Source organism: Phodopus roborovskii, unplaced genomic scaffold (assembly GCF_943737965.1).
Source record: "Phodopus roborovskii unplaced genomic scaffold, PHOROB, whole genome shotgun sequence".
Classification (NCBI taxonomy): Eukaryota; Metazoa; Chordata; class Mammalia; order Rodentia; family Cricetidae; genus Phodopus; species Phodopus roborovskii.
The window spans coordinates 13,278,187-13,421,282 of NW_026125059.1; the positions used below are offsets into that span (position 1 = coordinate 13,278,187).

The 143,096-nt window shown below is 52.1% G+C and overlaps 1 protein-coding gene across 2 annotated transcripts; it reads left to right on the top strand.

Moving 5' to 3' along the window:
- Positions 1 to 47,422: 47,422 nt before the first annotated feature.
- Positions 47,423 to 111,616, top strand: Cdh22 (cadherin 22). Of its 2 annotated transcripts, XM_051186310.1 has the most exons (11): positions 47,423 to 47,862; positions 56,792 to 57,086; positions 69,553 to 69,672; positions 79,241 to 79,408; positions 82,280 to 82,473; positions 84,205 to 84,458; positions 89,623 to 89,759; positions 100,229 to 100,350; positions 100,442 to 100,559; positions 107,223 to 107,474; positions 110,453 to 111,616. In XM_051186310.1, exons 1-11 carry the CDS (start codon positions 47,623 to 47,625, stop codon positions 110,986 to 110,988), a joined length of 2,436 nt encoding a protein of 811 aa, XP_051042267.1. In that variant the 5' UTR covers positions 47,423 to 47,622; the 3' UTR covers positions 110,989 to 111,616. The 2 variants fall into 2 exon arrangements, with proteins under 2 accessions (XP_051042267.1, XP_051042275.1); XM_051186318.1 differs by lacking the exon at positions 69,553 to 69,672.
- The last annotated feature ends 31,480 nt before the right edge of the window (positions 111,617 to 143,096 follow it).

Below are 143,096 nucleotides of genomic sequence, written 5' to 3' on the forward strand. Positions count from 1 at the left end.
AGGTTCACTCCATGTCTAGTCTAAAGCTTGAAGAGATCTTTTGGGGCTCTTAACTCTCAGTACCAGGTGCTGCCTGGGGAGCCCCATGGGATCACCCAGTGATCATCCCCCTGCCTCAAACCCTAGAAGCAGAGCTTAGGTTTCCCCACGGGCTGCCTCATTCTCAGCATGGCGGATCAATGTTTCTCAGCCAGGGCCACTTTTGGTCCCCAAAGGACATTGGGTAATGTCTAGAAATGGCTGTGGGTCAAAGGCCATTATTGGCATCCAGTGAATGAAGGCCGACACTGATGGTACCACCAGACCACCCACCATCCACAGGATGTCCCCACCCGTGGCCACTCCATGGCCTAGAACTCTGTGGTACAAAGAGCAGTGCAGAGGCTAAGGGCCCAGCCCTGGGGGAGACTCCCCTGAGGCCAGTGTGGACATTTCCTTCGGTCTCCTGGGTATGGAGCTTGGCATGCAGCTTGGCATGCGGCATACGGCCAGCACTGCCTCTGCTGCATCAAGTGTGGGCTTGGGGAGGGGCTTAGAGTCACACAGTGTAGGAACCAGCCTACCTATGGCTCCTGCACAGGGAGACAGCCACAGCTCTGAGGCCAAGGGCTGTTGCCCAGAGTGTAGTTCACCAGCCCCCTCTCCTGGTCTTGCTCGTTCCTATAATTTGTTTTTCGTTGGGATGTGTGGATTTTGTTGTTCTTTTAAATTTCATTGTTATTATTAGTGTGTGTGTGTGTGATGATGTAGGTGTGGGCATATGTGTCACAGCATGCTTATGGAGGGCAAAGGACAGCCTTGTGGAGTTAGTTCTTTCCCTCCGTCTTCATGCAGGTTCTGGGGATTGAACTGGGTCAGCAGGCTTGAGAGACAAGTGCCTTTATTTGCTGAGCCATCTTTCTGGCCTTGCCTCATTTGGTTGGTGCTGTCTGTTCTGAGACAGGGTCTCCAGTGCCTCTGATCTCAAATTCACTTTGTAGTTGAGGGTGACCTTGAACTTCTGGCCCTTCTGCCTCTGCCTCCTGAGTGCTGGTATTACGAGTATGAGTTACCATGCCTGGAGTGCCGGTGTTGTAACTGTGAGCCACCATGGCTGCCTTATGCAGTACTGGGGATCGAACTTGGGGTTTGCCTAGCATGTATGCCAGGCAAGCACTCTACCATCTGAGCTACTCAGGCCAGTGTTTCTCAACCAGGGCCAACTTTGGCCCCCAAAGGACATTGGGTAGTGTCTAGAAGTGTCTCTGGGTCAAAGGCCATTCATTCTTAGATGTTATTTTTTTCCCCAAATAGTTGAGTTGCAGATAAACAAAATGAGAAACACAATAACTTGCTGACCAAGAACATTGACTCTGGACGCCAAGGAAGCTGAACCCACAGCTAAGGTCAACTACTGCTCAGCTGTAGGGACCTGTTTCCCCACCCGGGAAGTCTTCAGTTAATTTGCCTCTTGTGAGGATGAGAGGAGATACTGACACAGGGCAGAGCGTGTGGCTTAGGTCCTAGGAAGAGTATACCCGTGTGAGTGTAAGTGTACACGCATGCATCTGCATGTCTTTTTTATCCATGAAAGCGTTTTTTAATCAGCCATGATCCCACTACCCCTTAGCCACCATTTCAATAGGTGCTCTTGTTGACATAGATTGAAAATAAAAATAAGAATGGCTTCATGCTTTGCACATGTCCCTTGGTAGCCTGCCTCATTGATGGGTAGTGTATTTGTATTGTAAGCGGTTTGCGTCTTGCCATCTCAATGAATAGACGTCCACATCACCATTTTTTAATAGCTGCCCAGCCTGCCATTGTGTGGCTGTCCATAATTCACTCGGCCAGCCCCTGCGGTTGGACACTTGGGTTGCTCCCAACCCTTCGAGATTACAAACAATTCTGCTGTGAGAATCCTTGTACACACATCTTCACGCTCCTGTCCAGTGATTTCCTTGGGGACTGCTTGGACATTTTTTGGCAGGAGGTACATGGCACTGGCCTGATTCCTTAAGTAGAAGCCTTTAGACCCAACAAGGCTGGGGCCTCTGGGGAACGGGGAGGAGGCTGTGTGCCGGGGGGACACTGGGCTCTGGAAAGGCAGGTTGTGATGTTAAGATGTGGCCAGCTCAGTGAGTGGTGACCGCAGAGTCCACCCTCCTTCTTTGTTGTCATTGGAGAATGGGGCACCAGGGTTGGGAGGTAGACTGGGTTTGATGGGCAGAGTGGCAGACACCAGGCAGACAGGGATGGGAGGTGGACAGTCTGAAGCAGGCTGATGGATGGGTAGCAGAGGCAGGTGGATCCAGGTCAGCAGGCAGACAAGATGACGGACAGGTGACAAGCTGGGCAGATTCAAATGTCCAGAGAGAGGACTGTGGCCTGCAGAGACAATGAGCTGACGTGCTTTAGGGACTAAAGAAGCTGACGGGGAGACAGTAGCCTGGGCTCAGGGGCTCAGGGTGTGTGTCTTCAGCCACACAAGCAGCTCTGTGTGGGTTTAAGCACTTGGAGTTGAAAGACTTTAGGGACCAATCAGCAACTCACTGTGTGAACAGGGATTCGCCCCAGAAAAGGGGGCCTGCAGTGCCTTCTTTGGTCCAGTTTCAAGTCTGTTTATTCACAGGCTCCTCTTCTGAATGAGCTTGAAGGGGCACAGGGTGGGACTAGGGATGTGGCTCAGTTGGTAGAGTGCCCAGATTTGTGAAGTCCTAGATTTGACCCCCAGCTCCAGGTAAAACTAGAGGTGGTGGTGCAAACCTGTGATCCCAGCACTCAGAGGGAGGGGCATGAGGATCAGAGGTTCAAGGTCATCCTTGGCTACAGTGAGTTCAAAACCAGCCTGTTTGGTGGGAGAAAGAGCCCGGCCCACTTCCAGGACACTGTAACCAATCACAGGGCTCTGCTGAGGGCACAGGAGCCAGACTGTCTTTTACCAGCAGAGGGACCTGAGATGTGTCACCAGCCTTTGGGCTTCTGTCCTGACCTCTGAGGTCTATGGGGAGAATCAGAGCACTCACCCATGGGGAAGACTTGAGAAGCCTTGAACACTAACATTGCACTACTTATAACACACACACACACACACACACACACACACACACACACACGGCAGGTGTGTCATAAGCACATCTCAGCAAAGTGGCTCACTGGACACAGACCATAGGGGACAGACAGCTCTGGAGCTCTGTATTGAGCCATGGTACTGCTGTGGTTGGGGACTTTCAGGAGAGAGGGCAAAGTGAATTGACGGTGGCTTGGTGATTCTGGTTGAGACCTAGTGGCCAAGCTGGCCAGAGCATGGAGGACACAAGGGGAGGAGAGGATGGCAATTAAAGGGAAGGTCCCTCAGTGATGAGATGCTCCAGGCTGAGGATGTGGGTGATGGAGAGGTACTGCAGGGGGCTGGCCGGATGTTTAGGAAGAACTTAAAGAAGAGAGGGTGAAGGGATCTGGGCACCAGAATCACCCAGAAGACAGTGAGGGAGGATTGGATGAGGTTGTGGGGGACAAGGGACGGAGGGAAAATCTCCAGGCAGTCCCCTGGCTGCAGGAGATACTGTGGAGAAAGGAGAGAAACGGGTATCGTGTGTGTGTGTGTGTGTGTGTGTGTGTGTGTGTGTGTAAGAGAACTGGGGCTCATTAATCAAATCAGGGGAGTCTATGCTTGAGAGACTTCCAGAAAAGCTGAGATTCTGCTGACATTTTTCAGCCACCCAGCACCCCACCTAATGCTATCCATCCTTTGGTCATTTTCCAACCCATCACCCACCTACCTCCATCCAAACGCTGAGTTGTCCGTTGCCCACCGGTTGCCTCTGCCTACCTAGCCACCCACTGCTGTCCAACCATTCACTTGCTGTGCACCCACCCACTGCTGTCCACCCACACTCGCCATCCACCCACCCACACCCCACTGCCTCTCTTTGTATCTTCTCACTGCCCACCTATCTGCTGTCTCCCATCAGTGAATACACCAGCTTACCCATCCATTCACAATGCATTTCTTACAAGTCTACTATGTGCCCAGCTCCGGTGAGATCTTGCCACAAATCCTTGGAGATACCTGTTGATGAAGACAGATTAGGAAAGACAATGAAAGACATGTGCTGTGGCCTGGAGATGAACTACGTTCCCAAAGTGTTTGGTGCTAATACTACACAAATTTGCTGTTTGTTTTCCTTGGATTCTGAGAGAGAGAGAGAGAGAGAGAGAGAGAGAGAGAGAGAGAGAGAGAGAGAGAGAGAGAGAGAGAGAGAAAGAGAGTGAGTATGTGTAGACGCAGGCACACTTTTACATACACATCTGCCTAAGCTGGCAATGACTCCTCAAAGCCATAGCTGGTGTCTATCATCTCATAGCTCCTCCCACCGAGGGCTCTGTTAGCCCCCAATTATAGGCACACAGTAGGTGCTATAAAAGCATCTGGATGAAGTAGCTCAGTGGACTCAGTTGGCTGAGAAATGAGGAATGCTTCCTAGGATAGGGTAGAGGAAGCTGCTTGCATTTGAAGCTGGAGGGATCAAGGCTAGCTAGATGGAGGGCTGCTGTATAGACCATCACACTATCTGCCTGTGTCTGGTTGTAGGGGGCGGTCCTGAGTGGTTGAGCAAAGGGGAGAGCAGACTGGGTGGGTAGTGGAGGACTCTGGATGTGACCTTGGAGAATGGTGTGTGTGTGTGTGTGTGTGTGTGTGTGTGTGTGTGTGGGCGGGGGGGGGGGTGATCGAGTTGCAGGAGGGAGGTGCCTGTGTCCAAGTGGAGGTGGGTTAAAGCAGGGTACCTAGTATCAGGGCAGGAGCACCAGTGTGCATTCATTTTCAGAAGAGTCCCAGAACCAGGGTTTCTCCCTCAGCCCCTCACCTCCACAGCCAATGTTTATCCCCAAGGCCTCCCTCATTTGTGAGCTTCCTCAGCCCTTTCCTGTGGAGCCTATGTCCTTTCCTGTCCCCACATAAGCCTCACTCAGCCGGCAGCTGAGTCTCTGACAGAGCTCCCACTGACTCCTGGAGAACGCTGTCTTTTGGCACAGGCCTCACTCTCCAGAACAGAACCTAGGCTATACTTCTCAAGAGTGCCAGCCTCTACCTAGCCCCAGGTCCTGTCATAGAGCCCCTGTGACCATGGGCCCTGGATCATGGAACTGAAACGCTTGCCTTAATAAGTATCTGACCACTTTGCTTAGTTGCTTCCGATGTTCCCTTCCTGCTGTGAGCCCAAGTTCCCAAAAGGGAATTTCTACACACACACACACACACACACACACACACACGCACGCACGCACGCACGCACGCACGCACACACGCACACGCACACAAATTCTCACAGTCCATAGACTCTTATCCCCAGCTCAGGCTCTTCTGGAGCCTGGTGGCAACCTCCCTCTATAAACTGATGCCCTCTACGTGTGTGGCAGCCAGCCTGTGGAGGTACAGCTCCCTCACCACCCCAGGGTCTCCGCATCCACTCTGCAGGCTTGGGGAAAGCCCTGGATCTGGGCCTGGGAGTCCCTCCCACCACCTGCCCACCATCTCATGGCTCTGGGAATGGGAGAATTTGCAGGTTAGCAAGCAGGCTGTGTTGAGGGTGGGTACCAGGCAAGCTGGCAGCTCCACTGGGCTTGGCTCACAGGCCAGAGAATCCGGACTTGCTGTTTCTGGGTTAGGAAAACAATCACAAATTAGAGAAAATGTTTTGGGAAATTGCTCTACTACATGGGAGGGAGGCCACTGAGGGGGAGAACATGGGAGGAAGGGAGCACAGGGAGTGGAGAGGGAGGGGGCATGGGTAGGAGGGGGGAGGGAGAGCGGGAGCACAGGAGAGAGCAGGAGGAAGGGAGGAAAGACGGAAGCAATGACTATCTGTCAGCTCTAGGCCTTTGCTTGACACTCAAGGCCCCATTTTGTCTCCTGCTGAGCCAGACACACCTGCCCCAGCTAGCATTGCACCAAGGTTGCTTTCCATCTACCAACTTTGCTGAACCCCTTCAGCTACTCCGAGTGTCCTTTCTGCCCTTTGTGTCCTGTGGGTACCCGGATCATCTCCGTTGACAGGCTGCATATTCACCGGCTCAGTTTCCTCATCTTTAAAATGGGGTTGCTGGTGTTACCCCAGGTGAATGAGGTGATGCATACATGGTGTCCATCTCCCACACAGGCACTGGGTACCACTTTAATGAGGATGCCACTGCCAGGCTTCTTGCCTTCCAGAAGAGCAGAGCTCCCAGCAGCATTTATCTCTGAAACATCACAGCTCCCCTGCTGAGGCCTGCTGTGTTCAAGTCTGTCCAGGTCTCCCCTGCTGAGTAACAGTAGAGAGGTGTACAAGTTTCAAGGCAAGAGCTAGCCGGAGATGTCCTGAGAGAGGAAGGTGAAGTCGGTAAGGTTCTGTCTTAGAAGTCATCCCTGTTTTCTGTCTGGAGGAATCAGGAGAACAGTGGAGAGCAGGAGTCCTGGAGCAGCCTGGTCCTCCTGACTGTCGGGATCTGCACAAATGGCTGCCTCGATTTCCCCATCTGTAAGAAGACTTGATAATCAGTCTCTGCTTACCAGGTGGGGGTGGGGTGGGGAGGGTGATATTTGTCCAGTGCTTAGCATGGTACCCGGTGCCTCTCTACAGGTTTGCTGATGATAAAATGGCAAGGGGTGGAGCCACTGAGCAGAGAGCTCCTGTGAGGCTCTGCAGAGTAGGCATCACGTGGGTACTTTCTGACGGGGAAGCAAGGGTGGTCTCCAAGCCAAGGGCTCTTTTTTGGATCCTACAGGCAACCATCTGGGAAAGGCTGGCAGGGGAAGGTGTCCACACAGGTGGCTCTGACAGAAAAGCACACAGGAGCTCCAGGGCGCTCAGAGGCCCCAGGAAGCTCGCAGACTTCACCTGCCCTTCCTCTTGTCCAGTGGAGGCTCTGGCAGTGAGAGGTGAGGTGGCCTGTGTGTCCTGACAGAAAGGGACCTCAGGGAAGTCACCCAGCAGTGAGAGGGGTAGGAGGAGGTGTCCTGGGAGCCCCCTTGTCAGGGGGTGCTGAGAGCCCTGTTCTCACCGGTGTCCCGTGAGTCAATGTCCTTACCCAGGGGGGCGTTAGTATGCCAGTGTGTGTGTGTGTGTGTTTTGCAAGCATGTGAGTGTGCAGGTGTGTGCACCCTTTGTATATGTGGAGGTGTGTTCTATTGGTCTCCACTTTTCTTCCAGAAACAGGGTCTGTCATTGAACCAGAAACTTTGCCTGGACTGGCTGTCTGGCTATTAGAGCCTTTGGGAGCCACTGTCTCTGCCCTTCCTCCCCCAGTGCTGGGTCACGGGACCTCTTAGCCATGCCTGGCTTTTTACACAGGAGCTGCAGATTCAAACTCAGGTCTTTGCGCTCTTACCCAGTGAGCATCTCCCAAATCTCCCCAGAGGTGATCTTATGCTCTCTTCTCACATCCTCAGTTTCCCCTTCTGCAGAGTCCTACCACTTGCCTTTTTTTTTTTTTTTTTTTTTTTTTTTTTGCTTCCTTTTCCCAGTAGAGGATGGGAGGGGCCACAGAGGAGAGTTTGAACAAACTGGGACTGCAGACAAAACTTTGGATTGGTTGGCCAGCACCATTCTTTTTCCCGGTTGCCATAGCAGCCATTTCCCGGGGTTGTCAGTGATGAAACTCATAACATTGTTTTCAAATAATCCGTGTAATTGAAATAACAATTGAGCTGTTAACTCGTCTCTCACACTCAGGCTAGGACAGCTCCTCCCTCCACACCCTCCTCCCCACCCGGAAGTCCCGTCCCTTCCAAGCTCCTCCGTGAGGCTCCAGTCTTGGGCTTGGTGTGGAATTGTCAGAGCTTAGAATAGGGTGTGCATCCTTTTCTTGCAACTCAAGGTCCAAAGGAGGAAAGGGACATGGCCAGGGCCACGCAGGAGATGGGCGCATGGAGGAGCAGCCCTGAGTTTGTGTGCATCTTCCATCTTTCTCCCCACTTTGCAGGTAAATAGACTGAGGCCTGAAAAGCTGTTCATACAAGTGTCTTTCTAACTTCAGAAAATAATGGATAGATCTGAAAGAATGTATCCTCAAAGCAGGAGCTGAAACCTGGGTCCTTAGTCAGGACTTGGAGGAAGAGGCGTGGCTCGGAGTGGAAGGCAGGGGCTGGAGGGGAAGGAAATGGCTGGACATTCAAAATGCACATGTGGTGAGCACAGGTGCCCAGAAGGTTGTAGGGTGGATTGAAGAATGGCAAGTGTCTGGGATCGTGCAGGAAGGCAGGGCCGGCATCCCTGTGGATGCTTCATAGAGGATAAAAAGCATAAAGGGAAAAAAAAAAAAAAAAAAAAAGTCTGGTCTCTAATCCAAGGTGCTCTCTGTGTCCGCAGACTGTGTGGGTGGCTGGGGTGGCAGGCACTGGCTATCATTGGGGGTGGGGTAGTCCTCAGAATGCAAAATGAGGGGACAGCAAGAAGCTGGCTTCCCTCCCTGGAGTCTTGAGGGTGGCACTGCCAGCCAAAGGCCTTGTTACTCTTCTATCCCCAATCATTCATTCTTACTCAGTAGTTGCTGACTACCTACCTCTCTGAGCCAGGCACCAGGGTATATGGATCAGGTAGACTTACAGACTTACACCCTCAAGGACTCTTTCAGTCTAACAGGACACATTCGTCCTACACCCTCACATGAACACACACACACACACACACACACACACACACACACACACACACTGGAGCAAATGGCTTGGGCTCAGGCTTGAAGGTTGAAGAGGAGTTCTCTCATAAGAACTTTCCACTGGAAGATCTGTAAACAGAGGCAGGGAAGCATTCACAGTTTAGGGGACACCTGGAGGCTTGTGTGCCCGGAGAGTTGGCCAACTGACAACAAATGGCAAATTGAAGGGACTGAGCCGGTAGGGACAGGAATGTCATTTGGAATTGGGGCAGCAGCCAGGATTGACTGCTGAAAGCTTGACCTATGAGAAAACAGGTGAGAGGCACTGGGTTCAAAGTGCCTGTTTCCTGGGTGATTTTCTATTTATTTGTTTGTTCAATTGTTTTCATGTGCATTGGTGTTTTGCCTGTGTGTGTGTCCATGTGAGGGTGTAGGATCCTCAGGAACTGGAGTTACAGACTGTGGTGAGCTGTCATGTGGGTGCTGGGAATTGAACCCAGGTCCTTTGGAGGAACAACCAGTGAGTGCTCTTAACTGCTGAGCCTCTTGGGCTATTTTCACACTGCCCTAGCTGGGCAAAGGACAGGTCCACCTCAGCTCAGCCAGGAAGCCAGGGCTACAGCCCTTCCTGGAGAGGGAAACCTGTTTGGGTTCTGGACAGGCAGCCAGGGCTGGCTCCTGTCAGCATTGCTGTGGGACACTTCCCTGGAGGACCATAGTTCCAGCAGAAGGCTGGACTGAGCACTTCACTGACCCCAAGTGACCTTGAGGAAGATGCCTTCTCTCTGGCCTGTGGTTCCCATGCTCATCTGTTGCAGGATTCTCCTCCAGGCCTAGCCTTGGGACCAATACTCCCATTACAGCAGGGAGCAGTTTGTTCCACCCCTTGGCAATGTCTGGATACAGCTGGGATCGTCATATCTAGTGGACACAGTAGAGGCTGGACAGCTGCTAAGCATTATTCTGGGACTAGGATTATCCCACAGTAAAGAATGATCCCTTGGTCTAGCAGGTTCCTTAGGCGCCTGCACCTAAACCTGGTGACTGAGTTGGATCCCAAGGACCTACATATTGGAAGGAAAGATCTGAATCTCCAGGATGTCTTCTAACTCTACATATGTGCCATGACATACACAAATCCAGCACACACACACACACACACACACACACACACACACACACACACACACACGCAATTAAAAAGAAATGACCCAGCCCAACCAGCCCTGGGGCTGAGGTGGAGAAACAGAAATCTTTGCCTGTTTGTGACAATCAGATGCAGCTGTGAGAATGGGCACGGTTGGCTGTGCAGACGAACTCCCCAGCTGTCATGCAGAGAAGCACAAGTGGCCTTGATGTTGGGCAGACTTAGAGGTGTGGAGAGACACTTGACCCCTCTGGGATATGGCTGCTTCATCAAGGATGGTAATCATCGCACCTAACCAGCACACGTTGAGAGGTTGGCCAAGATCACGCATGCACATGGAGGAGAAGGTGGGGAAGGCGGACTGCAGCATAGGAAGTCAGGGGACCCTGACTGTGAGCACCTGACCTGAAACCCTGCCCAGCTCAGAGCTAGCCTGCCACTCAGACTTGGGGGATCGCTGGTGAGTTTCCAAGGCTCTCTGAAACTCCGTGGCTTCTCAGTGAGACGAGGATGATAATAGTGTCCACCTTGTGGGCCTGATGACAGGCATGTGATCTCAACATTTAGGAGAGAGAGTCAGGAGGATGAGAAGTTCAAGGTCATCCTCCAAGTCATAGTGAGTTCATGGCCAGCCCAGGCTTCATGAGACCCTGTCTAAACACAAAGGAAGGAAGACACAATGGGTTGTGAGGCAGGACTGGACTGGAGCTGTGCAGATGTAGATGGCTGTGGTCATGAGAATATGAGCCTCTTGAACTACACTAGACAGGGGCACAGGCTACCTTGGACATCTCCCTGCCACCCTGCAGGTCCTTATGGTTGCCCTGCCCAGACTACAGGTTCCTTTCTTTCACTCAGCATCCTTCTCCTGCTTGACACCAGCCTCAGCTCCTGGGACTGGCTCTTTTCCTCCCCTCTGTCCTCTCTACCCTCAGAGCCCCTTGTTCAGCCCTGGCCAGGGATAATGGAGGGAAGATGAATCCATGGGGATCCAGGGACATGGCCTTCAAGACTCTCACACCATAGCCCTGGCCCAGTTAGATGAGCCCTTGACTACCCTTCAGAGAACGCAGGGATTCTGGGCTTTTTCTTGACACTGGAGTAGGCCACTGTGGGTTGGTTAGGGCCACCCAGCCTCTGAGCATACCGACAGTAGTATCCTCCCTATCTACAACCAAGAAGTGTCCAGACAAGTGTCATCTAAGTGACAAACTCACCACTATCACCTAAGTGGCCATCTCACCCTGGCAGACATCTACTGACTGTGCTAGAGTGTGGCTGTAAAATATGAGCCCTGTCCCAGTGTCCTAGAGAGAGGCTTTGTAACCCCAACCAGTGTCCCGCCAGTTGAGTCCTTTGTCCCCTCTCCCACTGGAGTTCCTGTCCCTACAAAGCTTCCCAATCAGCTTATGATCATGACTCTGCTGTCCCAAACACTCAGCCCAGCAAGAAACCGAACTCTGCCCTCAAATCCCAGCAGCTGGCTCCCCATTCTGAGTTCAACTCAGACCCCAGGCCTCAGCTTCCTCCCTGTCTTGACTTTTCTAAAACTTAACTTTTCTTTTTCAGGAATTTAAACAGAAACCCCAATCCAGAGGTGTAGCAAAGGCAGAGGGCTTCCCTAATGCAAATGCACAAAAAAAAAAAAAAAACCTGGGTTCAATCAATAGAGAGAGAAAGAGAGAGAGAGAGAGAGAGAGAGAGAGAGAGAGAGAGAAGGAAACACACACAACTAAATCGCAAAACCAAAAACCTGACCAACAAACCAATAAACAAAAAAACCAAAACAACAACACAAAAACCACCTCCCAATCCAAACTTTAACTCTAAAACAAACTCCTGAATCTTCCAGCTCTGCTCCCTGCTCCCTGACCCCATCCCTGACCCTCTGGTATTGGTGGACTCGGGGACTCTGAAGAGGCAGAACAGGCCTTGAGAGATGGGTCTGAACTCACTGTCCTTCATCCAAACACTTGACACACTCTGTGTTCCACTCTGGAACAATGGAGGAGCGTGGCCCCACTGTCTTCTGGGGAGACAGACAAGCAGTCAGGCTGTGACAACCAAAGACTCCCTTGTCACTTAATAGCTGAACACAGCAGTGTTAGGGGTCAGTGCTCAGTGAGGAAAGCAGGGCTTTTCTGAGTCTGGCTCGCTGTTCTCCTGGGTGGGGAGAAGAGGGAATACATCGGTAAGGGGACAGCTTGTGGGGAGGGGACTGTGTTACTGCAGGGATCTGGGGTCAGCCATTTAAGCAGACTCCTAAAGGCTAGGAGACCAGGAGCCAGGAGGACATAAGGGAGCCTGGAATTCCAGGCCAGGAAATCAGTAAGTGCAAAGGCCCTGAGGCAGAATCATAGCTGTAGGTTTGAGAGCAGCCAGAGCCTGCTATAACAGGAGTAGAGGAGAAGGATGTAGGAAGAGATTGCTGGCTCTCAGGAGCCATTTCACTCTGAGTAGGACAAGAAGCCAAAGGACTTTCTGGGGAAGGAATATTGTGTTTTAACACCTCAGCTGAGAGCGCGGCACAGGGGCAAGCGCCAAAGCAGGGCGGCCAGCCGGAAAGCTGTCGCACTAACCCAGGTGAGAGATGACAATCCTCATGGCCCAGTTGCTAACAACCACAGTGGTGAGATTGGTCAGATTCTGGCTCTATTTTAAGACTGGCAGGATCCACTGATAGCTAGGATGCTGGCGTGAGATGGAGCAAAGTCAAGAATGACTCTCAGGGCTTTGGCAGATGCGGCTGGAATAAGAGAGTCACTAGTTAGCCAAGAGAGGACAGCGGAAGAGGGGCAGCGTTGACCTTTGAGTCATTTCATTGTCCTTTGTGTGTTGGGCATGGTGTCAACGGTGGTTTCGAGCATGGATAGACAGGTGGCTCTACTGTTTGGGGCTTTGGGGAGAGATAGGATGTAGATGCATGCATGTGCCCACATGGGGAACCTCTGGAGTTGCATGTGAGGAGAGCATTGTGCCAGGGGCCCCAGGGGTTAGGAGGCATGTGAGTAGACATCAGAGGAAGCAGGGCATGGGGTGGGGCGGGGGCCAAAATGTTCACAAGCTACAGGCACAGCAAGGTATGGGCACAGGGAAGGTGAGGCCGCTCGGTAGCCAGCTGGGTTTCATGTACTGGAGGGGACTGTAGGGCCCAGAGTAAGAAATAAAATTCATCATCAAGCCAGATCCGGGTGGGTATTCTAGAGAGGGTAAACGGCAATTGTAAAGGCTCAGACAGAGGCTTATAGCCATCACAGTGGCTAACCGAGGGGATGGTCCCTGGTCCTTCAGACTATAGCTTTCCTTCTTTCTCCCACATCAATGAAGAGGTCATCTTGGAGATCTTCATGAGTGGTCCCTCTGCCTACTCTCTGCCTAGAACCTTCTGATCATGTCTTGAGAATTCTGCCTCCTATGTATCCCCAGACTCAGCACGGACACTCACTGCCCCCAGGCCACCTTGGGTACCCACCTAGACAGTAGCCTCAATTCTTCACTGTTTCTTTCTAAGCCACACCGGGACTCTCGGTTGGGTGGGGGAAGGGTAGCCTCAATGGTGGCCCATATTGTCCTTAGGATGAAATTTAAAGTTTAACAAGACTCGTGGGATCCTGTGAGCTGTCCTGCTGTCTTCCTGGTTCCTTCCTCTCCCACCTCAGCTTGGCCTTCCTGCCTGTCACTCAGCTTGCCTGCCGGCTCCTCTTAGCCTGGTGCAATCCCCTGCCCTGGCTTTTAACTGCCGCTGTTTTCTTTACTTGGTGCCCTCGCCCTCCCCAAACATCCTACCCCTAGTTTGAGAAAATGCCACCTCCTTGGGGAGCCCTTCACTGGACCCCAGACTGGCCCTCTGTTTGACAACCCTTCCTGCTCATTTCTGTGCTAGTCATCACTGTGTACATGAGCCCCAAGTTAATGCCGGCAAGAGTTGACAGTTTCTAAATGCTCCTCGGTGATCCAGAGCCTGCTAAGTGTTTTACATACTCTGTCTGCTCCATTATTCCTCCGAGGGCTTCCCTCCCGCAGCTGAGAACACTTAGATCCAGAAGGGCTACTGGTGCTAGGTCGCGAAGATAGTAAAGAGCTAGCCTGGGCTATGACTCCAGAGGCTCACCGACACTTGTGTTTTTCCTCCTTGATCTTAGACACAAGGGCTTGTCTTGCTTACTTCCAGGTCCCTCAGAGGACTCAATGGATATTCGTTGAATAAAAGCCTCGACCGAGTGAATGAGTGTCTAAATGGAGGTTTAAACAACGCTGGGCTCCTGGTGTAGGAATGCCAGCAAGAGGCCTGAGCCACAGACAGGACGAGAGCCAATGGCTTTCAGAGCAGAGGGATGAGTGGAGACTTGGCTCCAGGCCTTGGGAGCCACGGGGCTTTCTTGAGCAAAGGAGGGTAGAGCTTATTTGAGTATTTGAGTAAGAGCCCGCCGCTGGCTGTGGAGGAGGGGCCAGAGGTGGGGTCCTTCCCAGCCAGGCAGCCAGGCAGGCCTAGCGCCCGCCCCCTCCCACTTGGCCCCATTAGCATTCTGCTTGCGGCTGGGCTCCACAATTAACACAAAGGTACAGTCATTCATTCTGACTGGCGGACTCGGGGGATCAGCCGATGGGGGCTGGCTGCGCGGGGCTTCTGCTGGGAAGGCATGTCACAGCACAGCGGCCACCGAAATGAAAAGCTATTAATAACGATCCCGGAACTTCACTCCCATCAGCTGTTTGTTTAAAGGTGTTCGGTACTCGGGAGCCGCCTGATTTATGTGGGCAATAACGCGCCCCGGTCGGCCCCGCGCTTTTTAAAGCAGGGCTAATGGGGTGCGACGGGGATCCCCGAGGGACGCTGGGGAATAAGGCCAGAGGGCCAGGCCCAGTTCGTCTCTGACCTCAACTCCTGGCTGAACCATCTTAGAAAGGTCTGGAGGTGAAAAAAAGAGGAGAGCCGAGTCCAACTTAGCTCGAGCATGGCTCTTTACTTTCTGCCTCAGTTTCCCCATTTTTACTTCGGACGAGAAAATGCTTGCGTTGCAGTTAGTGGGGGGAGCCCGTGAGAGGCACAGAGCCAACACTTGATAAAGTCTTAGCTTGTCTCTCTGCTAGTGTGTATGTGCACACATATGTGAGGGTGTGCACACATGTGTATAGATCTGTAAAGGCCACGGGTCTGCCTTGTGGGATGCTGTCCCTCGGGGATGTTCAGGTTGCTTCTTTGAGTCGTGGTCTCACTGAACTGAAGCTGACTGAGTAGGCTAGGCTAGCCAGTGAGCCCAAGGGATCCCCCAACTCTACCTCCCCAGTACTAGCATGTGTAGCCCATGCTACCGTGCCTGACTTTTATCTGGGCTTCTGGGTTTTGAACTCAGGTCCTCAAGTTTATGTGGCAAACACTTTACCTACTGGGTCATCTCCCCACCCCCAGCCTCTCTTCTCTTCTCTATGCATAAAGGGGGAAAAGAACTGTCCCCACCACCTGCCCAGCCCTCTCCTAGAAGGAGAGTCATTCAGACTACACTCTGGTTTACCAAGCAGAGACATTGTATCTGGTTTCTTAAATGACCCAAGGCCTGGCAGCAGTGCTGGGTAAGAGATGGTGTTGTGCCCATTTAATAGTTATGGAGACTGAGGCTAGAAAGGAAGGGAGGTGTCACGCCACCCAGCCTGAAGCCTGCTGTACTGTGAGGATGGAGAATGTGCTGTCCGGCCAATGATGCTTCAGGCACTTAGCAGGAACCACAACCACATTTGCTGATTGAAAAGGAAGAAGGCATCAGACCTGGAATCTTTGTCTTGGAGGCCCATGCCCCGCCCCCTGCCCACCTGTACGTTAATCCCAGGAGTTCCAGATGCTAAAGGGAGTTCTGAGTACTGAAGGGGACACGGATCAGACTACTCTAGGGCGGGCCTTCTCAGCCTTGGTCCTACTGATGGTTAGATTGGACAGTTTTGTGTTGGGGCTTTTCTGTGTGCTTTGGGGTGTTTGGCAGCGTCTCTGGCCTCTTTCCACTAGCTACCAGCCTCAGATTCCCAGGTGTCACCAGAGGAACTGTCTCTATATGCAGCAGATGTTCTGTGGATGGAAAAATTCCTCCACCATTAAGGACCACTGAGATCTGAACAACGTCCGCCCAGGAGAGGTTTGCATTGCGGTTGGAGTTATGGCCAGTGACTTGCATGTGTTACCTGGTCAGTGACCAGAGAAGTAATGTCACGTCTCACCTTCAGCCTCTCTCTGTAGAACTTCCTCTTTGTTGGAACCAAACACCAGGTGTCTCTGTAAATGTCACTGACCTTATCTACAGACAAGGTAGTCAGAGGGCACACAAAGATGAGCTTCCCAGAATGCACTGTGGCCACACGTGAAGACCAAGGGTCCCACCGAGGTTCTGAGGTAAAGAAGAAATCTGAAGACTGTGTATGATCAGGGCTGGCAGGGTGTTCAGGTGGAGGAATGCGCCATCCAGGCAGAATCAGGATAGAAACGGGACAGTGTAAGGAGAGGGGGAAATGGCCTGTGCGGTCCTGAGGCGGATGCCCGCACAGTGGGCCCTCCTTCCCATCTGAAATGCTGTTTCTGCAGAGGACACACAGTGCCATCTGGTGCCTGTTTATCCCCAGTCAGCCTCCTCTCAAAGGACTAACTACACAGAGATAGCAGAGACATAAAAGCCACAGCTCCCAGTTTCAGATTTCAGCTTACAGTCCCATGGCCTTGGCAAGTCATACAACTAAGTGCAGCATCCAAGGTACTTACCAGCCACGGCAGCAGAGGCATCTACCAGGGGGAACAGGTGACACGTGGACTAGCCAACGGGGCTGGCTGGAGGCTGGCTTTGGGTCTGCACTTGCATTTTCACGGAGACCATGTAGCTACACACACATCCACCAGAGGAGCCAGTGGGTCTAATTGATAGAGAGCCCCAGTACAGCAATGTGTATACAGTAGGTATTCAATAAAGCTTCCCAGAGGACTCACTAGGTGCCAAACTGAATTCTCTACATTAGGCTCCCAGGCTGTGGAGATGGTGAGGGCTCACCTTCCTGCAGAACTCAGGCACAGGAAGCTGCGAAGTGGCCTGGGTGTGAATCACGTCACCCACAACCAGAGTGCATGGACCACCCACTCCACAGAGGCCCCAGCTGAGGCTCAGAGCCCTGTACCCCCATCCTCAGGATTTTTCACCCTCCCCTGAGATCCTGAAACGCAGACTGTCACACACCAAGGAGGACCCGGATCCATCACTTCATCCGGGCCCAGCTAGTCCCCTCTCAGCATGTTTAGGCAGCTTGTCATTACAAAATCCATTTTCTTATCTCTCCTCCTGTATCTATTTTTTCTAATTCTTACTTAACGAGCTCCCCTGAAAATAAGAAAATCATTGGAACAATTTTCTTAAGTGTGAAAGATTAGTCTGAAATCGGCATTAAGGGGACTAATTGCCTTCATCCTCCCACCTTTCCGACAGCCGTTTGTGAGCCGCAAGCTCATTCTCTGCTGCTCCTGGGAGTCCATCAACACGGAAGGACGTGCCTGGCTTTGCTTGGGGAGGTGCTTGTGTGCGCTTGTGACCGAGAGAGGCAGGACACAGGGCAGACCATCCACAGCCCTGACTCTGTGTCAGAATCAGGTATGGGTGGGTGCCTGGGCAGGGCAGGCTCTAGCCAGTCCAACCAGTCTGTCATGCTCCTAGAGGTCTGAGTTCCCAGTTCCTCAAACTCTGAGTTACTGTAAGCAGCTCCTTCCACCTCTCCAGGCCCCGGTCTCTTCATCTGTCAAATGGGCAGAATATCTTGTAGCCATGATATTAACTGCAGTGTGTAGTTGCTGAAGAAGGTAGGCTCTGTCCACCCAATGACTCCAACCCCTTAATCCTCACGAAGAGGTCCTAAGGCATTATAGCCATTAGCCCAGTGTATAGATGATGAAGCGGAGGATCAGAGAGGCCAGGTGAAGGAGACCACACAAGACCTCCAAGAACACCTGGAGAGACACCTGGCCGGCTTCCCTCTGAGCCTCACTTTATCCGTGCTTCTTACGGTGGCCTGGTGTGATGGGAGCTACATGCTGTATTGCACTCTAAACAGAACGTGACCCAGAGAAGTAAAGGAGAGCGATGGGTAAACTTGTTTGAAGGCTGAGGGCCCAGAAAAGGACAAAGTTAGGCAGGAGCACATGGCCAAGTCTGGACAACCCTCACAATCAGACCCCACATCTCTGCACCCCAGTTCTCTTACACCTGGCTAGGTGCCCCCCACTCCTGTGGGCAACACAGAAGGACCTCCCTCCTGATTGAGACTCTGAGCTGTGGGGCTTGTGACAGGGGATTGGGTAGACAAATGGTGATGTCCAGCAGTGGGCAGGGGTTCCAGGCTCAGCCCCACACCTGGGCTCCCCGGCTCCTACCCATTCCTGACTCCCCTCCCCTGGGTGGGGGAAACTCACTGGGGAGGTGGATAAGCTCTGAGAAGACCACAGGAACATCTTCCATTTTCCATTTAACCACCCGATATTGAATTATAAATAATTCATACACCTGCCAAACATTTGATTAAAAGAACCCAATTCGCACTGCATTTGTCAAGGGGTAAGAATTGCATGTGGTGTTTTTATTTTAATCTGTCCTTTAACTCTTTTACGAATATTTATTTATACTTGGCTGTCAGGTTTTATTCTATTTGCCCTGATTTTATTCGGGCTGTAGCTGGCATTTTTTCCTTTCCCTTTTTATTTTGTCACCTGTGCTTGGTAGTCATGCATTTGAGAGCCCAGAGGTAATAAATAAGAAAGCGAGGCTCCTTCCCTGCTCTGGTACACTCCGGCCTCACCCCCATCCCTCCCAGACCCCCTGTCCCTGCGCCACTCCCCACCCAGCAGGCTAATCTGATCCCGGGCAAAGCCTAGGTTTTTGGTAGCACCCATTTCTGTGCCCTGCCCTCCCTTCCCCATGGCCTTCTCCTTCCTCCCTTGCCGATTGCGGAGTAGGCATTCAATAATGTAATTTTGCATGAATAAATGAAGTAGCATCATTAAATCATCAGGGTATAGTATATATATATATATATATATGGGGATAAAAGGAATATGTTGGTATTCGTGGTGCTGGAGAAAGTCTAAAGCCCAGCAGTGTGGGCTTCAGCATCTCGCAAAAGGTGCCTCTGTTCCTTGGTCCACTCTTCTCATCTGCAGCGCGGCACCCACGTCAGAGATGGGCAGAGGAGTTAACACCTGTGCCCAGCACACAGGCAGCATTGAGAAAATGGTAGCTGCTATTTGATCATGAGTGGTCACCTCCCCTCTCATCTTGACAATGGTCTACCCGCCCTTCCTGCTTCTCCCTGAGAGGGAAGTTTCGGGCATGCGTGATCTTATCCTGAATGCCAAGTGTATGTCGGCAGATGTGTCTGTAACAAACAAGAGAAAGGGATGCTGACCGCCTCCCTTGTTGGCTACCTGCCTTTGCAATAACACGCACTGTTTGTCGGAGGGCTTACATGGGTCGGTTTGTGAGTTGACATAAAGACTTGTTTCTGCCAAGTGACTCAGGTGAGCTGGGAATTTGCCGGAGACCTGTGTCAACGCCGTCTGAATACAAAGGTACAAGATGTTGCAACCCGAGAAAGGCTGTCACAGTGACAGCAGCCAACCGGGCAAAGGGAATCTTTATTTTCCTTACAAAACGTATCCTTTTTAAATTTTTTATTACTGTATTTTATTTATTATTTATTTTTTTGAGACAGATTCTCTCTATTATGTAGCCAAGGCTACATAATATGTAGATCCACCTGTCTGTGCCTCCGAAGTCCTGGGATTAAAGGCACGCTCCACCACACTTGGTTACAAAACATATTCTTATGTTTTTGGTTTTTCAAGACAGGGTTTCTCTATATAACGGCCTGGCTCTCCTAGAACAAGATTTGCAGGCCAGGCTGGCTTCAAACTCACAGAGATCTGCCTGCTTCTACCTCCCGAGGGCTGGGATTAAAGGTGTGTGCCACTACCACCTGGCTGCAAAAAAACATATTCCTGTGCACATGGTTTCTTCTTAATGCCTAGAAATCCTAGTGACACATCAGCTATGGTGTCACACACCTGTAGTACCAGCACCAAGGAGCCTCCCTGAGGACTGCCCAAGGTCTAAGGTCAGCCTGTACTACACAGTATCTCCACTTAAATTTAAAGGGGACTTCTGTCCAGCCACCCTGCTGTCCCCTGACCTCCTCCAGCTTCCCAGATGGCACTAGAGTGAGCTCAGAATACCACCTGTCACCCAAACTGGGGCCCATGTTTCTACACACAATCGCCTAGCTTTAGGGCTGTCTCAAAGCCAAGCTCCTCCCAGTGTGCTAAAAAACATTTTAAAACACGTATTTGTTTGATTATGCACACTTGCGTCCAGAGGTCAGAGGACAACCTGAGGGATTGCATTATCTCCTTCTAGCATGGGGATTCCAGGGATCGAACTTTAGTTGTTGACCATGGTAATGTGGGGGTCACTTCCTTTATGCGATCTTCAATGGTTGCCTATTGTCTTCAAGGGAGAGCTGAAGATGGCCTCAGGAGCCTGGCAAGGTGGTGCAGGTCTATAACCCCAGACCTCGGGAAGCCTCTTAAGTGGTGGTGGTTGGTGGGGCTTTCTGTAAACGACAGGGCCGAGACCCTACTTTCCATCTCTCAAAAGCAGCCCTACAAAGTCAGTACTACACTACACTCCAGGAGGAGAGAGAGAGAGAGACAGACAGACAGAGAGAGAGAGAGAGAGAGAGAGAGAGAGAGAGAGAGAGAGAGAGAGAGAGAGAAGCCCTAAACCATGCAGCAGAGAAGCTTGGGGCCAGATGAAGAGGACCATGGGACTTCTGCTTAAGGACTGAAGATCTTCCATGAAGCAGCTGGGAGAATAGCACTCTGGCCACCATTATCCTAAAGTCGGACCTTAGAAGGCCTCTTCCCTCCAAACTTGGGCAATAGAGTTGCCCACATAAGGATAAGGGCAAGGACAGCCCCAGGTTTGAGTCTCAGCTTGTCTCCAGGACTTTAGTGTTGCCTGGATAATTCAGTTTGCATCCCTCTGTCCCAGATTCCTCCTCAATCAGAAATTACACTCTGTCACTGAAAATTGAGGGGAATGGGGCCAGCAAGATGGCTCAGTGGGTAAAGGTACATGCCGCAAAGCCTGAGGACCTACCTCCAGTTGGAAGTTATCCTCTGACTTCCTCATGCATGCACCTGTATGCATACATACATGTGCACACTAAAACAAATGGCTGTATCTTTTAAACACTGTATAAGAAATGCATAACTCCAACCAGGTGTGGTGGCATACAGCTATAATTGCAGCACTGGAAACATTGAGACAAGGGTCATTGTGAGCTCCAGGCTGCCAGCTAGACCCTGCCTCAAACATAATAGAAGAGAAGGGAGGAAGAGAGGGAGGGGGAAGGGAGGAAGGGAGGAAGGGAGGGAGGGAGGGAGGGAGGGAGGGAGAGGACTCATGAACTCTGAGGAGTTGGAGACTAGAAGCAACGTGGCCCCTCCCTTATCACCTCCCAGCCTTGCCTTGTCCCCGCTTCCCCAGGAGCTGGGGCTGTGACAAGCTTGTGTGTCATCCTGTACCATTTTTAGACTTCAGCATGCGTTCCGTGCACCCACAGCATATAAGTAGCATTGTTTTACGTTTCTTAATGTAAATGCATTCACCCTGGGTATAGCACCGTGCAATTTGCTCTTTCTTTTCCAATGATGTTTTGAAAGCTATCTGTGTTGACGTGTTTAACTCTTCCATATCAGTGGCGATACTGTCCTGGTGGAGACTAAGCTCCACCCTCTGTCCACCCACCACCCCACCTACGAGGGGTATGCTTTCCTTTCCCTTTCTTATCCACAGTACTCTGGGGACTGTTGTTTGTGGCTGTCATCTGTGTTCAGATTGCCAACACGTGTCATTTTCTCCAGGCTCAGGGACATGGCTTTGTGTTTGCTCCTGTGTATATGTGCATGCGCCTGTGCTTGTGCATGTGAGCGTGCATGTAGGGATAGGGGTAGCACAGACGCCAAGGCATTGGTGTGGAAGTCAGAGGATTACTTACTGAAGTTGGTTCTCTGCTTCTACCATAGGCATCCTAGACATTGAACTCAGATTCCCAGGCTTGGTAGCAAGCACCTTTACCCACTGAGCCATCTGATTAGCCTGACCGACTGATGGACTGATGGACAAATGGACTGATTTTGAGACTGGGTCTTGTAGCCCACGCTAACCTTGAACTTACTATATACGTAACTGGGGTGGCCCTGAACCCGATTTTCCTGCTGCCATCCCTATAGTACTGATTGCAGGTATGAGCCACCGTGCTGGGTTTATTCAGTGCTGGGGACCAAACCCAGGGCTTTGTATACTCAGTAACTCTACCAGCTGAGCTGCACGCCCAGTCCATTTCTGCAGGTCTCAGAGGAGAATGGATGTCAAGGCCCAGCAAAGCTGCAGGGTCTACTTCTTGCCCAAAGGCATAGGGGACAGGAAATATCCTGGCCCAGCCCTTGGCTACCCTCATCCAGCACAGCCCCTTCCCTAGCAGCCACCTCTCCTTCCACTCCAGACAGTTTAAGACAAGAGCCTGTAGGAGAACAAGCTGGGTAGGGCATGTGGAGGACACTGAAGGTCACAATCTGTGAATGGATCTGCAGCACCAGGCAGCCACCTGGTACCCATCTATGGCCCAAGGAATTGAAAGAGGGAGCTAGATCATGGGTCGCGGTCAGAGGTCACCCAAAGAAGCAAAACTACTAGTCACTGTCCCCCAAGAGCCACTCCTAAGAGGGAAGATCCCCAGAGAACCCCAGGAGCCCTGTTCCCAGCATCCTCGTTGCCAGCATCCTGAATCCCCTCCAGTTCTCCCTCTGCTCCTGCGTGCCACCTCCGCCCTTGGCCAGTGCCTCCCACCCCAGTCTCCTGCACATCAAGCACACCTCTCCCCCCTCCCTCTGGGCCCCAAAGTCCTCTGCAGCTACATCCCCTCTCTCCCTCCTTCCCACAAAGCTTGGATTACCAAGTTGTCTTGTTTCTCTCTCCCACTCACTGCTCAGTCAGCCCACCACCATCTGCTGTCCCCACCCCCACCCCCATCACAACCCTCCCAAGGTCAGCGGCCTCCTTCCTGCTCTCCAGAAGACTCTGTCCTCACCTCAGCTCTTTTCTCCCCTCACCTGGACCCTCCCTCTGCTCTGCACGCCCCCTCCCCCTCCCACCGGCTCCCTCCTCTTCTTCATCCACTCCTCTGCCATCTTCGCCATCTATCTCATCCTCCACCAGCCCTTAATCTGTTTAACATTTATTACTTTAAAAAAATACACAAATAAATATAGAGGAAAACAAATAAAAATGACTTGAAGTTCCGCCAACTTGTGATTGTCTCCCTAATGTGTTTCAGAGCGCGCAGACGTGGCCTGCGTGCCACACATGGGAGCTCTCTCTACAAAGAGAAAGGATGAGAGAATGGCCCTCGCCGACCTGGCTGCAGGTGACCCCTGTTAACAGCCCTGTGTTCACTCACCAGCATCCCTGACTGGCCCTTCTGTGTCCTCTGCAGCAGTGGCTCTCAGTGTCCACCCGTGGGTCGCATACCAGATATTTACATTGTGATTCACAACAGTGGCACAATTACAGTTATGACGTAGCAACAGAGATAATGTCATGATAGGAGGGGGTCACCACAACATGAGGGACTGTGTTAAAGAGTCGAAGCATTAGGAAGGTTGAGAACCATTGCTCTACAGGGATCTTTCTAACAGCCTGTTTGGGGGATTGACCACCCTCTCTATCTTGGGCTGGAGATTATAGTCTCCCCCTTATTCTGGCCTCGATCCATCTTGGCTGCTGTTGGCCAGGCCCCAAATCCCTTCCCACTGGCCATGATTCCCTGGCCACCTGACCTCTATCTGATCCTCTGTGGAGGTTCCTTCACCTCTCCACCTGAATGTGTGCTCCCCAGCCCAGTGTAGGCCCCTGAGAGGGCCCTTTGTGTCTCCCCTGATGGTCAGATTGAGTCCTGTGCCCATCTCTCAAGCCTGAGGCTCCAGGGACAGGGGCTGGGAGATGGCTCAGAAGTGAAGAGCATGTATGTATTGTTCTTGCAAAGGGGTGGAGTTTGGGTCCCAACTCACAACCTCTGTAACCCAGCTCCAGGACATCTAATGCCTCTGACCTCTTCGAGCTCCTGCACACATGTTCACATACATACACAGACACTCATACTCAAAATAAAATCAAGCTTAAAAAAATAAAATTGCCAGGCATTGGTGGCGCATGCCTTTAATCCCAGCACTCAGGAGGCAGAGGCAGGCAGACCTCTGTGAGTTCGAGGCCAGCCTGATCTACAGAGCTAGTCCCAGGACAGGCTCCTAAACAATATAGAGAAACCCTGTCTCAAAAAAAAAAAATTAAATTAAAGTAGAGGAGAGGATGGCCCTTCCTCCCAGTGTGTTCTAGGTGGGTGGCTTGAAGGACACAACCCTGCCCAGTCCGGTAGCAGCCCTTCTGAGCATCTGGGCCCTGATCACCGCCCTAGCAGTGGTTGTGCTGTGCTGTTTCCCAGAATCCCTCTTACTCCAGCCTCCCACATCAGACCCATCACAGCCCCTGTCAGTTCTCCCACCCAGCCCCCCTGGACCAACTCCGGCCCCTTCTAACCTTCTGAGGGCTCTTCTTTGACAGCTGGAGTGGTCCTTTAAAGGTAAATCTAATCACTGTCACTCCCCTGTTGAGGCTTTCCAAAACATTCTTGCTCGGGGCCCCGCGATGGCAGCCACCCATCTGCACGCAGCCAGCACCTCTCCGCGGGCGACTTGCTGAGCTGATATGACTCCGTGCAACATCCTGAGATCCCCTGTAGACCGGATCAGTGACATCTCTGTCCTGTACCCCATTTGCTTCAACTAGAACAGACATTTTCCATCTCCCTTGAACTAGAAGATACATTCTCTCTTGCCTCCCTCTGGTCTTTGCACATGCTGTTCCCTCAGCCTGACCCCCCTTCCTCCCTCCCTCCCTCCCTTCCTTCCTTCCTTCCTTCCTTCCTTCCTTCCTTCCTCCTTCCCCCACCCCGGGTTTCTCAAGACAGAGCTTCTCTGTGTAGCTCTGGCTGTCCTAAAATTTGCTCTGTAGACCAGGTTGGTCTTGAACTCACAGAGACCTGCTTTCCTTCCTCTCTCAGTTCAGTCCACACATCCCACAGACGTCACTTTCCAAGATGGTTTCCTACCCCCTGCTCTGAGCAGCCCTGATAACATTTATCTCACCCTGATTTCTAAGTGATGGGATCTGGCAGTCCCCTCCAGCCCTGGTTTGGTTTTTTTCTTGCCACAGTCCCTTTCATAACAGGCACTCATCTTCCCAGTACCATGTGTTCGGCCTCTGGCACAGAGACTCAGATGTTGTAGAATCCCTCATGAATTCAGATGCTCAACAAATATTTGTTGGTCACCTTCCTGTGGTACAGAGTCTTCTATGTCCTAAGAGCATGTGAGTGAAAAAAAAAAAAATCAAGCAAACAAGGATTTCTATCCCAGTGATACAATGTGCCCTGGAGGAACAAGGCAGACACAGCACAGAAAAGGAGCTGCAGGGTTGACTCCACAGTCAAGAGCGCTTGCAGCTCTTCCAGAGGACCAGGGTTCAGTTCCCAGCACCCCATCAGGTGGCTCACAACTGCCTGCAACTCCAGGTCTAAAGGATCTGAGGTCTTCTGGCTTCCTTGGACACTGGCTTGCATACACATGGCAGGCACACACACAAACACTTAAAAGTACAATAAATAGGGGACTATAGGACAGGCCAGAAGGTGATCAGGGTTGTATAAAATACGGAAAAGAGCAAGAGTTATTGATGGAGGCTTGGCGAGAGGGAGGCTGCTCTTTTCAGAGTGTCTGGGTCCCATCTCTAAAAGGTGATATTTGGACAAGGGTGTTGAAGGCCAGGTGCACTGGCATACTGCAGATATTAGGGGAAGAGCATTGAGCCAGAGGGATGGACAGTGCCCTCAGGTCCTCAGGTGAGAACAAGGTCAGCAAAGCTTGACAAAGGAGGGAGGAGGTGGGGCAGTAGTCACAAAGGTCAAAGGGCAGATCGTGTAAGGCCTTGTAGACATCCTGTCTTTGATTCTGAAAGGAGCAGGGCCATTTTCCCCTGACAGCTTTACTGGGTATAATTTACATACTATAAAATTCACCCATTGTAAGTGCACACGTAATGATGTCCAGTAAATTACTCTCGGGCACCTGCCACTGCCATCCATCAGGCTGTCTCTTTACCACTTCCTGCCCATCTCATCAGCCCCACCTCCATTGCCAGTCCCAAGCAACACGAATCTGCTTTCTGCCTCTGCCAAGTTGCCTTTCTGGACATTTCTAGAAAGGAAGGTTTTCGATTGACATGGCTTTGTTCTGTCTTTTGGCTTTTCTTCCTTCATGGAGCCGAGTGTGTTAGAGATGTCGTCATGTTGGCTCTCAGAAGGCCCCTTCCCACATTTGCCACACCCACCCACCATCATTTCAGAGACATGGTGTGCTTCCATTCTCTTTGGCTGAACTGGACTGCTGTGTCTTTGTGTGGACTAACGTTCCCTTGTCTCTGCTGTAGATACTTTGGAGTGGAATGCCTGAATGCTATGCAAACATTCCTGTTGAACTTTTTAAGTGCTATCAAATGGGCCACCATGTGGAGCTTGCTCTAAAATGAGTGGATGGAGGCCACCTTTCCTAGGCTTGATGAAACAAACCTGCCAAGCGGAGGGCAAAGTGGGCCTGGCACAGGTACTCTGGGCTCATGCTTAGGCTGGCACTAAAGGCTTCATGGAGGACCTGGTCCAGGCCACCCCAGGCTGTGAACCCAGTTTGCCCAGCCCTGGAAAGAAGCAGGGATGCCTGCCTCGCCCTCTCCTTCCACGGGGACCAATCACCAGATAGCTTCCACGTAGCCAAAGCGTGAAAACCTCCAGTTTCGAGAAGCCGCCGCATCAGGCACGGACTGTTCGAAGCTGTGGAGCCCTCTCCCCCCAGGGAGATGACAAAATTTTCTTTGCAATTAAAATTCCTTTGAAACTGGGACCAAAGAAAACGCAGAGCAGAAAGCTTTTTAAAACGGAAGGGAATGCTTCTCTGTAGCAATTACCATGCGCGCATTCCAACAGGCTGCTTCCTCCTCCCTCCTGCCAGCGGCAGCAGGGAGCTACCCTGCCTGGGCTCTGCTTCTGTGTTCACCGAGGCCCCCAGGCCCCTTTTCCTGGATGATCCCAGCTTTTCTGCTCAGCCTTAGCCTCTGCATCCCTCCCACACAACTAGCCTCAGTGCAGGCTTTGGCTTACGCGGTCCCCCTTCCCGTGAGATGCCCTCCCAGCCCAGTCTGCCAACACCGAGCTCCATCTGTGTGTTGCCCTAGTCCTTCCTGCCAGCGCCCCTCCCCTCATCCGCCCACTGTCCTGCCTCTCTCCACCCACCAGCTCTGTTGGGATCTTTGCCTGAGCGTGATGAGACACGCCCTTAAGGAGTCAGGATGTCCAGGGACATGGTGACACACACCTTTAATCCCAGCATTCTGGAGGCAGAGACAGGAGAATCTCAGTGAGTTGGAGGCCGGCCTGGTCTACAGAGCGAGTTCCAGGACATCCAGGACTGTTACACAGAGGAAACCTTGTCTTGAAAAACAAAAACAAACAAACAAACAAAAAAGAGCCAGGATGCTGCCATTCTACCTTCATGTCCTTCGTTCAATCAACACATAGGTATTTTATTTATTGTATGAGACAGGGTTTCATTTAGTCCAGGATGAACTACAAGGTCTGGCCCCACCCCTGGACCTATTTTCTCCAGCTCATGTCTCCTTTAAAGGTCACAGGGCTTTTCTAAAGTTCTACCAGCTGGGGACCAAGTATTGAAACCTATAAAGGACTTTCAAGTTTGCTTTTTTTTTTTTTTTTTTTTTTTTTTTTTCATTGAGATCTCATGTACCCCAGGCTGGCCATGAACTCAGTATGTGGCTGAGGATGACCTTGATCTCCTGCTCCTCCAGCTTCCAACTCCAGAGTGCTGCAGGGGTCACAGCCATGTATACCATCCCCATGTCTCATGTACACAGTGCTAAGGATCAATCCCAGGATTTCTAGCATGCTAGGCAAGCACTCTCCCGACTGAACTCCATTTCTAGCCCAACACATATTTATGAAGCCATTAAAATATGCCACATATTGGGTCCAAGCCTTAGAGATTAGCCATCTCGGTGTTTAGAAACAGAGCACCAAGGTTTGGGGACAAACCCTTCAGCCAAAAAAGAGCTAAGGATGTTGGATAAAATACAAAAAGCGTCTTATTAAAGCATCAAAGAGCTGACAAGCCAGCCCTTTGTAAGGAATTACCAGGAATTATTAGGTCAAAACTGAAGGGAAAACAGAAAGCCGGGGCACTAGAGAGCAGAGAAGCAGTGTTTGCCCTCAGGACATTGACCGATCCCAGGAAATGTGAATTCTGCTTTTAATGATCTTGTAGAGAAGGGGAAGGGAAGTCCGAGTCCATGGTCCGAATGAGGAGGCACTCAGGCTGGAGACATTCCTGAAGCCACTGGGATCTCAAGGGCTTTGCCCTTGGGGTACAGAGGAAGCAGAAAGTAGCAGCTAAGGCTCACCTGAGCCACTCAGCCATTCAGAAAACCCAGGGCTTTAGTTTAAAGTTGAACCCCGAGTCAAATGCTAGTGCTTGAAAGAAAGAAAGAAATTGCACTGTGGCGGGCTTCAAGTTCTCTCTTAAGATAAAAATTAAAATACAATGGTCAACAGGAAGTCAAAGATAAGCAAACATCAGAGAACAATGTGGAATGAACTGAGCAGAGGGCACAACAAACCGAACATGACCCCCTCGCGTCTCCTGATACACAGATAGATGACACTCTTCTCCAGGACATTCACAGCACTGCTGTGCCTCAGTTTCCCCTGCCTCCAGCAGCTTTGCTGTGTGCTCTATGGTCAACTCCATGATGCAGTGTTTGGGTGACCCTCAGCCCCCTGCTTCCTCCCCTGCTTGTCTCCTGTCTTATATGGCTGTGCCCGGAGCCTGCTCTGTCTCTCCTTCACAACCTCAGCATCCTTTCAGCATTAAATGTCACCTGCAAGCTGAGGATGTCTTGATTTATGTTCCCAGCCTGGGCTCGTCCTTGGAGTTCTTTCCAGACCGTCCCTTGCACCTGCCTGCTATGCGTCTCTGTAGGGATGTCTCAGGAACGTGTCAGGCATAGCCCACCCACACGCTTGCTCCCACCACAGCCTGTGTTTCTCTTGCTAAATGCTGCCAGGGTCCACTGCGAAGCCATAACCCTGGATCCCTGATTGCGATAGAAGTGGGAGGCAGCGATGGGCCAGGTGGTCAGGTGGGATACTGTTCAGGAGGGCAAGTAAGGTTGGCTCTCAATGGAGCTCCCAGCCTTCTGGCTCAGACCACTGGACACATATCGGGGTCATTCACTGAGGTGACTTTGGGCTTGCTGGTGTTGAGGCTTAGTAGATGCTTCTAAGTGAGATGGCCTTGGATCTCACACTTCATCTTTAGAGTAGAGACCAAGAACATTAAGGTTGGCAGCGATCGCGGTGTTGAGGGTAGCTGAGGCCATCTGCCTGGATAGGCTTGTCCAGGAATGAGTGAAGTGTTTCATTGGGTTCTGGAGAGGCTATGGCTTTGAAGGAGAGCGAGGGGCATCATGGGAGAGGCAGAGGGTGCCGGCTGTTCAGTAAGGTTTCAAATACCATTGAGGATGAGCTACATGAAGACTGGGGACAGCCGTTGGACTGGGTGGTATGGCAGTCATCGATGACCTCAACATGTTGAGAGTGAGCATCTGGTGGCAACAGGTTGACAGGAGTGTGGTATATGAGGCAAGGAGATCTTGCCAACCTACCGAGTTCTCTAGCCTAGGGAAGAGACTGGCACAGGAAGATGTGTGCTTACTTAGTGTCAACTAGAAGTTTCTGGCGTGCTTTTGATGCTATGTCCAGCAGAGGGCTTGCTGGGAGATAGAAGGGAAAGATATTTCTTTCATTTCTGGTCTGGTCCAAGGTAAAGGGGCCACGTCTAGTAATGATGGCCTTCTTGCTGCCAGAACCCAGAATAGCTCAGGACACTGTGGTAGGAGATGTGAGACCTAGCCAAAGTGACCCTGAGGCAGGCAGGTTTCAGAAAGCGCAGGGGTCAACTATATCCATTACTTTTCTCATAACTGTGGCCAAATACCTGACCTGAAGCAACTTCTGGAAGGTCTATTTTGGCTCCTACTCTGAGGAGACATAGTTCATTGTGGTGGCTAGAGCTGCAGGGTGGTGGCTTTGTGGGGTCAGGCACATGAGGCAGTGGCTTGGTCACTTCTTTGAGAACTGGGAAGGAGAGACTAATGAATGCCTGTGCTCATCTGCTTTCCTTTTCCCCTTTTAAATTCAGTCTGGGATCCCAGAACACCAGAAGCAGTGTCACCCATATTGAGAGTGTGTTCCTTCCTCAATGAATCATCTCCAGAACCTCCTTCATACCTGTGTCTCCCACGTGATTCTAAAGTCTAGTCAAGTTGACGGTGAAGATGGCCATCACATCTGTTAAGATCTATCAGTCTGATCATGAGGCCAGACAGAACACCTCTTACAGGTTCCATATGGTCCCATCTCCTCAGATCTCATAGTAGAGGACCAGCAAGTTGGCTCAGTGGGTGGAGGTGCACACAGCCAAGCCTGAAAACCTGGGTTTGATCCCTGGAATCCATACAGTGGGAGGAGAGAACCAATTCCCTCAAGCTGTCCTCAGACCACAGATGATAGATGGATAGATAGATAGATAGATAGATAGATAGATAGATAGATAGATAGATAGATAGACAAAATGTAAAGAAATCTAGAGAGCCTTGTACTGGGAGCAGGGTCAGTGTTTCATTATGTGTTCCAGAAGTGACCCGTTATCTTCACAGGTAACCACAGGGAAAAGAAGATCCTAGAATGTCAGGTGGGCTTCTTGGAAGCCTCAGTTCAGGAAGGGGGGGGCTTTGCTACAAAACCAGGAGCAGGTGTCTGTCCGTAGACAAGACAGCAGACGGGCCAGAGCAAGCCCACAGGTGGGTAGGTGCTACCTGTAAGGTGTGGGCGGTCATGTGGCCAGGTTGTAACTGGGGGCTCCTGAGTGAGGACTCATAGGGAGCCCCTCCAGGGGCTTGGACTGGAGGTGAACCCCTGCAGCAGCCCCCATGCTCCTCTTTCACTCTCAGACTCTGATCCTCTCTCGCCTGCGGAAAATAATAATCATGGCTCACCTGGTTCCGGCACTTGACTTTCCAGAGAATTACTTTTGTATTTGCTATCTGCTCAAGCTTTAAAAAAAAAAAATCTTGGAGGATTTATTTTCCTCATTTTACATAGAAGAACACTGAAGCTCAGAGAGGGGAAGTGACTTTCCTTAAGTCACACAGTTGGCAGAAGCAAAGTTAGGAACCCAGTGTAGCCCGGGTGTGACTCCCACATGGATCCCACCGGCCCTGCTCCTGCCTTCTCTATAGCAATGAGCAGACTTGGGGGCTCCCCAAGCATCTCATATGGTCCTTATAACAGAGACCCATGTGTGGTTAGTTGGCTTGCGATCAACAGCATCCTCCAGAGATGGCTACCAAAACCCGTGACTGCTTTAAACGCAGGAAGGAGAGGATTAAGCCTTGAACGGGAGTGCCAGGCTCAGCTTGCTTTCCGGTTCCAGCCTGAGCAGGGAGATTAGGGAGAAGAATCCTTATCTGCCATTTCCATCGCTTGTCAGGAGAGGAAATGGAGGAAAACCCCTCAGACCTGGCACTGGCATTGCCTATCTGTCACCCCAGATGGAACCTGGCTCACAGTCTGGAGGGCCACTGGGCCAAACTGGATTGCAACCTGCAGTCCCTAGTATCCAACCTGCAACCATGAGACCTGGTAGCAGCACTCCCCTAACCCCACCCCCAATGCCCTTTGCCTGTCTGTTTGGGACACATGCAGGTCAGTGAGATGGTTCCTAGTTCTGTGGTGAAACCAAGGTACTCAGTCTAGCCCCATCTCTCCCTCTCAGCCTTCCCTGGGCTGATACACCCTCCCCAAGACTGCACAAGCTATTTTCTCTGCCCATGATTCTCTTCCCATGGCTGTCTATGCTGAGCTCCTACATAACCTTGCGAGACCATTCAAATGTCACCTCATTCAGAAGCCCACAGGAACTTGTACCTAAGCAGGCTGGATTGAGCTGATGCCTGGGTTAACCTTCATTTGAGAAATGGGCTGGATCTTGGCCCCCAGACGTCCAGGGCTACAGTAGACTAGGAATTTATAAGCCTGGAAGTCCCCAATGGTGTGGACAGGAGGGGACAGTCCCTGGTGGCACAGTCTGGGTGAGAAAGCATTTAACTCAGACCAGGCCCCAGGGGAAAACTGGTAGTATGTTCCCTGGATTGGCATCCATTCTTGAGTCTCCCTGATAGGCGAAGCAGAGAGGCATGGACCATGGAGCCCCACATAGAAGTGTGGCTCAAACATCAGACTGTGTGATCTTGGCTAAGTCATTTGACCTCTCTATGCTTCATATCCATGGCAATAGGGGCAGGAGCTGCCTCCGGGTGCTGTGTGAGAATTCAGCGGCTTTTCATGTGGGATGCTCAGAGCAAGGGCATCACGCCAATGGATGGCAGGCTTGCCGAGGCTCCTCATCGGCAGATCCGAGCCCACTGTCACCTCACCCCAAGCCTCTCTATCAGGAAAGTAAGAGCAGTGATAGGTTTCTAATTCTGATGTTCTGTAATGCAGTGAAAGGGAGGGGGTGACGGTAGGGGGTAGGGAAGCGTAAGGCAAGGAGGAAGAAACCCTCAGAACCAAGTGGAGAAGTCCCGGATTGGACAAGGCTGTGTTTAGCTAGAAGGCAGAGGGCCTTGAATGATAAAATAGTGTCAGCAAGGGGCAGCTGAGCCTGGCCATCATTAGGTAGCTATGCTAATCATTAGAGAAAATGCTGCTGCCGCCAAGGGAGTGCTCTGGTCGCTGGAGGAACGGGGACAGCGGCTGTCCTGGCCCAAGACTGCCATAACTGGTTCTGGAGCCCTGGGCAGCAACTGCAGCTGTCCATCCTTACAGCCCAACCCCCAGGTGTTCGTAAATGTACTGGGGACAAGGGTGGCACCTGTGCCAGTAGTGAACAGAAAGATAGGACGGTGGCTGGTGCAGCGGGTCAGCGGCGGTGTCTGTGCCGTAGTGACTGGGAAGATGGGGTAAGTGGACACAAGTACTCACTATGGCTAGTGTTTGTGTTATCCCAACCCTAAGTTTCTAGAAGCCACACTCCTGGCCTTTCCTCTTCCTGCTGAGGAGGCGGGTGGCCGAGCTGAAGCCTGGGGCTGTAGAGGCTCCAGCCTGCAGCCTCCCCAAGGAGCCTGCCATGGTTACCAGCTGCCTGCAAGGAAAGGCTATAAATCCTGAGCAGGCGGGGATGGGGGGGGGGAGCCACGTGGGGGGGCGGAAAGGGGGGGCATCTAAGTGGAATTGAATCTTGTTTAAGGAGGAGACCCACGCCTCCCCGGGCCTGTAATTTACTGCGAGGTTGACAAGATGAAAGCGGAATGTTCAGTGGCATAATCGCTGGGACCTCAGGGAGCTGCGGGAGATGAGCCGCGAGGCCAGTGGTGGCGGCCTGGCTTTGAGAGAGATCTGGGGCGCTGATCCTGCTGTGAGCTCAGCAGGCAGCAGGCCTGGGGCTCCCTCTTTTACGAATGGCAGGGCCTGGCTGGCTAAGCCCAGGCTCAGGCTGCATTCTGCCTGCTCTCATCTCTAGAGCTGAGGTCAGGTCCTGGGTTTGTGGTAGATTTGATTCAGTGGAATGCACCACCCGGCATGCCTGTGACTCACAGCTGCAGACGGTAGGTACTGAGGCCTTGATAAGGAAATGGCCACTACAATGAGCTCCTGACCCCAGGCCGTTCGTTCATAGGGTGGGCAATCCAGCGCCTGGCAGATTCAGAAACCAGGCCTGGCCTGACATCAGACCCCAAGAGGCCTCCATGGGGCCTGCTGTTATCAATTGGCACACTGAGCTCAACTTCAGGACCCTTTTCCAGGCAGCTGACCCCCACCTTCTGTCACGTGTGTGCGCGCGCGCGTGCGTGTGTGCTTGCGTGTCTGTGTGTGTGTGTGTGTGTGTGTGTGTGTGTAGGAGTAGGACTGTGGAAACATCTTTTACAGATGGGAACACTGTGCCCTAGGAAAGAGAGAGAGCGGTAGCCACAGAAGCCGGGTCTGTGACTGGCTGCTCTCTCATCCAGCTACACCACTTTACAGGAGGGAAGAATGAGACTCTTGAGAGTTAGGGGTACAGTCCAGGCTGGGACAGAGTGAAGGTGTCTCGGGAGCTGGACCCACACTAGAGGAGTGGGCACAGCCCTCTGTCCCATGCCTTAGTAACTAGAGGCGAATGCCTGTCAAATTGTGTGCTGGTTCCCAAAACAATGACAGAAAATTAGGCATGGTGACTCCATGATGATTCCAGTGTTCTGGAGGCAGAGGCAGGAGGATCAGAAATTGAAGGTCATTTTTTTTTTTCTATATTGTGGTTTGAGGCCTCTATGGAGATACCATCACAAGATGGCTTAGCAGCATTTACCACACAGCTATGAGGACCCGTCTTTGTATCCCCAGAACTCACAGGAAAGGCCAGGGCCAGTGTGTGTGTCTGTGATCCCAGCACTGGGAAAGTAGAGACGGGGGGGTCTCTGGGGCTGAATGACCAAGTAGTCTAGCCAAGCCACAATCTCCAGTTTTACTGAGAGACCGTGTCTCGAAAGCATTAAGTAAAAAGGCTGGAGCAATGTCTCAGCAGTTAAGAGCACTGGCTACTCTTGCTGAGGACCCAGATTGAGTCCCCGGCACCAAGAGGACAGCTTACAACCATCTGTAACTCAGTTCTAAGAGATCAGTGTTCTCCACTGGTGTGTGGTACACAGACATGTGTTCGAGCAAAACAGCCATACATGTAAAAGGAAAGATAAAAGAATAAAGTAGAAAGGGCAGTTGAGATGATACTAGACATCAACCTCTGTCCTCTATGTGCACACTAGAGTGCATGTGCACACGCATGCACACACACACACACATACATATGCACCTCCATTTGTATATCCATACATGTATACACATAAACATGCAAACATAACAATAAATAAGTTAATAAGCAGTAAGCACTTGCCCTGGTTATAGGAGTAAGCTGCAGCATGTACCCTTAGTTCAGAGTCACACATACAGTGGGTACTTGACACCAATTCCCAGCCCAGGGCTGGCAGCTCTGTGTCAAAAGCTGCTACAGAACCTTCCCAGAACAGCCAGGCTGTGTGACCAGACTTCATCCTCCAGGTCCTGGCTTCCCTGATTTCTGGCTAGCTGTTACCCTAGTCCAGTGACTCTCTGTGCCCCAGTTTCTAGAGGTGACCATCAGCTCTTGGTGGCTTGGATAGCACTGGAAGCCCTGCGGAGGGCACAGCCTAGTAGGCAGAAAGTACAGGCTTTGACTTTCAACTCCTCCAACATTCATATCCCTGGCCTGTGGAAAGTTCTAGAAGCACTACATGCCCTTTTATATTGTGATCGTCATGGTCACCATATCAGATGCTCCTGGGCTGGATGGAAAGCTGAATTCTGAAAAAGCTCCCAATATGTGGCCACAGTGGTTCTGAAATGAACCCTGGGAACCAATTATGACCTTCTATTGCAAAGAAATCCAGATATGGCAGAGACTGGCCCAAGGTCACCCATCTTGGTGGTATCAGAGCCAGGCTCTGGTCCCATCTACCCCACCTTCCTGCCCAGGGAGCTTTCTCCTCTACCGCAAAGGCACAGATGCCTTAATGTCATCTGCTTGGGTGGCAGTAAAAATTAACTACCCTGAATACGAGCCTCATCATGCAGCCTCTGAGCCCAGGGAGGCTGACAGGAATGTGTCGCATGAGTCCCTGGGGTGTCCAGGTGCTCCCTCTGTGACTCCTAGGTCCCCTCCACCTACAGCTCTCCCTTGCCTTGGCTTGGTGAGACCCTACTTAAGGACACAGAAGGCAATGGTCGAGACCTGGAGTGGCAGAGTTAGGTGGGGGCTAGACTCCTGTCCCCACACCCAGCCCTTTTGAATTTGACTGCAGGGTCCCTCAGGTCCCCCAAGTTGTCTTCCAGTCTGGGAGGAATGTTTGTTTTGGAATGAAGCTTCTTGGATAGGGGACTACTCTGTGCCCCAGAGGACCTGCTCTGGTTGTAGCTACCTACTCCAGCGGCTATGGAAAGACGAGAGCACCCAAGAGGAGGTATCAGAGCTCCAGTAGCATGGAGGAGATGGGACCACGGGTATGCTCAGTAGGAGTGTGCTGCCCTTGGAGGTAGCAGACAGAACACCGGGCCACAGACAGCCAAGGAGGTAAGACAGGAAGAAAAAGGGGGAAGGAATAGGCAACCCGGAAGGCAAAGCAGGAAGGAAATGAGGAGGAAGAAGAGGAAGACAGCAAAGGATGGAGCAGGTAGAGGAACCATGGCAGTTACGTAATGGGGTACTATACAACAATGAAAAAGATCCATATCAGAGCAAAGAGGAATCCGGTAGCTACAATATAGAAAAAAAGACCCTAAAGAGTGTATACAGTAGGAGCTCAAAAGAAAGCAAAACAACAAAAGAGCCAGCTGTGCAGGAATGTTCAGTGATGTGATGTAATCCCAGACAAACCAGGGTCTATTTCCAAAGGCAGGGCAGGGGGACCTGTTGCTGGGTCTCAGAGGACAGAGGGCAGGGCTTCTGGGGAGGGTGTGACTCTCAGAGTTTTGATCGAAGGGTGGATCCATTTTTCCATTTTGTAATTATTAGTTACAGCATGTGTTAATGATTTGTACCATTTTCAGCATCGAGACTGAAATTCAATTTTAACCGATTATGGAAAGTCCAGAAGGAGGGGAGGAAGGAGGGAGGAAGGGAAGAGAGATGGTGATCTACTGAGAGGGGGGGACAGCCTCCTGGGGCTTTGCTCGGCTGGCACCTCAGCGGGTCCCTGCCCCCCATCCAGCCACGTTTGTAAAATGGAATAAATATTGACACGGCCAGGATGGTATTCAATTTGTCCTGATCACTGGGCCGCGGTGAGTTCTGACGGGGTGCGGTGTAAAACAGCAGCTGGGATGTAATTTCTACTGTCAACATGATGTACAGCGAGGCTGTGCCTGCGGCACTGCACGTGGGCAGGGCGGGAGTGGGGCATGAGGCAGGTATAACCCTAACACCTGGGACAGAGGGTGAACACTCTGGCCCTGGCAGGTGAGCAGCAGTCAGCCCCAGGAAGTGCTTTTATGTGCAAGCCTGCGTAGAGTTATACACCCACAGAGCTCCTAGCTGACTTTGGAAGTCAGGTCTTGAGTATGGACACGAGCTAGGGTAAGTCACTGTCAGAGAAGCATATGGTCCCAACTCCTGTGACGTCCCAGCAGCCACTACAGCCCCCTCTGCCCATCTTCATTCTTCTTCCCATCCACAGCCTATGGGAATTCCGGATATACCACTAACTAGCTGTGTGACCTTGGGAAAGTCCTCAGCCTCTCTGAGCCACTGGCTCTTTTTTCTGTAATAGAAATTTGAGAGACGGCTATTTGGAGACTGCAGTATGAGGGTGAATGTGGAATGTCCTGCGTTTAGCTGTCACCCCTTATTATTAGCTAATTGGATGACTGTGCCTGGCACAGAGGAGAGGCTCCATGAGTGTGGCCCAGCATAATCTGCACTGACTCATGCAGCCTGCCTGCTTGTCTTCCTTTTCTGTAACCATGACCTGCGTAGGTTGTTTCCCCCAGAGGACCCAGGTCCTGGTTCCCACATCCTCCCTCCCAGGGAGGAGACCGTGAGGAGGAGGAGGACTGAGTTTATGAGGTTACATGAGAAACAGAGAAGGTGGTGCTCATGAAGTGCGGGATGTGCCTGGCTCTTAGTAGGTGATCAATAAATGTCAGCGAAAACAGAAAAATAAAACCGGGAAGCCATCCTCTAGCTGCCTCCTCCCACCTCCCCTCAGGTCAATCCATCATGGAGTCTGCTCTGTTCTGCTTCCTAAATATTTCAGAGCTGTCACTTTCTCTCACCCCACAGCGGCCTCCCAGGTCTGAACCACCACCGCTGTCTTCCCCAGACATCACCTCTGCCTTCTGACATTGTTCCCCGAACCACAGGCGCAACCACACCTCTTTAAACACAAGCTCACTCCTGTCCCTCTACTCAGGACCCTTTCCCACCTCTGGCTGTCCAGATATCAAGCCCTGTATCCCCTCTCCACCATGGCTAATTAACTTTTTTTTTTTTTTTAAAGACAAGGTCTCCTTTAGCCCAGGTTAGCCCCAGTCTCACTAAGTAATTGAGGATGGCCTTGAACTCCCGATCCTCCTGCCTCCACCTCCCACACACTAGGATTATTCGTGTGGGTCACATCATCAAACTAGGGTAGTTCGTTTTTACTGCAACCTGGCCATGACCTTTTAGCTCACCACCTCGGCCTGGAATGTTCTTTAGATTGTCCCTGAGTGTATCTCATGGGCCATGGAGAGTTTTGCCTCCTCCAAGTCCTTTCTAGGGAAATATCTTCTAGCTATTTCTCCCACCCACGGTGAGGATGTGTCTCTTGTATGTATGTGGAAGTGCCTGTGTTTATCTTTAAGGTTAACCCAACTGGGAATTGTGCATACACATCTGTCTGTAGAATCAGTGCACGAGTGAGTGCACCCATGGACATACAGGGTGGGAGGCAGTCGTGGGGCACGGACTGAGCTCAGCGGGTTCCTCCGCCTCCAGCAGGGGTCTGGCGTGTAGTAGCCACTCAGTTAATATTTCACGAGTCCAAAAATGGAAGAGGCAGAGGGAAAGGAAACTGCAGCCCTGCAGTCTGGGGAAAGAGGTTGAGCAGCAGCAACCCCGCCCTTCCTGTCCTTCTTACCCTGGACCATGCAGCCAAGCAGCCACCTTTCCCTCATGTCCAGAGCCCTGGAATAAAGTGGGAATGGGTGGTAGAGGGCAGCTCGTGATGACCCCACAGCCAGCAAGCTAGCACTGAAACCCAGACAAAGCCAGTTCCTGAGCCCTGGGCTCAGGAGACAATGAATTCCCTAGGCTAGGGGGAGACAGAGGGATTGAGTGGGGGAGCGTCTCACTGGGCAAGGCAGAAGGGCATGCCCAGCCCTAAGGACAGGAACAAAGGCCCCTGAGGCGTGAGCATCCTAAAGGGGCGTCTGCTTCTCTGCTTCGTTGCCATTGGTCAGTGCTTCTTGCTGCTGTGACAGAACACTTTGGCAAAGGTTGATTTGGACTCAGGGTCTCAGAGGCTTTGGCCATGGTAGGTTGGTTCAGAGTGTCATGGCAGGGATTGGATATGAACCAAAGCTGTTCACTATGTAGCGAGCAGGAAGCAGAGTGAGGGGCACAGGAGGAAAACATGTCCTTCAGGGAGCTATCTCAAATGTAGTAGGACTTTCCTTTGTGGGACCACCAGCTCCCCAGTAATGGCATGGAGGCTTCCTATTAATTATGAAAGCTTGGTCTTAGCTTAGGCTTTTTCCCAACTAGCTCTTACAACTTAATTAAACTGTTTTTTATTAATCTATGTTTTACCTCGTGGCTCGGTTATCTCTCCTCTGTACTGTATATCCAATTTGTTCTGCATCTCCTGGCATCTCCACGTGCCTAGATTCCTTCTGCTCTTCCTCTCTCTTCCCTGGAAATTCCGTCTATCCTCTCCTGGCCTAGCTATTGGCCGTACAGTACAGCTCTTTATTAAACCAATCATGAGGTCCTTAGGCAGAGACACATCTTCACAGTGCACACAAATATTCTGCACCAATGTCCTTCAGAGACATGCCCCGGTGACCTGTCTTCTCCCCACAGCCCACTGAGTTAGTCTAGAAAGGGTGGTGACTAAGGAGATCAGAACAGTCATAATCTGGTTACCCACTAAGGCCTCAGCTCTGGCCACCTCCTCACTGGGGTTGGGGCCTTCCACACGTGAGCACCCAGCAGGAATTTCAGATCCAGAGCATAGCCAGGGTATCTGCACCTGCAAAGGGGCGCCGGACAGTGTTATCGCATAGAGAATGTAGGTTTGAGTCCTGAGTGGGTGTCCACAATCTGAGCTTTAGAGCCAGCAGATCAGAGTTCAAATCTGAGCAAGTCACACGACCGCTCTGTGCCTCAGTTTCCTTGCCTGAAAAATCAGTGGCCACCTCCAGAGGCTGGGGATGAGCAGACAAAGCCTGTGACCTACATGGGGACCAATGACCCAGCTTGACTCCACAGAAGGAGGCCAAGGAGGTTTTCAATGCATTGATGGTGCCCCAGTGCATGCTCAGTTTAGATGAGGCACCTGAGACCCTGGGCAGCCTTTGCATGTGTGAGGCCTGTTGTGTGGGAGGGTGGAGGCTCCCAGCTCTGGTACCCCCTCCCTGTCTCCCATCTTTCCTCACTGAGTACTTCCAAGCTGGGAAGTCCTGGAAGACCCTGATCTCATGCCAGCACACGCCATTCTTCCTGGGATCCTGAGAGGGGAGCAGGCGCAGGGTGGCTGGCCCAGCCCCCTCCATGCCTCACTGCTCCTGCCTCAGGCACTGGGGTCCATTCTCTCCAAGGGCAAGAACTAAGCTGGTGGAAACCACGTCCCCCAGGGAGCAGGCTGCAACTGGACACAATGGGCTCCAGGTCCAGGATCCAGCAGGCATTGTGCCCTAGAACTTGGATAGGGCAGACAGGTGCCAGCCTGCCAGGCAAAGTGCCCACTGGCAGCCCTGGGAGCCCGGAGGGCATGGAGAAAGGACATGCCAGGTGGAAGAAGCAAGGGAATGAATGAATGACCATCCCTACCCTGCATCTCCCTGCCCCAACACCAGCCCCTCCCTAGGGCTCAGGCAGCTGTCTTCCACCGTGTCAATCAAATCTCATCTCAACTTTCCTTGGCACAAGACCCAACAGCAGTCACTTGTGGGCCTGGCTAGTAATTGTTCACAAAATGTGTGAGCGAATTAATGAGTAAGTGTATGGATATTTTCTCTGAGACCCCTTTCTAGCCAGGATGCTTGGTGTGTAACAGGAGTCCAGGGGAACCCCTCAAGTGACCAGAAACAGACATTGCTGGCCCTCCAACGTTATTGCTCAGCACCAGCCCTCTCTCCAGCAACTACCTCAGCATCCAACCTTGTCTTCCTAAGGCTAGCACAGCCACTCCCAGTTCCCGATAAGAACAATGAGGCTCAAAGACACAGTGGGGTACTCAGGCCCCTCGCAGTCCGGTAACAGCCAGATGTCAGCCCCAGCGTGGCCTCGTGGCCTCGTGGGTGCCAAGGGTGTGACTCTACCCCTCCAGCCAGGGCTGGGAGATGACCTGGAGTGTGGAGGAGCAGGCTGGTGTGACAAGCCCCAGGCTGCACCATGAAGTCTCTTCCACTTTGTCCTGCCTGGAAGTCACTGTGCCCAGCCCTCTCCTGGCTCCTGGCACAATGACCGACTGGGTGACAAACGTCAAACAGGCAGGAAAAGCCCTTGCCTGTCCCCAGGGAGACAGCCAGATGACAAAGGAGAGCTGGCACTCTCACCTTGGCAGTAGCAGTGCCAGGGCACTGAGAAATCTAGACAGGATGTGCCGGCCACTGCTGCAGAGTGCAGAAGGACGGAAATAGCATGGCAGCCGTAGAGCTGAGGACAGCCGAGTCAGGGCTCCTTCGAGATGCGGAAGGTCACCTTCTCCCCAGACAGCAGCTGAACTCCGGAACAAGCCTCTCCTGAGACCCACCCAGGCGCCTGTATGTGCTTTACTCTGGAGATGAGCGTGGTCCTCATTGCTTAGAGGCTTGTCCTCACAGCGATAGCAAGCCTAAGATGTTGACTTGGCTAGACAGGTCTAAGGGTGTTTTGGGGAAGGGAGAGTGAGAATCTAAAGGAAGCAGGCACTAGACCGGGGTCCAAAACCAGGGCAGGTTAATGTGGTGGTTCCACAACGTCATTAGAAACACATTTCTCCATCTTTTCTTAGTAGAACTTTGCAGCCTGGAATAGGTCTCTTTATCATTCCAAAATGGCTGCTGTTGCTCCAAACTTTCTCCTTAAGGCATCCCCTTTTAAACTAGGAGTACAAATAATTTCCAAGAAGCTTCCCAGAAGATAGCCCTTTATGTTTTATTGACCAGAATTGTGTTATAGGACACTCTGTAAACCAATTACTGGCAGGGAGGGGGAAAGGGGCTGTCGCTGGTATAACAGTCACTGCTTAGAGGGGAGAAGCCGAGCACTCATGGCCCCAGGAAGAAATGATGCTGAAATGAAAGAGAAACCAGGAAGGGCGAGGCCAGGCCAGCACTCCCATCCAGCTGTGCCTTTTCACTCCTCCTCGTCCTTTTCAGCCACCACAAAACCCAGCCAGGCTGCCATGGCCCCTGCCCCTGCCCCTGTCCTCAGGCTCTTCTGCCCAGCCTCTCTCTCTGTGGCTTCCTGCCTCCCTTCCCACCCAGGCCTAAATACTCGGGTGGCTCCCTCGCTCATGTGGCTGATCGATGCTTTGTTTCTTTTAAATGCTCTCTGCTACTCATCCCAGGGCATGAGCTTCTAGTCCACAGGGCTTGGCTCGCAGTCAACAGTCAGCACAAGCTGCTACAGAGATAAATGGGAAGTGGTACGTTTCCCTGGTGCAAGGAAAATGCTGGGAGAGGACTCTAGTGCCCACATGGGGACTTCTTAAGGGAAGGAGTGTGTCTTATGTCACCATCATTCCAGGAATCTGGAGCTCCCTATCTGGCTTTTGGAGGGGGGGTGTTCAGAGGGTTTGGGGAATGCTGGATAGATGGATGATTAGTGGATGGATGGATGGATGGGTGGGTGGGTGGGTGGGTGGATGGATGGGTGGGTGGGTGGGTGGGTGGGTGGATGGATGGATGGATGGGTGGGTGGATGGATGGATGGATGGATAGACGGGCAGATGGATGGATGAATGGGTAACTGGATAGCCAGATTGGATGGATGAGTGGATAGATGGATAACTAGATGGATTAAATGGAATGGATGGATGAGTGAATGATTGGATGGGTGAATAGTTAAACGAATGGATGGATGAATGGATGGATGGATGAATGAATGAATGAATGAATGGCTAACTGAGTGGATGAAAGGTTGGATGGATAGATGGACAACTCTCCCCTTTGGACAGTTATTTCCCTATGGCATTCCAGAGGTAGACTCTGGCCCCTTCCAGTGCCCTCTGGTCGTCCCTTCTCTCTATCTATACTGCCTACTCCTTGGCAAATTCACCTGAATTCCTTGTCGGACTCTCAAGCTCACCCTGAGCACGTGACCCTGGTGCAGCACAGCGCTGCTTTCCATAGGCTGCCAGCTGTCCAACCAACAGGCTGACACCCCACATCAAATGGTGTGGTAAGGCGGAAGCCCGAGCCTCCAGGCGTCCTCCCTCCCTCCGTACCCACGGCGTCTTCAGCTCCACCAGAGGAAACCACATGTGCCACATGCGCCCCCTTTCAGACCTGTCCATGCCTCCCACAGTCAAGCCACACTTCTCAGCCCCTGCTCCACGCTCCTTTCCCCTTCTTGCTGTCCATGTCACCACACCAGGCTCCCTCTCCCGATGGTCTCGTTTCCAACACGCTTGGTCTCCAGGGCCTTGGCCCTTGCCTCTCTCCCTCAGGCCAGAATGTTCATTCTAGTTTTATGGCATCTCCTCTCTGCCTGAACAGATCTCTTTTCAAATAGCATCTCAATGGCAAGGCCTTCCCTAGACACTCTGTACAAATCACCATTTAAAATGTTTGATAAGTTGAGAGATGACAGATGGGTAGATGACAGAGAGCACTTAAATACTCCCCTAACCCTGCTCCTCTGCTTTGTTTTCTCCACGACACTTGACCATCATCTGATACAATTTTCTGTTACTGTAACAGAATACTAGAGACTGAATAAGCTATAAATAAAAGAGGTAGCCAGGCATGGTGGTGCACACCTTTGATCCTAGCACTGAAGAGGCAGAGACAGGCAGCCTGATCTACGTAGTGAGTTCCTGGCTAGCCAGAGCTACATAGTGAGATCACATCTCAAAACAAACACACAAAAAAACTCACAGCAGTTTGTTTCCATCCATGGTCCTAGAGGTTGAACAGTTCAGGGACATGGTGAAGGTGTTGTGATGGCCCACGTTGGAAGAGCAAGCACGAACAGGGCTCTTGGGATCGCTTCATTTATGCTGTCTCCTAAGGAACTGACCACAGTCTCCAGAGATCCGCATGAATTCACAATGACCCAAGCCCTCCTTTAAGGTCCCACATCCCAACACCACCCCAGTGGTTTTCAAACCCAAAGCCAAACTGTGTCAGACATGTCCACTGCTCATGTCCATGTCTCCTCTTCACAAAGCAAGGTGTCTGCTTCTTTCTGCTGAGCTTAGGTCAGTGACTATCAGAGCCTCCTGTCCTGCCAAGTGTGAAACGGTGTATTTGCACCTGCACTGAGTGGACAGGTGCACTGTGGCAGGCCAGGTTGAAGAGCAGGTAAGGCAAGGCCAGCATTAACTGAGCTTGGCCAGGAGTCAGTTTCTTAATCCCATTTGGGATTAAATAGCTCCATGCAGGAAGTTGAGCCCCATGGCCAGGGGAAGGCCACTAACATGCCCGAGGCTCACACAGTCAAAGGAGAGTTGGATGGAGCCTCAGGGTTCCACTGCTGTCCTCCTGGTCAGACAGAACCCCAGGGCAGGGTGTTGGCCATGGGTGCCCTCAGGCAAAGCTGAAACAGGAGAGGGTAGAGGAGATCTGGCTGCTGCCGCACTGGCAGGCTGTGCTGAGTGCAAGCAAGTAGCTGGCAGGCAGCCAGGGAGGCTGGCCAGTGACTGGAGGGAGGGCCTGGAGGCTGAGGTACCATGGCCCAGGTCAGAGGAGGGGAAGATGGAAGCAGGCAAAGGGCCTGCCCCATGCACCCAGTGGGGGCTTCATCCCCCGAGAGGGGTACCTTTCCCCTTGTACCAAGGAGAGCCCAAGTCCTGGGTTCAAGGAGTGCTCTGGCCTGGGTAGCCTGTGCAACTTTCAGGTAGTGCTACAGAACTTGCCTTCTCTCTCAAGGGGGAGTTTGAGTGCAGGCTTCAGCAGTCTTCTGCCAAGTGCACACCCCCACCTTGTCCCCAGTTCCCACACACAAAGCCACCTAGTGATGAATGAGCCTTTGCTCACTCCAGCCTCTGGACCTTTGCATGTCCCGCTGCTCTGCATCTGGGTTCCCCTCATCCTTCTAGATTCAGCCGTTGCCACTCCTCTGAGAGACCCCCACCCACCCATAATTCTCCACTCCCTGCAGACTTCCTGCCATGTTTTTGCCTTTTTTCCACCCCTACTCTTAATACTGGAGTGATGCTGTGGACCCAGGCCCTTCGTGACCCTGCTCCTCTCCCCACATACCTGAAGGTCAAGTCCCCGAAGGCCTGGACTCTGTTTATTGCTGTGTCCCCAGTGCCCCACTCGGGAGCTGGCATCAGGGAAGTGCTGGTAAATATTTATGGAGAGAGTAAAGGAACAGCCAGAAACTGTGTCTCTCTCCTAGTAACTGGTTCCATCCAGCTGCCTCACGCAGATGTTAAGTGTACTGAATGAGTGAGGGAAGGAATGAATGAGATTCTTTTCCGTCTCCTAGATGCATTAGACAGTGCTGTTTGACAAATGAATGAGTGACTCTCAGGGTGCTGCCCCCCCCCCTTATAAGAGATGTTATAAACAAAGTAATGTAAGGAGACAGAGCCATCGGCCGCCCAGTGCCTGCAAACACTGGCCCGCACCCACCAAAGACCCCAGGCTCCCTGGAATCTCTGGCCCCCAGTCTTCAGCACCACACACCCCTGCCCTCACACTCATTGCTGCAGCTCTGTGCAGCCCTGCAACTGCCAGGCAACAGTTCCCTGAGGCAGGCGAGGCACATGCAGGGAACTCATAAGCTCCAGGAAATGAAGGCTTCGGAGGGCGTCCCCTCCTCACCCATAACTCCAGCCTCATTACGACCAGCCGGGCCATTGTGTGAGGAGGAATCAGAGCCAGGTTCCCAAGGCAATAGCATAGCCGAGCAGCAGGGATACCTGGGTGGTAGAAGTCAGACACAGCGCACAGAATGGGTGGGCGGGGACTATGGAGAGAGTCGCTCACATAGGGGCCAGAGGGGGCAGTATGTCACAGCCTGTCCCCTGTGTTCCTGTGCACTGTGGCTGTTCACCTCTGGCCATTGTATCGGACCCTTCAGCTCACTCTGGAGACCCCAGCACTCAGAACCTAGGGAGTCACATGTCACCCCACCCAGACAGAGTCCCAACTCCCAGGGTTGCAGTTCATGTCACATGATATCATGAGAGACCCCACTGTAGTTCTAAAGGAGGCAGCCCACGTTTCCCATCCCAACCATTGGAGAACACCCGCCCCTACCCTCTGCCCAGCCAAGCCCTCCACACTGTTTCTGTAACCTTCCTAAGCTAGCCTGCACTCAGCACAACACCCCTTCCTTCCCAGGTGCCTCTTCCTCCAGGAAGTTGCCCTGATTGCCGCCCACCAAACATCCGCACCCGTCAATCTTCAGTCTGCCTTCTCATACCACTGGCCACACGGCCCTCATGTCGTGGATGGCCTTATCCTCCTTGGTTCCCGGCACCTAAGCTGAGCCTGGTTGGGTGCTGAGATCAGTGCAAGAAGGTTCTTGAATGGAGCTGGACTGCACCTGAAATTCTTCTCTGTACCTGAAATTCCTGGCGGAAGCATGGCTGCCCCACAAACACACACATTAGGCCATTATTCCTCATTATGGGTCTAGTAGGTATGAGTGTCTCAGATCCTTCCTTGCTGAGAGCAGAATCTGAGGGAAGGCGAGATGGATGGATCCACAGCCAGCGTGTGTTGGTGGGGAGTGGAGGGGGGAGGGGGAGGCTGAGTGGAGGAGGGGAGACACTAGCTCAGGGGATGTGTCTACCCAGAGTCACTTGGGGTGCTGCAAGCGATGCCCTCTAGGACTCTAGGGATCCCTTCCCACAAGGAGTGTTGGGGTGGCACCTGCCAGTAGGATTCTTCTGGGGTTTTTTTGGGGGGGCTGTTAGGGAGAACTAAGGAACAGCCCCAAGCTGTACTCTGGAGGCCTGGATCTTCCAGCTCTAAGAGCCCTTCTAGAAGCTGCCTCTGTGGGGACTCCAGAGGATCCCACTGTGCCAGAGAACTCAGCAGCCAGGAATGAGGCAGGCAGCCACTGAGTCTGCTTTGGGGGCCTGAGGGCTAGAGCAGCAGCTGGAGGAGTTGGGGGATGGGGAGAGGAAGGAAAGGACTAGGGGCAGGCTGGCCTACTACCTGGTGAGCCATCAACTTCCCTATCGTGTCTGTTCTTGCAGTGCTAGACACCCAGAAGATGTTTAGTTTGTTACAGCAAAACCAGTGACAGTTGCAGCCTATCTCCAAACAGAACCCCATCCCAAGTTTTCTCTTTTGTCCCACAGGTTCCTGATGGATCTGGATGACCCCTAGTCCCAGAAGGACTTCAGAAAGACCTCTTTGCCCGCACTGACCACATCGTCTGGGCACAGGAACTATGGCGCAAGCCCTACTCAGGAGCAGCCGTGCCTGTTGACAGGGCCAGGGACCTCAGCCAGGGGGCGCGGGCCAGGACTAGGTGTCCATGCCCGGGTGCGGCCGCGCCCCCTCCCAGCCCAGCCCAGCATCCCAGCGGCTGAGGCCACCATGTGACGAAGCAACGCTGCGGTGCCTCCCGTCCATGCTCCGGGGCCTGGCCCGCGCTGCCAAGAATGAGGCCACGGCCCGACGGGGCGCTCCGGGCAGGGGCTGCGCTATCGCCTGTGCTGCTGCTGCTGCTGCTGCTACTACCGCTGCTGTGGGCCGCGAGCACCCCTGGCCCATCCTCCTCATCGCCTGGGACCCAGCAAGACAACCAGCTGGGTGCAGGCCGAGTGAAGCGTGGCTGGGTGTGGAACCAGTTCTTCGTGGTGGAGGAGTACACAGGGACAGAACCCCTGTACGTGGGCAAGGTAAAGTGGGGCTCCTTCTCCAACCCCAGCTCTGGGGATATCCGCTGGTAGCCCCTGTCCCCGCGAGCTATCCTGTCGCCCACCCCATGTTCTCTCCACAGAGCCCTACTTTCTGCTTTAGATGCAGGGAGGAGGGGCAGCTCATGTGCGGGTACTGTGGGGCATCCAGCATGTTCACAGATCTGATCATGTCCCATGTGTTCTTGACTGCTTTCCAGGACCTCAATAACTTACCTGGGGGTCACTCACACCTGAATTTGGTCCTGCTCTCTGCAGAGCTGGGGTCTTGTGCGGCTGTACCTCTGCTACATTGCCACTCTCTCTTCTGGTGTCTCATCTTCTGTTGCCCCCTCTCTCCAAGCTGTCCCCTCACCTTCCTGCTCCTTCCTCCTCCTACCAGGTTCATGGAACTCACTAACACATCTCAATTCAAATGCCGCTTTCTCAGAGAAGCCTTCTCTGAGCACACCAGGCTAGGACACACACACACACACACACCTGTGCACTCACTCCTGAGGTCCCCCGTATCCATCCTTCAGATGTGCATCAATTACACATGTGTTTGTTTGATTATGCAATTGACACATGCCTCTTACATGAAAGCATGTTTGCTCACCATTAAATCCCCAGTGTCTGGTGCCCATGATGGTCACACACTGTTCTGTGAATAAGTGAGTCAATGAATGAATGAATGAATGAATGAAAGCTGCTTTCTCAAACTCTGAGCAAATGCTGGTTAACCTGGCTGAAGACAGGCTCTGGAACTGTAAGGAAGTGAGGGTGGTCATCCTTTCAACCCTTGCTCATCATGAAGCCTGGGTGTGCTGCTGGGGACATAGCAGTATGATCCAGCTCCTGCTATCTGCAGCTTTCAAGACTTTACACATCACAGACACCCTGGTGTGTAAAAAAAAAAAAAAAAAAAAAAAAAAAAAAAAACTCACAAACCAGCCCTGGAAGCCAGTAGGCACCGCTTAAATGGCTAGCTTTGTGGTGGAGAGAAAACCCTTGAGCTGGGTTTTAGCGCGGGAGTAGGAGCTTACCAAGCTGATGGAAGGAAGCTGCATCCTATGCAAAGACTCAGAAGTCTGGAGAGCACAACTTACTTAGAGATTTGCCAGCAGTGGAGATGGTGACGCAGAGGTGGCTATAGGATGAAGGTGGTACCCGGGCAGATTCTCTGGGTGTTGTTAGGCTGGCAGCTTGCCAGCACACTTTGGTTGGCAGTGGAGACTCCCAAGAGCGAATGTGTGCAACCTGAGGCTGACAACTGGCCAGTGCAGATCTGAACCTCAGAGACTAGCCCTGACAGTGACAGGAAAAATGCCATGTAAACCCGAGGATTTGCGGGTAGGAAACACTGCTCTCCTGACACTGGAGTCCCTGCTGCTCAACCACCATCCTCCACGCGTGGGCTGAAGAAGGTTCCCATGGCTGAGCAAAGCTGGGATCTGACAGATGGGACTGGGTCAGGCACACGCCTTGCTTACGATGGCCATGGCCCTGCAGCCCGGTGCCAGAGGAGGGCCATCAACTCCCAGTCAGGGCAACAGAGGAGTGTAGGCGTTGGAGGGGCAGGCACTTGTTTGGAGCTAAGCATGCAGGCTCTGGAAGCCTATTCTGGCTAGGTGGCTCCTCACATAGCCTTGAACCCCAATCTTAACACACACCCAGACCTCTCTCTTCATCTATAAACAAGGATGTCTGAGAGCCCCTGTGCCCAGATTCTCAATTAAGAAAGGAAACGGAGCCCACCAAACACTCAGCCCAGGGTTTGTGTTACTCTTTATCATTCCCATATAAAGTATTTAATGTCAAGGTAAAAGCATTTCTTTTTTGTAGGTAGAAAAACCAAAGGCAGAGAGGGCAAGAGACGTGGAGTGGCCAGGGGCATCTGCTAGGGCTTGCTCCACAGCTTCTTGAGTATTTGAAGGTCACAAGACAACCTCGCTGCCATACTTTTAAACTGCATCCTTTGTTACAGAGTCTCTCACTGGTCTGGAACTCTTGAAGGAGCCTGGGCTGGCTGACTGGTGAGCCCCAAGAGTCCACCTGTCTCTGCCTCCCTGGGCAGGGTTGGCAAGAGCATGGTACCATGCCTGACTTTTTATCCAGATTCTGGGGTTCATGCTCAGAACCTCTTATGTTGGGCAAGCACTTCACCAAGCTGTTTCACACCTTGTAGTTTCTGATGCCCGGGAGAAGAGGCTAGTCTGAGGCTGCAGGCCCAGAACTAGAAGACTTAAACAAAAACCTGGACCTGCCTGAGGTCCTCAAAGAGACCCCAGAGGACTCAAATGTCTGTTTAAAGCCATATGGGGTAACTGGCCCAGGTTACTCAATGGCCCAACAGCTTAATTCTCTGCAAGGAGCACCCAGCCAACCACTCAGGCTCTAAAACCAGAAAGTGGAAGCTGCTAAACAGGGAATAGAGCTGGCTGCTTGCACTTTTGCCTGGCCAGCCTTTTGGGTCTCAACAGCATGAGTAAACCCCATGCCATCACCCTGAACCTAATTTGTTGTCAGTAGGGCTCCTAATAAATCTTGTCACTGTAAAGAGGGGGAAACCGAGGCCACGGGGATGGAGAAGCTTGTGCCAAGGCCAATTGGCAACACAGACACAGGATCAGGCAAGCTACCCGGTATCCGAACACCGCTTCAAGTCTAGAGTTCATGTTAAGCATCCGCTGTGAATCCGCAATGTGCTGGCTGGACAGGACTTTACCACTGTTGTGGATTGCCAGCCTCCTCCATTCCCTTTGCATAGAGCTTAATCCCCCTGCTGCTAAAGCCACCTCCCAAAGGTACTATGCAGGAAGCAAGAAGATGGTTCCATAGCTTTGAAACACTTGCCTGAACCGTCTCACAGAGGGAGACCTGTGTGTGACCAGTGAGCTGACCGGAACCAGATTTAGATACCTATGTTGAAGTAGCCCTCTTCCCCCTACACACATACACACTCGGTCCCAAACACATTTGAGCTTGCAATCACTCATTGGAGGGAGGCTGTCATTCTTAAGAGTATGACCTTGAGGTTTGCTTTGTTTTGTTTTGTTTTAAGACAAATCCACACATACAGTGCTTTCATGTACACACGTGCATGTGAGTGTGTTCCTGTCATGCCACACCCCTTGATCTGCCAAGAGAAAGGGCTTCTCCGTGGTTCCAGTGAAATCACTGCTTCCTGGTCCCCCACCCCAGGGAATCACACTGAGCATCAGTCCTTGTCAAATTCTAAAGGTAGCTTAGCAACAGAACCAAGCAGTGAACCCTGTGTGCCCAACAGTAGCCGATTTCACAACCGCCTTCTCCATCACTCACCGCCAGGCTCCTGTCAGCACCCACGGGAACCTCCAGGCCCAGCAGTTGTTAGGTTGTCGCCAGGTCCCAGCAACAGCTCCCTGCATAGCCCTGCCCAGTCACCTCCTCAAACACATACCCCCAAAGCAACCTCCTAGCATTTCCATAAAATCTGGGGACTTTCACTAATCCCCTTTCTGAACTGTAATTTCCCCCGAGGCTCCTGTCAGTCGAATGTGGATTTTGTAGGATTTTACTTTTTTTTTTTTTAAAGATAGAATTATGGGGTCAGCACTTATGACCAACTCCTGTGGGCGGTAAGATCTATTTTAGATATACGGCAGGATTAGAGTGGGGAGGAGAGTGGATTTAATTAAGTTGCTAATATTTAAAGAAAATTGATGAACTCTTGGCTTACGAGTTGTGTCTGCGTGCACAGACCCCTTGCATTGGGGGGGAGGCTCTTTATTTGATTTGCTTTCTGTTTAAATCCTGGACTTGTTTTATTTGCGTAGCCTCGCTGTCCGTTTAATTGTCTTTAATAAGGAAACCCTACCTCTGCTCGCATTTAATTTTGATTTAATTAGGAGGAAGTAATTAATGGCCCCGTAAATCCCATTTGCAGCCCCCTGGGATGAGGCACCATAGTGCTCACGTTTTTTTGTGTTTATGATAGAGGGCTAGGGGTGGAGATGAGGTGGGGTGGGGGTCCCTCCTCAGAAATACGCCACCCTGGGTGTGGCAGTAAGAACAGGGACATGGTGTCACACTGGCTTTGGAACTTCCTGCTGTGAGCTGTGTGGCTTCAGGTAGGATGTGTACCTTCTCTGGGCCTCAGTTCGCCTATCCTGCATAATAAGAAAGAGTTCATGGGAAGAGACTGTAGCAGGCAGAGGTCATGCTGAAGTCTCTAGCATTGTGTGGAGTACTGTGAGAGCCCTGTGACTGTCCTCCATTGCCTAGCTCGTGTCCACCTGAGACTGAGAGGTGAGAAAACTCTCTTCTTCCCCTGGGAAGTAGGTGACTCTCGAACTTCAGGCTCATATGGAGAATATGTAAGAGGAGGCAAAAGGGTCCAGAAATCCCAGGCAGGTAGGAAACGCTAGCAACAGTATATGTCCTTAGTCACATGTTCGATGTGTTTACTGTCAGGCCCTGTGTTGGGCTCCCTTGCGGAGCTGAGAATGAACTCTCTGCCGTGCCCTCAAGGAGATTTTGATCTCACACTTTGTGTGCATGCCTGGGATACCCAAGCACAACACTGAGGAGCTACGAGGGGAATGTGGCACAGAGAGGCCTGTGCGTGGAGGAGACACTGGGCTCTTCCACCACAAAGGCCACATCTGAGGCACTTTGAACCAAGAAGGCACTGGAGATGTCCTCCAGGCCTCCAAAGAATACAGGTATCCGTGGGTCATCCTTGTGAAGGGAGTGGGGAGGGTGAATTAGATGACATTCCCCATGCCAATCCTTCCTGAGCCCAGAGACAGGGAAGGGGCGCTGAGCCTCAGTAAGAACCTGTTGGGTGCTGTGAGCTTGCCTAAAATACCTTATGAATCTTCAGAACCTGATAGTAGCAATGGCAGTCCAGTCTATAGATGAGAAAGCCGGGGCTCTGAGAACGTCTGCCACTCACCAGGCCAGTCAGCAGCAGGCTTGGGGCAAAGCTGGGGCTGGTGTGCACGGCTACTGTCCTCACGCCCATCATCCTTCCTGAGGCTTGGTTTTGGGTCTTTTTCCAAATGGTAGAACTGAGACTCAGGGAGAACTGCAGAGCAAGGACTGGTTCTGAGACCCAGCCAGTGGCCCCTCCCCGTGTGCTCCCCATCCTCTACGGGGGGGGGGTTATTGTGAGCTGACTGATGCACCTCCCTGAGGCTGCAGGAGGACAGATCAGCACTCATGAGTCCAGTGGGGCCAGGCCCACCTTGGTGTCTTCACTTGGAGCATGCAAAGACATCTGCACACAGTGTGCTGAAAGCAAGAGTAACACAGTAGGTGCTCAGTAGCTGAGAGCACCGTGCCACACACACACACACACACACACACACACACACACACACACACACACACCATGCACAGCTGGAGTTCTCAAACTGTCTTCTAGCGTTGGGCTAGGAGGTAGCCCAGCCTAGCCCCCATAGCTCTGAGCTCTTAGCTCCTCCCTTTCTGAGCTGATTGGCCATCTGACCCAGTAGCCCCTGGAGAGCAGCTACTGTGCCCCAGTGTGAGCACCATGTCACGTCACACTTTGTAGAACATTGAGGACATCTGTGCTCAGTCCCACTCCCTCCTTTCCATCCCTCATTGAGAGCAGGAAGGAGATCTAGATGGAAATATCAGGGTGCTGGGCTGTAACACTAACACTGGGTTGGGGAAGTCGGAGAAGCAGGAAGATCTTGAGTTCAAGGTCATCCTCAGAGTTTGGGCTACCTGAGACCATGTCTCAAATTAAAAAAATTAAAAAAAGGAAAGAAAGAAGAAAAGCAAAATGTCAAGAGATGTAAGAACTTGTACATCATGGAACTCCAGGATACGAAGGGGGAAGGAGGCCATTATAGCTAGGGGCTTGGTTCATTGTCAACATGTGTTCACTTAATCATTGCGTGTTGGTATTTGGTACAAATGTGTGCTGTGTGAGGGAGTTGGATCCATTGGAACTAGAGTTAGACAGTTGTGAGCTGCCCTGTGGGTGCTGGGAATTGAACCTGGGTCCTTTAGAAGAGCGGCAGTTCTCCTAACCACTGAGCCATCTCTCCAGCCCTGAGTGTCTATTTAATCTTTACTATACCAGGTAGAGAGGCTAGAATGCCTCAGCCAGGGAAACAGGACTCAGAAAGTCAAAATGAACCCACCATGGCTACAACACCCCCAAGCTTAGCTTCCACACTGGGGCATGTGACTGAGATCACATCTATCTCTGTGCTCTAGTCTCCTCATCCGAGACATGTGATAGCCATTTTTCAGGGCTGTGACGGACACCATTGAAGATGATTCTCTAAGTCCCAGCTCTTGCACCCAAGTGTTTGCTGATCAAATAAACAGATGCCAGGTCAAATCAGGAAGTCGGGAGAGGCACCCTAAGAAAGGCTCTATCCCCTCTTTCCCACTGTATCTCCCCAAGGAAAGGTGATAGAGGAGTACAAACAAACAGAGACATGTCCCCTTATCCTAGGCACTGCCAATGATTCAGGGCCGACATCTGAGATAATTTTATTGGGGGCATTAAACTGAGTTATGAGGTTTTTACAGTCCAGCCACTTATGAGAAATCTATTAACAGTAACTGGACAGGAAGAAGGAGCCCAGGACGGGCATTAATTGGGGCAATCTATAACAGGACGGGGACCCGGAAAGGTTCCACCAGACGCCTCCATTTACTCCCGGCAATTTCTGCTGAGAATCAGCAGAGTCGCCAAAAAGAGAGAGATGCCCATTAATCGGCTAATGAAATATGAAAATGTTTATGGGCCATTCAATCTTCCAAATGGCACTTCTACGATCTACCTTTCAGACACGAAGTTCTACCACAGAATTTACACCCAGCTCCTCCTGCGTGGCTGGGTGGACCCTCCTCCTGATGAGTTTTCTGGCACCTGTTCTGAGGATGAGGGGGCCAGCGTCTGCCACAGCCAGGCTGTAGGGACTGTCTCCTTCATGCCCCATCTCCACGGAGGCTTAGAGACAAGCAGCGGCTAAAATCCAGATGGGTTTTCTTCTGTTCGGGGCTGCTTGGAGATTTGTGCATTGGAGGGTGAAGTCTTCGGTGTTTCTGTTTGCAAGAGAACAGGTTCTTGCTGGTTCCTACCCCAAGAGATGCCAGTGCAGTGGAAACAGCCCAGGGTCTGGCGCCTAGCTGTACTGGGAGAAAAATCCCAGTTATAAATAGTGAATGCTTAGTACAATATAATCATGGTTTCTGTGTATCAGATACTTATGTGTCTCAGGCAGGGCTAAATTTTAGCTAGTGCCAACAGGTATATTTAATGCTAAAAAAAAAAAAAAAGTGAAAAGCCTCCTTACCTTCCCTAAGTAGTCCCTCTCTGCTCCCATCTCACAGACTTTTGAATCTCTTGGTGAACCAGTAGCCAGAGGGGTCATGCATGACTCAGTGGAACCTGGTTCCAGTCCCAGTCCGTGGGCAGCATCCTGCCTCCTGTGCTACTGGTGCTGGGCAGCTGGCAAGGGCCTTAGGAGACTGTCAACCCAGCTCCTCTGGGAGGACATGCCATGTTACAGATGCAGTGGCATGCTCGGGGAGCCACAGTGATTTATGTAAGACACAAGGGAGATAATGCTGGAATCAAGGCCGGCCTGTGCCTTCCTCTGGAGCCCTCTGCAGAAGCTTTAGAATGGAGTAGGGGAGCACAGGGGGAGCGCGGGGAGGAGCACAAGGCAGGAAGCCAGGCTGCTCCTCAGTGGTCTGGCCTCCCTAGGAAAATGAAGAAGAAGAAAAAGAAGAGGAGGAGGAGGAGCAAAACTTGCTTGAATGGGGTTTATTTTAATCTTTTTGGTTCTTATCTAGAGTCCTAATCTAGATAAATGTGTTCCTTGCTCTGCGAAATGCCTGATGGGTGCAGGTGTCTCTGCAATCACATCCCTCTTCCCACTCCTGGTCCCCACAAAATGGCAAGGCATGGGCCCACCTTCCATTTACAGAGATTTGTAATAAAGCCAGGGAGAGACTAAAGCACAAAGTGGGTCACTGAACAGCTCAGGGCTTGTGACCTAGGAAGCCCCAGCCCAGAACGGGTGAGCCAGGGTCACCTTTTAAAAGCTGCCTGTGTCATTTACGTGCACACGGAGGTCTGAGACGTGCAGGAATGGTGATTCTGCCAGGTGGAACATGATGATGATGGCTTGATGTACTCAGAGATCCTGGAGGGGGGTCCGGCAAAGCGTTCCAGGCAAGGTGGCAAATGAACAGAGCTTTGAGCAGTGGATGGATTTTCAGAAGGCAGAGAAACAGGGATAAGTGTTCAAAATAGGGGCTCCAGGACTAGAGCAATAGCTCAGGGGGTAAAGGGCTTGCCTTGCAAGCAAGCATGAAGATGTGAGTTTGAGTCCTCAGAACCCGCATTTGACAAGAGCCGATGATGGTGACATGTACTTGTAACCCTAGAGCTGGGGGCTGAAACAAAGAGATCCCTGGGGCTTGCTGGTCAGCCATTGTCTCAAAAATGAAATAAAATAAAACCATAAAGAATGACACCTAAGGATGTCTTCTGATACCCTCTCCCACAACCCCCAACGTATGCACACATGCACAGGTGCACACACAGGAACACACAGTAGGAGCTGCAGGGCTATGCAAGCTGCTGTCCCAGACTCCGTTTTAAAGGCAGCAGGAACCATGGGAGTTTTTTGAGCAGGGGTAGGGTGGGGTAGTGGTTACCATCTAAAGCCGATGGTTTTGGGGACCTAGGGAAGGTGGATTGTGGAGTGCAATCAAGTAGGGTGAATCCCAGGTGAAGGAGTCATGGAGTGTGTAAGGCTCAGATTGGCACAGGCATAGCTTCTGGGCCTCTCTATGCTCAGCTGAAGGAGCTATGTGCTTAGGAACAGGCCTCCATGGAGGAGGTATCTTCACCTTCCCCAGTGCCCACCCTGCCTTCCTCCTACCTTCACAGATCCACTCTGATTCCGATGAAGGTGACGGAACCATCAAGTATACCATCTCTGGCGAGGGTGCGGGGACCATCTTCCTGATTGATGAGCTGACAGGTGACATCCATGCCACCGAGCGCCTGGACCGGGAGCAGAAAACCTTCTACACACTCCGGGCCCAAGCCAGGGATCGTGCCACCAACCGCCTGCTGGAGCCAGAGTCAGAGTTCATCATCAAAGTGCAGGACATCAACGACAGTGAGCCCCGCTTCCTACATGGCCCCTACATTGGCAGTGTGGCCGAGCTGTCACCTACAGGTGGGCTGGGGGGGATGGGTGAGGCCTGGGGTGGGGATGCTTTAAGCTTGAGCTGATTGAGTCCTGCTGGGAGGAGCAGGAGAGGCAGAGTGACTGTACTTAGGGCACGGAAGGCACACAAGAGCAGGGCACTCTCCCAGCTACATAGCTGACAAAGCCCACACTTGACCTCAGCTGCATGGATACACCCAGACCCCGTGTGGACGTGGCCTGTCTGTGGACTCAGTGACAGCTGAATGCTCAGACACAGCTGCACCCCAAACCCATTTGTGCATGCAAGCTCAGCTAGGCATGTGCGCACTGTGTACTCAGGGACACAGACAGCCTCACGCGTTAGCCGTGTTTGACATGGTTGCACATAGACCCCCCCCTGCCCCTGCACAACTGCTGACTTTTCTCCAGGCCAAAATGGTAACACCCAGGCCAGCACGGTTCCTGACACGGCCTCACACCTGCACGGAGCCACCCACCACAGGCACAGGAAATGGCCCTCAAACAAAGCAAGCTCAGCCACCACCATGAGCATACCTCAGCAGGCGTCATCTTGCTGGGGGTTCTCTTCTATCTGGGTGCAGCTAGGGGCAGCTTCATTCACTTGACTGGGAAGCCCCAGCTTAGAGGCCCCTGCTGCCTGGGGACTCCAGCCCACATGAGACACTGAGAGAATCAATTACTCTTCGCTGGGTGTGGCTGCAAGCACCCAGGGCCACTGCACACATGGATATGTTTGTGTTTTGTTACCTGTGTAGCAAAAGAAAACACACAGCTGCCTGTAGATATGAGACAGCCCTGTTCAGAGCACATCTGAATAGAACAGTGTGCCCAGACTGAACACAGCATGCCTCTGCCCCACCCACCCATGGTGACATCAGATAGCCCTCTGAACACCAAGGCTCCACCTAGCCCAGGCTCCTAAGACTCTAGTGGACACTGACTGAGACATGGGTTGTGTGTGGGCCTCAAGCTGCCACCTCTTCCTCACCATGTTAGCCAAAGAGGTCTATAAGCCAGGCAGGCAGAGAACAGCATCCTGGGTCCTAGACTATCCTCTCCTGAAGACAAAAGCTGGCTTGGCCTGTCTGTGGCTGTTATATCCTTTGCCTGCACATCGGAAGCTGAATCACTTAGGTATTTGGAGGAGAGCATAGTCAGCCCTGGTGTATCCAGGTTGGATCAAATAAGCAGATCGCTGGTATTCAAAGGGGAATTTGGACCAGAGAAAATGGTGGGCACCAAGGAATAGTGTAAAAATAGAGGAACAGAGTGAGCCCTGAGTGTACACAGGTACACGTGTGTGTTTGATATGTACGTGCTTGCTACCTGAGTAATGTATCAAAACCTGTGCATTCCTATAACTGACCATGTATTTGTTATTTAAAAGAAATTTGTTGAGTATCTACTATGTGCTAGCCATGGCGTGTGAGGTGTAGCTATGTATAGACAGACAAGGGCCCATACGTTCACAAATAGCATGTTCTGGAAGTGATGTTGAAGCTGTGAAGGGAGAAGATGGGCATTGTGGAGGAAGAATGTGGAGAACAGAATGTGCAAAGGCCCTGGGTTAAGTTCCCCGAGCATCATGCAACTATCTAGATAATAGTTAGGGCTTGATCCTTTATTCTGCACAGTTAGGCAGGCCATGGTAGGTCCCCTTCAGAAGAATGACAGGGTCTGGCTTATTTTTAACATGATCTCATGACTGTTCCATGAAGAAGTGACAGGTATGGGGAAGGCAATGCCAGGAGCTGGCTGCTCTAAAAGGGGATGCTGCCGTTATCAAGGTGAGAAATGGTGGCTCCACTCAAGGTGGCACTAGGAGGAATGCAGAAATGAGGTCCATGGTGTATGCATTTTAAAAGCTAGGCTGAAGGCTTTTGTTAATGGATTGGATGTAGGATGTAAGAGGCAGAACTCATGGCTTACATTTGGGATTTTGACCTGAGTGGTGAACTTGATGGAATTTCCATTTCCTAAACTGGAAGAACAGCTTTAGGAGATGAACAGTTTAGGAAAGTGGGAGCTTGATTTCTGAGGTGCTAAGATGGAAGGGCTCATTCGAAAACACAGCAAAGATCCTTAAACCATCAGTCGAATAAACTGATTCACAGGGGAGTTCTGGCTGGGAAAATACCCAGGAGGTTGTGGGTGGCAAAGACCCAGGAAGTTCCAGAGTTGCCAAGCAATTAGCAGGAACTGTATAAATGGAAAAACTGGGGTCCAGGGAGCGGTGTGTGTCCAAGGTCACAAGCAAGTCAGAGGCAGCTCAGTTCCCTGACTCCCCAGGACCACCAGCCCTCCCCCTTTAATCTCTGACCCAAAAATACATGGTCTTTTCTACATTTCCCCAAAACTGATGTGTGGGGCTTTTTAAATTAAAAACTTACACATATAATATTTACATATATAAATGTTCTCAGGGGCGTGAGAGCCATGGGTATATGTGGAGGTCATCGGGCATCTTTGGGGAGTTGCTTCTTTCCTTCCACTTGGTTCTATGGGTTGAGCTCAGGTGGGCAGACCCACATGGCAAGCATCTATCTACTGCATCAGCTCATCCTTCCACCTTGCTTTGAGGCAGGGTCTCTCGTGTTTCTCCTGCTGTGCTATGTGCAAGCTAGTTGGCCTTGGGATTCCAGCGGATTCCCCATCTTTGCCTCCCATCTTGTCATACAAGTGCTCAGATCATAGCTGTGTGCTACCACACCCTGCTTTTATGTTGTCCGAGGCTCCAGTTCAGGTCACCAGGCTTGCCTGTGCAGTGCGCTCACCTACTCAGCCATCTCTCTGATGTGCACTCTCATGCACAGAAAAGACCAGAAAGCTGGAGAGAGCTGATGCTATACAGCTAAGTGACTTCCCAGGGAGCCTTAGGAAAGTCCTGTCTACCATACTGCAGAGAAAGGCTTGGGCTAGGGCAGACAGAAGCAGCAGACCACATTCGCCAGGCCACACTGGCTCTGCCGCACCCACCTCACTCTCACCTGACTAATTGACAAGCCAGGTCTGTTGCCAGCACCCCACTGAACAGAGGGGAGCACCAGGGCCCAGAGGGAAGAGAAGGTACGCTGGGTCCTGCAGCCAGTGAGTGCTGCAATAGACCCCTGCCTTCAGCTTCCAGGCTGTCAGAGAGGCGAGGGTCTTGCTTCACAGATGGGGAAACTGAACTCAGGGAAAGGACAAGAGTGTATCTCAGGTCCCAGAGTGTAGGAGGCATTGGCCGGAGTCCCAGCCTGAACTTACATAGCACTCAGAAGAAAGGAAAGCAGGGTGACTCACTTTGGACAAGCTGGGGAACCAAGGAGGGGGCGGGAAAAGGCAGAAATTAAATTAGTTGATTTATTTGAGTAACTTTTTGAAGAAGCTGATCCGGCCCTGGATGCTCACGGAGACTCCAGGCAGCTTTGAAAATCAGTCACAATTAACTGAGCCTCCTGATCCGGGCTGAGCAGGGCGGGGCCGACAAGCAGCGGTGGATCGGGCAGCTTCGGAGATCAGAGGGAGCAGGGACGTAGCTTGCGACATGAAAGGCAGCTGTGCTCGCAAATTAAACCACTCAGAGCTTAAAAGAGAAGGAAGTGCGCCGGGGGCCAATGAACCGTGCTTCTGAGAGGGGGCATGCCAGCCCACGCTGGGGCCGGCCGGTGCAGCAAAGCAAGTCCTCAGCAGACAGTTGGCAGGCCTGACACCCCATGACCTTGAGCAAGCCCCTGTCCTCCTCCAGGAGTCAGAGTAACTTGCTGAGCACTGGGGACAGGAGTCCTTCATACCACAGGCACCTGCCCGGCATTCTGCATTGCAGATGGCCAGAAGGGCACACAGTAGGATAAGGGAACAGGAACAGGACTGGCTACAGTTTGATAGAAATTCTTCCCCCTTTTAGATGTGTACTGGGGTGTCTGTGTATGTGTGTTCATGTTCGAGTGTGTGGGTGTGTGTGCTTGACACAGAGCATGGGTGCAGGTCAGAGGGCATCCTCCAGAGTTGGTTTTTGGCCATCTACCTTGCCTTTTGTTTGCCACTGTATGGCCAGGCTGGCTGGTTTGTGGGCTTCTAATGATACTCCTGTCTCCATCCCCCATCCCACCATAGGAGCACTATCTCATCCACCTTTATGTGGGCCTGGGGATTAGAACTCAGGTCCTCACATTTGCACAGCAAGCGCCTCATCCACAGAGCCAGCCCCACAGCCCCAGAAATGCTCACTTTATGAGTGCTGAGGCACACACTAAAGGAAGGGAACTGAATGAACAAAGCAGAGTTTCCCAACTCTGGTTTGTACCCAAATTACCTAGAGAGCTAGTTAACACAGGCTGCCACATCGATCCCCCCAGGGCTTTTTTTCTTCCTTCTTTCTTTGCAGTGCTGGAGATCAAACTCAGCTCTTGCTCCCTAGGTAAGCACTCCACCTTGGAGCTCTACCCCAGCCACACCCCCAGGGTTTCCAATCCAGCAAGCCTGATTGTTAGGAAGGAAAACAAATTTCCAGGAGGCACTGCTGGGTAGGGTACCACACTGGGACTGCCACCACATTCAAAGGGCATTGTAGGCGCAGGGAATGACAGGTGCAAAGACCCTGGGACGCACTGTGCCAGCAGTGATTAAGGATTGCTGTAAGAAGAGGGTGGCCACGGACAGTGCTTGGGTGCTGCAGAAAAGGGGACGTAAGATGAAGTATATAGGACTTTGTGGCTGCTGGGAGTGAGATGGGGACAGATGTGACATGATCCAGTGTATATTTTAAAAGAATGACCTGGCTACTTGTTGATAATAGACCACTGAGGCAAGCATGGAAAGAGGGGTTGAGGGAGGGCTCTAGCTGGACAGGTGAGAGGCACTGGCAAGGACCATGGGAAAGAAGAACATCGGTGTGTTTCAGAGGCGGGGCCCTGGGGGCGGGGCCCTGGGGAGGCGGGGCCCTGGGGGCGGGGCAAGAGCACGACTGGATGTGGGAAAGAGAGGCCAGAGCTCTGAGCAGTTCAGTGTCGGCTGCTGAGGAAGGAGGAACAAGTCTGGAACAGACTTCATCCTCTGACAGGTTAGAAATGGGGTGTCCACCATAAACCCAGGCAGAGACGCTTGAGGGACACCGGCTAGAGACACCTCAGCAGGGGAAGGGATGACAGCTTGGGACTTCAGGAAGTCAACAAGCAGGGAAGTGCTTACCTCTGTGGTCTCTGTGGTCTCTTAATTCAGGAGCCCAGGCCCTCCCTCAGTGCGTCACAACCTGGCTCAGATACACTGAGCGGATTTGTGTATCCTCCTCTTCCTGGGCTTCCAGGCCCAGCTCTTCTTCAGTCATAGGTGACAACTGTATGCAAAATTCTGTACTTGGCAGCACTGAAAACATGGAGCCCCAGATGGGCAGTGGTGGCGCACATCTTTAGTCCTAGCGGTCAGGAGGCAGAGGCAGGCAGATCTGAGTTCAAGGCCAGCCTGATCTACAGCCAAGGATACACAGAGAAACCCGGCCTAGAAAATAAGAAATAAACAGAGACAGAGAGAGAGAAACACACACACACACACACACACACACAGAGAGAGAGAGAGAGAGAGAGAGAGAGAGAGAGAGAGAGAGAGAGAGAGAGAGCATAAAGCAAAGATTCACTCCGTGTTTATTAGCCACTACTTTATCCTGAGCACTGCAGGAAATGCAAAGAACAATGAAATCCCCCAATGTTTATTAGCACCCACTGTATGCATGGTGTCCAGTGTACTTGACTCTGAGAGCCTGTAATGAGTCATCTGAGGACAAGGACACAGATAATGTTTGCAGGAATTTACTTCCTATTGAGACCAATAGATAGAAAACAAGCAGACACTTTGGATTCCCGGCATCCACTTCACACACTGCACTGAGTGTGCAGGGTGCACGGGTAAATGACACCATCCCAACCTCAGAATATCGATGGGTCAGTTCCATCTCCTTCATCTACCTCGGCGAGAGTCTGAAGGTTTCATTTGGGCTCGGCAGAAGGGATTGCCTCAATAGATTAGTGATGTCTGCTGTGAGAGTAGGGTGGGGGATATGGTGTACATCACAGTAGGACTGGTGTGGCTGGACCATGGGATTGGGGTTCAGCCTAGTGTGGATGTTGCAGGCCTCTGCCACAGTCCCATTCCCTGGGCTCCAGCTCCCACTGTGAGCTGCATCTCTAATGGGCAGAAGGAATCTGCTTTGCAGTACAAACAGCACTTCTTGGGATATTCAGTAAATAATAGCTATCGGCTAACACTGCTTTCACAGAGCCATTCGCCTTTATCCTCCAATCCCGGGAGTAAGCAGGGCAGGTGTTACTGTCTTCTTTCTGCTGACAAGGAAGTAAATGCAATGAGAGATAAAGTGACTTGTCTGAGGCCACACAGAACTGAGACAGAACTTGGAACCAGAACTACTACCTCCTGGACTCAGCATCCATGGCTTCCTTCGGGAGAGCAGGCACGACCCTTCTGTGCGCAGTGCTTTACAGCCTGAGAAAGCTCTCACACCCCCAATCTCTCTTCATCCTCCACAGGCTCTCTCCTAAGTGCTGACACCCCCATTTTGCAGCTAAGAGCAGAGTGGAAATAAAAGTGTAAGGGTATGCGGTCTGTCTCCCAAATCTGGGGCTTGAGGGGGCGGTAACAGAGAGGGAAAGAGGAAGGCAAGAGACTGGGTGGTTCCCAAGAGTATCATTTGCAGGAGACAACAAGCAGTAAGCAGGGAGTTTCCGATTGTCCCGTCTGCAGCCAGAGTGTGGCTCAGCAGCCCTCAGGCCCAAGCCAGGAATCAATCGCTGGCCTCGGCAGAGATGACGTCTAAAGATGTTTTTAATTAAAGTCCAGGAAGATCTATATGTGCCACATCTTCTTGCCTAGCAACAGCACTAGCTCTTACTCCCCCGCTGGAGGGGCAATGGAGCAGGAAGTTTCCGGTGGGGACAGGTGGCAAAGAGGAGGCACTGGCCCTTCGGAGTCTACCCCTAGGGACCAGAGGCAACCTGGACAGAAAGGAGCATGCTAGTGCATACCTTGTCTCTCTCATCACCAAGCTATTCAAAGGTTGACAAGATGGCCCAGCAGGTGAGGTGATAGCTATGGAGGCCTGATGACCCAAGCTCTAGCTCTGGGGAGCCATGTAAAGACAGAAAGAGAAAACCAACTCCACAAAGTTGTCCTTTGGCCTCCACAGGCATGCATGTCATGGCTCACATGCATCCCCCAATACACACCACACATATAAAAATGAATAAAATTTAAAACTAAAACTAACTGAATAAAACATAAACAATCTGTTCAAGCATGAACGTCTCTGTGACAGGCCCTGGGCCAACATGGCTCCCAGTGCAAAGCTGATTAAGCCACCATCCTTCCCTCTGGGGTCTAAAACACTGGGGCCTTATAGGCATTGAGTGAATGAACACAGGGGAATTACAGGAGGAGCTGGCTCAGTGGGGAAAGTGCTCACAATGCAAGCATGGGGCCCTGAGTTTGAATCCCCACCACTCATAGGAAACCCATAAGCAGTGTTGTACCTCCCAAGTTCTGGTGACTGCAGAGGCCGGAGTGTCCCCATGGCTCACTAGTCAGCTAAGCTAGCTGAATTGTTGAGCTTCAGGTTCCATGAGAACTTTTATGTTTTGTCTCAAAACATAAAGTGGATAGAGTTAAAAAAAAGAAGACACTCTATGTCAACCCTTTTCCATTTACCACATTTGCCTACTGCCACTGGCCAGATGGTTGTTGCAGGTATTGACATTATCAGTATCCCAAACAAACAAGGTCACCTGAATCCATGATGATGGCCTCCCTGGGTTCTGAGAGGGCCGATAATCTTGTGGGCTTTGCTGTGGGGTACCAAGAAAGCCCTTTTGGGGGAACATACTAGATACATACACAGGGTTTGCCTGAATGGACAGGACTGTAACTGGGACCTATAAGGAAAGACAGAGTGAGGGGAGCGTTCAAAATCTCTGTAAATGAGTCTTTCATCTCTTAAGGCTAGACCTCACCCTGCTGCCCCATCTGCCAACTCTACTCCATGTCCTCTCTTTCTGTGACTCTAGCTTTCTGCTTCTTATTTCTACCTCTTTCCGCTATAGTAGCTGTTCCACTTTCTGCCCCTAAGTATCCGTCCCTCATCTCGCCACTCTGACCCACTTTGCTGTCCCTCCTCTTCTGTGTCACCTCCCCTGTTGCTAGTCTCTGAACTGGCCTCCTCCTCTGTCCTGCAACCTCCCCTTCCCTTGCCTTGCAGCCAAACCTCCGCATCCCCTGTGGATCATTCATCTACATTAGGGCGCCCCAGCTGGGCAGCTAGAAGCAAGGTCAAGACCAGCCCAGCCAGCCCACATTATAAGTGATGATCCGAGAGGGAGCGGAGAGAGGCAGGAGGGCGGGGTTGGAGAAGGGGTTTGTTTCCAATGTAATCTGAGTGTTCCCAGGGACTCGACAAGTGGTTTTTAAATTTTAATAGAAAGCATTCCACATGGTGCTGGCGGCAGCAGGGGGTGGGATTCTGTTTTTATAAATGTTGGAGAAGCTAAATGTGAGCCCAGGGTATCCCCAGGCCCAGCAGGGTAGCAGAGGAGGTAAGAAGAAGCTTCAAGACAATTAGAAACATCTTCATAATAATGACACTTGGTTGCCTCAGCCAGGGGAGGGCTCCGGAGCTTTGCCAAAGCACTTAATCTCTTTAATCTCATTAAGGGGTCTCCACATCCTGAATGCATGAGGGATAAGATATTATGAACTCTTTACAGATGGGGAAACTCTGGGGTGGGGTTGGGGGGGGGGGTCCTGCAGCCACATGTGGTGCCCAGAGAGGGGCTGGATTGAGAGCTTGTCTCTGCTGCTTCCCAGCTCCACCCCACACAGCATCACCTTCTCCTAAACTCCATAGATAGCCTGTGTTAAAAGACTAACTGGGATGAATGACATCAGAGCCATCAGAGTAAATCAGAGATGAATTGCAGGCAAGTCCACTCTCTCTGGTGTTGGTGTCCAGCGGTCTCCTACTCAGGGCCAAGAACATAGCCCTAAGTGCCTCCTGGCTATCCAGCGAGCAGAAAATGAACTCCAGTGAAGCACACATTACACATTTGGCCCACTGGCCTCTTAAATCCATCACCTGTAAATCCCAGATCCTCAGATTACACAGAGGGAAGACTTGCTTTGTATGTAAGGGTGAGGACATACTGGGAAGTGACTCAGGACTCTGATGCCAGAGCCTACTCACACTCCCTGGAAGTGTGAGGGACATGGTCCAACTTCTCTCATTGTCCTCAGCTGGGAGGAGCTTTAAGGTCTTAGGGGCACAAGGCAGGCTTGCTGTTCTTTCTGGTGTCAACTTCAGTGCAGACCCAGTGTGTCTGGAGGGTGGCATCCTGGCCAGGAAGGTCCAGGATGGAATTGTTCCCTACTGCGTACTGGAGAAATGACCTTGGGCTGTCACTGAGCCCTTCTGTTACTCGGTTTCCTTACTGGTTCAGTTAGGGGTCAGGTCCACAGTGCATCCATTCTGAGTCCTCCTGGGAGCTTATTTTTAAAAATGCCCTTGCCTGGGCTCCACCTGCAGAGTCCTCTTTAATTGGTCAGGGAGGAGGCTCGGCGTCAGTTTTATTTTAAAGCTCCCAGGGGATTCTAATGTTCGGCCAGGCTGAGCACAATCGGAATCTGTGCTCTCTAAGGGCCAGGATTCCCATATTTAACATTCTGCATGGATACCTGAGCCCCGAGGTCCCATTTATCCAAGAATCAGGCAGGTGGCCCTTCCCAGTCCAGTCTTAACTTAGGCTTTTTAGCAGTTCTCAAGCAGGAGGATCGAGGCAGAACCTTGGACAGCGACTCCCTCGCCTGGCCCATCTGAGACAGATTAACTTGGAAAACCTGAATCCCAGCCCCGTCTCCCTCTCCTCTCCCCTCTCTTCCACTTCCTCAGAGTCTTCCTTTTTTATTTACCTGTTTATCTCAACTTCTGTCAATTCCCTCCTACCTGGATGGCGGAATGACATCAGATCCACCCTGCCTTTAAGTCCCGCCTTACCAACGTGCAGGCCAGTTGAGCTTGGATTGCGCTGTCCTTGGTGCTGAACACCGGAACCTGAGTTTTTGACAGGATCCCAATGGGCAGAAAGTGCTCTTAATTTCTGCTTCTCAAGTGAGGCAACAGTGGTACTAACAGGTAAAGAGGTTTATCACCCAACATCCTCAGTTTCCTCATATGGAACTGTCTGCCAGTTCTGGGGAGCTTCTGACTGGTGGGGAGGGGGTGTGGCCTAGGAAAGCCATTTCTTCAGGGCCTAGGGGAGCTGTAGTTAATCACTGACCCTTCACCATCCTCATGTGATGGCATTAACTGTAATGGCTGCCATAAAGAATCCCGGATTGGGGAAATGATTCCAGCATCCCCGAGGGAGTCCCTGGGATGCAGTCAGGGAGAGAGAGAGTGAGCTCAACCATGTCCCCAGGGAGTCACTCAGCCCAGCATTGTGACTTGCCTGTGGGATGGAAGGAACCGGCAGGGAAGAGACAGGGAGACTCTGCCTCGTAACAGTTACAACAGCCCTATTTATCGCGCACCCGTCTAGAGCCTGACACTCAGTGTATCCTCTCCCACTCCAGTGCCTCTGCGAGGGAGGCCTGGTTGCATATAGCCGTAGGGAGCCTCCTGAGACAGCCGCCTGCAGTCGTTTGGTTCTTACATCTGCTGGGTGCTGTTCTTGGTTCTGAAACAAAATGATTTGTATTCTTAACATGATCTCAGGAGCTTGGGAGGGTGTGGAGGTACAAAGGAGTTCATGGCTCTCATGGCATGTCAATGGTGATGCCACAGCACAATGGACCGCTCTCCCTAAAGTCACTATGCCTGTGCTGACAGAAGGGCTTTGGCAGTGTAGTCCTGTGTTCAAATCTCACCATGTCATGCATCTCTGAGAGGCTGTATGGACTTAGATAGGACAAGAAGCTTGTGACTTAACAAGTCACAACATTCTTCCTCTGCAACCGAGCCTGTGCCCTTGGCCCTGAGTTGGCAACCCATGGTCATCAGCATCATAGGAAAGGACTTGCCCTCTCTGTTCATCTTCTTGGGACAACTTGGATGTGGTTGGCATCAAGCTGTATGACAAAGAGAGGCGCATTGCAGGGCCCACTCAAGAGGCTTCAGCTGGGAGGGGAACACAGGGAGGAAAATGAAAAATGCAAAGGAGTGAAAAATAAATACATGTGTCTGTCTGGAATGATGGAGGGCCCTGGGCTGGAGGCGGGAGAGGCGGGCATCGGGTTGGGCTCAGCAGAATTGCTGTACTAGCACTTCCAGACTCCCTCATTAGCCAAGCAGTGAACTGGCCTCACCTCCCAGCAGGCTGTCTGCTGGCCCAGGGAGCCCAGCTCAGCCTCAGGAGGGTCTCACCCAGACCCCCAGCAAGGAGTCCAGCTGAGGACATCACCCAGATGTAGGGTCTGAGTCCCTGCCCCTTTGGGTCACATCCTGAGCCCCCAAAACTCTTTCTAGATCTTCCACCTCCCCCAACCCCCCTTTTTTTTTCTAGAAAGGTTCCCATGGTCTTCCCGTCTTCCCCTCCCCCACTGGTCTAGCCTCACATCCCAAGCCCTGCTTTCGTCAAATTGAACATGATGTCAAATTAGAGCCATCTCTGGGACAGGCCGGGAGAAGCTCCCAGTTTAATGAGGCAGCGTCGAAAATCAATAACTTAATTGCCGCTGTTTGATGGACTTTTATCCAATTTATGCTCTCCCCAGCAGCCTACGTGCAGAGCATGAGGAAAAGTGTGTGTGGCTTGAGGGGGGGCAGCGCTGTCTGGGCACCAGGGGGAGGGGCAAGAGGGCATTGTGACCTACGGCTAACCACTTTCAAAGGGAAGCTGGCCAATGCCATCCTCCTGCCTGGGGGCCAGGAAAGAGATGCCAGCCTCTGAGGCCCAGTGAGCTGGGTTGAGTTTCTTCTCTCTCTGCTGCTGCAGAGAGAGAAGACAGGTGGCAGAGTCCAAAATGAATGCAGAGGGGCTGGAGTGACTAACCCCCCCACCCCCGGCCTGCTTTCCAGCCCCAGCTCTGACTGTGTCTCTTCGCCGAGTAGATAATGACTGTCCCCGTTTCTGCCTGTGAGGGTCTGCCCTTAGCTGCACAGTATGGAAATATCAGATCCGCCCTCCCACTTGTCCTGCAAGTCAAGGTCTGGCATTCTGCCCATTTTTGGAGGAGAAACCAAGATTCCCTTGCTAGTCCTACCTCTGGGAACCAAGGGTACTTAAGTCCAGATATGACTCCATGATCACTGGTGTCCCTAGGAAGTCCATGGGTCAGGAAGCAGGTTGGGCCTCCGTGTGAGGACAGGGTTGTGAGGTGGCTGGCCGATGATCTCCAGTAGATTCCTCTCATGGCTTCCCTAGAGCGGGGAGAGGACAGGGCCACAAAGTTCCAGGTGACTGCTGTATGACCATTGTCTTGCTTGGTCCCCTGGGTCCAGGCACGTCTGTGATGCAGGTGATGGCCTCTGATGCAGATGACCCCACCTATGGCAGCAGCGCCCGGCTGGTGTACAGCGTGCTAGATGGCGAGCACCACTTCACAGTGGACCCCAAGACAGGTGAGGGGTGGGGCTGGGCCAGGGGGTGGGGCCAGAGCGATAGAGCCCATGGCCGATGGCCAAGCCTGCTGACCCAGCAACACTGAGGAAGCACAGAGCTCCTGTAGGCATGCCTCTTGGGTTCCAGGAGACTCTGGGGATGTGGGAGTGTGGGCAGCCATGCAAGAAGAGGAGAGAGTGTGGGAAAGTGGGTGGCATGTCACGTAAATAGAGGAGGAAAAGGGAAAGGCAGGAGGCACAGCTATCTGTACCTGTAAGGATCTCATGTGTCTGAACTTGGCCCCCTTGTCCCTGGGACTAAAGCGATCCGGGTGTGTTACTGGGTCACCGGTGAGTTCTTGGAGGTTATCCTTTTAGGTGTGTATTAAGCACTGCTCCCACAGCAGCTGCTGATCTGATGGGAAGATGAAGTGACACTTCCTTATTTACCCCTCACGCATGCATGCGCCACAGAACAACAGCACCCACCATCTCCCTCTTTACTCTGGGCTTAGAAGATGATGCACCTCTGAGATCTCTGGGAGAGTGCCAATGAAGACAGGCTCAGAGAGGCAGATGACTAAGCTTGAGTCACACAGCTGAGGAGAGCTACTGACAATGACAGGACATTTTACTGTCCCAGGATAGGAAGAAGATGTGATAGCAACTTCAAGGCAGCTATCAGATGCCATGTGTGGCCCATGGGACTGTAGGGGTGGGATAGGCATTCACTGGAATAATCAGTTGAAGTGCCCAGCAGTAAAGCATAGATGGAGAGGTGAGGGAAGGCGCCCAGGGAGAGGGCATGGTGCAGTGAAAGCTAGGGGTGGGGATGTGGGCAGGCAATGTGTCCAGGCTGGCAGAGCTCGGGAGCTCAAGTCGATTCTAAGGGCAGTGTGTGTGGGTGTGTGTGATGGATCTGGCTTTGGTTTTTGTTCGTGTGTTTGTTTTGTTTGGTTTGGGGAGGAGAGGGAGGAATCCAGTCTATGAGCTCAGTTTAATTGTGTTCTCTTATACATAATATCTTCATTATTCTTACCTCCTTGCAAAGGCAGTACATTTGAGGAAAACATTCAAACATTAAGGAAATGCTAAGGAGGAAGTGCCCCACTCCCTGCCCCCAGCCGCCACAGCCCCACAAGTAGCAAGCGGCTGGTGTGTGCAGCCTGGACAATCTCAGACTCGTTCACTTGAAAAACATTAAGTCGTTTTGAAAATAGATAGAACATCTCATCTTAGGGTTCAAAATTCAAAAAGTTCAAATGAGTATTTAGCAGCAATCCTTCACCTCGTCTGGTCCCCAAGCCACCTCGCCTATGTCCCCAAGGCAACCAATGTAATTTTCTTGTGGATATTTGCAGAGCTGTGCTATGCATGTACAAGGAAATAGGGCATGTGTGTTTATCTTCTTTGCTTTACATGGACGGTAGTTATAAACACGCCATACATATAGCTTGCTGCTTTTGCTTAACAATACATCTTGAAGATGGTTCCATATCAGTCCACAAAGAGCGCCCTCATTCTTTTATTTAATGCCTGTTATGGATATACTGAAATTTATTTCACCTGTCCCCTCCTGATGGACACGTACCCTGCTTCCAATCATTTGCTACAACGAACAGTGCTTCCACGAATAACCTTGTACATACATCATTTTCTGCCCGTGGGAGTGTGTCTGCAGGGTAATTTTCAGGAAGTAGAAATGCTGGGTCACAGGACACATGCATTTGGAATCTCAACAGATAGTACCTAGAGGTACCAGATTATACTCCCCACCCTCAGATTGCCATGCCCAAGTCCCCTCCTCCTCACCAATGCTGTGGGTTCATTGATGATGTCTGAGCGGGGAAGTGACATGTTCAGGTTTTCATTTTAACAAGATCCCTTGGGTGGCAGCAAGTGAGCTTGGCCCTGAGACAGGAATTGGAGGCAGAGAGGTGCCAGAGCCCAGGCGTCCAGCACAGAACCCTAAAGACAAAAGTCAAAAGTACTTGCCCAACACCTACCTGGATTCCTTAACACCTGGCTGGTTGAGAGGCTGGAGTTGATGCAGGGTTGGAAGTGAGTGTGTGCTGAGATGCTAAAGAAAATGATAGGGCGCAGGAAAATCCTGCAAGGGGCAGACACTAGGCAGGCTAGAACCTCTGATTCTCCCCTTGTTCCATTCTCTCATAGTCATGTAGGGCAGAGCTGCCTCCCATGGAAAGAGGAGGAAGTGAATTAAGAGACATCAACAGGAGAGGGACTGACCAGTGTGTCCCAGGGTCTGGGGTACAGCAAAAAACAAGCAAACAAAAAACCCCAACCTTAGGGACTGGAGAGATGGTGCAGCAATTAAGAGCGCTGGCTGATCTTCCAGAGGACCCAAGTTCAGTTTCCAGCACCACGGTGGCTGCTTATATCTGTCTATAACTCCAGCTCCAGGGGAATCCAACACCATCTTCCAGCCTCTGCAGGGACTGCATACACATGGCACACATATATACTTACAGGCAAGCATTCATACATATAGAAATAAACAAGTATTTTAAGATAATAATTCAGCATTAATTGTGTCAGAGTTATAAGGGAAGAGAAGAAAGGAAACTTATAGAAGTTTCAGGCCTTTGTCTAAACCATGGACATGGAGCTCTGAGGATGGCTGAAGCTTTTGAAGTCTCCCATGACTATAGGAGAGTAGAGTAAGGGAGGCATCAGGGGCTCCAGCCTGCCCAGTGTCTGCCCTTTGTAGGAGCTCACTGTCCCCCCTTTCTCTCTCTTAAGCACCTTCTGCTTTAGTACACACCCCTCACCCTGTGCTCTTGAGCTTGTGGGAATGCAGAGGGAGACTTCTGTGGTTCATTCAGATACTGACAGATTGGTCACTACAGGTCTGGGTGTGCACTAGGCACTAGGGAGACAGAAACAGGGTCATCCAAGACGGCATTTCTGGAGCTTTTAGCAGAGAAAGAAAGAGAGAAAGTTGGGGCTGGAGAGATGGTTCAGTGGCTAAGAGCACTGGCTGCTTTTACCGAGGACCCGGGTTCAATTCCCAGCACCTCACAACTGTCTGTGACTCATGTTCCAGGGGATCTGATACCCTCATACAGACATACATGTAGACAAAATACCAGTGTACATAAAATACAAATAAATAAATTTTTTTCTAAATGGAAATAAAAGAAGAAATACAGAAAATAAGCCCACTGGCCTAAGCACAGTGCTGGGAAGCAATGGCTTCCAGCAAGGAGTGTAAAGGATTAGACGGAGATGTAGAAATTGGAGTCCACACCCAGATGAAGTGAGGGCCATGGGGCTGTTTAGGGATAAGCGGTGGGGTCATGAGGACAAGGAGTGTGTATTGTGTTCTGCACAGCTCTTGGTACAGGGATCTCTATGGATTTGAGGCCAGCCTAAGCTACATAGTCACAGGCAAGAGTAGAATTGTTTGGGTGAGTGTGGGGGTTAGCAGGGCTTGAATCTTGGGAGGTAGCAAGGACGGGTAGACGAAAGGTTAAACACTATGAGAGTGAAGAGGGCTCCAGTTTCTGAGAAGCAACCACCATGCTCAGAAGTGGCGTGACAGGTGAGAGTCCAAAGGCCCAGTGCAACAGAGACAGTGTATTAGAAGCCAGAAAGGGGGCTCGTTCCAAGCCAGGTGAGGAGTGCTAATGCGGTCCTTGGTTGAATCTCCCCAACTTCCGGGTCCGAAAGGGTCCTCCCTCTGACATTTCCCAGGATGCACTGGGTCCTCCCTCTGTACCCCAGCATCACCCCCCACTGCCACAATCACCCTGGCACTACTGCCAGCCCCAGCCCGTTTCCCCAGCCAGGAATATTCTGCCAGTGCGGGTCTATATTTAGCTGCTACTGCGAGGTACAGTCTGTTCTCGTTGCGCAGCTAGCAGGGAGCAGAGCCACAAGAGGCCTGAGGGGAAGGTGTGAGGAAGAGAGGAGGAGGGGCTGCGCCATGGGGCCGAATGCCAGAGGAGGAATTAACTTGTGTGTTTTAAAGGCCAGGCCTGCCAGCCAGCCCCCCACAGGGGCGACAGGGATGGCATTTGGAGGCTAATGAGGCATCACACAGGCTCCAGGGCCCCCTCTGAAGCATCTGGAGGAGATAGAGGGGTTGGTGAAGGCAACAGCTGGAACTGGGGATCCTGGGTGCGAACACAGCCATGGGCAGCCATGACCAGTTATAATTGTGAGCCCCACCTGCCACCACCTCAGCATGAACAGAAAGGCTCTCTCAGAGATGTCATACTCTTGCCTAAAAAGTCACACCTGTGTGCCAGGGACCACCATTGGTCCCAGAGGGGATGGAAGTCAGACTTGTTAAGCATCCGTTGTATGCTGGGTCCTGGGGTTGGATGGTAGACCCAACTCCTCTTCTGCCCTTGTAGATTTCTATTCTGACAGAGAAACTAGAAAGAGCCTTCCAGGTGAGGGGGACAGGCAGGAGGCAGAAGAGGCCACTCAGGCGGTCCAAGTTCTGAGCAGTCATCCCAAGCCATGTAGACATCCTTATGCTGACAAAAAGATCACCTGGGCCTCTGCCTCCCTGGGGCTTGTCCATGGGGGTGCCTAACCCAGGATGCCAAGAAAAATATGTGTGGGAGCCTCTAAAATGGGGCTGAAGAGATGGCTCCATGGGTAAAATGCTCTATGTGCAAGCTTGAGGCCCTGAGTTCAGGTCCCTAGAACCACAGAAAGCCAGAGGTAGTGGTGTGTGTGTGTGTGTGTGTGTGTGTGTGTGTGTGTGTGTAACCTCAGCGATCCCATAGTGAGATGAGAAACAGAGACAGAACTCTCAGAAGCTTGGGGTAAGAAGCAGTAAATGAGTGAGCCTGTCTTCTTATTTATTTACTTACTTACTCATTTTGGTTTATTGAGAAAGGGTTTCTCTGTAACTTTGGAGCCTGGAACTCGCTCTGTAGACCAGCGAAATTCAGAGTTTCACAAGTCTCTGCTTCCTGAGTGCTGGGATTAAAGGTGTGCACCACCACTGCCTAGGTTAGTGACCTAGTGACAAGACAGAAGGTGAGAATGGACACTCAAAGTTGTCCTCTGCCCTCAACAGGTGCACTGTGGCATGTGCTTGCCCTTAGCTACTCCTTAGCTACTGTGATAAAACATCGAGACCAAAGCAACTTGCAGAAGGAAGGGTTTATTTGGGCTCACGATCCCAGAGGGTTAGGGTCCACAATGGCCAAGAGGAGGCATGGCTGCGGGACATCTGAGAACTCACATTTCATATCACAGTCAGAAAGCGAAGGGCACACTCACACTGGTGACAATCTTTCCAAACCTCCATGTCTACCGTTTGTGACACACTCCTCCAGCAAGGCCACACCTCATAATTCCTCCCCAAAGAGCCACCAACTGGGGACCAAGTATTCAAATGCCCAAGACTTATGAGGAATATGTCATTCAAACTAACACACACACACACACACACACACACACACACACACACACAAAATACATACACACATACACAAAAACAACTTTTAAAAAGTTCTTAAAAAGTAAGACTTGTCTCATCTGTGTGCCTCAGCAACCCCCAGGAGAGGTCTCTTCATCTTGTTTTCCTCTTGCTGTGATAAAATTCCCCCCCAAAAAGATAAAGAAAAACAGCAGAAAGGGTTCCATTCACAGTCCATCACAGCAAGAAATCAAGGCCCCTCGGATCTCCAAGGGGATGGTCACATTGCATCCTCATTAAGACAGGTTTTCCTAGCTCAATTAACATAATTGAGATAATCCCCCACAGGTGTGCCCAGAGCCCTGCCTCCTAGGTAATTCTGGATCCTGTCGAGAAGCTACCATAGTGGATAGCCTCATTTTATGGAACAAGGCGCAGACTCAGACAGATCCAAAACCTTCCCCAAGTCAGGGTGTGTAAACAGTGGAAAGAATAGCCAACCCCGTGTCTGTCTGACCCACACTTATCTTTTTTACACTCCTCATATCCAAGGCTGCCTGTTTCCAGCATATCACAGACCCTCAGTGTCAAGTGAGTGAATGAATGAATGAATGAATGAATGAATGAATGAATGAGAGCACGGCTGATTTGGGAATTGTGCACCTCCGTATGCCCTCCTCCCTGTGCACCCCCACAGAGGACATTCATCTGTTGGTATCTGACAGGGATTGGCTCCAAGTCTCCAAAGCTGCTGGAGCATAAGGTGGTGAGATACCAGCATGTCACCTCCCGCATCCGTTCATGTACTCTAAGTCACCCCTGGAGGACTGATGACACCTCTCATGAAGCCAGTGCAGGAAATCCATGTCTCACCCTCTCGTTCGGGGAATAACATTGAGGGGAAAGTGCCACACATGCAGCGCAGCCGTGGTTACCTCCTTCATGTTTTCCGTATGTGGTTGGCTGTACCCAGAGAAGACAAACCTGCAAATCTAAAATCTGCTAATGCACACAGAAGGCTCACTGCGGTGTGCCTTGTCTTTGTCCCCCCCCCCCTGCCGTCCCCACTAACTATTGAGCTGTGGAGTCCACTTCCCCACCCTTGAACCTGGTTGGCTTTGGCCCAATAGGAAGTGATTGTAGATGTAGATTCCAACGTTCTTAAGAAGTCTTTCATTAAAAAAATAACTTTTTAACATTTGTGTGTTTTTCTGTGTGTGTGTGCATGTGTGTAGGCATACATGTAGAGGACAATGTGTGTGTGAACAGAACCCAGGTCACCAGATGAGGGCCAGCCTTTGACCTTCAACTTTTGTTCTGGAACACAGTCCTGAGATCTCACAGAAGGATGCCAGCTTCCTGGAGGGAGAGGGAGCCCACATGTCCCCACAGAGGGAGGCTGGGGTCATCTTGGGCCTCTCAGACTAACTGACCATCAGTTAGTCACAGCTACATGAATTAGCTCTGGAACAGTTCAGCTAATCGGATTTCTCTAGTTACCTAAGGCTGTACCAATCAAGCTAAGCCAAACTTTGTGGATCAATGGTTTATTCTTTGTCACAGTTGTGTGGGCTAGTCGAGCAGTTCCTTCTCAAGGGTCATTTGTGGAACAGCCCTTGGCTGTCAGGCAGCTGAGTGCTGACTCTGCTGGCAGACATAGACCTCTTACCATGTCCCTTTCATTCTGGGTTGCTTCAATGTGCAGGGGCCTTAGGATTCCCAGAGAAAAGACCCCAACACTAAAGACTTAACAGTCCTCTGACTTGTCCACTAAGCCAGAGCACATCACATGCCCAAGGCCATATTCAGCGGGTAGGAATTATTCAAGGTTGTGGGTACTGGGAGTTGTGTTTCATCAGAAACTATCTCCATAGCAACTTTACATGGTGCATGACTCCAGACAATGTCCAGAGGCCACATGACCCCTGCTTCCCACTCCAGGATGCCCAGAGGCTCCTGAGCCACATGATCTATGAGATATCATGTCCCCAATCTCTCTGGAGTGGGGACAACAGGGAAGCTAGCTGCATGGGGCCTCCCTCCTCACCTACTCAGGTAGAGCCAGACTTCTACTCAGAGCTGGGGGTGCAGAGCTTTGAGATACATGGTAGCCCTAAATCCTGCTACCAGACTGTCACTCAGTGAATCCCTAGATGTAAAGTGTCCAGCTACTCAGCGCCATGCCAGATATGCTGGCACATATCTGTAGTTCAGCACTTGGGAGGTGGGGGCAGGAAGGTCAGGAGTTCAAAGCCAGCCTGAGATACATGAAAGCCTCTCTCAAAACAACAAAGTCAGCTCTTCTTCTTACCTTCCTGCCCTGGACCTCACCTGTAAGCCCGGTGGCCACTATACCTGCCTGCCATTTGTCCTTGCTCCCTGCTGGATTAGCCACCTGTTCTGGCTCCAACAAGCCTTGTCTTTTTCTCTCCCTCTGTCTCCCTCTCTCTCTTCTCCGTGGTTCTGACTCTTCCCCTGCTTGTCTTCTCTCCCTTTCTCAGGAGGTCTCCCCTCCCCAAATGTCTTCTTCTTCCCTAGTATCTCCTGCTGTTTCTCTACCCAGGTCTCTCTTATCCTGGGTCCTTGGCTCCTCTCTCTCTCTCTCTCTCTCTCTCTCTCTCTCTCTCTCTCTGTTCCCTTTCTCTCTTCTTTCTTCCCCTTATGTTCTTCCCTTCCTCTCCCTGTGATCACAAAAGCAGACCACTCTGAGTACTGCCTGCTCTGGTCACATCACACACACACACGCGCATGCACACACACCATCCCATAGCCTCTTCTCCCGTCCCATTACCTTTACTGGAATCCAGGGACTTGGGGACATCAGGAGTTGGAGCACAGGTTTTATGGGGCGCATCCTGGGGCTGCTGATGCATGACTCCACCTGGTGCTCGGGCCCAGTCACCACCTGTCACCACCTGTGCTTGACAGGTGGGAGGGGGTGTCAGGAGAGGCTCTGAATGCCTCATCAACCCCCCCCTCCTGACCAGGGTTCCCACACTGGCAGGAAACGAGGCCTGGCCATCTTCTCTGCAGAGTTAACCTTCAGCATTCCCTTTTCTGCTTCTACACCATGGGCAGCTTGGAAGATGGTCTTCCCAGCCGTTCTCTGTGGCCTGGGCAGAAGACCCAGGCTTGGGGTGTGGGAGAGGGCTGGGGACAATTAGGGGTGCACATATGTGACTGTGGTCCATATGTATGCAGGAATGAGTGTGACCCTCAGTGACAGTTGCTTAAATGCTAAACACCCAGAGCACTTGTTTGGTACTAAGTTCTACAGGTCACCAACAAGCCAGGCAGATGCCCTGCTCATACAAACCAAATCCTAGGGGAAACAGACCCACGATGGGACTGGCTACCAGGGGCAGATTCCCAGGGGCAGAGCTGGTCCCCAGGCCTCCTCTCAGCAAAGCAAGTGGTCCTTTGTATGTGGAAGTGTGTGAGGCACGTGTGTCAGGGTGTTAGTCTGTTGGTGTGTACGTGTACGTGTATGAAGGTGCAGAGCACTTGTCTGTGATTGTGTACCGTGGGAATGTGTGTGAGGTGTCTGTGTGCAAGTGTGCACTGGCCCATGAGCTCCGTGGAGCCCGGTGGCCACACGTCTTGGTTTACTTTTTTAGTGCTGTGACAAAACACCACAACCAAGGGAAAGCATTTAACCAGGCATGGTGGGTGCATTCCTTTAATCCCAGCACTCAGGAGGCAAAGGCCAGCCTGGTCTGCACAGAAAGTTCCAGACCAGCCTGATCTAAACAGTGAGATCCTGTCAAGCAATCCCCACCCCCAAACATTTAATTGGAGCTCACAGCTCCCAAGGGTTAGAATCTGTGACCATCACGGTGAAGACCGTGACCATAAGCAGGCAGCACGATCCTGAAATAGTAGCCTAGCCGAGAGCTCATCTGATCCACAAGCAGGGGTAGAGCTAAACTCCAAGCCCACGCCCAGTGACACACCTCCTCCGTCAAGGCCACACCTCCTAATCCTTCCCCAACAATTCCACCAACTGAGGACCCAACATGAAAACACATGGTCTTTGAGAGCCATTCTCAATCAAACCACCATCCCACACATGTCTTTTGCACCCATGGCTCTCCCTTGACCTTCAGTACACAGGCCAGCATGGCTGAGCCCTGACTCTGCCTGACCAGAGTTTGTCACCGTGTCCCCATTCTCCCTCACCCACAGGTGTGATCCGGACAGCTGTGCCCGACCTCGACCGTGAGAGCCAGGAACGCTATGAAGTGGTTATCCAAGCCACAGACATGGCAGGCCAGCTGGGTGGCCTCTCAGGCTCCACTACAGTCACCATCGTGGTTACTGACGTCAATGACAACCCACCCCGCTTCCCACAGAGTAAGTGGTGTTATGTGTATCTGTCCGTCTGCATGAGAGTTCACTGGTCCAGCTTCCCTTAAAGCTTCCTGCCTGCACCTGGGTGCTTCTATGTCCCCACTCACCCTGTCCTCCTCCAAGCCTGCCTCCCACAGAAGGAAACCCCTGCCGATCTGGTTTTGCAGACAGGATTGCTGTAGCCTCCCGTTGGAGAAGCCCTGCCCACCCTCTGTCCATCCATTTGCCCTCTTGCTGTCCCTGAATTCAGGGCCTTCTAGCTGCTGCTAGGTGCCTGACCCAAGCTTGTAAAGTGGTGATGAAGGCTTGCTCACAGGGGCCTAGATTGAAGGGGGCAGCCACTGCTCCCAGGCAGAGGGACACCCATACCTAAGCCCAGGAAAGCTGAGTCTGAGGACAAGGTTCTCCCTCCTTGGAGACTAGCAGTCTGTGCAGATGAATCAGGTGGCTTGTCTATTCTGGCACAAGTGGGCATAAACGGCCTCTCTGGATTAGGCCCCCACCTGTCTGTCAGCCTGGCTAGTGGGGCTGTCCCAGGCTCAGGCCCAGCCGCCACAGGGAAGCTGCAGCTGCAGCTGGCAGAGACTAAATGCCGCTGAGAGCCAGCTGATTCCTATCAGGCGAGTCATTACCCGAGGTCCACTGCTCTCATATTAGGCCCAGCCACAGGGGACTGACCCCCACAAGATAAGCGAATGCAATCCCTTAGCTGAGCTCACAGCAGCCTACCACCTTAGCCATTCAGCACAGGGTGTGCCCAGCACAGGCTACAGACACTGGGCTGAGGCGGGCAGGCCCCAGCACTCCTGATCCCAAAGGGAACACTTCAGGCCAGACAATAAACAGTGACAGGCTCTGGGCAGCAGGCTCTGCATGAGGGGCAGAGCAGAAAGGAGGCCCAGCCAGAAAGGCTGCTGATGCATTCCTCCCTCCATCTCTACCTCCCTCCTCCTCTTCCTTCTCCCTTACTCCCTCATTCCCTTTCTTCCTTCCTTCCTTCTGCCCTTCTGCCCTTCTCTCCTGCCCTCATTTCTTTTTTGTGACTATAGAGGACAGAAGGGCAAAAAGTAGAAAAGCTTAAAGCCAACCCTCAGCCCCACCAGCAGGACCCAGAGTCCCCCGAGTGCCTTTCCCAGCCGCTGCATCTTCTGCCCCAACAGTACCAGCGACCACTCTGCCTGTTGCCATCATTTCTACGCTTTTCTGAGAGTCTGCCCTCCTCTCTCTGTATCCAAGCACTATCATCTCCTCCCACCCCTTGTGAACCTCAAATAAGTGAAACCATATGATATAAACTGCTGTGTGCCTTTGACTTCCAAAGTTGCATTCCTAATCTCGGGCTGTTTCTTCTAGCTGAGTTCCTTCTCCTTGCTATATAATATTCACCACACATCTATCCTGCTGGATACTCAGCTTGTTTCTAGGTGGAGCTTTTCTGAACTTTAACCTAGTTGCTGATGTCTCCCAGTACCCTTCTGCAAACCCTTCTCTAGTATTGCTGAGAAGTGTTTCCTCATGAAGAAATGTATGTGTCCCTTGTACCACATCCCCACCGACACTGAGTGCAATTAGAATCTACGAGAACCTGGAGACTGCCCATTTGTAACTGCAGCTGGCCTTTATTTATTTACTCACCTGTCCTTAGCACAGCCCACCTATGAGACAGCTTGTTGCGCCTGTCAAATGAGTGCCACGACCCTTGTCTCCCACAGCTCACATTTTGCCCAGAGGGGACAGAATTTGAGCAATTGATAGCAGCACCTGCTAGAATGTTCTTGGGGCCCTCAGGGAGGGGTACAGAAGCAGCTGAAGAGGTAGGGTAAAGTGGGGAGGAAAGGTGGAGGCAGGTACGGGCAAGCCCTGAGCTGTGCTATAATCACTGGGCCACCCAGCAGGCTGGAACCATAGCAGCGGAGTGATGGGCTGGCTCTGTGCATGTTGTGAGGCAGACTGAGGGACTTTCCTGTCTATCCCAAGGGCAGTGGGGAGCTGTGGAGAGGTCCAAGCAAGGATGCTCTCAAGGCTGCAGTATGAGCATGAGAAAGAGGCAGCCACTCCACACAAAGGTTCCCAGGCATTTGAGGCACCAAGACGCAAACTCCCAAACATCACCTGGGCTGACCCCTCATTCAGCAAGCCACTCTGGCTTTGACCCTGGCTCTGGTAAGGTGCTACTGGTGTATCATCTGTCTTCCCTTCAGTCACTTGGCCATCTCTGCCAAAGAGCGCTGGCTTCAGAGTGTTCACACCTGCCATCTCTCTCTAGAATGTGTTTTCCTAGCTATCTGCTGCTTTTGGCTCGTCTCCTCACCCCTTTATCAGTGAAGCACTGTCTTCTTCTATTGTTCACTGTCTGGAGCATCAGAGGTGCTTCTTGGAGGTGACATAAATGCCATCAATGCCACAAGCCAGTCATTTCCATGCAGTCCAGTGCACAGTTCCTCACACCTCACAGGTAACAGTATCTGCATTGTCATAGTAACCCTGCTATTAGGAGTGGGTTCTTCCCATTTCACAAGTAAGGGAAGTGAAGCTCAGGGGTACAGGTCAGAATTGGCTCCAGAGCCTCAACCCTCATCATAAACCTTTTCTGTCCCTCTTGCTGGGCAGGTGGAGAAACAGGTCTCAAGGATGGCAGGGATGTCCCTCCCTATACTGTCAACCAAGAAGCCAGGGGGTGGAATGAGAGACTTCTAATCCCATAGTCTCTGCACTTCTTCAAAAGACAGGCCCACTGCAGTCTCAAATTCCCACCTGGTGGGCAGCCTCCCTCAGATACAAATCCACCCCACCCCACCCGGCATACGCAGGCCCCTCCTCCTTTCCCCAGGGCTGGCAGAAACCAGGGTCACCCTCCTGGCATGTCCCCCACAGAGATGTACCAGTTCAGCATTCAAGAGTCAGTGCCCATCGGCACGGCTGTGGGCCGAGTGAAGGCGGAGGACTCAGATGTGGGCGAGAACACAGACATGACTTATCACCTGCGAGAAGAGAGTGGCAGTGGAGGAGATGCGTTCAAGGTTACCACGGACAGCGACACTCAGGAGGCCATCATAGTAGTGCAGAAGGTAGGGGCTGGCTGCCTTGGGCAGGGTGGGAAGGCCGGTGCCTGGGCCAACTGTGGCAGCCAGGGCATCTCATCTCCTCCGTCCCCGGGGCTGAGTTGAGGACTTGATGGCTCACTACCAACTCACAGGGGACAGAAGGAGGTTGAGAGAGGATAAGTGATCTACCCAAGGTTGCACAGCTACTTGTGAATTCAGGTTTGAGTCCAACATCGTTGGACCTGCTTCAGCACATTCCTGGCCCTTTGAAGGTCTTTTAATCCCCATGTGTCCCTCTGAAAGAAAGGTCATGATCCCCATTTCAACTACTGAGAAAGATGGAGAATGAGAAAGGGGCTTGCCATGCCCACATCTGGAAGAGACAGAGTTGGGATTTGAACCCAAGCTTTTTCCCCACTACATCCAGCAGTTATGCTTACCCCTGGCTGACCCAGAAATCTCGGCCCAACAGACCCAGTGCTCCTGGGAGGATGGGGAAGGAGGTCCCAGAACAAAGCAAGAACCTCCTTCCAGGACTTGCCCATGGCTATGATGACTCAGGGCGCCAAGCCTTGAGGACTGTGCCCTCGATCACGCCACCCAGTGGAAGGCCCAAGTCCACCCATTATTGCAGGGCCTCGGTACCCTAAGGGGTTCAGTACCCTGCTCAGGTCACTCACCTGGGACAGTCCTGTAGGAACACAAGCTCAGGGCTCTAGCTGCAGAATGCAACTACTTTCCAGTCTTTTGATCTCCATGTGCCCCAACTATAAGACAGGCCGCTCATAGATGGGAAATCTATGGGACACACCATAGTTTCCTAGCAGCCCATGGCATCAGAATTCATCCCAGCAGGCTAGTTTTCTCTCTCCCTTGGGGAGGCATCATTCCCACGCTCTGAAGTTTGGTGGCTCCGGTAGTCGTCTGAGGCGCCTGTGGAGTCAGCAATGGCTCCAGAGCCTGGCAGAACCCCGTCTGATGAATGGCCTGGCTTTAGAAGCCATCGTTCATTCGTAGGCAGCGCCCAGCTCTCTGCATCTTGATTGCTCAGGCAACAAGACAGGGGGAAAAGGGAATCTGTGCTGTTAGGGAAGGGGCCTCATATGCCATGCAGACATAGGCTTAGGAGCTCCAGAAAGTCCCCACCACCACGTGACCATAGTAACTAAAGCTGTGCCACTGGGGTCATCTGTGCAGGAAGGCTAGCACCAAGCTCAGCTAAGGTGCTCCTCCCTTGGGGAGCTTCACTCCCTCCCCCAAAGCTGAAAGGGTCCATCTGATTGAACACAGTCAGCTCATAGCTGCAGAGTCAGGGCTAGAACCCAGGCCTAGAGCCTGCAGATCTTTGTCCCCATTCCTTCCTCTTGATTTTGGGAGCCACAATGGTCTGGCTTTGAGTCCTGGCTGTGCCAAGGGCCACCTGCTCAGGGTGTGGCTTGCCCTTCTGGCCCCGATTTCCTCGTGGGTAAAAGGGAGATCCACTGCCATATTGGTCCTACAGGTGGCTATTAAATAAAAATATACTGAGTGGAGATGCAAGAAACCTGGGAATTGGGGCCTTTTAAAGTGGTGCCTGTGTGTTTCCAGGCAAAGACAGATCCCTAGGAGCCCCCTTTCCCCTGGGAAGGGCTGGGCCTCTGACAGCCAGCTCTGTGGTGGGCTGAGCCAATTGTGTGTGACCTTGACTGCCAGCTTGGCCACGCCATCCATTACCCACCAGGCCCATCACTGACTGGCCTTCTCTGCCTCCCCCAGCACCTGGACTTCGAGTCACAGCAGGTACACACGGTGGTGCTGGAAGCCCTCAACAAGTTCGTGGACCCCCGCTTCGCCGACCTGGGCACATTCCGAGACCAAGCAATAGTGCGCGTGGCAGTGACTGACGTGGATGAGCCCCCCGAGTTCCGGCCACCCTCCGGCCTCCTGGAGGTGCAGGAGGACGCGCAGGTGGGCTCCCTGGTCGGCGTGGTGACGGCGCGGGACCCCGACGCCGCCAACCGGCCCGTCCGGTGAGACCCCCGCCCGGGGCCACGCCTGCTGCCTGCTGTTCTGCTATGCACCACCCCAACAGACTGAAGGCAGAGGGGAGGAGGGGGTACTGGGAGCCAGAGAACCCAAGAGGAAAAGAAGGAGCACTTCCAGGCAAGACAGGGACAAAGATGCAGAGCCAGTGCCCAGCGAGCCAGAGGAGCCCTCTGACCGCAACCGGAGAGGTCCCGCTTTCTCCTCTCATCAGCCCACCTCAGGCCTCAGTGGACAACCCTGGCCATGTTCAGAAGGAGCAAAACCAAGCAAAACAGGCCCCTATTTTCTTGGGTCATTCCTTATACAGGGTTCTTCGGGCCTTTAGGCCACATGTGTTCCCTCTCTCTCCCTTCTCCCCTTCCTCCCTCTCCCCTTCTCCAGTCTATCTCTACCTTAAAATGTAGCCAGACTTCTCCCCTAGCTGTGGTCACAGGATGACCCAAGTCAGCACGCCCCCTGGCCACCTCTGTTGTCACACAAGGCAGCCAGGCCTTTCTCCAGTGTGGAGCTTAGCCTGACCGCCTGAGCTCCTCTGCTCCTCTTGGATTCAGTCACACTCCACCTTGACCTTCAACCTGACCATCCCAGAACCCTCCAGAACCCTCCAGCCCCTGCCCTACATGCTCCCCTCCTCCCAGCCTGCTCCCAGGGCCTATGCTGCAGCTGCTCTTGGGCCAGGTCCCAAGATCACTAGCCTCTCATTCCCATTGCTCAACAGTATTTCTCTAAAGGTCTTTCTTGGCTCCTCCCCCCGAAATACCTACCCCATGCCACCCAGGCTCTGCACCTCCCATCCCTTCCTCTATATCCCTCCTCCACACAGCTCACTTCCCAGCTTCTGATTTCCCGGTGTCCACGTTTGCCCCACAGAGACCATGCTTGCCCCCACTGAACCAGCACCCAGAGAATGGTGACCTCCACCAGCTCACTCACACTAGGACCTTGGGGCCCTGAGACTCAAAGGCCCAATACCCCTGCACACTCCCTGAACAGCTAGAGCATGAATGAGGCCCGAGATGAGGACAGAAACTAGCAGCAAGAGCAGGGCCAGGTGAAGAGCCTGGAAAGAGAGAGGGCAGAGGGACCTGTCAGACCACACAGACAAGAGGAACTCTAGAGAGAGGATGGGAAGTCCAAGAGCCAGACTCTGGGTGAGGCAGGGGCAGAGGCAGGGTAGAGATGCAGGGGGAGGGCGGTTGCTGATGGAGGGACTTGTGAGAGAGGCGGAGGACAGCAGTGGTGGCAGAAACAGACACAGGGAAGGGGCAGGTGGGAGGATTAGCCAGTGTCAGATGGACCAGGAAGAGGTCCTGGGCATGCTGCTTCTTCCCCAACCTCCTGCTACACCATTAATGTGCCAAGCTGAGCTCGGCTGAATACTGAGAAGGAAGTTTAAGTATTGCATTGTCTAGTTCCGTCGTCTGTCTTAACAGCCTCTTAGAATTGTGCAGGGCGAGCCTGTACAATCTTACATGCCAGCCCTAGACAACAAGATGCGAAGATCCTGTCTCACTTAGCTGCCACAGTCTATCAGACTGAGAGACAGCCTTGGGGATCTGGGAAAAATCCTTGGAGTTGGCAGGAATGGGTCTGAGCTGAACCCATTCTGGATATATGAAGGCTTGTGCAAACGTCAGGAGCCTGGGGGTATAGTTAACAGAAAGGGGTAAGGAACCAGGGCCTCCCAGGTAGGATAGGAGCTCACCCACCAGCCAGAAGCCTAGGATGTAGCCACAGCCCCTGTCTCCCTGCCCCCAGGCACAGCCTTTTAAATACGTTTGGCCAATGGCTGTCCCCGGCCTTCTCCTAAGAGGACAGTGTCACCCATTTCTCAGAAAACTGCAGACCTGAGCAGGTTGGCTTCTGCTGGCACCATGGGGGGTTGGGCGGGATGAGGCAGTCGGGTCAGTGTTCCTGGCAGCAGCTCCCTCCTCTCCGCTTTGCTGGCCACCCTCTGCTTCCACTCCCCCCTTCCTCTTTCATCCCTGCTGAGGGGACAGACTTTGAAACCAGCTCTCACCCTCCTTCATCTCTCTGTGCCGGCCCCCTTCCGAGGTGCTCCTCAGATGTGGAGGAGCCCGAGGGCAGCTTGAGACAGGTCCAATTTAGCACCACAAACATTCACCCAGATTCCCCTGCACAGCTCAGAGCCAGGCCTGGGGATATGTGGTGACTCAACCAAGGGCAGCTCCAGGGTGAGGCTCCCCGACTGTGGGGCACAGACCTGAGAACCAAGGCCGCTGGTGCTGGACTGTGCGCGGCAGGGAAGGTCACAGAGCCAGGGTGGAGCTAAGGGTGCTCAAGCCTTTGCTGTTCCAACTTCAGTACACTGTCACACACACATACCCCACTCACAGTCACACCACAAACATACATTCCCACCCACAACTCACAGGACACATGGCTTCGTGCATGCATATGAGGTGTGCCAGCTTCCCCCTTCCCTCGCCTGCCAGGCAGTCCTCGCCACACGCTGAGTCCTCGCCACACACTTCCTTCCTGGCTCCCGAGGCTAGAAGCCAGACAGTCAGGGCTGAGGCCTGTTGCCTACCTCTTAACTGGTTAAAGGTCTCCCTATAGTGTCCCCACCCCATGGCCTTGGGCACAGGTGCCTATCCTTAGGCTCCAGCCTCTGCCACCCCCCCCAAGAGGAGCAAAAGAAAAACCTAGAGGAGGAGGGTAAAAAGAATGGGGGGGATGAGGAGTGGGGAGGGAAACGGGAGGCGGGGAGGCACTGGACCTTAGGATGCTAACTCCATCAAAGGGTTACTCCATTGAGTTCATAACTAAATGGGTTATTGGAAAACGCAAACACACATACGCACTTTTAAAACTCCACTCTGCCATGGCACATTCTTCTACAGTGTGCCACATGCCTTCACCCCACCCGCAACAAACAGCAAATATGAAATCACCCTCCCTCAGCCCTGTGTCCTGCAGCACCCCACCTCCACCCCTCCATCAGCCAAGGGGGCAGGGCTCTCCAGGATTCCGCTGAGCAAACACCTACCCACTTCCTAGGGAAATACGTGGTAGTGTCAGGCTGGGGACCAAGGGGACGGAGGCTCCAGGCATTGAGGCTTCCTTTGGCTAGTTCAACAAGCCCCAAAGAACTCTGGGTCTAGAGTCCCACCTCTGGGTGCACAGGCTAACTCTAGTGCAGAGTAATTATGCACCCCTAGTTGGGAGGGCATGGTGGGTCCACAAGGCATCCTAATGTAAATAAAGACAGGCCTCTTGAGAAGATGCCCTCAAGGCTGGGACTCAGCCTGGCTAGAAGGATCATGTCCTGTTCGTGATACAGCCTCACTCAGCTGAGTTTATCCTGGTGGCCTCAGTGACCTCATCTGCCAGGTGGGGGTGGTGACAGGAGCACATGGGCAGCTGGGAGGGTCCTGTTCCCTTACAGCCCTGAGTAGCCCAGTTTGGCATTTGCTCGATGCTCAGGTCATGAAGTTCCGAGCAGGGGACGGCTGAGAAGTGTAATCTCGGAACTGTCCCATGCATGCCAGGGAAAGGGGGGTCAGCTCGAGTCTGTTCTTCTAGGTAGCATGCCTGGCTAACTAGGTGCAAGGGGCAGAGCACACTCAGCAATCCAGGACAGGACAAGATGATGCCCAGGGGTTGGGGAGATGGCTCAGTGGGTAAGAGCACTTCTTGACAAAAGCTTAAGGGCTTGAGTTCGAATCCTCAACACTCATGTAAAAAGACACATGTGGCCATACACACCAGCATGGCAAAGCATCGAGCTTCAGGTGTGAAGTCTGTCAGAAGGGAGAAAGGTAGAGAGTAATGGTGGGTACCTGATGGCCTCCATGAGCACAGGCACATCCAAGTGAGTACATGAACACACACGTGCACACACACGCGCACACACACACACACGTGCGCACACAAACTCCACTCTGCCCATGGCACATCCCTCCACAATTTGCCACATGCCTTCACCCACCCCCACCAGCAAATAGGAACTCACCTCCCCTCAGTTCACCCAGTCCATACCAGGATACCAGGTGGCTCTGAATTAGATACATAAACAGCCTAAGGAGGTGGGACACTGGTTCAAGGTCACACAGGGTGAGCAAGTGACAGGAAATGCAATCATGGTATGCTCAGACCCCTGCAGTTACCATTATCCCTGTGGGAGAGATGGGGAAACTGAGGCCCTGAGAGGTTTGATCCTGCATGCAGCCCAGGCCCTCCAAAGGCCGTCTCTCACGGCTTTGAGCCCTGCAGGCGTTGCTTCCCAGACCTCGGTTTCCCTCTCTAGGATTGGGGGAAGAGCAGAGACAAGGGCTTTCCTCCCTGCCCGGCTGCTTTGTCCTGGCTGCACAATGCGCCTTTGCCTGCATGCCAGGCCTTTGTCTGAGTGTAGCCACGGCACCCCCGCCCGTGTTATCAGTGCAGAAAGTGGCGGCGGGCGCTGGCGGGGCCTCTCTGGGCCTCCGCCGCCTGAGACATGTGTTGGACACGGGCCTTTCAGGCCTGGAGCCGGAGCACAAAGGCCTGGGAAGGAGGCGGAACAAAGGGCTTTTTCACGCAGCAACTGAAAAGCTGCAGATTAGCAAGTGCGCTGTGCAGGCAGGAGGAGCAGGCCAGCCATAGACCCTCCCAGTCAGGCTCAGCTGCCCTGGCTCTGGGGTCCACCTGGCCTCCAGAAACATGCTAGCCTGCCTTTACTCCCTCTCCTGCTCAAAATTCTCAAAAAAAAATCCCAACTCCCGGTCCTAAATTCTCTCCCCACCTCCAGCTCAGCCACTTTATATCTTTCGTTTTTCCCTGGTCAGTCCTCAGCCACCTCCGCCTCCCCTAAAGCCCCCTTAATCCCCCTCTCACCATGAAGCCCAATTCTGGGTCTCCTTTTTAGGAGAGCAAAAAGAGACATCTGTGACTCTGTCCCAGGAATGCGATCTCCAACCCTCTCCACAACTATAGGATACAAGTTCAAAGTCCCACTGACCATCCAAGGGCGCAGAACCGCTGTCCCTGCCCCGGAGATCCAGCAGTCGCCAGCCCCAGGGAGATGCTAAGCCTCTGTGTCTCTACGGGGTGGTCCCTCTCTTGGAGCAGGGTGGAGTAGGGAGATCAAGGGCACAGGCTCCTAACATTGGGGCACATTTGATCAGCCCAACCCTGCCCCCCACTCAGGTACGCCATTGACCGGGACTCGGATTTGGAGCAAATCTTTGACATTGATGCAGACACTGGTGCCATCGTGACTGGCAAGGGGCTGGACCGCGAAACCGCTGGCTGGCACAACATTACCGTGCTGGCCATGGAAGCGGGTGAGTTGGGTCATGTGGGTGAGGAGCAAAAGTGAACAGGCAGGGGCTGGGGCAGAGCGAAGGCTGAACTGTCAGTCAAGGCACAAGGGGGAGGGGCCAAGGGCTGAGGCGGGCAAAGATAAGAAAGGAGGCAGAGTTCCTACCTGGGTATGGGTGTAGAAGAAATCAGATCTCCAGGAAAAGAGATCTGTCGAGCCCTCTAAACCCCACAAGAAAAGGCTAAGATAGAGGTCAACTTTCTTCCCTTATTCACTCATCTCCCACAGGCCAAGTCTAGGGTCTGAGGAAGGAGGGCTAGAGAGTCCCTGCCCTCATAGGAGGCCAGCACAAAACTGAAAGAAGGTGTACTTAGTATGTCAGGCATTGTGATATGGTACAAAGGAGCAGCAAGAAAAGGGAACTACAGGAAGGTTTCTCTGGGGCAAAGGCTACTCTGGGAAGATCTGTTCAGAAGACCTCAGCACAGTCAGGACACGCCCTCATCTAGGGGAGACAGCTCAGGTAGGAGGAATAGACTGGGCGAAGACTCCTGGGTGGGAGGTAGCTGCCCTACCGACAATTAGAGGGACTGCAGCAGGCCAAACTAGTTTGAGCCGGGTAGAGTGGTCAAGCACGAGTGGGGAGGGGCTGTACTTTACTCAACCTGATTGGGGCGGGGTGGGGGGCTTTGCGCATTAGAGGGCCTCTGTGGCTGTGTGGAATGGGGGGCGGTGAGCTCGGTCAGAAGCGGTGGGGTTGGAGAAGGGGTTATAACCCAGCCTGGGCCAGGAAGAGTGAGAATGAGAATAAGCTGCAGACCCGGGGCGCTGATGGAGCAGGGTCAAAGGCTAAAGGGAACACGTGTCTGCGGGAGAAGTTTCTGGAAGTGGGGGCCTAGCTTGGAGCCACTGGGTGGGTGGGGCTTGAGCTGGGAAAGGAAAGGCTCTGAAATATGAGTCTGTGGAAGTGGGACGCAGAGGGAGGGGTCTCGTGGGGCAACAGGAGTGGGCTGAGCCAGCCAGTGCCAGCCAGGCCTCCTCTGCTTCACCTGCCCTCCAGAGTAGCGTGCCACCTCTGCAGGCCTCCTCAGCAAGCTGCTAGAAAGCCGGCTTGAGTGATTCAGGAGATCTCTGAGCCTCACGCAGCCTTAGGGCAGCTCAAATCCACTCCTATCCTCGAAGCCCTCCTGCTGGCCTTCCCCTCCTCCCTGCGCCCGCCTTCCCTTCCTCCGCCTACTTTGGAGGCCCCGCTGGCCCGTGGCAGGGCCGAGGAAGTCCCTAGGCTGAAGTTCCCTTAGTCTCTTTCAACTGCAGTTTAAAGGAAAACACAAAGCCGGCTCAGCCCTCAGCGCGGCGTCTGGGAGCCTTTGAATCCACTCCTCCTCCGCTTGGAAGAGAGAACAAAGGTGGCTGGAGAGGAAGTAGCGCTGGACTGGGGGGAGGGGAAGAGTCCCTCCACCTTCTGAGCCTCCCCTCCTGCTCCAAGGCAGCTGTCACCAAGGCTCTGCGCGTGGAGAAGGCAGAGGCCTGACTGACAGGCAGAGGTACCTCCTTCCTTGGCCCATAGATTGTCACCTGTCTGACATCCTGCCACTAGCAAGTCCCTCCTTTGGTGATGCCGAGTGTGCTCACCTCAGGTCTCCCTCCTACATGCTCATCTGGCACCTGTGGCTGTAAGGCTTTCCTCTCTGCCTTCAGAGACTCACTGCATCCTACAGCTGACCATGGGGATGAGCGTGACACACTGAGAGGAGAATCTGGCTTGAGGTGACCCTCTGAGCTTCAATCCACAGTACCTGCCCACTCCTCACCTCTAACTAACTGACAAACGAAACACTTTGCATCTTGGTGCAGAGAAATCGGCCAGTGTTTGTAAGCCTTCATCCCATGCTTCCCTGTCCGCCTTGACTGTGCACGTGGCTTTCCTCCCACTGGAGGTCCAGTCCCTTTACAGTGACGAGGTCACCGGATCTCCATGTCTTAGGAGTGTTGGCCCCAATGTATGGGTGAGGAAACAGACTCAGGTGGAATCCCTTGTGAGCAGTGCCAACCCTGCCTGGCCTACCCCAGAGCTCAGCTCCCCCTGCGTTGTGCCCTGCTCATATTTCCTTGGCCTGGGGTTGGGGAGATGGCGGCTCAGTGTATGAAGTACCGGCTGAGTTCAGACCCCTCCTCCCCCAGTTTCTACATAAAAGGCAGTTATGATGATATAATCCCAGTACCAGGAGGTAGAGACAGGCAAATTCCTGGAGTTACTGGCCAGCCAACCTAGATGGCAAACCCTAGGTTCAACAATAGATCCCGTTTCAGAGATAAAGGACTAGCAAGGTGGCTCAGTGGTTAAGGCACTCGCCTTTAAGCCTGATTACCTGAGTTCAATACCTGGGACCCACATGGTAGAAGGTAAGAACAGACTCCTGCAAGTTGTCCTCTGACCTCTCTTGTGCACCATGGCACGTGTGTGCACACACATACATATATGTAATAAAAAATAAAGTAGGAAGCTAGGGAGATGGCTCTGTGGGGAGAGTGCTTGCCTGCAAACGCAAGGACCAGAGTTCAAATCTCCAGGTATGGCAGTCCACCTGTAGCCCCAGTTGCTTACAAGGAATATACAAGGAATCTCCAGAGCAAGTTGGCCAACTAGACCAGCCAGCCTGGCAAACTCCGGACTCAAGTGAGAGACCCTGCCTTGACATACAAGGAGAAAGTGATAGAGAAGTCATTGACATCAACCTCTGGCAGGACACACACACACACACAGGCACACACACGCACACACACGCGCGCGCGCACACACACACAGGCACACACACACACACGCGCGCACACAGAATCTGTGGCAAATAACCCCTACCCACACTATGTTCAAGCCATCTCTAATGAAGACACAGTTACCACATCTATTTTACAAATGAGGAAACTAAGGCCCCAGACCACAGAGCAAGTCCATAAAAGCCTAGGGTGACCCAATACTTCATACCAGCAATCTGCCTAAGCCCCAGGGACTGGAGCCACCTCACTGGCTCCACCCTCAGGCCCTGTGTCCTCTTGCTGAGGTGCCCTCATGGCACCCTCAGAAGCAAAGGGGATGAGCAAGGGGTCCCACAGCCCCTCCTTCTCCCAGGCGGAACAAACAAGAGGTGACAAGGATCAGAGGGGAAATATTTATACACGCTGCAGCGCTCTGTGAGACCCTCGGAGGATGTCGCCCTCAGCCAGAGCAGCCGCCTGTCACGCTGGATTACCTCAAAGGCCTGGGCCCACTTAGTATGCTGGCTCCTCTCTCCCGAACCTCTGAGTCATCCATCCTGCCCATGCAGACGCGCCTTCCACTGACATTATCTTTAACGTTTTGTAATCATGAAATATTAATGACCAATATTGAATTTAAAGTACAATTTGTGTCTGGATCCTTCGGTGGAAAGGGCAGTTGTAAACGGATAGTCTTGGGAGGAGGACCTGGAGAGCCAAGAATGGGAGAGAGGGGGCTGGAGGTGAGGGTGCACCCAGCAGGCTCATCCAGGGTCATCAGCTCACACCCAGCCAGCAACTGTCCGTGACAAGGAGTTACCCAAGTCAGTTGGAATCTTCCCACAAGGGTCACCCTGGGCCAAGTCACGTCTCCCTGCACCCCAAGTTCCCCTTCATGCAGGCGAGTTTGTGGACACACCTACAGACTGGTGACTGTCTGTATGCCCCTTCAAGGGCAGGCTCTGGTGCACCCTGTGGCCAGGCACTAGGTGGGTGTAGGTAAATATGGGGGCAGGAAAGAATGGCCTTACACATGCGCTTGTGAGAATGGGCCCTAGGTGAGAAAGGGTTCCCTTTGTGTGGTCCCAGCTTTGTGAGCTGCCAGGTCACTCCTCTGCTTTGTTTCCCACTCATTATACTGGCTGTGACTCCCCGTCCTGTTGCAGGGCAGAGGGACAGAGACTGCAAAATGTAGTGGCCTCTGTTTATTCAAAGGTATTGATCAGTGTCACGCATAAAACAAAAATCCTCCATGGGTTTGGAAATCATATTTGTCCGGTTCCAGTAAGGTGCCTGACAGACACTTAGCAGGTATTGTTAGTAGCCAGGGAAGAAATCTGAGGCAGGGGCATGCCAGAGATGGTGGCCCAGTTCCACAATACTCCATTTCGCACGAGGAAATGGAAGCCAAGGAAGGAGTGACTGATTTCCCAACTCGCTCTGTCCTGTGCTCCTTGGAGAACTGCAGAGGGAGCAGAGGCCGAGGAGAGGTCATAGTGGGGTTCCCAGGCTTCCTCCAGGGGGTCCTCCCCTGTGTCCACCCAGCCAGGGTCTGCTTATCTCGCATCCCATGGGGATCCCTTGCTGAACAAGTTTGGTAGAGGCTTTCCTGAGCAAGGAGAAGCTAGAGTACAAACTTGGTGCTCTGGAGAGACCTGAGGGGCAGGGAGGAACTGGCTCACCACCAGGAGTGGGGGTGGGGGGTAGGAGGTGGGGGGGATGGACCTCCAAGGTGAGACTCTGGTAGAGGGAGGCTTTTTAAGACCTGAGATTTTTATCTCTGTAGGCCCAGGCTGAGAGGTTTAGAGACCCCTCTGAGAACAGAGAGATGCATATGGCTAGAGCAGAGAGCTGGAGTGCAGAGGCAAGCCTACAGGAAGGGCCTTGAAGGCCCCTATGCAGACAGATGTTAGTGTAGCAGGGAGCTAGTGCAGGTCTTTAGCAGGAGTGCTGTGATCAGATGTAGGGTGTCCATGGTCTCCTTGGCCTGGAGAAAGGTAGACAGAAGGGAACAGAACAGACGTGAGCAAGTAAGATAACTCATGGTAACTTCACACCGCGTGTCACCACAGGGCCAGTGACTGTGGAAGCTAAGGTGGCTACACAGTAGAGACTGCTTTGAGAGATGCTGACTTCCTGTCCTCAGAGGTGTGTAAATCATTACTGACCTTCTCTTGGGCTGAGTGGTGCCTCCAGGATCCTTAGCACTTGGCAGATACCAGCACCTCCAGAGGCAGAGGCAGGGATGTCTCTGGAGTCCCGGTAGGACAGCCCACTCTGCCCCAAGGGAAGGAAAACGTCTCCCAGGGCCCAGATCCCAGGGATGCTGTTTTCATAGCTCCTACTTCACCTGAAGTCCCTCTGTTCTCAGAGGAGTCAGCCCCACAACAAAGGCAGAGCCCATACTCTGCACTTTGGGCTGAGCAGATGACCAGTGTCCTTGAGAGAAACAGAGAAGGGTGCCCGAGTCTCCTGTTCCCACGAAAGGGGCATAGGGACAGGGCAAGAAGTACCAGAAGGCCACTCCAGGCTGTTTCCACCCCCTTTGCTGGATCCTCCTCTGCTCCTCACCCTCCTCCTCCCACGCCTGCCTGGGCTGTGGGTAATTGGGAAGATCAATCTTTCTGCCCAGCTGGCTAGCTCTAATCAGAGCCTAGGGTAGGGATGCAATCTAATTCTCCAGGGAGAAGGGTAGGGCTGGGCTGGGGGCTGTCAGGGAGAGGGTCTCTCCACTCTGCTCCCTTCCTCTGTCTACCACACTAAGTGGATCCAAAGATGATCTCTGGCTCCTTCTCTGGGGTCTCCCCTTTCTCTGTGATGCCCAAGAAGAATCACAGCATCCACCCCACTAATTTTGCTGATGTGATATTAGTTTCCCTAGTCTGTTCATGGGTTCCTGGAAGGGTGCAGCCACATCATGCCCCAGTCCCTTCTCAGAGTCTCTTCTGCACACAAGCTTAGGATGCCACAGACAGGGACAGTCCCTTGCTGCACACAACTAACTTTATTAGTCATCTATTAGGGCATGCAGTGTTAAACAAAATTTCTACATACAGAGGAGATTAATGAGTGCAGCAAAGATAGGATGCAGGCTCCGTAAAGCACTTGCTTTGAGAGCTTAGAGACTGGAGACCCAGAACCCATAGAAAAGTGTTAGGCATGGTGGGAAATTCTTGTAACCTCAGAGCCAAGGAAGAAGAGACAGGAGAACCCCTAGGATTCACTGGCTAACCAACATAGCCCAATCAGCAAGCCCCCATGAGAGACCCCCTGGAAGGAGGTAGATGGCACCTGAGGTTGTTCTCAGGCCTCCAAGTAAACGTTCACACATGCGCCTGCACTCAGACAGACAGACACACACACACACTTGAAAACAAAACACACAGGGTACCCAGTAAAATCTAGGGTAGCAAGTATCACAGGAAGCCGCGTACGTTAGGTTGTGAGGAGAAACAGCAAACAAGCCGTCAGGAAGGAGCAGACCTAGGACAGAGGGAGGGAAAATGGAAAGAAGGCCAAGGCCATCTAACCCAAGCCATGAGACCTTGGAGAGAGGACTGGCCTTGGGCTGAGGGCAGTCAAGGAGAGCTGCCTGGAGGACACATGACGCTTGGGGCCTTGAAGAGTTCTGGCAGCTGAAATGTTTAGAGACTTAGAAACTCTCCCTTTGAAAGCAGCCCCTCATCCAGACCCAGCGCTGTCAGTTGACCCTGTGAGACCTCAGGGACACGCTCCATCTCTCCGAACCTGTTTTCTCATCACAACACAACATTGATTCAAGTTCCCACCTCAGTTGACAGGATGAAGCGGAAGCACGGACCCTGACCTTTCTTAGGGGGGAGGGGACATGCCCCATGTCCTCTTCCTTTCCCACCGGCCCTATCCATCTTTGCTTCTTGCTCAGTTGGGTTTAGATGCCCCCTGAGTGACTCTCTTTACCTTGGAAGAGATCCTAAGCCCCCCCCCACTCTGACCCCAGGGCCTTTGCATATGCCAATCACTCTCCCCAGAGCAATCTCTCCTCCCCTCATCCCCTTCTCCCAGTTACTTCCCAGTTGGATCCCAGTAGAAATGTCACTTGATCCATGGAAAAAGTCCCCACACCCACCAGGGCAGGGTTCCTTGCTGCATACTCTCAGTCCCTGAGCTTTTCAATTCTTGTCACACAGTCTGGAGTGGCGTCTGTCTCTACCACTGTACCCAAGGACCGTGTTGTTCTTGTTTGTTCCTGTGTCCTTGGTACAAAGGAGACTCCCATTCCACACTTGTCAGCAGAAACCACAAGCCTCCGTTCCAAAATGTCCAATCTCACTCCAGCTGCTATGCTTACAGAACCTCAGGGCACCAGGAGGGTAAGAGACCAGCCCAGCAACTCTGAGCCCAGAGCCTTCCTTCCCAGCCTCTTCCAACCCCTGGGGCTTCCACCTGCCACCTCCCCAGATGCACAGCAAGCCAACTGACGAAGGAAGCACCAGGCCAGAGCACGTTTAATTTTAATTTAGGAATCGGTTAAGGCTGCAGGCCCGCTCAGCTCTGGGCTGTCAATCAGCCTTCCTCAAGGCTGCATCAATTAGTTTAAAAATATTGAATGTAATTTTGCCTGACACAACATATTGCAGCTACTGCAAAATATAATTTATTTTAGAAGAAGAAATAATTAAACTAATTTGCATGTCAGTCAGCTGAACTGAGATGGCAATTGGGGGAGGGTCGTGGGGGATCTGGCCCCTGGAGGGGGCACCTGCCACTGGGCACTGGGTGAGGTCCTGCTATGCCTGAGTGAGTCTGAGCAGCTGCCACTGGATCAACAAAAATCCAGGCAACAGGAGGGCCAGACATTGTGTCTGGACCACACACTTAGTTAGGAGGCTTGGGGACAACTCCAGGGATGCTCAGTTTCCCCATCTACAAAATAGGTTTGATATCACCTTTTCGTGGGTTGTATGGAGACCCACATGAGGTCATGAGAGGAAAGGATTCTGTAAACTGGGCAGAGGTCAGGGTTAAACCCTGCTCAGTGCTTTGTTTTGTAACAGACCCCTGGGAAGTGCTACAGGCAGGCCTAACGGTTCTTTGTGATTATGAGTGACAGATTGACCGGGCTGGACTGGAAGGTATCAGAACCCTGCCATCCACCCCAAGGCAGAGTTTGCAATCTGGGTACACGATGAATCTCCTTGAGTAATGGCCAATCTTCAGCACTGGTGTTTTTTAAGGCTTCCCAGGTGACTTTCTGTGGGCGCCAGTCAGGAGCAATGGCAATAGGCCACCCCCATTCCCTGGGACAAACACTACAAGGAAGCAGCCTGGGCAACTTGGAGGCACGCCTTTTAAGTAGGTGTCCTCAGCTGCCTACCTCTTGGACCTGAGACCCTTACTCAGGGAAAAGGACTCAGGGCTCTCCTAAGAAAGTGGCCTAAGTGTGACATGTTGAAAGAGGAGGCCAGGAAAGTCCAGGTGTAACCCATGGCCACTGTGTGACAGCAGGGGACTCCCAGTAGTAGAACCTGGGTAGAGAGTGTGCTGTCATTCTCCCAGATCTTCCCCACCCCTCCTCTAGCCCCGCCCCCACTTCAGAGACCCGACTGCCTTCCCTCCCCCCGCCCAGAAACACCCCATCTGTGTGTGGAGGTTTTCTGGCAACATGCTCTTAAAAACAATGGCTCATTCAGCATCCCCAGTCACGACTCCCCTCCCTCGGTCCTGGAAGAGCCCCGCTAATTACTGAGATGGCAGGTCTAGGTAAACTGAGGAGATAACCGCACCCCGGACTGAGAGGAACTCCAGAGAGGTCAAGGTGCTAATGGAGGACTCCTATTTCCCCTTGTTCCCCAAAGGTGGCCCACCTGCCTCCCCATCTCCAGTTCTGTCACCTCCCCACAACTGCAGTCAGTATCCAGCAGCCTCTGAGTTCAGAGCAGATGGATCCACTCCCTCCAAAACTCATGGGGTGCATGGCTGCCTGGGAACTCCCAAAATTCCCCCCCAAATAGCTCCCTGCCAACCCAGCTGGAGACTCCCACCATCCTGGCATCTGCCTAGAAGTGGGGTGCCGTGTCCTCTCCTGAGAATGCACGGTAGCAGGTAGACAAGGTCAGTCAGTAATGAACATGCCAGCTGAGGATGGGTAACAACAGCACTCATGTAGCAGGCAGCTAGAAGGACCAGTGTCCAGGGAACAGCTCAGAGAGGCCAGGCTGAGGCAGCCAGTTCTCGGATGTCTGGCCTCTTTACTAGGTACCTGTGTACCAGTCTTCTGTGCTGTGTGTACAGTTCCAAGCACTTCGTAGCTATTAACTCTTAGCTGATCTGTTCTGCAAGTAAGCGAGAAAACTGAGCACAGAGAAGTCAAGTCACTTGGCTGAGATCACAAAGCTTCTAAGTAGCAGAGGTGGGCTCAGTCTTAACTACCATGCCCCGTCTATCTTCCAGGTATAGAAACTGATGTCAGAGTTTTGCCCAAGCTCTAGGTCTGGCTCAGGTTTCAACTATGCCTGAAATCTAGGCCTCTTAGCCATTCCTCCAGATTCCATTAATTTGCCCAACTGTGGTGGGAAAGCTATTCTTTGCCTTATGCTGGAGACCCAGAGCTGACTAAGACAAGGGGCTTGACTATAGGGCATCCAGTTTGCTGACTGAATTTGCCTCCTCACACTCATCCGACCCTTGCAGGACCATGTTGATGAGAGCAGCAATTTGGGGGCTCTGTCACCAGCTGACCCATTGTCTAAATGTGCCCATGTATTTCGGTTTCTCCTTTGCAGTGTGGGGACACAAATTGTAGTGAGCCACAGGATCCACAAGGGCAGCTGAATGATGAGCTTATATGCTCTTGGAACATTCAGGGTTCTCTAAGTGACAGGGCAGAGATAGGAGTGGAGGTGACCGTGGCATTAACAGACTGGTTGTGGTTGTGGCTACACTGGAGATGGTGCTCATGCAGCTCATGATAAAAGTTGGGATATTGGTGGTGGTGATAGAGGGACAGTGGCCATGAGGGTGATGGTCTTTGGTATGTAGGATGATGATGGGAGGATGAAGCTAATGGATGTGGTGATGGTGATCTACTGGGATGATGGACACAGTGGTGAGGATGCTACTGTCCATTACCTGCCAGAGTCAGGGAACACAGTTGCTGGTAGTTATGGTGATGGCTTAGTAGCATGAATGATAGGGTAATGGTGGCGGCAGTAAAAGTAGTAGTGACGCATATTGTGGTGGTGCTCCTGGTGGTGATGGTGATGGTGATGAGTGGTACTGCTGTTTGTGGCCACAGAGGTTGTGGTGGCAATGGCAATAGGATTGATGCTGATATTAATAATGGGTATGGGGATGATGGGTATGGTGAAGACCATGGTGGGGATGGAGAGGAGGGTGGTGAAGATGGCTATCGTAATGGTGATGGCAGAGGTAGAGTGGCAATAGTGGAGGTGGTCATGGTGATGTGGTGATGGGAGAGATGGTGGATATGGGCATGGTGGAGAGGATGGTGGAGAAGATGGTGGAGAGGATGGTAGTGGGGATGGGATGGGGATGTGGAGAGGATGGTGATGGGGATGGTGGTGGAGATGGGATCAGAATGTTGAATATGGTGATGGCAGAGGGTGGATGGAGATCATGGGGTGACTACTCAATCACAGATGTCCCTGGTCCTTGTCCCCATTTGAAAAAAATGTGCAGTGTCCATCAATGTGACCCCACTGCCTACTCTTGCCCTCCTCTCCACTCTTCTTACAGACAATCATGCACAGTTATCGAGAGCATCCCTACGGATCCGAATCCTGGATGTGAACGACAATCCCCCGGAGCTGGCTACACCCTACGAGGCAGCTGTGTGTGAGGATGCCAAGCCAGGCCAGGTACCCAGAGGGACTCGGGACCAGGGCTGCTGTCATGGCAGAGGCCCCAACTCCACCTCATTATGTATCCCGCCCCTCTCCACCCCTACAGCTTATCCAGACCATCAGTGTGGTGGACAGAGATGAGCCCCAGGGTGGCCACCGCTTCTATTTCCGCCTGGTACCAGAAGCACCGAGCAACCCTCATTTCTCTCTGCTGGACATCCAAGGTGAGCTATCTGTGAGGGAGGGGGCTGGTGCATTGCCTTCCTCCTCTGTAGAAGCTAAGACTCCATGAGAACCAGAACTGGGTCTAAGGTCACAGAGTATAAGCCAGGTCATGACTGACACCCAGTCACTGGTCAAGCCCTGAGGAACCAGGGTGTAGGTTGGCAGAGTGAAGGGATGCATCCCAATGGCAGAGAGTGGCAGTTAGAATGATCCTAAAAGAGCATCCAGAGGAGCAGGCATTAGAGGACAGCCCCTGAGCCAAGTGACGGAGGAAGGCGCCACTGTACACACAGCAGCACATGTGGCTTAAAGTGCACCCAGCTCAAGTCCCTTATGGCATTCTCACAGACACAATGAAGGACGGTCCCCCACCCCCACACACAATTGTCTCAGAGGGGAAATGCCCTGCATGGTCCTTCAGGGTCCATTCCTACTGAACCTGTCTGGTTCAGTTCACATCTAAACTTTGGGGTTTCATACCCACACCTATAGAGTTCACACACACACACACACACACACACACACACACACACACACACACCTGTCTCTATATAATACACATGTTCCTTGACTCAGTCTTCCCCCTGCAGAAACAAATTGCTCACGTGCCTGAGCTGAGTTCTTCATGATACCACACTCCATGCCCCAAGGCCCTCCTGAAACTGACATTGAAATCTTTAAAAACCAAGCTGAGGGAGGCAGATGTCAAGGGACAGGAGTGAGGGACCCCAGGAAGCAGCCCAAGCTCAGCTAAGTTGACTTCCTGGCAACTAGCTATCTCTCTAAGCCTCAGTGTCAGAATCTGAAAATGGGGCTAATGCACACCATCTCAAGTGGCCACATACCCCGGAGGGAGGAGGGCTACTGGGGTAGACTGCAGACCCCGAGTTCTCACCTGCTACTCTCTGTCCCTTCAGCACCGCTAAGACACGGCCCCTATGTGGCAAGCTCTGCTCTGAATTCTGGAAACACAATGACAGATGGGAGAGAGTCTCTGCCCTCGCGGAGTTCATATTCCATTGAAGCAAGTCAGAAATTAAACAAATCAATAATATGTCAGGCACAATGAGTGACCAGGGAGGAGGGACAGCACAGCCTTTTTCCTCAAGAGTCTGGGCCTTGCTCTGTTCATTGTCAGCCTTTGGGTTCCCAGAGCAATGCTGGCACCTTGTAAGTGTTCAATAAAATGTGCGGCGTGAAGCTGAAAATGAAAGCTAGTCTGGGAGGGCCTCTCCAAATAGACAGTGAAATGGGTGGAGAGCTGGCTCAGTAGGTAAAATGCCTGCTATGCTAGAATGAGGACCTGAGTTCAAATCCCTGGTACCCACATATGCTGGGCATAGTAGCATATTTCTATAACCCTGTCACTGGGAGGCCAGGACAGGAGGATCCCGAGAAACTTGGAGCCTGCTAGCCTAGTTTAGTCAGTGAGTTCCAGGCCAACAACACCCTGCCTCAAAAGCTAAGGTGGAAAACGATAGAGGAAGACACATGACCTCTGCCTCTCACACACAGGCAAGTGTACCATATATACATGCTCACACAAGTATACCAAGTATACACCACACACACACACACACACACACACACACACACACACACACACACAAATAGAAGTTAAAAGCAAGCAGGGAGTGAGCCATGAAGATAACCGGAGTGAAAATTGGTGACAGAAACAACAAGTTTCAAACAAATGAAGAACGGGACTAGAAAGGATAAATCAAGAAGCATGGTGGGGGGGGGATGAGGGGGCTCAGATCATGTTGCCTCCTTCTGTTCCTGGAACATGCCTGGGGTCACTCCCAAGAGTTTCAGACCCTACCCACTACAGGGAGAAGCCTCAAGGCCTCTGAAGCCAAACCCATCTGTGTTCCCAGGGGCCACATTAAGAATCTTTACCATCCAGTGCCTCTACTCTGACACCGACCCCAGAGGATAATGATGACAGCTAGAGCTAGACCCTGGAGCCCCTGCTGTGTCTAGCATCAGCCCCTCTACGAAGGGCATGACTGTGAGAAAGTCTAAGGCTGTAGGAGGAACTGGGGCTATTTAAATCTTTTTGGAAGCAATTCAACAACCAATACAGCTCAGCCCACACATCCCTCCCTTGGTACCCTGAGCTGGTGCCCACGGACACAATCAGTCCTGTACCTGCCTCTCCAAGTTCAAGGGTCTTTGCAATTCTGGGGCCTGAGACACCCACCTTGCTGTTTCTCCTAGTTTAGGGGCCTCCAGAGCTCCCTTTTGGGGTGGTCCTCTAGTGTAAGCTTTGGGGACAGGGTAACCTTAGTCTGATGTGGTCAGAGCATCCATGGAAAGTCTCTTCCTCCAGGCCCTCAGCCCCCTTCTCTCAACATGCCAACCCCCCACCTCCTCGCCGTATAAATATCTTAGGTGACAAGCGGCTACCCCAACCCATCTGCTTCCCTGTACAAATGTGTAGCCAGTTTGGAAATGTGATTTATAAATATTGCCTTTGCAGCCAGGGATTGACGCTGATGGATGTCGGGCCAGATGGATAGATGCTACTCCCGGGCACTGGTCCCGCCTAGAAGGGTGGGGAAGGCCTGGGGTGGTCAGTGGCTTCCCAGAGGAAGATGGCTGAATGGGGTCAGGACAATACCCCAGGAACCCCCTTTCACTGGGTGTAGGTACGGCAGGGCTCTGAACACTCAGAACATCTGGCTGCATAGTGGAAGACAGCAACCCTGAGACAGCATCTCTGTCTTGCTTGGCAATTGGAGGCTGGGCCAGGGCCAGCCGCTCATTTCTCAAATCTGTCTACTTCTCTCTGCTGCCACTACTGCTATTGTCTCACACAAAACACACCACCACTTCCGACCCGTGGTCCATGTCAATGCCTGTATTTTCCATTATAAGTGTCCTTGGCTACCAGGCAGGTTCAAGCCAGGACAGAAACCATGTCTATCTTATTCACAGCCATGTCTCCAGGGGCTGGAATAATCCTGACATATAAAGAGTGCTCCGTTCAGATTTGTTGTGAAATGAATGGATGATGTATCACTGGGTCACTTCATGGTTTAAAGCCCACGAATCAATGGCCTCCTGTTGCTTTTCAGAAATAGCCCAAGTTCCTTTCGAAAACTGGCCTGCTAAACTTTCCAGGATGGGCTCTGCCTTCCTCCAACCACAGTCTGTGCTCCAGCCTCAGCATCAGCACACGGGCTGTTCTCGTTTCCTGGACTTGCCCACCTAGGATGACATCTATCACTTATCCCCGGAAACTCTCCCAGACTTCCCAGGTGTGGTCAGGGCCGCTCACATGTTCTTCCTACACTGGCCCTTCCCAATGCTCCCATGGTTTGTAATCCTAGACAGAGCTGTGGGCTCCTTCAATTAGTGTCTCCCATTAGCATCTGAGCTCTGATCCAGGCAACAGCTGATTTAGCTCTCCATTGTTTCCCCTCAGCAGCCAGCAGGCAGCCTAGCTTGTAGCAGTTAATGAAGAGCTTCAGAAGGAAGAGAGAGAAAGAAAGAGGAAGGGAAATAGGAAAGGGAGGGAGGGATGGAAGGAAATGCATTGGTAGATGGAAAATGAGGGAAGATGAATGAATGTGTGGAGGCTGATGGACAGCAGGAGGACGGGTAGACAGGTGAGGAATAAATAGGTAGATAGAGGTTGTGTAAACGGGTGGACAGGTAGATGATGATGAGTGGATGAGTAGGTGGGATACAGAGAATTGAGGCATAAATGAATGGTGGGTGGGTGCTGAAGGGCAGATAGATCACAGATGTTAAGATGGTGAGTAGAGAGAGGATAGATGGATGGATGCTGGAAGGTGAACAAATGTATGAAGACTAGAAAGTTGATGGGTACATAGATCTATGAATGGATGACAGAGGGAGATGTATGTGCATGGGTGGATGGATGATGAAAAGTGGATATATGTATGAAGTCTAGAAAAGGATGGATAGATGGATCTGTGGGTGATAGAGGGTAGATGGATGGAGGATGGGTGGATGATGGAAGGTAGAAGGTGGATGTATATACATGAAAGCATGGGAATGGATGGGTAGACAGATCTATCGATGGAGGAGGACAGATGGATTGATGGATAGGTCTATAGATGGGTGATGGATGAATGGATGAATGAATAAAGGATGGATGGGTAGACAAATGGACAGATGGATGGATGATGAAGAAACAAGTCACTATTCTTTTAGTGTGTGTGTGTGTGTGTGTGTACATGAGTGCAAGTGCTGGTGAAGACCACAGGCATGACATCTCCTGGAGCTGGAGTTATAGGCAGTTGTGAGTTATCTATATGAGTGCTGAGAACTCCTGTCCTCTACAAGAGCAATATATGTACTCTTAGTAGCTGAGCCATCTCTCCAGCCCCATACTCACTTCTTTAAAAGTTTTAAGTGACATTTATTTATATTTGTGTCCTGAGTGGGGTGGGGAGAGGCATGCCACATGGCATTGGAGGTCATAGGACAACTTGTATGAGTTGGTTTTCTCTGTCCGCCATGTGGATCCTAGGGGTGAAACTTGGGTCATTGGGCTTGGTGAGAGCACCTTCATTTGCTGAGCCACCATGCGAACCACACAAGACACTTCTTACTCCATGCACGCCAAGGGAGATCCTGCCCCAGGCATGGTTAGGAGAGCTAAATGTGTGCTTCCAATGCCCACAGGCTAATGTTTGAGAAGCATCCAGTTGGTGCTGATGCAGCCCTACCCTCCATCCCCTTCTTTGCCCTCTGAACATGAATCTCCTCTCTTCCCTGGCAGTAGGCAGTGTTTTCTTAGCCTGAGCTGCCTCGACAAGCCGGAACTTAAGGAGTTGACCCATGGCTGCCACTTAGCCCAAGAGTTGTGGTCCCTTCAGACTTTGTTCTTTGAGACTGGCATAGGGCCAGGCTCCAGCTGGCCAATAGTGGTGAAACAGGCACACATTTGCTTCTTACAAGGTAACAAGTGGTGCAACAGAACTTTGCATGGCATTGGAGCCATAAATCCCCCTTCCCAGGGAAGTGGAGAAAGGAGGCTGTGGAGAAAAGGTGATATCTTGCTGGAACATGATGGATGAGGAATTTGCCCAGGCAAGAAGGCAGAGAGGCTGTCCCAGATAGCAGAGCCTTGCTTTAGCAAGTCAGGGACATCCAGACAGGGAGTAGGTGTGGGGTGCAGCACGTGGGAGAACTATTAAGCAGCATTTATGAGGAATCGTGTGCTGGGAGCGATGCTATTCCATCCTCACTGCTAGGTGAGACCCTGGTTCTGTTTACTGATGAGGACACCGAGGACCAAGCAAGCTAGTGCAGGATGCACGTGGTCTTACTAACATCTGCATGGAAACATTCAAATGTGCACAACAGTGGGTAGAACAGGACACTGGACCTTGTCACATCTGAACATCTGCCCACCTCCTGTGTGTGTCCAAGGCCACGAATCAGTCTTCCCAAGGGCTCTTTCCTCGTCGTTGTACATGGTAAAGAAAACCAGACTTTTGGAAACCACTGGGAAGCAGGGACTATTGAGAAGACGGGGGTAGACTGCCTCTGCCCTGGGCTAGGATTGCCTTGCAAACTAGCCCCAGGAAGATCTCAGTTTGCCTCGCCACACAAGCATAGGTTTCCTCGAGCTACCTGGGACCCACAACAATACGAAAGCACTCTGGGCTCCCAAAGTCTCAGGTGAGAATCTACTGCAACAGCAAAGTTAAGGAGAGTTGGGCCTAGCAGGCAAGCAGTAGGTCAGCCACAGAGATGGTGGGCCAATCCTGGGGCTCTCAGTCCTTCAGACCCCCACACTATGCAGAACTGAAGGAGTCCCCAGAAAGCAAGGGTCAGTGCTGCCTGGCACATGTGGGACAGATGTGGAGAGACAAGACTTTTCTTGTGTCACCTGTCACTTAGCCTATGCTGCCAGACCAGCTGCCTTTTGCCAGTTTTGCTGGTCTGTAGCAAGCTCAGGCTGGGCAATAGGCGCCACTGTGTAGTTTGCCCCTCTCTCTGACCATCTGCATAAAAAGTAAAACTTCTGGTAGGGAGACTGAGGCTCTATGGTCCCCTCATCTGGCAATGAAGGCTGTGTCCCCACCCCAGAAACTCAGCTTCTTACTGACACCCCACACTCCAGAACTTCTGAATAACACAGAGGCCAGAAAGGCCCCTCAGCCACAGGCACATGCCAGCCAGTGTTTCCAGCCACCTGTGATGACCTTGGATTTGTCAAGGTCTAGCAAACCACATCCAAGGACCACAGGACTCCTAAAAGCAGACTGCATTTGAAATGGGAGTAGAATCTGGAACAAAGCAAGCCGTTGAGATCAATGGGGGGAAAAATTGGCATAGCCAAGGCCAGGACCTTGGCCCAGCTGGGGACAGAATCTTGGATTAGCTGAGGACAGTACCTTGGCACAGCTGGGAGCAAAAACTCTTAGAATTGATGGAAACAGACTTAAGACAGCTGGGAACCCAATCCAGGGACAGCTGAGGACACCCACGGGCTCTGGGAGCTCAAGGATCTTCAGGAACTGGGGCAGACTTGGGGAGATAAGGGGACAGGTGTGTGGATCCTTGGAGAGGCAGCAGTTTGGAATGTGAAGAGGCAGACCTCAAGGTGGGATCCGGATGTGGCTGCGCTGGGGTCTGGCCCAGCCCTGAGTCACCCACTGTCCTTTTCTTCCATGCAGATAACACAGCTGCAGTGCACACACAGCACGTGGGCTTCAATCGGCAAGAGCAGGACGTGTTCCTCCTGCCCATCCTTGTTGTGGACAGCGGGCCACCCACCCTGAGCAGCACGGGCACCCTCACCATCCGCATCTGTGGCTGTGACAGCTCAGGCACCATCCAGTCCTGCAATACCACCGCCTTTGTCATGGCTGCCTCCCTCAGTCCCGGCGCACTCATCGCTCTCTTGGTCTGTGTCCTCATTCTGGTTGGTGAGTCCATTACCGGACCTGGGAAGGGAGCCTCAGTCTCCACTACATAAGGACAGGCTGGCTAGAACCGTCTCCAACCTCTGCTTGCAGCTCCAGTGGGAAGTCTCTGGAGTGCAGACGGTGGCCCGCTTGGGACAGTTCATGTAGTGCCCCTCACACAGCTCAAGGCTCCCTAAGTTTCAAACCAGGCAGGAGGATTGCTGCAAGCTAGAGGCTAGTCTGGGCTATGTAGTAAGTTCCAGACCAACCTGGGCTACAGAATCAATAAGAAGAAACAGGGAGTTGAGGTGTGGCTTAATGGGTAGAGTGTTTGCCCAGCATACACGAAGCCCTGGGTTCGATCCCTGGTACTGCATAAGTCAGGGATGATGGTGCAAGGCTGTGATCCGAACACCTCAGAGGTAGAGGCAAGAGTATCAGAGGTCAAAAGTCATCTTTGGCTATACAGGGAGTTTGAGACAAACCTATTGGACATGAAACCTTGCTCCAAAGATGTGGGAGTGGTGGGGGATACCGAGCCTATTGTTTAAATTCTCTTCTCTAGTGCCCTTATTTGTTCTCCATGAAGAGAAGCATGGCTGCATGGCCAGGTGTATCAACTCATTTCTCAGATGAAGAAACTGAGGTTCACAGAGGTTATCTGGCTTAGCTAAGATGACATAGGTTCAGTCTCCTTAGTCTGTATCTCCACCTCTAACTCTGCCACCTGCCGGGCACTAGGGACAATGTCTTTAGACACTGGATATACTGTAGCAAAAGCCATTTGAACCCATGTCCCTGGTGAGAAGAGATGTGAACAGCCTTCAACTACTGTCACAGCCATGGTCCCCTAAGTACAGATGGAACAGGCAGAGCTAGGTGTTCTCTGGAGACCATGCTGGCCAGCCCTGTCCAGTCCCACAGGAGAGAACAACCCCCCTTGTTTTGTCCATCCTCCGGTGACCTATTGCACCCCTCGGATCCTTGCAGAGGCTCTGGAAGACCCTGTGTAGCCAGGAGTGCAGCCCCCTCCCTCCCCACCACGGCCCACGGCTCAGAAACCCTTTTTCCAGAGGGTGCACTTCACAGCAGTTTCATTTTCAGAGGCAGTGCAAACAAATTTCTGCCTAATTGCCCACAAACGAAGAAAGTGCACATCAGTGCTCTAAAGGTGACGGGCGGAATCACTGATCAGGTCTGGCACATCTGTCGCCCGCCGCCCGCAATCCCCGCCATCTGCTCTCGTGGGCATCCCCTCCACAGCCCCAGGTCTCCAGCTCCAAACACTGCCCATCTATCTTCTCCACTCCTCTCTTGACACCGTCTTCCCTCCAGCCCTCCTCAAGGCTGTCTCCAGCCCCCACTCCCTTCCCTCTTGTAAGCTACCGTTAGGTACCCTGTGCTGTAGCCCTCACAGCTGGCTCTGGCCACAGGCCTGGCTGCATCTGTCTAGAACTGCAAGAAGAGTTCAGTCCCTGCCACAGTGCTTGGCATGTGTCTGTCCATCCGTGTATCCATCCGTATATCCACCATCATTTATTTACAAATCCATCCATTGAATCCTTCTCAGATGCTGGACTGTTTCCACAATAGGGTCTATTCTTGGGGCTGGAGAGATGTCTTAGCTGCTCTTCCAGAGGACCCTGGGTTCCATTCCCAGCACCCACATGGCAGCTCACAATTGTCTGTAACTCCATTTGCAGGGGATCTGACCACTGTTCTGGCACCAACCAGCACTGCACACATACAGGCAAGCAAAACACCCATACACACAACATTAAACCAACTAAAAAATTTTTTTCATATATGTAAACAATGTACCTGAATTGCTTCTACCCACCAACCCCCAGACCTTCCCCTACATGACCCTTCCCGCCCTAGGGTCCTCTTTGTGTCTTCTCTGTAATAATCCAGAGTGCCCTTAGTGCTGCCTGCCTGCATGTGTGGCTATCCACTGGGGCCTGGTCAGCCTACCAGTGACCACACCCCGACGGAAAATGACTCTTCCTCTCTCAGCCTCAGCACATGTAGTTTTAGGGCTAAGGGTGAGACCTTGCCAGCCTCTCCCCTACCCTTGCTGGAATGTCTACTGGTTTGATCGTGTGCATATTTCCGCAGCTGCTGTGAGTTATCAGAGAACAGCATGTCACAGCACCCCCCCCCCCCGACCTCCAGCTCTTACAGTCTCTCTTTCTTCCCCCATTTCCCGGAGTCCTGGTGGAGGGAGATGAGGAAAGAGGAAGATAATTTTAACTTTGGGTGTATGAGGTTGGAGGTTCTCTTGGTCAAGCAAGGGGACTGGAAATTGGATGAACCTCCGGGCTGGAGGTGTTAGAGGGGAGTGTGTTATGGAGAACAGGTCCGGGAAGGCTGGTAGGGAGCTGGGGGAGCCCGAAAGAGAGCCTGTTTGGAGGACAGAAGAAGGCATTAGTGAGGTGGGAGGAATGTGAAGTCTACCGGCCGGATGAAGAAGGGCAAGAAGCATAGAGAGTCATTCATTCACTCCCCCTGTCAGTCTGGTCTCCAGGCAACTCCTCATTCATTCATTCAGCAAGCACACATCCAGTGCTTGTTCCATACCAGGCACCAAGCTAGGGGACTTATTTTTCAGGTCACAAAGGATATTAGTTGGGGTTAACTTGGCAGGACCTGGGCTGGGGTGAGCTGCCCCTCTCTAGATGAGATGAAGAAAGGAAAGGCCTCGGAAGCAGAGATAGGACCCACTGAGAACCCATAGTTGCCGTGAAATCCCTGCAGCTGCTGCTTGTGGAGAGGAGGGCAAGGACAGAAGACAGGTGCCTTCAACCTTACAGCGTCTAGAGCGGAGGATGGCTGGCCCCCATGTAAATCCTTAGCACAGCTGTGCTGGGCACCCCCAGTGCCACAGGCCGCATAACTGCAATCTGCTGTGGGGTCTGGGGGATGGAGGGAGGCCAGGCAGTGCCCCGTGCTGAGTTCAGCCCTCACCGCTCTGTCTCCCTCTCCCTGTCCCTCCGCAGTGCTGGCTCTGCTGATCCTCACCCTCAGGCGTCACCACAAGAGCCACCTGAGCTCGGATGTGGATGAGGACATGCGGGACAACGTGATCAAATACAACGACGAGGGCGGCGGCGAGCAGGACACCGAGGCCTATGACATGTCAGCGCTGCGCAGCCTCTACGATTTCGGGGAGCTCAAGGGGGGTGACGCGGGCGGGGGCGCGGCCAGTCCCCCACAAGCCGCTTCCTCCTCGGAGCGCCACTCACTGCCTCGGGGGCCCTCGAGCCCGGAGCCGGACTTCTCGGTGTTCAGGGACTTCATCAGCCGCAAGGTGGCGCTGGCGGACGCGGACCTGTCGGTGCCGCCCTACGACGCCTTCCAGACCTACGCGTTCGAGGGCGCGGGCTCTCCGGCTGCCTCGCTCAGCTCGCTGCACAGCGGCTCCACCGGCTCCGAGCAGGACTTTGCCTTTCTCCGCGCCTGGGGCCCGCGCTTCCGACCGCTGGCCGCGCTCTACGCCGGCCACCGCGGAGACGACGAGGCCCCGACCTCCTAGCCGCAGCCCTGCCGATCTGGCAGCGCGGGCCGACGGAAGGGGACCTGCAATGGCCCCAGCGCCGCGACACGCCCCCAAGGGGTGAAGCTTGCGAGGACTCAGGGGTGCGGGGTGGTGACAACGTCAGGAGAAGGGAGGGGAGCCTGGCCTGCGCAGCTCTAGGGTTCGAAGAGACCGCGGAGGGAGAACCCGGTGCTGGGAAAGGACCGGAGAGAAGGCAGAGGCCATGCCCGCCCTAAGGCTTTCTGGCGTCCAAGTAAAGATGAAGGAGGGGCTGTTCATTTACTAAGCACCTACTGTGTGCTGGGAGCTGCCCGGAGACCGACTGAATTGTTGTGGAAACGATAAGGTGGAGTCCCAAATGTGCCAGATGGGAAAGCCCCCCAGAGAAGTGGCTGTGACCTGCCCCGGGGACAGCCAGATAGCAAGTGTTGGAGCCCCTGGCACTGACCAGCTGCCTGGACAAGTCACCTCATTTCTCTGGGCCTCAGTTTCCTCATCTGTCAAATGAGGTTAATAACAGCGCCTACCTCGAAGATTTGAGAGAATGAGAAGGGGTCATGTGTCAAGTCGTTGGGCAGTGCCTGGCACAGAATAGGTGTTCAATAAATGTTCGCCTTTGTTACTATCCTTACCCTTGTGGTTACTGGAAGCCGTGTGTCTGAACCTACTTCCTCACTCTTCTGCTGCCTGACATCATCTCCGAGGGAAGAGGAATTGATCCCAGCTGCCAGGCCCTGGTTCTCCTCTGAAGGGAAACAGATGTGCCTAGCAACTGCAGAATCTCCCTGCTCTTGGGCTACAGCAGAATGAGCCCCCTGGCAAGGAGCTCAGACAAGCTGAGCTTGGGTAGGGAGAAAAGGCTGCACATGGCGGCATTATTTGTGTGGGTGCTGGGGTCTTTCCCTCTTTAGATTCCAGCTTAAGATTCTCCTGGACTGGGCATAGTGACACAGACCCATAATCCCAGCACTTGGGAGGGAAAGCAAGAGGATCAGAAGCTCAGAGACACCCTTAGCTACTTCATGAGTTTGAGGGCAGCCTGGGCTACATGAGACCCTGTCCTCCTTCCCTGCTCCTCTGGGTAAGTCAGTGATTACCCATGCACCCCATGTGAATTCCGGCTCCTGATAGTTAGCCACCCCTCCGCTGCCAAAACCTGAGCTTGCTTAGCTGTAAAGCATGGGTAGAGGGGCTAAAAAGGAAGTAGTGGATACTGAGCTCCAATCTCAGTGTCTCCCTGACATGGAGGAAGAATTCGGTGTGTTCCGTAAATGTTCCTTGGTTACCCTGTCACCTTGCTAGGGAACACCCACTCCTCACTGTGCCAAAAAGGTCCATGGTGGTGATGTACAGGTAGCTGGTGTGCCCTGAATGCCACCACACATTCTGCCCTAGTTCAGGGACTAGGAAACAGGCTCACAGCAACAACGTGCCCAATATTACACATGTAGTTCTATTATTTTTATTATTATTATTGTCATTTTATTGGTGGTACGTGTGTGTGTGTGTGTGTGTGTGTGTGTGTGTGTGTGTGTGTGCAAAACGCATTCCCACATAGAAAGAAGACGATTTTCAGGAATTGGTTCTCTCTTTCCATGGTGGGTTCCAGGACCCAACTCAGGTGGCTAAGCACTTTTACCCCGTAAGCCATCTCACTGGCCCTGGTAAGTAGTTCCTGCCTTTCAGTAGCTGAAGGCCCAGGAGACAAAGACAAAGACAGAGGCCACTAGCAATAACACCTTTGATGAAGCAGACTGAACAGAGCAAGGCCCCAGAGGACAGGAGGGAGAGCGGATAATTCTTGCAGCCTGCTGGGTCTTCAAGCATGAGCCTGAGATGGATGAGGTGGCCAGGCAAGCGAGAGCATCCCAAGGGGCACACAAGCGTCTGAAAAGGCTGGGTTGGGCAGGTTGCAAAATGAGGCTGCTTCCAGCAAGGCCGATGGTCCCCTGAGCTGGCTCACCAGGAGGAGGAGGAGGCTGAGTCAGGGAAGGTTGTGGGAAGATCTTGAAGGCTGGACTAAGGAATCTGCGGCTTTGCTCACCTTGAACCTCGATGAAGGAGGCCCAGCCTGCAAGAGTTAGAATCCACACCAGGCCCATGCACAACCATTGAGTCACCTAGGAGACTGGGGTGGGAGGAATTCAGGAGGCCACTATTGTCTTACAGTCATAGCTCTATAGACATTTATCCATCTTCTGAGGGCCACTGTGGTGGCTGACGGCAGGGACATGGGTAATGAGTGAGTCACATTCTTCCTACACGGAACCCTCAAGGTGACTGTTTCAAGGTAATGCAGCTGTTAACAGCCGAGACAAGGCAGGGCCTCTCACCCCAAGCCTGTTTTGTACACACACACACACACACACACACACACACACACACACACACACACAGAGTTGCCTTGACTGATTCTGATCCCCTCAAGCAGGGAAATACAATGTCATGGGTCCAAACCCTACACATGACCTGACGAGGTCACAGAGTGAAAGGGCTGGACAGGAATAAAGAATCCCTCTGACCCTGACCCGCCATCTGGGCCTCCGGCTCTGCTGTCTGCCTGCTGTGTGACTTTGAACAACTTGCTCATACTCTCTGTATCTCTGTGCTCTTAGCCATCAGCATGCACAAGCTGTTCAAACAATGACTCTACAAGGCGATGGTGAGGTCAAAATGCAATTTTAATATCCAACACTGAACACTTCCCCAACGTTAGCTCATAACCAATGGGGTAACTTCAGTTCATAGGAGAGGAGACAGAGTGGAAACAGTCAGACTTCAAGATTTGTTCTCTGGTGGGGCAGTGGTGGCACACACCTTTAATCCCAGTACTTGGGAGGCAGAGGCAGAGGCAGATGGATCTTAATGAGTTTGAGGCCAGCCTGGTCCACAAAGTGAGTTCCATGACAGTAGGACTATTACACAGAGAACCCAGTCTGGAAAAACAAAAACAAACAAAAAAGGAAGGAAGGAAGGAAGGAAAGAAGAAAGGAAGAAAGAGAGAGAGAGAACAAAAGAAAGAAAGGAAGGAAGGAAGGAAGGAAGAAAGGAAGGAAGGAAGGAAGGAAGGAAGGAAGAAGAAAAGATGGATGCTCTGGGGTTGGCACCACCTGGTCATCAGCCCTCAGCATGTCCTGATCTACCTGAATGTCACCATCCACATAACATTGCCAACTAACCAGTCTGTGGTCCTCAAGCCTCTGGTGATTTCTCCTGGTTCTGGGGTGGGGTTACAAGGAAAGGTAACCCCCCAAGCCCCTTTATCCAGCTACTGCCTAGTTCTTGCTTCCCCAAGACACCGAGGCATCCCATGTGTTCAGTCCCTTCCCAGGTCCTACAGACTGCCAGTCACACCAAGCACCATCTGAGCGTCTCTGATCATCTGGGATGACTATAAAAGCTCTCATGTGGTGCACAGCCTTTGATGGTTGGTCTCACAAGGCCCCCAGGAGTCCCAGATTGTCTGCCTGTTTTAGGCAGTGAATAGTGCCATCAAGCAAGCACCGGGCACCAAAAAAAGGCACACCCAACTTGGCCTGGAAGCTCAGAGATGAAGGCCTTCTCTTCATAAGGTCTGTCCTCTGCACAAGGCCACTAGGAACAGGAAAGACAAACAAAATCCCCTTTTGTTGTCATCCACCTCATCTCCAGCACCATCTCAAGAGAAGACTGTGGAGATCTTGAATGAAAAAAGGATGTATTAATATAATTGACCAAGAATTCCAGAATCAGGCTGAGTGACAGTGATGGCATTGGCCATAGTTATAGTGATAACAGCATGCTTATGTAGCACTTGCTGCAAGCCTGATTAAACAACATCACATGATAAATATGAATCCATACAAGACTCACTAATTCTGTGCCACGGCTAGTTCTTTACCTGCCGTGACCCGTTTCATTTGAAAGTGTGGTTCTTTTGAGCCCCACTTTACAAAGCTGATGTAAAGGACCCCAGCTCATGGGTGCAGAAGGCTTTACTCAAGGGCAAAAAGCCCAGGCAGCACATTTAGTTCCATCAATAGGGTGCTCACGCGCGGCATGCGCAAAGTTCAGAGTTCTAGCCCCAGCATAGGCCTGTAAACCCAACACTGGGGAGGCAGAGGCAGGGGGATCAGAAAGTCAAGGTCTTTCTTAGTTACACAAGAAGTTCAAGGCCAGCCTGTGCTACATTCGGACCTGTCTCAAAAGAACAAACAAAAAGAAAAAGGGAAAGAAAGAAGGAAGAAAGGGAGGGAGGGAGGAAGGGAGAGAAGGGAAGGAGGGAGGGGAGAAGGAAGGAAAGAAAGAAGGAGGGAGGGAGCAACTAGATGATGTGAAACACCGGACAGAGAAGCAGCCAAGGAGTGGAGATGATGTTCCAGAAAGCAAGATGGAGGCTGAGTGTAGGCTGGTCCACCACCATCCACCCCTGGTCTCAGTCTCTGGTGTGTACCACTGTTTCCTCATGTGGCCATGGACACAAAGCGGGGAGGGGGGGAAGGCAGTCTGAGCACCACAGGTCAAGATCCAATGCCTGCCTCCCTGACTCAGGCAACTCAAAGAGCCGGCTGCTGTCACAGGGGCGGCTGGGCACCGCATTGCATCCGTCAGCCAGCCGTCATCACCGCCCACCCCTGGGTCACGATTCAGCAGCTCCACTTACCTCCTGCCAGCCAGCGTGCTCCAGCCAGCTCTGTCACTGGCCGCTGAGCATTTTGCGAATGTGGCCCTGTCAGCCCTGGGTTGAAGTGGGAGTTCACGCTCCAGTGACTGCAGGAGAATGTCGGCACAGGATGCACTCACACAGTGCACCCCAAGACATGTTCCTGCCTGTGTCTGCCATGCAGACATGCACGTGCACTGCTAAGCACACAGAGGATATCCTGTAGGTCTGCAAATGCAATCACAGGCCAGCATGTTATGTATGCCATGGAGGCAAGCATTCATGTGTGCATCTGTTTACATACAAGGCATGCAAATGTATCCACAAACATTCTCAAGCTCGTGTACACGTGTGTGCCACTGGTTCTCTTTAATGAGTGAATATATTTTCCCATTCAGGCCACACCCATGCATATATGTGTCACCTCCATAAGCTCCCACTCAAAGGCATTGTATATGTTGCCACATGAATGGATAGCTCCATGTGACACACAGAACACATATGCCCACTTCTGTCTGTGTGCACAAGAAAGCATGTGCAGGTTTGGGGTGTCAGTGGCAGGCTACAAAGTCAACTTCACAGTGTCAGTTGTTGTATTGATGTGTGAGGTGAGCATCATACATGTGCCATCCTTGCGCCTGATCACATACGTGTCCTCCAGGTACTCAGAAGGACTCTAGGCATGCACACACCCCTAGTCCCACGTATCTGGAGTCTCTGCCACCCTGTCAAATGTCCCTCACTTTTGAACACCTCATTCTCATACACCCAACCTCCTCTGCCCACATTTTCTTTCAGAGGTGGCCACAGTTCACCCACAGCCAAGTCCCTCAGTTCCTGCTTCCAGGCCAGTATGGCAGAGGCAGACACGTACCTCCATGGACCACCACAGAGGCAGGTCCCCGGCACACGGGTGCTCAAGCAAACCCTCCAGCCCCCTCATGTAGCCTGCCCCAGCCCCAGATTGACAGGTGTGCCTGGGACAGACAGCAGGAATGGCGCCCACACGCAAGAATCACCACTCACGCAGCATCGCATCTGCCGCGGACGCCTCATCTGCTGTGCAAATGATGATTAAATGTTATTGTGTGAGAGAAAGCAGCAAGGAGGGACTCATTAGCTTCATTGTCAGGAAGGGCTCCACAGGCCCACCAGCTCCTAACTCTGGGGCTGGCTTAACCCAATGTGTGCTGGGGGGAGCCTGGGCCTTGCGCACAGAGGATGGCAGAGACAGAGATCCCAGCTCTGGGCCCACATGGACCACAGAGAGCACTGTAGAGGGAGTCCTGAAGCTCAGGAAGCAATGCTCACCTTGTCTCTGTTTACTGTATGGCTCTACACAAATCGACTAGTCGGTAATTCCTCACCCCTACCATGACCCCAGGAACACGGAGGTTCAGGTGCCATGGGCCTTCTGGGAATACAGGCTTCCCAGACACATCCCAGAAGGGGAAAGGCTCAAAGATTGTGGACTAGTGAGTGCTTGCTTGGGAGGCAAATGCCTGTACGGGCTGCCAAGGTGTGGGCAGCTCCCACGAGGAGCATTTTACAGGGGGTGAGTGGAGAGGAGGCATTGAAAGGCGTGTGTGTGCGTGCATGTGTGCGTGCGTGCATGTGTGTTGACAGCGACAGGCACCAGTGAGCCCTGGGTTCCTGGTAAACACAAATGGCTTGTCTGGGGTTGGTGTCTACACATTGTACTTGGAACAGTCTCAGGTAGAAACATTTGCTCCTCGTTTCTCTGAGATTCACGTTACACCGGAGCCTCATGTTTCCCTTTGTGAAATCATGAGATTGTACACAAATGTACACTTTTAGAAAGATCACTGCTACTGTGTCCAGGGGAAATTAGAAGGAGAGGTTGCGCTGTAAGAATAAGAGGAGGTAACAGCCTTGCCTTCTCCCTTAATCAGACAAATCCTTACCTTTTAACCAGTCACCTGAGTATCTAGTGAATATCTTTTAACCAAGATCATTACTCCCCAGCCTCTATCACAGCCACATTTCCCACAGGCAGAGTCACAACCAATACAATCTATGCAAAATTGACAGGTGGCAAATTCTGAGCATTGTCTAAAGACTGCTGTCCACTCCTCCCTCCTTTCTGCTGGCTGAACATAGCTGACATGACCAAAGCTCTAGCAGTCACTTTGGGTCGAGAGGACACAGAGCATATGCAATGACTAGCCAGACTGAAGCAGACTTGGTTCTTCTGAGCCTCGAGCCAACCTTGCCATCCCCAGACTTGTTAACATGAGAGAAAAATCATCCTCCAAAGTTCTGAAGTCACTGTCGTTTTGGTACCTTATCTCAAAGAGCCAAGGGAGACAGACATGCGGATCTCAGAGGGATGACTTGAGTCAGCAGTAGGTGTGAGAAACATCCGGGAGAGGCCTGGAGGAGCTCCCAGGTGATTGGATGTGGGGGCCGCCAGAAGAGGAAGGCAAAGGCCTGAGTCACAAGGACAAGGAAGCAGGCTGTGAGCCAGGTGTCGCAGGACAAGCCTCCCACATGGGTCAAAGTCATCTTGGTTTGCTTGAGCCAAGTCTGAGGGGATATTGGCCAAGAACACGAGACCTGAAAGTTCAATGTTGGGGCTCAGCAGAGGAACCCGAAAAGGCAGAAGCTGCCCACTGTGTCCAGCACTCAGCCTGTGAGAGAGGTTGAGGGCAAATCAGAGGCTCTGTACTCTCAGGGACTCCAGGGTCAGGAGGAGGGACATGAGCTATTTGGACACCAGCTTCTCATCTCTGGCATCACAAATGAAGGAAAACAAATGGCAGCAGTTAGGATGCAGGCAAGGAGGCGTGGTGTGGGGAAGGAAGGGTGTGGGGAAGGAAGGGGGTGTGGGGGAAGGGTGGGGTGTGGGGGAAGGAGGGGGTGTGGGGGGAAGGGTGGGGTGTGGGGGGAAGGAAGGAGGGGGTGTGGGGGGAAGGGTGGGGTGGGGTGTGGGGGAAGGAGGGGGTGTGGGGGGAAGGGTGGGGTGTGTGGGAAGGAAGGGGTTGTGGTGTGGGGGAAGGGAGGGGTGGGGGGAAGGGTGAGGGAGGCTCCTCTTGGACAGTCTGAAGACCTGGAGCTTCTCACTGAGGCGCAGCTCTCAGACACACTGGCTGCTTGTAGAAAGGAGTGCTTGCTGGGGAAGGAGGGAGATGAGGCAGGAAGACATTCTTGCCTTGGAAGAGACAACGAAGTCAGGACTTGCCAGGTGCTCTAGGAGAAAGTTAGCCTGGCCATTGTGGAGCCTGGAGAGGGATGGCTTCTGGAAATCTCCAAGGGGAAGCAGAGGAGCGGCGGCCACCATGGCACCGACCCCTGTGGAATGGTCTTCCAGGTGAGAAGTGAGCTGAGGGCGAGGCACATCCACACTTCCTGGCTCCTGGACACTTTGCTAGGCTGGTATCACAGAGCTAGTGGCTAAAAACCAGAAAGTGCCTCATGGTCCTGTCCTAGAGGATGAGTGGCCCGGAATCCAGGGCAGTGAGAGGAACTGGTCCAGGCCTCAGGGCTGGCTTGCAGATAGCCTCTCCCTGAGCCTTTTCACATTCCTGGACACATCTGAAACACATATGCTTCCCACATACATATACACCATATATCACACACAATACATACTACAAATATATAAACCAGACACCTATATACTGTATCACACACACACACACATATATATACCACATGTGCACATACCACATCACACACACATACCACACAAACCACAGACATATACACTGCACACATACATACACATAGACCATACAAAAACACAAACATAACACATGCACATATACCATATATACATACCACACACATCACACAATATATATACACACCACATGTACCACATAATATACAAACACACATCATACACATATACACCATACATATACCACATACTACACACACGTACAACATGCACACAGGTATACAAACATCACACAAACATGTTCATAGTGTTTGTGGTTCACTAATAGCATTTAGCAAACACATATATACATACAATACACCTCACACACATGCACTTACCACATGTACCTCATCTCCAAACCAAGGGATTAGATGCCCCTTCCTGACTCTGTCGGCACCTGTGCACAATGCATTCATGTACATGAACACACACGAACACATTACTAAAATAAACTTTGTTAAAGAGTTTTAAGGGCTGGTTATATAGCTCAGTTGGTAGAGTGCTTGCTTAGCATGCACAAAGCCCTAGGTTTAATCCCCAGCAACACATAAGCCAAACATGGCATGCATGTCTGTCTGAACCTAAAACATGTGTACTCAGTCATGCATACTCATGGATGTCCTGAGAGTGTATATACAAACAGTCATGCACCATTCTCACAGGCAATGACACAAGAAGGCAGGAAGCCAATGCACACAGAGGCAGAGAAGAATGTCCGTGTCAGATCATGTATAGCTTCAGAGACCACTCTCCAGCCTCATGGAGGGACAGACGGACAGTAGAAATGTGTACATACCATCCCACAGGTCCTCCAGCACCTGTAAACTCCCAGGTGCACAATTACACCCTGAGACAGACAACACACCCACACAGCACCTGCCTGGTCATTCCCAAGATGTCTGTCCTGAGGTGTCTTGGCTTTATGCACCCCAAAACTCAGTGGTGAGGAAGAGGAGGAAAAGATTTCAGGACATCAGAACACAGGTCACATTAGCACACAGAACCCTGCGACTCACTGTGGGTCCCTACCCAACCCAGCGATCCCTCCTGCAGAGCCTGGAGGTAGCCCAGCTTCCTGGCCAGTCTGCTGATTTCCCAGGAGAGAGGGCTGTGGCCCACCTGTCAGCCTGCTGTTTGTCACCGTCACAGTGCACTGACATTCAGAGCAGGCGCCGAGATGATCGCATTTAGCTGTAATGTGCCACAGACTGCACTGACATTTGGAAAATATTCCACCTCGGGACCTATTCGACTTCTAGCTTCTTTCTGGGAGGGAACAGAGGCAGCACAAGGGGGGGGGGCAGAACCAGGACCTATGATGTCTGTCTGTCATGTCCCCAGACCACAGGACCTGAGAACCCCAGCGTGCCCCCACTGTTGAGACCCAAGAGCTCTGACCACCCAGTGTCATTCACCCAAGAGGAACAGGAATGAGGGGGTCCAAGGCAGAGATGCAGACTCAGGAAAAAGGATATTTCCTCAGGAGGAGCTAAAGGAGTCCCTGGCCTGGCTGAGGAGCAGCCACTAAGCACCAGGCATGAGGCTCATTTGTCCACTGATGGTCTTGGATCAAGTTGTTCAAGGATTTGAGTTGTTCAAGGGTTGGGGAAAGGTAGATGTCAAGCACTTATGAGACCACGATCAGCCTTTTGTCCTTGTCCCTCCCCATCCGTCTTTCCCTAGGTACCAGCACTCCCAGCATAATGGCACAGCACAGGCTTCCTGGGTGGGAAGCTGGGGAACAGCTCTGAACCCTGGAGTTTAGAATGGTGGCATGTACAGAAGCCATGTGTGGCCAAATGCATTGAAAGCCAACAGCTGCCTTTGAGCAAACAGCGTCACCCTATCTGACAGCTGTGGAGAGAAGGGTTTGGATGGAAAGCCTCTTTTCAGTGACCCAGCCCTCTCTGAGGTGATGCCCAGCCTGGGGACTAGGTGACTGGGCTGCCCAGGGAAGCTGGTGGCAGCCAGAGGTGTTGCTACCTGCTTTTAGAAGGGCATCGTAGAGACTGCCGGGAGGGTAGGCGCACACAAGGGGGTGGGAGGGAATGAGGAAAGACTATTTGAAGGTGGGGGAAGATGACATGTCCCCGGCTTGCTCAAGAGGTAGGGCAGCTGTCTGAAGCTCTTAAGAGTTGATTAATCTCCTTAAATAACTCTGAGTCCAACTTCCCAAAAGGCAAAAGAAAGTTCGTTTAATCTACTTGAAATGATTCCTGATCTTCTCAGGGTGGCAATCAATAGGAGCACGTGTGCACGCGCCTTGTAAGTAATTCTCGGTAATTACAAGAAAGAGGGTTTTGTGGTGAAAAAATGACATTCTGGCCTCAGAGCAAAACCCCCCAGGGAAGAGGATCAATTGGTCTCCAGCAGGGAGCCATCCTCACCATTGGGCTGTGGGGCCACCACTCTGGAGGCATAGGATGTGTCCAAGGATTACCCAAGGTCCACCTGCCTGTAAGAGTTCAAACTGCAGAATCCGCTGAGGGCCCTTAGCCCCCACCCAAAGTCCATAACAGATGTCAGCAGAGCACAACTGGGACCCAACTCTGGTGGCCTCGGGAATCTCATGATGTACGTACGCTCTTGGGACCTCAGAGGCGCGTTTCTGTGTGTTCCCATCCAAGTTTAGCTCCACCGTTATGAATGACTAGGGATGGTTTGAGGACCACAAGTGATCACCATGGCATCCTGACAATACTCCCCTGCATCACCAGGTGCACGGTGGGGTGTGGCCCCAAAGCCTGGCTGGACATCCCCACTGACGCTCTACATACAGGGACACTGTCCGTGGCTATCTCTGCACTGTGCGCTGGCTGCACACACAGGGCTCTGCAAGCATCTTAGGAGAGGAGAAAGGAGTGAGGGCCATGATCTTTGAAGAGCAGGAAGTTCTTTGCTATCCTGTCTACAACCTGGTTCTCAGAGCCTGACCAGGAAGTCTTGTAGATATTCAGTGGGAACTTGCGTGCATGTGTGGGCACCATAGGGGTGGGGGGCGCACATAGATGACATTTGCAAGTAAGAAAACATCATCAATGGGTTCTGCTAATCCTATTACACCAGGGATTCAACCCCGAGGCTGCGGGCCTTGAACTACACCCCTTGAGAAGGAAGAGGCACCTGCCATTCATCCTCCCCTCCTGTTCTGGACTAGTTGGCTTCAGCCACTTGGCCCTTTGTGGTAGAGCACAATGGAGGCAGCAGAGGCAGAATCACTCCTTCTTCTCCTCCTCTCCACCCCAAAGACAACTGTCTAGACTGACACTATGTCCTAGAAGGGACGCTCCTTAACACATTTGTGCACACACACACACACACACACACACAGAGAGAGAGAGAGAGAGAGAGAGAGAGAGAGAGAGAGAGAGAGAGAGAGAGACTACCTGGCACTGCCTGGTCACTGTGGAATCAATTGCTACCATCAAGGTGGCCTAGCAATGTCAGGGGGAGCAGCCCAGCCAAGGCCCCTGGCTGAGCTGCCCATCTGGCACCCGCAGCATGTTCCCCTCGCCATGGATTTATTTTGACATTCATCCAATAGCCACTGTGTCCCTCACTCACCTGAACCCTCTGACCCACACCCATCGTGGGAGCCACTCCAATCACAAAGAGCCCAGGAAGGAAAGTGAGGGTCAGGGACATGCCGGACATTGCCAAACCTCACAGCAAGGCTGTCTAACCCAGGGTGACCTCACAGCAGGCTTGGCTCCTGTGGGCACTGTCCCGCGGTCCCTGAAGCCAGCTCAGCAGTGGATAGCACTTCTCCCAGGCAGTTCAGATTAGAAGCAGCTGCCCTACAGATGGGGTGACCACATGATGGCAGAGAGCAAGACCCCATATCAGAGGTCCGTAACCTCTGACCTCTGCAAGTCAGCTTGCTACCTCAGAGAAGTCCCAGGCCCGAGGGATGTGAAAATGGCAGGAATAAGGGCAGGGCTTTGGAGCCTCTGGGTCCTTTGCCCAAAATAAAAAGTGACTCTTAAGCCAGGTGAGGCCCTGAGCCTTGCATTTTCCAGCCCACACCACCATCACAGCAACCCTAGCTCTAAGATCGTGTTCTGCCCTTAAATCCCAGTGCCCGGAGCCTTAGCTCTGAAAATGTGATTGAATCGATCCGTGGTGCCCCATTTCAGCCATTCAGATACCATATTTATGACGTTGTCATCTGCAAGTAGCACTTGGACTGTTATTTACTTGTGTTTTTCTTCTTCCAGCAGACTTCTTTTTATCCTAATTTTATTTTGAAAGCAAAGCTTACAGCAGCCCATAACTGCGAAAATCGGTTCAAAGAGGCATCGACTATGATGTCAGCACACACGAGTAAAGCACAGCCATTAATGCTTGGCTGGCAGGGCAGCCTGCTGAAGGTGTTCACCTGAACCCTTTCAGTGTGCAAAACACACCTGTGGAGGACCTCACAGGGAGGACAATGTTCAGGTGTCCCCAGGGCTAACACACCTGGCCTCTGCCACCAAGTCTGTTTTTGATTCCTTCACTTTCTTTATTTCATATGCGTGTGTATGTGTATGTGTGTGTGTGCGTGTGTGTGTCTGTCTGTATGTATGTAGGTATGTATGTAGGTAGGTAGGTATGTATCTATGTGTGTTTCCATGTGTCTGTGTGTGTGTGTCCATGTGTTTGTGTGTGTCTGTGTGTGTATCTGTGTCTGTGTGTTTCTCTGTGTGTCTGTGTGCATCTGTATGGGGTGGGGTGGGGAATGGACTGTGTACTTGGACAGGCGAGAGACGTTGGCTATCTTCCTCCATCATTCTCCATCTTACTTTAAAATTATTTACCCACCTGTTTTGTTGGGGTTGGGGCACGTGCCACCTTGTGCATGTTGAAGTCAGTCGGTTCTCTCCTTCCACCATGTGGGTTCCAGGGATCAAACTCAGATCATCAGGCTTGGAGGCAGTCAGCTTTACCCACAGAGCCATCTTGCAGGTCTCATGCCTGCGAGCCCCAGGGTCCTCTGCCTCTGCTTCCCCAGCACTGAGGCCACAGGTGTGTGGACTGACCTCGTCCTCCTGGTACCCACTGGGCCAGTCTGGTTCTTTCACCTCTCATCGTGTCCTTGAGTGAATGTCTTCCCTTCCCTGTGACTCAGTTGGACAAATGATCTCTATGGATATACACCGAGCCCTGTTACTGTAGATCCTGGCATCTGAATGGCAAGGACCGCATTATCTAGGACAAAACCAACAAGCTTTTCCTACGTAGGACCCAAGAGTAGATACTTGGGGCTCTGAGGGTCAGGCATCTGATATCCACCATCCATGTCACTGTGCGTGAACATAGCCACAGTCACAGACAGCCAGTACATGAGTGGATGTGACTGTGTTCTAGTAAAACTTTATGGATAGAACAGATGAGTCTGGCCCTTGGGAGGGACTTTGCTCACTGCTAGTCTGGCACTAGGAAGATGAGAAGGCCTCACATCAAGGAACTTCACATAAGACCCGGACTGCCACAGGTAACAGTGGTCCCCTCCTTGTAATGCCAGTCTCCTTCTAAGTAGCTGCCCTTCCTATTCACCTGGTCTCGTCAGGGTTCGAGAAGCTTCTTAGGCAGAGATATGAGCCATTATCTGAGATTAGAATGGAGAACTCCAAGCTGGCCGCATCCCTTACTGCTTGGGAGTGGCTCACAGGTTCTAACTTGAAGTCTTAGAAGCCCACCCTCACGGCACCCCTCTGCAATCCCCACCAGCCCTTCCATTGCCCGATCTACTTCAGCACTTAGAGCAGGACAGCTCCGCACCCACCTGGCAAGGTTAATTGCCAGGGTTAACAAGCTAATCTCTGCAAGGCATCCAGCAAGGACCTAGAGCATCTCAGCTCCCAGCACCCCATCCGTTATCATTATGGGCAACAACATTAATGGTCATGGTCCAGCTGTCACCCTCATCCACCCATGGCCTCAGCAACCCAAGAGCAGACTACACAGATCACAACCATGGGTTTCCCAGAAAGCAGCCTGGGGGGGGGGGTATGACTTTTTCTTTTTTAATTGATTGTAAATCCTAGTTTTTCCTTCATGCTTTGAAAAAGCAAGAGAGGTGGAGAGATAAACTGAGTCCTCCCTAACACCCAGTGTTCCTGCTCACCCTGTCCCTGTCCTGCCCAGCCCACCTCTGCCACAGAGCTTGTCTGGCTACGCAGGGGAAGTATCAGGAGGCCTATGTCCCACTGGGGTGATGGTATCTTGGGGCCCTGAGCTTCTCCCCATCCCTCTTGAGACTCACCGAGCCTTATTCAGGATCTTACTGGTCCTCTTCCTACTCACAGGGTCCCCCAATCCTGACACATCCTAAGTGTGGGTCTTGAACACACCCCTTAAGCTCTTTGGCTCCTTCCTCTTCTACACAAAGGTCTCCTCAGTCTGCAGGAGGACCTGTGGGGATAACAAAGGCCTGTGAGCTCTGCTCGTTTGGGTGACATGGAACCTCAGTGATTACTGCCAGGCTGGGGAGGGACCAGCCACCCCTCCCAGGCTGCTGGGTCCAGGTGAAGCGGGCCTCAGGGCCTCCCTGGCTGGCGCTTCAGGTTCAGATGCTGGAAATGCTGCAGCTGCCACACAGCTACAACCCAGCTGGGACCCACTGACAGAGTCTTGATTTCAGCCCAAGCGCTTTTCCAGACGGGCTGCTAATTAGGGCTAATGGGCAGCTCTCCCTGCTGGCTTCAGCCGCCACTCCCGCCCTCTCCATTAAAGACACAAGGAGAGAGAGGGTCCTGGGCAGCTATCCTGGACACCCCAGCAACTCAGTCTTCCATGTTAAACCACGCCCTCCCAAGCCCCTTGATGGGTGCTTTTCTTCATTGCTGTCTCTCCTGGCCAAAGTCTGGCATGCCTGAATTCACAGCCTGAACCACTTCTAGCTGTTTGGCTTTGGGCAAGTAACTTAACCTCTCTGGATCCAGATTTCTGCACTTACTAAACAACACCAACCCCAAAGGGAGGTTAGAGGGGTGAAGTGAGATGCGGTGGGCTGAACACAGAGGCCTTCGAGATTCACAGCCATGAAGGTGTTGTGAGCCGGGATCTCCCCACTTGGGCCTCTCTGCAGGTGAGGTTACCACATGGCAGCAGCTGCCTTCACAGAGAATGGACAGCAAGCACCCAGGAGGAACCACAGCCACTATATAACCCAATCTCAGGCAGTCTCCCATGGCTCCTTCTGACCTCTGGACTGTCTTCACCAGGCTCAAGGTGCCAAGCAGCTCATGCTCCAGAAGGGGTCTGCACAGAAGGGAGTCCCCGAAGCCACAGCCCACCAGGGCCACCTCAGTTGATCAGCAGTTCAGCTGCCATACATGCAGGCAGTCCTGGGATGTTCTCCACCCAGAATCTGACCCGACCCCAGACAGGATGTCTGCCATTCCCCATCCAGAAGGAAAGGGGAGACAGGCCAGGCAAAGGGAATGAGGCAAGCAGAACAATCTTTGCAAGAGTCACAAGCACTCTGACAGTGCTGGAGGGACTGGGACAATAGGGAAGGCTTTAGAGGAAATCAGAGGCTGGGCAGTAAAGGTGCATGTGAAGAGAAGCAGATGCTTTCCCAGAGAGCTAGGGAGCCACAGAAGACTGTAGGCAGTAATACCACTATCCTAAAGAAGTAGGCAGCCATGGGAGGTTGTACGCAGCAAGATCTGTGATCTTGAAGGACTAGCCTGAGTAGGGTAGGGAACAGAAGGCAGGGCGCTATGTGGGGTGCTGGGAGAGGCCCCAGTAAACGCCACAAGAGCTGTTCATCCTGCGACGTTGTATTCAAGAGGGAGAGAAAACAGGCCTGAAAGACTAATAAATAAAAATAAATGCTCAGAGTCATTGGTGTAATAAATAGTGGAGCCAGATGACGACAAAGCATGAGTGTGTTCGACGGGGTGGCAGGGTGGGTGGCACGATTTTAAACTTGGGAGCAAAGAAAGTGCTGGTCGAGCCAGACATGGGTGCTCTCGTCTGTAACCTCAGTGCTTGGAAAACTGAGACAGAAGGGTTGCCATGCGTTTGAAGTCAGCCTGGACCACATAGTGAGTTCCAGGCCAGCCTGGGTTACACAGTGAGGCTGTCTCAAATGACTGGACAGGTCAGGGTCACTTGCTGACAACTGGGAAGGCCGGGTCCAGTTCCCAGGACTCGCACAGTGGAAGGAGAAAACCAGCTCCCACAAGTTGCCCTGGGATCTCCAGATATACTGTGGCATAAGCGCACACAAATAAATAAACAAACCATAGTTAGGTTTTTGTTTGGTTGTCTTTGTTTGTTTGTTTTGGTTTTGCCAGACAGGGTTTCTCTGTGTGGCTTTGGAGCCTGTCCTGGAACTTGCTCTTATAGACCAGGCTGTCCTCGAACTCACAGAGATCCGCCTGCCTCTGAGTGCTGGGATTAAAGGCGTGCGCCGCCGCCGCCGCCGCCGCCGCCGCCGCCGCCGCCACCACCACCCAGTTACAAATGTCGTTTTAAAACAGAAACTAAAGAAGTAAGAGGGGGGGGGTTGAAACAGAGGGGAAGGGGAGAGAGACTAGAGAAAGTGAATGAGAGAGAAGAAAATGAAAAGGAAGGGAGGCAGGCGAGTGTGTGAGAGGGAGCTGAGAGAACACAGCATTCTGCGCAGCTGATGCTGAGAATCTGAGGTGTAGGGAGCTTGGCTGAAGTCTAGTGTGGTGGGGCAGCCAAGAGGGAGAAAGACAGAGATCAAGCTGGAGGGGCAGCCAGAACCTGAGCTCTGGCAGGTAAAGGATGCTGGGGTGCAGGGTTAGGAAGGTCCCAACCACTGGCCCTGAGGAAGCAGAGCACAGAGACACTGGGTCTGACGGGACAGGGAGCGTGAGAGCCAGAGCCGTAGCAAGTGAGGAAGACGGAAGCTGGCCCAGCCCTCCTGGGCTTCATCTACAGGCCTCCCTAGGGGCTACACTCTAGCTAAGAGTCACGGGGGAGGTGGGCCAGGCAAAGGCAGTCCATCAAAATGTGTATTTGCATATTTGTTTAATAAAATGAAATTACGATGTATGAAGATGGATAATTAATTGCCGGTCACAGTCCCCCTCATCTCCCGCCCCTCCTCCCCACATTAGCGCTGGTGGGGATCACTTTCTTCCTTCCCACTGAGTCAGCAGATTCCAAGGGGGGGCCCAGCCCAATAAATATGTGCTTATTAAGTATGAGCTGTGGCCAGTCAGGCCTGCCCCGCTGCAATCTCGGCCCGTTCTGCCTGAGGGATTTATGTGGTACCTAGGGCCACGTTAGCTATTTATTTTCGCAAAGAAATTAAATTAGATAGTTTGATAGCTTTCAATGTAATTATGAAAGAAATTTACATGGGAGATTTATGAGAAAGGGGTCATTAGGCACCCAAACCCCAAGGATTGCCATTAGTTGGGGTTCCCTTGCGTCCTTCCCAGCTACCACAGCGGGTGGGGAAGTCTTCCTCCAGAGGGAGCCCTGACTTTGGGAACTCAGTCCACAGTGCTCGGGCAGCAGTGACGTGCGCCTGCTGGAGGCTCACTTGGAGCAAGCTGAGATAGAGCGTGCACTGGACACATAAGCCTCAGTTTCCCCACCTGTCACAACCCTTCCATGACTGTTCTCAGCATCCGCGGCAGTCCTGCTTCCGCCATTTAAGAGGTGAGAAAAAAACGGGAGTTGAGCACTTTGTAACCTGGCAACCACGCTTGAAACCAGGCCACTGGCTGAGCCCAGAAGCTATGACCCTAACCTCGGAGAGGCCTGCTGTGTCCGCAGTAGTGAGGGGAAGGAACAAGGCAGCACCAGGTCCCATTGAGCTGAGCCAGGGTTGAAAGACCTGGTCCCCTGCTGCCGCTGTTCGCTCTTGGCACACGCACGCGTACTCACCTCCCCACGGGCAGGATAATTAGCGGCGCCTGATTAGCGCTGATTGAGGCCCCCCACAGGGCGGAGGAGAGAGTGCTGGGGTGCTACTGGCCCCTCTTGCCCACTCAGTCTTCAGCTGCTGGGCCCTCACACACACAAGGCAGGCTGCTACCAGGGGTGGGAGGAAGTGGGTGCCTATTGCCTGTCCCCAGGGAGGGGAAATGTGGTCCATGCTAGGAAACAGGCTGAGTTGAGGAAACTTTGTGGGAGAGATCACCTAATACAGGCTCTATGGAACTGTGTGGCCTTGGGCAAGTTACTTACGCCTCTTTGAGCCTCAGTTTCTCCATCTACAAAATGGGAAGATGTTAGTGTCTTCCTCCAGGGTTATTAGTGAGGTTAAAACAAGACCCTTCAGGTAGCATCTCATAGGAAGTGGGCACATAGGAAGCTCTGCACAACTATGCAAAGCCTGCAATGTGTGTGTGTGTGTGTGTGTGTGTGTGTGCCTGTGTATGCACACGTGTGCCTGTGCACACGTGTGAAGATACCAGAGGCCAATCTTGAGTGTCCCTTCTCAGGAGTCAACCAACTTACAGTTTCATGGTTTTTAGTGGATGTGTGTGTAACACACGTGTGTATGTTTTCATGTATGTGGGTGTACATATGTGGAGATTCACATGCATAACGAGACACAGAGTCTATCTGGGATGCCTCCTCTACCAGTCCTCATTTTACTGATGCTGTGTCTCTCCGTTGAGCCCAGAGCTAGTCTGGTTACTCGGGGGATCCGCTGGCTCTCTAGTCTCTATCTCCCAAGTGCTGGTATTAGAGGCACCTTGGGTATCCCAGGTAGAGAGGCCTGCTTTGTCCACAGCACTGAGGGACACTTCTAAGAATCTGAACTTTGACCCTTATACTTGCCCAGCCAGCCCTTTATCCCCTGAAGCATCTCCAAAGCCTCACCAACTTGTGTATTTTGAGGCAAGCTCTCTCTCTCTCTCTCATTGGGATCTGGAGCTTGTTGCTGGCTGGCCAGCTAGCCCCAGGGAATGCTCCTGTTCCTGCTACTGTGCAGGCTTTTCTTTTTTTAATGTAGGTTCTGGGACGCCAACTCAGATCTTCATGCTTACATAGCCCCCATTAGCTTTCTAACCAGAGCCTGGTGGCCGACGGAGACATTAGGAAACGCATAGCTGAGAGACAACGGGGAGGTCCTTTCTCCCACCTTGTGAGAACCCCATCGCAGAGGAGAGTGAGGCAGGGAAACACAGCACTATGGACACTCAGACCCAGACGAACCTCATTCCCAGGTGAGGAAACAAGGCCCAGGCAGCATGGGAGGACCTTGAGGCCCTGGGAGCTGCAGGGCCAGGTAGGGAGTCAGCAGGGTTGGTGGCCCTGCTGTCCAGGCCTGGAGAGGAATCAGGAACCAGGCTAAGTGGAGCATGGAGCGTTTAATGGAGGCAGCTCAACTAATCAGAGGATCCGAGAAAGAAGCCAGACATGAGCCAATTAAAATGCCAGCCGCTGTGAGTTCCCCGATTTAATTTTCCACAAATTAGCTTAAAAGGGGGGCATGGAAATGAAGATGTTAGATTTTTTTTAAGAGCCAAGAAGGAAAATCCTTTGAGGGTTATATGGCTTGTTTCTCTATTAAAAATAAAATCAGGGTGAGTGATATGGCTTAGCAGTAAAGGTGCTTGCTGCTCAAGCCTAATGACCCGAGTTCAAGCCCCAGACCCACTTGGTAGAAAGAGAAAAACCAATTCTTAGAAGATGTTTTCTGGCCACCACGTGTGTGCGTGTGTGCGTGCGCGTGCACACACACACACACATACAGAGAGAGAGGCACATACACAGACACACACGCACACAAACACGCACATGTACACACAGGCACACACAAAGTAAATTTTAAAGAATGTCTTCCTCACTCTCAGCTTCGGAGTTGGAATGCTTTTGGTATCCATTCCTTTGGATATGCCACCCAGGTCCTGCCCATTGGGGTGTAGACATGGCTACCCTTTTCTAATGGGAGGCACCATTATTTCCAGAGTCACAACTTACAATGGGCCCCACAGTCTCTTGGATCAGCATCCCTGTTCCTGTTTACACTAACCTGAGGCTAAGAGAGACCAAGACACCTGTCTAAGGTCACACAGCTAAGAAAGAATGGAGTCTGATTCAATCATTCACAGTTGCCACCCCTCCTCCCCCGTTGCCTTCAGGCTCTTACTCAGCCCCAAACTCTGACCCAGGGAACCTACAGAATTGGGGACCAGGAGACAGGCTGCCACCAGCGGGCATGGTGAGGGCCAAGGTGAGCCAGGTCATTAGAGATTGCTAGCATTCAGGGGCCTTCACCCAGGCCAGCGTCATCTCCAGCCCAGCTTGTCTGCCCTATCGGTGACTTCTGACTCTCCCAACACCCACCTATACTCTTCCAGGGGCCTGGTCTCGTTTGCCCTTCAACCAAGGCTGGGACCCAGCACGTTCATCACTGTCTCCTGGCAAAGGCCAACTGATGTTCACATCCCCTTGATCTCATCACTGTATCCTCCATTCCAAACGCCCACCTCCACGTTCCAATCTACTGGAAGGCATTCATTCTGACAATGTGAAAAGTATATGACAACACCCACATCAGTCTTCTACACAGTCAGCGGCCTCTTAGAGCCCAAACCCAGACCGCCCTGTGGATCCTGGCAGAGAACATCTTCTGCTTTTCTGGGCTATGTGCCTTTGGGTGAGTGGCTTCACCTTTCTGGACCTCCTCTTCAGAATGCACAAGACAACAAGTTAGCTTGAGTCAGGGCATGGTGGCACTCACTTTTAATCCCAGCACTCGGGAGGCAGAAGCAGGCAGATCTCTGAATTGAAGGCCAGCCTGGTCTGCAGAACAAGGTCCAGGACAGTCAGGGTGGTTACTCAGAGAAACCCTGTCTTGAAAGACTGGCTAGCTGGGGCACTCAGAGGATGGCCAGTGTCCCTCTCTTTCCTCAGACCCCAGTGAGGAGGGACACAGATGGGTGGAGACAAGAGCAGATGAAAAGACAAGATGAAACTTCCTTAACGGAGAAAGGAGCCCACCTCAATGGGGTGGAGATCAGGGAGCAGGGAGCAGGTGGCAGGACAATAAAGCCATGGGTGTGTAATTGTGTCTCACGCAGTGAATGGGCAGGTGGCTGTGAGACAGTCACCATAGCCTTGGCTTATGCCACTGCTTTCTCTGGGCTTTCACACAGCATGGAATGACACAAGACTTTTCTCAGGTGTCGAGCGGACTATAACTGTATCTCACTGCCTCCGTGGCCTAGGAAAGAGTCACAAGGTTGACAGACAAGGACAGGCAGGCAAGGGCCAGCCAACATGAATCCCAGGATAGGGGTGAGGAAGCCATGTATTTCCTCACAGTAGTCCCTGTACGGGGTGGAAGCCAGCCTTGGAGTAGGCTGTGCTTGCATTAGGTGTCCTGTACCTGAGGGTGACCACACATCTGACTGTGACCTTCTGTATCTCAGGGTGGGTCCTGTGACCTGCTGGTAGCCATACCTGAGGTGTTCAGGCCAGGGGGCTAGAGTCTAGTTTGAGGAGATGTCTGCATCCAGAGTTGTTCCAAGCTCATACCAAAGCCAGCCCTGAGAAACAGCTGCCCATGGGCTCAGAGCTCGAAATAAAGCAAGCACTGGCGTGGCCTCCATGTTCTGAATTCTCCAGATCTGTATTCAGTAGTGCTGAAACTAAGGTGAATCAGCACCTCAGTGCATGCCTAGAATCACAGCATTCAGGAGGCTGAGGCAGGAGGATGACAAGCTTCAGGCTGGGCTGCACAGTGAGACCTAGACTCAAAAATAACCAAAAGCTGAAGCCAACCACCAGCTCTCAGTGAGTTCAAGCCCGAGAGATAGCAGAATACCTTGAATATGAGGTGCAGAACAGTGAACCTCCAACGTCTGGGAGCCTCCTGTCACAATCATGTCAGTCTAGATGTGAACCCCACGAGCAGAGACGGGATCTACACTGACCTTGGTGAGTGCTGAGACTCTGGAGCAGCCAGGAACCAAGCGTAGAGGAGCCAGTGAAGGCCAGTCCAGCCTGTTGTCTTCTACCTAGTTTTCCTCTCTCCTCCCATGCACCCCATTGGTCCTTACACACCCCTGGCTACCTAGCCAACTCCAGGGGAGCAGCTTAGCTGAACCCCAAGCTTCAACAGCCCCACATTCCTTCCCAGGGCTCAGAGGATCCAAGATAGAGCCCATACTCCCCCAACCTCCTCACAGGGCAAATCCTCCCCAAACTACCCTGCAGGGCTTAGAAGGGTGGTCCTGGATCCCAGGGAGCTGAGGCCTTATCTCCCAGCAAGCACTTTGCATCTTCCCCCCCCCCCCCAGCTTGTGGCCACATCGAGTTCCAGCCCGCGGCTCCCCACCATCTGCAGAGAGAAATCCAGTTAGACCTTGCGTAATAAGTTCCTGACAATCTTGCTGAGGACGCTGGGTCATAAAAGTCTGCTGGTTTTATCGCCGGTAACAGACACGGAGTGAAATTAAGTTGTCTTATCAAATTTAGATAATATATATCCCTCTAGAGTAGAAGGCGCTTCATGGGGCTTCCGTGGTATGAGCCCAGGAGGGGACAGGCAGCCAAGGAGTTCCTGGGCACATGGCGGGGGTAGGGGCATCCCAGTAAACCCCAAAGCCTGATTGGCAGAACAGCAGGGTGACTGGCATTCCAGAAGTCAAAAGCAGCCAGGCCTGAACTGCATCCCCATGTTGGTTGAAGATGCACAGCATGCTTCATTCATTCTGAGAGCCTCAGTTTCCTCCTCTGTAAAGTGGGTGTGGCAATAGTGCCTGCTGCTGGGAGATTTAAATAAGATGCTATTTTCATGAGCAAACACACATGTAGACATGCAAATAGAGCAATAGAGTTCACAAGCATATACATGTAAACATAGATGCATGCACACTCATATAAAACATGAAAAAACAGATTCACACATGTACATGCACATAGGCAAGCACATACACATGCAGACACACCTATGCTCATAAGTGAATGGGCACATGTACAAACACACACAAAAGGGCACATAAACATGTATACATGTGTTCACAGGAACACATGGAAATACAATCACACATGCACATGTGCAAATGTGTTTGCTCACATACAAATACTTGCACCTAAATGTTCATATATGCATGCACATATATTCACGTATGTACTCACGCAATGCACATGTATTCTTATACTACTGTACCCATACATACACATGCAGAAGCATGCATGATCAGACATATGCATACATGCACATACATGCATGCACACACAGGCATAACCTTCACTGATGCTTGCTCTGTGTCAGGCCTGAGTTACACATACTCACTATTTACTGTTATGATATGATAGCCCTGGAAAGCTGTTACCGACACTAACTCCCAATCACAGAGATGAACCTTGGGCAAGGGGGTGACTTGCTCAAAGTCACACAGGAAGGACATGGCATAGTTGGGACTTAGACATTGCTGGTTTGAGTCCAGACTGTGACTCTCACCCCCCATGCTCTCCCAAAAGTTACCTGGAGTGAACAAAGGGAAGGCCTGAGCAGCTTCCAGCTGGACAGGGGGTGTGGAGGGCAGGAAATGTGCATTACTTACTCATCGTCCCTCCCTGGTGCCTAACACAGGGCTCAGCTGACACTGGGTGCCCAATAAATGCTGCTAACCTGATGTGTCTTCATATTTTCCTCTCCTGGGAGGATCAGGCGCCATAGCCTGTAGAGCTGCTATTGCCCATTCAACATGAAGCAGAACAAGTGCCCCCTCTAGGCAGCTACTGTAACTCCGTGGATCTGGTTCACCCAGCTAATGCCCTACTGCACAAAGAAAAGAAAGCCCCCTTTTCTGGTTCCAGAGACCCACGTTGGCGAAAGAACTCATACTCAGAGAGTGTCCCTTTGTGTCACACACAACCTGAACAACTGTTCTCAGAAATCTGACTCTGGCTTCCTGGAGCCCAGCAATGAGTCTGTAGGTACAATGGCATCATGAGTGTTTGTGGAGTGACTGTCCATCTTTGGCTTCCTCCCACTCTGTTTCACTCACAGCCACTCTGAGTCCCTGGAGAGCTATTGGTGGAAGAGCCACCAGCTGGGTATGATGCAGCCATGTTGCTGATGGGGAAGTTTTCAAACATAAGAGGGATAGACAGGGTCAGGCATAATTGGTAAATATTTGTCTATCTAATCAGAGGGTCTTTTAATTAGCAATTTCATCCTTGCAACTGGTTCCCCCCCCCTTTCCACGGGAAGTCAATTAAATACAACAGATGGAGGAGAACATGGGGGCTTCCCTGTCTCCCACCATCTGTCCCATCCCACCACCTCCCCAGCTGCAACCCCACCTCATTGGTGGAGCAGCCTGCATTTGTCATAGGAGGGTGGATCTGAAGGTCTGAAAACCATAGCAGGGTCCCTGACCCCTAGGAGGCCTTCCTGATCTCCCTGCCTATCTCTCTTCCTGGACAATCTCGTTCCCACACTCAGGCCTGTGACTCCGGGCCCTAAGACCTCTGTCAGCCAGACATTCCTCCTATTGTCTAAAAACAGTGTGTGGGACTTGCAGCTTTGGCCTCCTTAGCTTGCCCAGAAGATCTGCTGGAAATGTGTCCTGCCCTGTGTTCTATGTGGTTGACTGTCACTGCCTTCAGTAAACCTTCGCACACTCATCCTTTAAATATAAAGAACACACAATAGCGGAGCCTGTGCTAGGCCCAGGGGCATGGGGATGAAGCTGCCGGGCCTGACTTTAAATAACTCAGTTAAGCACAAGAGACAGGCAGGTAAATCCATGCATTCGATAAGTGTTTATCGAGCGTCTGCATGAGCAGGGCGCTGTTCTGGCTGATGGGAATGCAGCGGTGAACGGCACAAAGACCGTATCACTTCTGCTGTGGGGAAGTCAAGAAGCAGATGGACTGCACATACAGGAGAGGGAGACCAGTGGCTGGAGAGCAGATAACTGTGGTGTAGTAAGAGATGTCCCACCATAGGAAGCACCTACCTTGGCACAGCTTCCCAGGGTCCTGGCCACCAGGATAGAGTCTCTCTCCTCTGCCTGCCCACATCAACTTCTCTTCTCCAGCCTACTGTGTCTTCACTGGGCCCTCCTCCTCTTCCTCTGATCTAGTCTTGCCTGGCTAACTACCCAGCTGTAGGGTAGTCTGTTTCTGGGGACTTTTCCCCAGGGTCTCCTGCTATGTTCCCACAATCCAGGCCTCCCCTCCATGCTCATTGGCTCGGTTCTCTGGCCACCCTCAGGCTGTCCCCTCAACCAAGAGCTCAGATCATGTCTACCCAATCTGTGTCAGCCCAGTGTGTGTAATGGGGCACCTCCCCAGCCCAGCCCACCTGCATTCACTGAGCAGGATAAAACCAGGTGGGAAGAAAAGGAGGGGCATTTCAGGTGGGTGCAGCTGGAGGACTCTGAAGCTGTTCACAGTCAAGCAGGAAGCTGGAGTTAAACACAAAGCCTGTAAGCCACCAATCCCAGACACCCACCAGAGATCCATGTGTCTCTGTACTGTGGGCCAGCTTAGAGGGAAAAGCCAGAGCTGGAGAGATGGCTCAGTGGTTAAGAGCACTGGTTGCTCGCCAGGCCGTGGTGGCGCATACCTTTAGTCCCAGCACTGGGGAGACAGAGGCATGAAGGAGCTCTGTGAGTTCGACGACAGCCTGGTCTACAAAGCTACACAGAGAAACCCTGTCTTGAAAAACCAAAAACAAAGAACACTGGTTTCTCTTGCAGGGGACTCTGGTTCAATTCCCAGAACCCGTATGCTGGTTCACAACTGCCTGTAACTCCAGTTCCAGAGGGAACTGGTGTCCTCCTCTGGCCTCCACAGACGCTGCTCACACATGGTGCACAGACATGCATGCAAGCAAAATACCTATCTACCACATCCAGCATGGCTTAGTCTGGAAAACCTGACTGGTACAGCAAGGGAATGAAGAAAGGGCAGACACAGACACACATACAGAAAAGGTGGGATCCGGTGAGCTGTGCTTGCTCTTTTGGAACACCACCTTCTACTATACAGCCACTCCGGACCTCAGTGTCTTTACTGTATCTGCAGCAGGGCAGCCTCAGGCTGGAAACCGCAGCAGGAGGAAGCCACACTTGCTAGATTTTGCACACGCTGCCAATATTTGCACTAAGACCAGGGGAAGGCTTTGCCATCACTCCATGCCTGACCTGGGGGAGGGAGCAGGTTTGCCAATTTCCCATGGATCTGAAGCATGAGTCCTTGACATGATCAGGCCCATGTAAACAGTACACATTAACTCAGGATTTCATCTATTCCCTACACATTCACTCAAGGTTTCCCCAGCTCCAAACATCTATTCACATGAAATAAAACTAAATACGTCTTTTTAAAATGAACAAAGTAAAAGGCCATCATTCTTCCATTTTTTCCAAATAACATTCTCATGTGGATGTAGGTTTTCATTTTTCTTGGGTATTCACCTAGGGAAGAATTACTGGGTCATAAGCCAGACACTCACGTTTAACTCTCAGAGAAACTGCCAAACCCTTTCCAAGATGGCTGAGCTATTGATGACCCTACCAAGCACGAGTGTGTGTTTCAATTCCTCCCTAATCTACCAGCACTTGCTATTGTCTGCCTCTTTAATTCTGACCATTTTAGTGAAGTGTTCCACACTTGTAGCTTGAAGTGGTGCCATGTGGCTCTGATTGCATGTTCTTTTCATGTTCTTATTGGAAGTTTCTGTGTCTTCATTGCAGAAACGGCTATCAAATTCTTTTTTGCCAGTTTTTGATTGTCAAGTTAAAAAACAAACAAACAAAACCTCATATATTCTGGATATGAGTTTTTCCCCTTAAGGTTTATTTATTTTTATTTTATGTGTATGTGTATGTTTCCTACTAATTTGTCTGTGCACTACATGTGTGCAGGGCCTGCAAAAGCCAGAAGAAGGTATGATTGCTTGGAACTGGAGTTACAGACAGTTGTGAGCCACCACGTTGATGCTGGTAACCAAATCCTAGTCCTCTGGAAGAGCAGCCACTCTCTCTCTTTCTCTCTCTCTCTCTCTCTCTCTCTCTCTCTCTCTCTCTCTCTCTCTCTTCTCTCTTCTCTCCTCTCTCCTTCCCCCACCTCTCAATGGTAAAAGGAGTACAACGACCTTGATATTCTGTTCAGGCTGGATTTGAACCCTTGATTCTGTCATCTCCCCTTCCCAAGTGCTGGGATTATAGACATCTATCACCAAGCCTAGCTTGCTTTATTTTTCAAAGGGAAAAAAATGTATCACTAAATAAAATGGAGATCTTTCTTAACAGCTGCCACACAAGGGGAATGTAAAAGTAAATACAACCCATTCATTCTGCACACAGATACTCCATCAAGATGTCCTCGGGCCCACACACCATCCTCGGCACAGAGGACACAGTGACGAATGCAAGACTGACATTCCCATGGACACAGCATTTCTAATTACAGAGAAATACAAAATCACAGAAGGAAAACGCCATGCCCTATACAGAGCTGGAAGGGCATCTGGGAGCGCACACCCCCAGGAGTCAGGGAGGAAGGGAAGGTGCAGTGTGGACCAAGATCACCAGCCTTAGGAGCAAGATGGATGGAGCTGAGTTCCCTGTGCTCGGGGCCACGGGGCCATGGCAGGAGCAGAGTGGTCACTGGGAACAGTCTCATGGGATCAAAGAAAACATGAGTCACTTAGGGCCCTGTATACTGGAGCAAAGGGCTCAGATTGGCTGTAAGCCCCAGGGAAAGCCCTTTGAGGGTTTTAAGCTATAGGGAGACATAATCTTATTAGGGCCTTTAAAAGCCCCCATGGTCACTGTGAAGCCAAGTGAGGAGGAGGCAGAAGCCCCTCGTGGCATAGGCCGGCTCAGACCAATGTGAAGAAATGTCGAGAAGACTCCGTGTCAGAGGGGCTTTGAGGAAAGCTGGACAGGGAGCTGAAAGGTTGGATGGGGGAGGGGGCAGAAATGAAGAAGTGGGCATCATCCTAGATGGAGCAGAAGCAGGTAGCACAAGGCACATGTTAGTACATTTAGTTCCAAGATACCTGTCAGGCACCTTCATAAAGGGGTCAAGCAGACTGCTAGAGGGCCGGTGTAAAGGTGCCTGAGTGCACATAAAGGTGAAAAAAGTAAACAGACGTCACAGGGCTGCCCTCTGACCTTCACATGTACGCATGGGCACACATACATGATGATAAACAAATAAAGTTTCTTAAAAAGAAAAAGGCCACCAGGTGATGGTGGCCCACGCCTTTAATCCCAGCACTCAGGAGGCAGAGGCAGGTGGATTTCTGTGAGTTCAAGGCCAGCCTGGTCTACAGAGTGAGTTCCAGAATAGCTAGGCTACACAGACCCTCCAACTCCCCCCCAAAAAAACTTCAAAAGAATAAGAAGGCCATTGCTGGTGTAGGAGTGAGGGCTCTGGCCAGTAATCACAGCTCTCAGGAGCCAGAGGCAACAGAATTTGGAGTTTAAGACCAGCCAGCCCTGACTGTGGAAAGTTGGGTCCACAGAGACTCTCCGGGAAGTGCAGGTGGTGTTCAAGACTTGGGGTCAACTGGGTTCCCAGGTGAGAAGGGGCTCAAAGCAGGAGGGGGCCAGAGGCACCTCCAGCTGTGAGAGCAGGAGGAAGCAACCAGAAAAACTGAGTTTTGAAACAAATCTGTTTTTGAGTCCACAGTTATTTTGCTGGTGACCTTGAGCCTGGCCTGACCTACTTTTCATGAAGTGTGAAGGACAGGCCAGCCCAGCACCACATTGTCCTCTGATCACTGAGAGAAAACAGCCAAGTCCCCAGGGAGCTCAGATATGCTGCCTGAAGCTCCTGTGGCCTCCAGGGACTTCTCTGGCAAAGGGGATCCACTAAAGGCTATAGGAGAGGGGTGGAGGATGGGGAGGGGAGAGGCAGAAGAGGGAGGGGAGGGGCAGAGGTGGGAGGAGAAGGTAGTGTGATACATGGTAAGAGACAGGTATGGGGACTGGAGAGGTGGCTCAGTGGTTAAGAGCCCGGGCTGGTCCTGCAAAGGACTGGGGTTGGGTTCCCAGCACCCATATGGTGCCTCACAAGCATCTGTAACTCCAGTTCCAGGGGATCCTACGCCCTCTTCTGGCCTCTATGGGGACTGCATGGACGTGATGCATATACATACACACAAGCAAAACACCCATCCACATATAAAGTAAGTCTAAAAAGCAAAAAGAAAGAGGAAGTCTGGACCTCTCTGGGTGGCGGGGGGTTCCCCTGAAGTCCCAGTGCCTCAGCCAGAGAGACAAACAAACAACTACTCTCCCTCTGGTGTCTCTCCTCTGAACCTCCAAGACCCTTCCCCCACTGCTTCCTGAACAGACAAGGCTGGACCTAACCAAGAGCTTACACTATGGTGGCTGCTCATCACCATACAAGTACAGAGAAGCCTAGCCAGTAGCTTAAAGTCACACAGGAATCGAACCTGGGGCTCTGACTCAAGCCCTCTTGCCAAGGACATAGGGAATGAACTCCAGCCTCCACCCAGCAAGGAAGCCCTTGATCAGTGAGCAGCTGCTCCTTGCTTATCGCCAGTGACAAATGGCTCACTACCTGTCAATCTGCTGCGTTGGCTGGGTGGGTCCATATTCTTTGCTTCTCCTCTACCCAAACCTTCTGACTTCTCCCCACTGGTGACACTGGAGGAGGCCTAGGGAGTAGCAGGACCAAAAGGAAGGTTGAAGTCAGCAGGCCAGCGTCTGCAGCTGTGTAGCCTTCAGCAAGTTGTTGCCCATCTTTTGGCCCCTCAGTGGGAGCCTGGTCCATGACAGTACCAACCTCTCCAAGGTGTTGCAAGGATTGTGCCACAAGTGGGAGCCCCCCCCCTAGAATTGGTAGAGTTCATTCTGCACCCTGTCACCTCCCTCCCCTCAAGTCCCTCAAGAGTCAGTCGATCCTCATCCCCTCCTTTGACTTCCCCTCTGCCTCCTGAGCTCTGAGCTGCTGCACCCCCGAGGTGCAGGTAAACCCCTCCACACCTGATGCCTCCTAATCAGGATGCCAGGGCCCACATGCCACCCTGGCCCCCTACAGGGCCCCGTGAGGCTCCTAGCTAATTCCTTCCTCAATCAGAAGCTCTTGTGGCCTCTCTGCTGATTACCCCTTGTTCCCTGCAGGGCTGGTTCCTCTGGAAGATGCCCAGACCCACCAGCTCTCCCATGGCACAAGGAACATAGACATCCCACACAGCAGGTGTGGCTGTGCCATGGACCTCTCAGTGAGAGGGTATAAGCATACAGAACCATCAGTGTACATGGAGACACACATGTACACACACCTGCTCAAGAAATGCATGCACTCAGGCAATTCCAGCAACGTACACTCACTAAAGGCTCATCAGTGCACAGAAGCAGCAAGCTGAGAACATCTACACATGCACCAGTAAAAGACACACATACACACACACACACACACACACATACAAAACACGAGACACACGCACTCCTGACAACAAGATTCACACACCACCCAGGGACGTGCACACACAGAGAAGCACACAGACATGATATAGGCACACACAAATACTCAGAAAAAGCCCACACATATAAACATACATATACAAACATTCACAAACATGCACATAAACAAAAACATTCACATAAACAGACACACATACACAGGCACACAAAAATATACAAACAGAGATACACACACTCCAATACAAGCACACACACACACACACACACACTCTCTCTCTCTCCAGCACCTACTAAACCATTGCCAGGACTTCTGTCCTCTGCCTCTCTCCCTCTTCTCAGCTCCTTGGATGAGCTGGTTGATGCCCAAGGCCCTGGGCCTGGCCGAGAACAGATAACACAGAAAATCTCATTTCCAGGGCTTCCGTGTCTGGCTCCCACCCCCACTCAAGTGAGCCAGGGGCTGTACTCAGATACCTCCCCACCCAGCATGCAACAGCAGTGAGCGCTGATGGCCTAGTCCCTAGCAGTCCCCAAAGCCACTGTGACTTCCTGGAGAGGGAGAGGGAGGAGGGAAGGGTCCTGAGGCCAGCAATGGGGGGGGGCAGTGATCTCCCAGAGCCTGGGGTACCTTGCCCCTGCTTCTCAACAGCTAGGGTTGGCTGTCGGGAAGGTGAACGATCCATTCCAACCAGCTCCCGGCTTAGTGCCCTGACAGAAAGGGTCCCCTAGGAACTGAACTGTGGGTAGAAGGTCAGGCAGGCAGACTTGTTCTGGGCTTGGCAAGTATACTGGGCTTTGGCTCTGGACCTATCTCTGATTCAGTAGCTGAAAGCCAGTCTCCAGGGACCAACAGGAGGAAGTGCAGACTTTACCTTTACACAACCCTTACCCTGCCCCAAGACTGGTGCTTGGTTACTGTGTACCCACCCTATGCTCTCTGTGCAGCCACGTGATGGTTCCGTCCCTGGCGCTCCCTCATTCCCAGAAAGTGAAGAATTAACACCAAGCCTAGGCCACTGATCACTGGTTAACTGGTGGGCACGATTTTAGGGGACAGTTACAAATGAACATCACCCAGGAGCCTGATCCTGACTCTGTCATCTTCCCTAACTACCCTGGTCCGAGAGCTCCACCAGGACACACAGGTGACTCAGTACTCCATCACAAGTGCAAGGATCCTTTGTTGAGCCCTTGAGATGACTATCCTGGTGACTCCAAGGCTACAGGAGAATTAAAGGCCCCGGGCACAAATCTTCCCCAAGCCCAGAGCTCTGAGGGAAGGTAACGGCCAAGCCCCTTCTCTGGACTCCAGAGGAATGGCAGGTGTGGCTTCCCACCTATCCCAGCTTCCTCTGCTGCCAACTCCCTGCTGCCCCACCTGCCTGTCCCGCCATCATCTGCATGGATTTATTTCACAATAATT

What these genes read in the sequence shown, in the direction of transcription:
- Cdh22 (XM_051186310.1), top strand. Translation starts at nt 47,623, where the DNA reads ATGAGGCCACGGCCCGACGGGGCGCTCCGGGCAGGGGCTGCGCTATCG. An exon ending in AACCCCTGTACGTGGGCAAG is followed by an intron (nt 47,863 to 56,791) that starts GTAAAGTGGGGC and finishes CTACCTTCACAG; the next exon opens with ATCCACTCTGATTCCGATGA. An exon ending in CTGTGTCCTCATTCTGGTTG is followed by an intron (nt 107,475 to 110,452) that starts GTGAGTCCATTA and finishes GTCCCTCCGCAG; the next exon opens with TGCTGGCTCTGCTGATCCTC.